General features: G+C 41.8%; 1 protein-coding gene across 2 annotated transcripts; it reads left to right on the forward strand.

Moving 5' to 3' along the window:
- Window positions 1–17,371: 17,371 nt before the first annotated feature.
- On the forward strand, window positions 17,372–90,922 carry MELK (maternal embryonic leucine zipper kinase). 2 transcript variants are annotated; one of them, XM_061132284.1, is made up of 18 exons: window positions 17,372–17,501; window positions 22,567–22,662; window positions 24,269–24,354; window positions 26,385–26,501; window positions 27,384–27,527; window positions 28,714–28,782; window positions 30,540–30,632; window positions 35,666–35,764; window positions 51,587–51,655; window positions 53,192–53,290; window positions 58,767–58,853; window positions 66,533–66,661; window positions 70,788–70,910; window positions 77,744–77,975; window positions 80,876–80,972; window positions 82,148–82,316; window positions 85,475–85,578; window positions 90,397–90,922. In XM_061132284.1, the coding sequence occupies exons 2-18, from the start codon at window positions 22,605–22,607 to the stop codon at window positions 90,572–90,574; spliced, it is 1,953 nt and encodes a 650-aa protein (XP_060988267.1). In that variant the 5' UTR covers window positions 17,372–17,501; window positions 22,567–22,604; the 3' UTR covers window positions 90,575–90,922. The 2 variants fall into 2 exon arrangements, with proteins under 2 accessions (XP_060988267.1, XP_060988268.1); XM_061132285.1 differs by having other exon boundaries at window positions 17,418–17,450.
- The last annotated feature ends 53,257 nt before the right edge of the window (window positions 90,923–144,179 follow it).

Below are 144,179 nucleotides of genomic sequence, written 5' to 3' on the forward strand. Positions count from 1 at the left end.
AACACTCTCCCCCCTCCAAAAATTAACAGTGGTTACTTAATATCACCCCAAACCCAGTCAGCATTCACATCTCCCTCAGTGCTTCTTTATTTTGACATGTCCAGTTTGTCTCTTCAGTCTTTTTTAGTTGGAAGATTCCTCTTCCAGCCTTGCTCTTTCCTCACTTTTTTTCCTCTAAAGAAACCAAGGTGTTGGTTTTGCTGCTTTGCATCCTCATGAGGTTGATTAACACGGCTCTTTCTTTCCTGTATTTTCTGTAAATTGGTAGTTGGATCCAAAGCCTGATTTGGAGTCAGGTTTGCTTTTTTGGCAAGGCTGCTTCAGAGGTGGCGCTGTGCACGTCATCAGGAGATCCATAATGTCTGGCTGTCCTTCTGTTCAAAACCTTTTATTTTATTTTACTTTTTAATATGTGCATTTTATTTTTATTTTACTTTACAACATTGTATTGGTTTTTGCCATACATTGACTTGAATCCGCCATGGGTGTGCATGTGTTCCCCATCCTGAAGCCCCTCCCACCTCCCTGTTCAAAAACCTTTTAAAAGGAGTCGGCTCTTCAAAACAATGAAACCGTGATTGGGGCCTCTGCTGCCCCCAGGCGGTAGCAGGACGCATAGCCGCAGGTTCAAGCAGCAGAGCGAGAGCCACTTTTAGGCAGAGATCCCAGAGGCGGGACATGATTTCCTCATTTTGAACCTACGTTAAATCACTGTGATTTTTAAACATACTTTTAAACATGATACTAATGCGTTATCTTTATAGCATGTTTATAGCATGTGATAATAGCTACGCTTCACTGAACTCAAGAACCTTCCATCTACAATCTCATTTAATTTTCACAACCCCCAGGAAAGTTCATCACTGTGTCAGTAGCAAAACAGTGGCGAGGCCGGGGTTTGATGTCCGCGCTGTTCTCTTGAACATTTCTGTGCCTTGCTGCATTCTCTTTTGGTTTGTGCTGGAGTCACCTGTAGTTGCTGTCCTCTCCCTCCCCGAACTTACAGCTCTGCTAATTTTTTTTTCCAGCTCCCTTCCCACCCTCTCCTCCATTCTCTCTCCACCCGTCCCTGCCCCAGGAAGCTGGTTTCTGTGGATTTTATCACCAGGCTTCCTTACCTGCTGGCTTCCAATGGCTTCCAACTGAATTCACCCCAATTTATACTTTGTGCTTCTCCCCCACCCCACGGTTTCCAAGGGCTGCTTCCCTCAATTACAACTTCTGCGCCAGACGGCCCCTCTTCCATGGCTTTTCACCCAACTTCAGTTAATACAATCTTCTCCTGCTCCTTAGGCTTCAGCTTCTCACTGTTCTATTTCCTGGGAGTCTCAACTTCCCCTTTAATAGGCTGACTCCACCTACCTCCATAAAGCGCATCTTCATGACAACCCCCCAGCTGCAGGCCTGTGCTTCCTTCTGGGACTCTCTCATATTCGTTGATGTCCTCACCTTTCATTTTCTTCTCACTTCACTTCAGTGAGGCAAGCTCCCTAGCACTTCTCTGAAAGGTTACCACCGTTTCCACCTTCCCTAGTGAATGGTTAACTCTCCATTTTCATCTTATGAAATATCTCCTAGCAGCTTTTGATGCATTCCTTGAAGCACTTCCTCCCCAGGCTTCCCAGTCACCACATGCTTGTCCTTGTACCTTCTCAGCCACTTCTTGTCTTTCTGACCACATCGTGGTGGCATGTCCTGGTGTGCAGTTCACAAGCCTCTTCTCCATCTCCACTGTCTTCCTACTCATCTCATCTAGCCCTGGAGCTTAAATACCACCTCTGCACAATGACTCCAGACTGTGTGTAGTCTCAACCTATCTCCCGAGCTCCACAATCATGTATCTAGCTGCCTACTTGTTGTTCCAAAATTAACAAGCCTCAGATAGAATTCTTGATTCCAGACCTCCTCCCACCCCGCCCCTATATATAACCATCTCAGTTGATGGTATCACGATTCACCCAGTTGCTCAGCTCAAAAACCTTGGAGTTATCCTTGATTCTTCTTGTTTCCTCATTCTTCAAAAAGTTTCCTCTTTCAAAACATGGAAAGTGAAAGTGAAGTCACTCAGTTGTGTCTGGCTCTTTGCGACCCCATGGACTACAGCCTACCAGGCTCCTCCGTCCATGGGGATTTTCCAGGAATGCTGGAGTGGGTTGCTGTTTCCTTCTCCAGGAGATCTTCCCGATACAGGGATTGAACCTGGGTCTCCTGCATTGTAGGCAGACGCTTTACTGTCTGAGCCTCCAGGGAAGTCCTTCAAAATATACCCAGCGTCCCAGAATCAGAAGGCAGCTGTGTAGGCGATCAACTGGAAGGGGTAAGAGTTTAAGCAGTAAGACAATCACGAAAGACCACTACTGTTGTCCAAGTGGATGATAGCGGCTTGGATCTGAGCGACAGGAATGGATGGTGAAAAGCTTTTGGGACGCTGGATATATTAAAAATGTATCCAGCTGATTGCCTGCACAACTGCCTTCTGCTTTTTAAAAAACGTAAATCAGGTCATATCACTCCCCAAGCATGACTTTACATCACATGTGCAGTGAAGTCTGAAGTACTTCACTGGGGCTTCAGGGCCTTATGCAATCTGGTGGCCCCACCTCGCCACCTAACTGCCAGCCTCTCGGCTCTGTCCACTCCAGCCACACGGGCCTCTGAACGTGCCGAGCCTGGTCCTGCTCGGAGCCCGCCTTTGCTGTCCCCTCTGTGTGGAATGTTCTCTCCCATCTTCACTTGGCTCTCTCTATTTCTTCCCCTTCTTACCTCCACTCTCCTGTCATCTCCTCAGAGGGGACTTTCTGGATGGCCTTATCAAAAGCAGCAGCTCTCTATTTTGCTACACACATTTGTCTCTTTTATTTTTTATATTGCACATGTAAGGGATATCACACAGCGTTTCTCTGACTTATTTCACGAAGTATAATATTCTCTAGGTCGATCCACACTGCTGCAAATGGCAGAATTTCATTCTTACTTTTCAGCTAATGTTCCATTGTATATGAATATAGCACATCTTTTTTTTTTCCCGGCCACACTGTGAGGCATGTAGAATCTTAGTTCCCTGACCAGGTATCACACCTTCACCCCTAGTACTGGAAGCTTGGAATCTTAACCACTAGACCACCAGGTAAGTCCCCACCATATCTTCTTTATCCATTTGTCTGTTGATGGACGCTTGGGTTGCTTCCATTCCTTGGTGGTAGCAAACAGCACTGCTATATATGGCAAAACAGAAACAGATTCAAGATACAGAAAATAATCCAGGGACAACCAGTGGAGAGAGGGAAGGAGGGAGGGGCAAGATAGGGATGTGAGATGAAGAGACACAAGCTACTGTGTATAAAACAGACGAGCAACAAGGACATACTGTATAGCACAGGGAATTATAGCCGTTATCTTATAATAACTTTTAATGGAGTATAATCTGTGAAAATCCTAAATTGCTATGTTGAACACCTGAAACTAACATTGTAAATCAACTGTATCTCAATAAAAATAAAAAAGAGCAACTCTCTCTTTGCATCACTTTCTATTCTTTCTCCCTACTTATCTTCCTAGTCAACAAATGTCACCCTCTGAAATGAAATCACTTATGTGTGTGTTCTCCGAAGTGGGTATTTGTTGAGTGTGTTAATGAGTGAGCAGTATCACTTTCACCTCTTTCTCTGTACACAGCAAGCGCTCAGCACACGCCTGCTCACTGCAGAATCTTAGAGTCCAGGCCCTGATTTGGAAACCTCCAGGCCTGGCGCAGCCCCTTCTGGACTTGGGGGTTGATGGTGTGTGAGCTCCCTAGGATCCCCCTGAGGGCTCTGCATGGCCTTCTCCAGGGCAGGGTGGGTATCATGACTGCGGGATTGGAGGTTTAAAAAGACTGTCAATGAGCCTTCTTACTGCGGCCACGGCCGTTTCTTAGTCCCAGCCCTTCTCTCTGTCCTTCAGCTCAGATCTACATACATCCCAGAGGAGGCAGAGTGGAGGAAGCTCGGCTGGGATGAACTCATGACAAGGAGGGGTCCACAATAACTGTCGCAGAGGACTCAGTGCACAACAGAGGCCAAGAAGACAGGCCAGAGTGCCTCAGCCGCAGCCCGTCTGGTCCTAACGTATTGGCCCGGATCTTTCTGCCCTGGGACCTGCTGCCTCGCCTGAACCTGGAAATATTCCTCAGAATGAACAGGTTGGGCTTTCCACCCTATAGCCCAGTTTCAGGGATTCTGGGACTCTTGGCTGGCACGAATAGCTTCTGAACGGAGAGTTAAAGCTATTTTAAGAAGGCCGCTCTGTGGGCTCTGGTTACTGAAGATGACCCTCCAGACGATCTGTTCTTCTGAAGGCCGTGATCTCAGGTACACACATAGTACTGCAGCTGAATTGGAGCTGGGAGACAATGCAAGATCCCTGTTTCCTTGGTAGGTGTGGATGTTCATTCATTTACATGTCATTTAAAATGCATTGAGGTTTTTAAAAAAATTATTTAAAAAATTGAAGTACAGTTGTTTTACAATGTTGAGTTAATTTCCACTGTACAGCGAAGTGACTTCAGGTATACACATATATACATTCTTTTTATATTCTCTTCCATTATGATTTATGTATTGAATTATTACGACCTAACACTGCAGATGGTGACTGCAGCCATGAAATTAAAAGATTCTTGCTCCTTGGAAGAAAAGTTATGGCCAACCTAGACAGCATATTAAAAATCAGAGACATTACTTTACCAATAAAGGTCCATCTGGTCAAAGCCATGGTCTTTCCAGTAGTCATGTGTGGATGTGAGAGTTGGACTATAAAGAAAGCTGAGCGCTGAAGAACTGATGCTTTTGAATTGTGGTGTTGGAGAAGACTCTTGAGAGTCCCTTGGACAGCAAGGAGATCCAACCAGTCAACCCTAAAGGAAATCAGTCCTGAATATTCATTGGAAGGACTGATGCTGAAGTTGAAACTCCAATACTTTGGCTACTTGATGCGAAGAACTGACTCATTGTATAAGACCCTGATGCTGGGAAAGATTGAAGGTGGGAGGAGAAGGGGATGACAGAGGATGAGATGGTTGGATGGCATCACCGATGCAATGGGCATGAGTTTGAGTAGGCTCTGGGAGTTGGTGATGGACAGGGAAGCCTGGCGGGCTGCAGTCCATGGGGTTGCAAAGAGTCAGACACGACTGAGCAACTGAACTGAACTGAACATTTTTGTGATGTTTAACGATATTCCTTTCTCCATGTGGTTTACTATTCTCCCCTCAACTCATCCCCCACAACACCCTCCTTCATTCAAAGTGCTGCCCTTTTTTGTTGTCTATGTCCCTAGGGAAGGAATGTGATAGATATGAAAGAAAAATCAAAGGAGCCTCTCTTGCTTTTGTGTCCAAAAATATGTGCCTTTCCATAAAGAAGACTTCAAGAATTGATAAAACCTCTGCGGAAGACAGCAGGGCTTCGCAAACCCCTCCCTCAAACAGAGAAGAGGTTTCCCTAAGGCTGGAAGAAAGAAAAGACAAAGCGGAAGTCCTGATGACGCAGATCTTGGTGGCATTCCAAGAGACAAGACCTGCCTTCTGGACAGAGCCCCAAGAGGCAAAGCTGAAGTCTGGAAGGAGGGAGCAGCCTGATTCCCCGACTGTTAGATGACACAGAGGGGAAAAGAGCTTCTGGGGTGAAGGTCCTGGCTCTCAGGAAGGAGAGCAGTAGTGACAGTCACTGGCACGGGCTGTCACTATGATGACCAAGGCTGTCATGATGACCAAAGGTCAGATGCTCACCTCCATCATCTTGATGGGATGGGGAGAAACTGAAGGGTGGATTCTAAAGGACTATGTTTCTGCTACTTTGGCAGAATGGAGATTTAAATTAAAAATTAAGCTGAGTTCTCTTTCACACACACACGCACTATTTAAAAAAGAAAGTTTACTAAGCTTCTACTGTGTATCAAGATGGATAAGCCACGCAGACATGGATTCTGGTCTCTAGAGTTAGAGTCTCTCTGGGGGAGCACCATTCAACCAGCTGACCTTGCTGCTAAGTGCACTATTGGAGATGTGTACATAAGGCTATAAGATCACAGAGGTAGAGTGTGCATTCTCCTGGGAACTACAACTCAGGTGCCACAGACTCAGAAGACCCCAGTTTTGGGGTGCTTACAGCAGTCACCAAACTCCTAGAAGACTACTAGAGAAAGCTGGAGCTTGCAGATTCCTTCACACGAGGACAGCAGACATGTGGGGACTGGCCACTCTCAGCTGCCAGAAAACTGCTCAGAGAGGGCAGGTTTTGAGAGAGGCAGAGGGACGGGAGGCTGCTGTGGGGCGGTCCCTTCTGGCTCTGAAAGGGCTCAGAGTCCTCCCTGCCATCCTGCTCGGCCTCTCCTCTGGGGACAAGTCTTCCAACCACGGGCACTGGATACACAGTGTTTATTTCTTAAAAGTTGGTCTTCTTTCCTTGATGTGACACTCAGGTCCCTTTCCTTCTCCACTTTTAAAAGAAAATTGATGTGTTATTTACAATATTATATAGTTTTAGGTATGCAATATAGTGATTCAAAATTTTTATAGATCCTACTCCATTTAAAGTTATTAGAACATATTAGCTATGTTCCATGTTGCTATATGATATACCCTTGTAGCCTACATACTAGTTTGTACCTCTTAATCCCCTACCCTTATCTTCCATCTCCTCACTGGGAACCACTAGTTTGCTCTTTTTACCTGTGAGTTTGCATCTTTTTTGTTACATTCACTGATTTTATTTTTTAGATTCCATATACAAGTGATATCACACAGTATTTGCCCTTCTCTGTCTGACTTATTTCACTAAGTATAATACTCTCTAGGTCCATTATGTTGTTGCAAATGACAACTTTTCATTCTTTTTTTATGGCTCAATATTCTACCATATATATATATATATATATATATATATATACATATATATATATATCACATCTTTATCCATTTGTCTGTTGATGGGTATCTAGGTTGCTTCCATATACTGGCTGTTGTAAATAATGCTGCTATGAGCACTGCGGTTCATGTGCCTTTTTTGAAATAATGTTTTGATTTTCTTTGGCTATATACCCAGGAGTGGAAATGCTAGATCATATAGGTTCTACTTTTAGTTTTTTGAGGAATCTCCATACTGTTTTCCACAATGGCTGCACCAATTCCCACCAACAGTGTACAAGGGTTTCCTTTTCTCTGCATCCTCACCAGCATTTGCTATTTGTGGTTTTTTTTGATGATAGCCATTCTGACAGGTGTGAGGTGATATCTCATTGTGGTTTTGATTTGCATTTCTCTGATGATTACCAATGTTGAACATTTTTTCATGTGTTTATTGACCATCTGTATGTCTTCTTTGAAAAAATGTCTATTCAGGTGTTCTGCCTATGTTTTTAATCAGGTTTTTTTCTTGATACTGAGTTGTGTGAGTAATTTGTGTATTTTGGATCTTAACCCCTTATTGACCATATCATTTACAAATATTTTCCCCCATCCAGTAAGCTGTCTTTTTGCTTTGTTGATAGTTTTTTTTTTTTTTTTTTTGCTGTGCAAAGATTTTAATTTTAATTAGGTCTCATTCATTTACTTTTACGTTTGTTTCTCCTCCCCCACTTTTGTCACTGATAACTTACATTTCCTGGATTAGTGTTTCTCTGATCATTGTGACCATCTTAGTTGGCTGGTTTCTGTTCTGGTAAAGATTTGAGGGAAACATCTTTATTTTGTTGGCAACACACACAATTTAATGCCTTGAGCGGGCAAGATTTCTAAATTTTGGTGATTTTCATAAATTCTATTAATTCCAATCAGAGCAACAGTTCCTGCCCAGGTTCCCAGGTTCTGGGAGTGCAGACCATTCAGAGAGGATAATCTAGCTCTGAAACCACTGTCCACATACAGGGATTTTTCTGTTGTTTATTTCATACAGAAGATTACTCATACACATTAAAAATTTTTTTAAAAAATATGTACTAAGTCGCTTCAGTCACGACTCTATGGACTGCAGCCCACCAGGTTCCTCTGTCCATGGGACTCTCCAGGCAACAACACTGGAGTGGGTTGCCTTGCCCTCCTCCAGGGGATCTTCCTGACCCAGGGACTGAACTGTGTCTCTTGTCTCCTGCCTTGGCATGCAGGTTCTTTACCATTAGCACCACCTGGGAAGCCCCTGTAATTTTTTAAAAATAAAATTATTTAAAAATAATTTTCTTTCTTTATTTTTGGCTGTGCTGGGTCTTTGTTGCTTCCGGGCTTTTCTCTAGTTGTGGTCTTCGGGGGTTGCTCTCCAGTTGCGGTGCACAGACTTCTCATTGCAGTGGCTTCTCTTGTTGCAGAGCATGGGCTCTAGGTGCCCAGGCTTCAGTAGTTTGGGTGCATGGGCTTAGTTGTTCTGTGGCATGTGGGATCTTCCTGGATCAAGAATCAAACCTGTATCTCCTACACTGGTAGGCAGATTCTTTACCACACTGAGCCACCAGGGAGCTAATAGCCCCAAACTGTGATCATCCCAGATGTCCTTCAACAGGTGAATGGTTAAATAGATTGTGGTACATCCAATCATGGAATGCCACATGGCAATAAAAAGGCATGTACCACTGATACATGTGACAACTTGGATGAATTTGTTTTGCAAAATGTTACCACTGGGGCAATGTGACATAATAAGAAATACATATTTGGTGTCTGCCTTCCTCACTTCCTCTTTTCCTGACACACAGCTCTTGAAAGCCTTGTAATCTCTGAAGAGATAAGTGTATTTTTTTATGTTAAAGGGATGACTTGTGGCTGGAGGCATCTAAAAAAGCTCTTAAGGATGGGGGACTGATTTCCGCTTGGAAAATCAACCACATGATTAGAGGGTTGGAAGTTTGAGTCCCAGTCTCCTAACACCCAGGGAGGGGACGAGAAGCTGGAGGTTGGGCTAATCATTAGTGGTCAATAATTTAATCAATCATGTCTACATAGAAAAACCTCTATCAAAAACCCTAGCTGAAGCATTCACAGTAGCTGCTGAACACATCAAGGTGCCAGGAGGCTGATGGTCCTGGAGGGGGCATGGAAGCTCCGTGCCTCTTCCCACACATCTTGCTCTATGTTTGGCTCTTCTGTTTGGCTGGTCCTGAGTTGTATCCTTTAATAATAAGTCAGTAATGTAGTAGATAAACTATTTTTCTGAGTTCTGCGTGCTGCTTTATCAGATTATCCAACTCAAGAAGGGGGTCATGGGAACCCCTCCTTTACAATTGTTTGGTCAGAAATACAGGAGGCCTTAACTCCAGACTGGCATCTGAAATGGGACCAGTTTTATGGGACTAAGCTCTTACGCTAATGCTAATTTCAGGTAGAGAGTGGCAAAATGGAATTGAATTGTAGATAATTAATAGGTGTCAAAAGTGTTCAGAATAAGTAGCAGTCTAGAAAAAAAGAGGGATTTTTTTTTTCCAAGTTAGAGAGAAATGGAGCAAAGCATACAAGAGAACTCTCTGCATTATTTCTTACTGCTGCATATGAATCGACAATTATCTCAATAAAGATTTCAATTAAAATACATGCAATATAGTAAGCCTCAATATAGTAGTATGGAAAGTAAAAACTAAGTCTGTTTTCCATACCTTACCCTAATTCCATTTTCTGGAGAGAACATTAACACTATAACGTATAACCTCCCAGACATTTTCCTATATTACACATTTCTCTAAACACAAATGGCACTGTACAATTTGTTTAAGTAAGCAGCTTATTTTGTTTACTTAAAAAACAGACATCATTTCATGGCATTTAGGGTTGCCAGATAGAGCAAATAAAAATACAAAATGCTGTTAAATTTGAATTCTGGATAAATAATGGATTTTTTAAAGTGTAAATATGTCTCCAGTATGTTGCAATTTTATCTAGCGACCCTAATGGCAATATATTTACCTAATTCTTTTGAAAAACTGGTTATGTAGTATCCCACTAATACTTAGCCTTTGCCTATTGATGAAGGTGCTCTTTAGGTCAGAGTGTTCATTATCATTCTCAGTAATTCATAAAGTCTCTTGTATTTGTATGGCACCTGAAATTGTTCAAACTTCTCTAAAATTTCATTCAGCAAAAATTAACTGAGAATTATAGCCAAAAAATCCTGGGCTTTGGATTCCTGACTCATTCTTATCAGATATCTAAACTTCTTGAACCTTAGTGTCCTCATTTGTAAAATGGGAATAAGAATACTATTCTGCAGGATTAGAAATAATGTATATACAACCTATAGTACACTGTCTAGCAGAGAATGGAATTCAAGAGCTAAAAACATTGTAGGGACTTCCTTGGTAGGCCAGTGGTTAAGAATTCGTCTGCCAATGCAGGGGACACAAGTTCGATCCCTGGTCCAGGAAGATCCCACATACCACAAAACAACTAAGACCATGCACCACAGCTACTGAAGCCTATGCCCTGGAGCTCGGGTTCTACAAGAGAAGCCACCCCGTTGAGAAGCTGGAGCACCACAAAGAAGGGGAACTCCCACTTGCCGCACCTAGAGAAAGCCTGTGTGCAGCAATGGAGACCCAACGCAGCGAAATCAATCAATAAACACACACATCAAATCTTTTTTTAATATTAAAAGTGATAAAACATTTTTAATTATAGCAATTTTAAGACCCTGTGGGAAGTGCTAAGGGATAAACAGAATTAAGAAACATATTCCTAAAAAAAAAAAGAAACATATTCCTGGGATTTCGTGGTGGTCCAGTGGCTAAGACCCTATGCTACCAGTGCAGGGGGGGACCAGGTTTGATCCTTGGTCAGGAAACCAGATCCTATATGCTGCAACTAAGAGTTCGCATGCTGTGACTAAAGATCCTGCATGCCAACTAAAAGATCCCGCGTGAAAAAAAAAAAGATCCTGAATGTTGCAGATGAAGATTGAAGATCTTGAGTGCTGCAACTAGGACCTGGTGCAGCCAAATAAATAAATATATAATAAGAAAAAAAAGAAACATTGTTGACATTTGGGGTTACTTTTAATTTTGAAATAATTTCAAAGTTATTAGAAAGTTGGAAGAATAGAACAGAGCAAGGAATTCCCATATACCCTTTCCCCAGATTCACTAATTCTACATTTTGTCCTATCACCACCATCATCTTCCCACCATGCTTTCCTGTGAACAAAGACATTCTCATACACACCCACAATTTATCAAAATTAGGAAATTTAACAAACTCCCAAAGTAGCTTTCACATTCAAATTCCTGAAGTATTTTTAATAGGTTTTTTGGCGCTGTCTCCTCTTCCAGCAGAATAATGGCCCCAAACTGAATTTTGTGTGGTTTCCCATTTTCTCTTGGATTGGATATAAGAATCAAAGCATGATTTGTAGCCGGAGGTGTGCTAACCTCAACGGCTTCAGAACAGAAACAACACTGTAATGAACGGACCTTTGCTTCCCGTCCCCACTGATGACTCAGCCACAAATGGTGCTGACACTCAGGCATTCATTCCACCACCGGGGAAGCACAGCTCTAGGCACAGATACTCATGTGGGCAGAGGGGCTGCCTGGGCTTTCTGTGAAATGCACAACTGCTCATCTCTCTTTGCTGGTTACACCCCTCCCGACTCAAGCATGGCACACAAGGCCGGCCCTTCACCAAGAGTGCCCTGATTACTGGCTCTTCCTCTCCCGCCACACCCATTTCCTGTACTCCATCCAACAGAACCTTCTTCCAGGAGACTTGTGTTTTCTTGCCTCTGTGCTTCTGCACACAGAATTCCCCATCTGGGGAATGCTCTTCCCTCGTCAAAATTTTCTATTTTTTTCCCCCAAGGCCTAACCCCAGTACAAAATACTTCAGTCCCTTTGTTAGAAATAATTGCTCCCCATTTTGAGTTTGAACCAGCATGAGTGAGTGCACTTGTATTAACAGTGCTTCTGTCTGGTCCTTTGTTAGAGTTGGTTGCTCTATGGATCTGGCAATTCTGCGTTTGGGCCTCCTTGTGCAGAAGCCATCTCTCTTTTCTTCTTTCCTTAGGCATTGTCCTGAACAGGGTGAGGCATAGGGTAGACACGTGTGACTGATTATAGAATGAACAGCATGAATTACCCTATGTGGGAGGGGCAGACACTTGGTTATAGAGATGATGCATATAAATGCATATTAATCACTGAAAAAATTGTAGAGGGTTTTATTATTGCTGCTAATGGTGTTATTATTGGTAGAGATGTTATACTCCAAATAGCCTGACCCATCCATTTAGTGGCTCAACAAACAGGGAGCAGCAAAATCATATCCAATCTCCTTACTGTCCACTTGAGGAAACGGGCTGACAGAGGGGCAGGCACTTCTTTCAGCCCAGGTCCCACAGCTCAGGCCCTGCCTCCCTGCACTGAACCCTCTCCTCTCTCGCAGCATAATTACTCTCCTTAATTCAGCAACACTCAAATGCTTTTGAATACACACACTCAACATGATTTTGAAAAACTTTTAAGTAGATATCTAATTTTTCACACCATACTTTTAATTATAACCTCCTTTACTTATATAGAATTTTAAGTTAAAAATGGTTATTTTCCTTAGTACTCATAACCATATGACACAGACAGGCTAGACTATATTAACCCCATTTTACAGGTAAGAATGGGAACATTCTCATATTTAATATAAGATCCAGGATATAAACCCTGGACTTCCACACTCACAACTGCTCTTTTCCCATGACTTTTTTTTTTTCTTTTTCATTTATTTTTATTAGTTGGAGGTTAATTACTTCACAACATTGCAGTGGGTTTTGTCATACATTGACATGAATCAGCCATGGAGTTACATGTATTCCCCATCCCGATCCCCCTTCCCACCTCCCTCTCCACCCGATTCCTCTGGGTCTTCCCAGTGCACCAGGCCCAAGCACTTGTCTCATGCATCCCACCTGGGCTGGTGATCTGTTTCACTATAGATAATATACATGCTGTTCTCTCTAAACATCCCACCCTCGCCTTCTCCCACAGAGTCCAAAAGTCTGTTCTGTACATCTGTGTCTCTTTTTCTGTTTTGCATATAGGGTTATCATTACCATCTTTCTAAATTTCATATATATGCATTAGTATGCTGTAATGTTCTTTATCTTTCTGGCTTACTTCACTCTGTATAATGGGTTCCAGTTTCATCCATCTCATTAGAACTGATTTAAATGAATTCTTTTTAATGGCTGAGTAATATTCCATGGTGTATATGTACCACAGCTTCCTTATCCATTCGTCTGCTGATGGGCATCTAGGTTGCTTCCATGTCCTGGCTATTATAAACAGTGCTGCGATGAACATTGAGGTGCACGTGTCTCTTTCAGATCTGGTTTCCTTAGTGTGTATGCCCAGAAGTGGGATTGCTGGGTCATATGGCAGTTCTATTTCCAGTTTTTTAAGAAATCTCCACACTGTTTTCCATAGTGGCTGTACTAGTTTGCATTGCAGATGACATGATCCTCTACATAGAAAACCCTAAAGACTCTTCCAGAAAATTACTAGAGCTAATCAATGAATATAGTAAAGTTGCAGGATATAAAATTAACACACAGAAATCCCTTGCATTCCTATACACTAACACTGAGAAAACAGAAAGAGAAATTAAGGAAACAATACCATTCACCATTGCAACAAAAAGAATAAAATACTTAGGAGTACATCTACCTAAAGAAACAAAACACCTATACATAGAAAACTATAAAACACTGATGAAAGAAATCAAAGAGGACACAAACAAATGGAGAAACATACCGTGTTCATGGATTGGAAGAATCAATATTGTCAAAATGGCTATTCTACCCAAAGCAATCTATAGATTCAATGCAATCCCTATCAAGCTACCAACGGTATTTTTCACAAAACTAGAACAAATAATTTCACAATTTGTATGGAAATACAAAAAACCTCGAATAGCCAAAGTAATCTTGAGAAAGAAGAATGGAACTGGAGGAATCAACCTGCCTGACTTCAGACTCTACTACAAAGTCCTATGACTTTTTGATACATCATTTTACAAGTAACCTGATTTCACAATGCTTCACAGTATAAGAGTAACATCTGTAACATGTAATCCTGGCAGGTTAACTCTTAGGGCAACCAACATAATTACCTCATAATCTGACACATTTTAAGGCACTGTTAATACCTCCAACTCAATCTCACAGGTATGTGTGTAACAGGGAAGAACATTTTGTATTCTATTACAAGTTCATCACTAAAGGGATGTTGCCTATAAACTTAAATTATACATAACTGCCCATGTCTGGGAATCTGCTCCCAGGTAATGAGCATTAAGCTAAGAAACCTTTGCTTGCTGACCAGGCCCACCTGTGAACAACTAACACAGCCCCTTTGAAGGCTGATGGGAACCCAGAAATACTTGACTTTACTCCCTCTCCTATCAATATAAAAGAAACCTGAATTCTAACTCAGGCAAGACAGTTTTTTTGGGGTACATGCTCACCATCTTCTTGGCTTTTTGGCTTTCTGAATAAAGTCCCCATTCCTTGTCCCAACAACTCATCTCTCCATTTATTGACCTGTCAGGTAGCAAGCAGTATGACTTTGGATTAACACGTTTGAGCGCTCCATGAACCCAAACTGCAGCAGAGCTGATCTTAAAGGACCAGGGAACACAATAGTTAAGCATGTTTCTAGCTCTTAAGCTTGGCCTGGCACACCCTCACCGCCTACTTAGATGGCAAGTTGAAGCAACTATGAGTGATAGGAGCAGAGGCAAGGCCCATTTAGGGATGGACACCAATGACAAACACAAGCACGATCAGAACCCCCTTTTAGGTCTAACATCTCCACGAGTGTTGGTCTACCTGCAGGGCAGAGGGCAATACTTCTGGATTCTAGAATATATAAGGAAAGGGTCCAATTGTGCTGCTTGTCCGGGGCCTGAAAGACCAAATGGTGCTAATTTCATCCATGCCAAACCAAGAAACTGGCTCACTCTTTCCTGACTTCGGTTTTAAGAAACCATCAGGAAAACCAGAAAATTCCATCTTGAAACCCAGCAGAACTAAATGGTGGGCATTTCCTGGAGTCATAGATGGCACAGGGACTCAGTAATCTACCATGGCATTCTTTATTTTTTTCTTTTTTCCTCCCCACCCCTACCATGGCATTCTTAATAGGTTCAAGTGCGCCCCCTGGGGTTGGTCCACTGCTGGCTTGTATTTATGCTCAGGTATTCATTCATTAACCCCAGGATACAAGATGTGACAAAGCGTCCCTCCTCCATGGCATGAGTCTTTGGCTGGTTTCAGAGGTGGAAAGCGACCAACACAGAAAACACACAGGAATTTTTCCTTGGAACTGGGGTGCCAATATCACCATCTTTTCCCTGAACTTTCCCCCTCCAGTTTCTGAAGATAGAGGAGAAAATAAACTCTAAAGATATTGGGTAACAATTCCAGAAAACAAAGACACATGCTTCCAAATGCGCTATGATTTCAGATATTCTGGGTTTATTTAGTTCAGCTGCTGGTTCACCTGACTGATGCGTTCACTTCCATAGATGAGTTTCCGAACAGACTTCAGATTTGGAAATCCCAGGCCACATGAGGTTCCACAATAGGAAGGGTTTTTATGGTTTGAAGGGTTACTTTCACAAAGACATCACTGAAAATCTTATTCAGGCTGTCTTGCAATGGTCCACTGCACCGGTAAACTCACCCCATTAATCCTCTAGATGACTATAACAAAGGCCAAAGAATGTTTACCTGGCACTTTCAAGCCAAGAGGTTTCACTTTCAGTTGTCTGGGGTCGGTGCACCCCGTCACACAGTTTCGGCTAGGAATCATGGAGGAACCATTTTAGTCGCTAAAACTTGACCGCTTTTCCATTCCTCTGTTCCTTCTTTTGCAAAAGCTTTGCCTGGATGGCTCCGAGGACCTGATAAAACTTCCACTTTTTCAGGAGGTTTTCTAGAACCAAAGGGTTAGCTTAGCTCTCTCTTAGCTCCTCCTCCGCCATCTTTCGGAGTCTGCAACTACTGCTCATGTGCAGGTGGGGAAGCGAGGACCCGCTCTCTGTTTACTGGACCATAGAAACGTCTGTTCCGGCTCTCGGCTGGATGACCAGGACTGTCCGTGCCCTCTTAGCAGCGCTGAATCCCTGCGATCTTGCTAACCCTAATTCCTGGCGAAAGTTGCATAAAGCTGCCTTTACAAGGCTTCCAAACTTTTTAGAGCTGTGTCATCTTTAAAACCTAGCCCTTTAGGTTTCAACTGTATTGTCATAATGCTGGGGCGAGGCTGTAAACACCGAATCGCTTTCCACCGCGCACGCTCTCTTCATGCTTTTCATAGTCCACAAAAGTTTTAATTTTGGGGTTAATTGTATTTATGTATTTTAGAACAACTGTTTACTGTAAACCTCAGAAAGTGAAGCAATAACTCCTTTGAAGATATCCAATGGATTGGAAATACCAGATGATTTGATACCTACTATTACTTAAAAAATACACAAAATATGCGATTTCTTTTTTAACTTGCTTATTTTCCCTCTTTTCCCTTTAACTCATATTTCGGTTCCACGCATGTTATCTTAGTGTAATTTTTTTTTTTTTTTTTTTTTTTGCTTGAAAATCTTTTACTGTAGTATGCTGTGCTGTTAGTCGCTCCGTGTCCGAGTCTTTGTGACCCTGTAGACTGCAGCCCACCAGGCTCCTCTGTTAGTGGAGGGGGTTGCCATGCCCTCCTCTGGGGCATCTTCCCAACCCAGGGATCGAACCCAGGTCGCCCGCATTGCAGTCGGATTCTTTACCGTCTGAGCCACCAGGGAAGCACCTAAAAACACGTGTTTAAATTTATACTTAAATACTTTTTCTTTCCTCTTGCTATAATGTGTTTTACGTCAGGATCGAGTTATCACAACTGTAATTCATACATCGGGTGAAAGTCACCTAAATAACGACCAAACGGTAAAACGCATTAGAAGGACTTTACAGTGAAGCTAGGTTGGTGTTTCTAGTACCTTGAGTTATCTAATGGCTCCTGGGGATTTCATTCCTCGCGGCAACACAGTTGATAGTAAGATGTAGAGAGGGCAGAGGTATACTTGTCTTTCGCTGGATGAGCCAAGGGCCGTGAGGCTAGAGGAGGACGGAAATGAGAACCTTCACCACTAGTGACTTCTCCGCAGATTAATTTTAGGAAAGAGAACTTAAGAAAGTTTAAATATGTGGAAACTCTGTACGTCCACCCCACCAGGTAAGTCTTCCCGCGCCCTCAGTCACACTCCAGGCTGACCACCGAGACTTGACGTCCCCTCTCCGCCGGCGCGCGACCCCGCCCCCTCCTCGCAGGGGCCGCCCCGCCCCCGATGAGCCCCGCCCCCGCCGCGCCCCGCCCCTTCCGGCGCGCGAGGTTTGATTCCCTTGGCGGGCGGAAGCGGCCAGAACCTGACCATCCCAAAGGTTTTCCGGGATTGCGGTCCGGTGCGTCTGTCTTTCTGCCTGGTTCAGCCCCTCCCAGCCCTCCGCCCTCAGGTCAGTGCGTCCCGCGTGGGTGAGGGCCGAGGCCCCGGCAGTGCGCAGCGCGGGGGACAGCGGCTTGAGCCCACGGTGCTGCTGGCTCACCGGAGTTTTGGGAGACTTCCTGGAGCCCCCGCCTTACGAGTTCGGTTCCCTGGATGAGATAATTAGCCTTTCCGACCCCCCTTTTTCCCCGCTGTAAGTGGAGATAGTGATCGTACCCGCCTCCGGTTATCGATGAGGTGTGCAGTGGAAGCGCTTGCCACCTAGGAGGCTGGGATAGATGTGAATTCCCATTCCACGTTTGCACGACCATGACGGTCTCCGAGAAAGACGTTCAAAGAAGGATTCAAGTTTTTTCTGTTCGTACAACTCAATTTACTGGGGCAGTTCAGTGAAAAAGGAAACGTGTTATGTCTTATCAGCCCTCTTTCAGAGTGCAAAGGCTTCCTCTTCCTTCACCTTCTCAAAGTAGTGGCTTAAGAGACTTACACTAAAGGGGAGTATGCGCCGAATGCTATAGGAGTAAAAGTGGCCCTCACCGAAAGACCAGTAGGGGAAGGGAAACTGCCAAAGGAGGGCGTCCCAGGGGCGTCGTCCGGCCCCTCTCCTTCCTAGGATGAGTAACTATTGAGCGTCACCATTGGTATTTCTCTTTGGTAATGGCAAGGGAAAGGGGGAAGGTGGGGCAGCATCACAGGTGCCTGGAGTTTTGCTTAGAGACTAGTGTTCCTCAGTTTTTTCTTCATATTTTGGTTTCTATTTCTGTGCTGTGTGGGATAAATCAGAAACGCCCTCACTGCATCTTCACGGGCTTGTCTCACCAGTGGATCCATCCTTTCAGTATATCCACTGTGGACCAAGGAGATGATCAGATCAATCTCTTACTGCCTTTGGGAATGAATGCCTCTCTGTTGGTGCTCCCAGAAGCCTCTGCAAGGGAGCAGAACTGGATGTTAATTAAATGTATTACAAGGTCATATTGTAAGACATTCTGTATTCTGCTTCTCATGTGAAATATCCTCAGCATCAATGTCTTACCAAGCTCACTAGATAACGTAAATGTGCTACACAGCAGGTAATAGCATAGGCCAAACAAGACTATGTTGGTAAGAAAATGCCTCCAATTTGTTGCTATCCTATAAAATTTACTGATAAAATTCCTCCCACTATCTAGGCAGTTCCTTGTTTCCTCAGAAAAGTTCAGGTCCACAATTTTATATAGCTCCAGTTCTATTTAGTCACATTCAGAAGGACAATCAGGTGTCTGATTGGGGTCTAGTTCCCTACTTTAACCACAGTTGGGAGGTTCCCTTCCACATTTAACTAATCATATACCTCCTTTAGCAGCAGCTGGATAACTCCAGTCACATGTCCTTATTCTATATTTCCAGACTCTAGAGGATAAACAGCGAGGAGACTTAAGAATATTTAGAACCAATTCTACTTCCACAAGCCAAGTAAAATCTGCTATCATTATAGCAGTTTGTGATATAAACACTAGTTTTCTTTTTTTTTTTTAACATTAGTTTTCTTATACAGTAGCAAAAATAATGTTAGCTGGATTAAATAGATATAATTTAGGCCCACATTAGTTTTACTTCTCTGAAGAAATGGTATGATTTGAGGGAAGGGAGTAGATAAGCAAATGGAAGGTAGAAAAAAAGAGGAGGTATGTGATTCAGTCTTAAACTGATGCAGTTCGATCTCTGCTAGTTGACTGAAGGCTATAACCTGAAAGTTCAAAACTCATTTGGGAAAAATCTGTCAATACATTGATTAAGATGCTCTTATGTCCTTTATCTGGGAAAATCAGTTCCAACATCATACCAATTGCTTTCTTTTTCTGAGTGGCAATTTAAAATAGCCCAGTCTTTGGTATGGAATTTAGGCATGTGCATGGTGGCAATTAGAATCTTATATTTCCTAAGACCTGTTTCTTTTCCTTTGTCTATTTTCATCTCATGATCTTTTGTTAGTTTGTTTTTTGGCTGTGCCATGCGGCTTGCAGGATCTCAGTTGCCCATCAGAGCTTGAACCTGGACCACAGCAGTGAAAGGCTGGAATCCTTACCACTAGGCCACTGGGGAACTTTTTCCATTTCATGGTTTTTAAGCTCCATAATGTCTGTTTGTGTTTCCTCTTTAACCCCTATGTTCTGAATACCCCAATATTGCATTAGTTGGGGCTCTGCTCTCTAAGGAACATGATAGCCTACTTTTATATCAGACAATTTTCTAAACAGATTTATAGCCTAACATCCCTCCATTTCCAATATCCTGGTCACTCTCTTCTCCCTCATTAGGATCCGAAAGATTTCTTAGCCTTGTATTGACCTCTGCATTTTACTGCTATTTTTACCTGTTTTAAAAGTTCTTAGTCCTGTAATTCCTGTCTTTGGGGGTGTGGTTCCACTTTATTCCCAATTTGCTCCAGTGACAAATGCGCTTTTAAAGGTTTCTGAATTAGTACTGCTGTTAAGGATATTTCTCATCCTGTATCTCGTGCCCAGGAAGAATAAATATGTCCTCTGTACTGTCTCCTTGCCTAGAACAACTTTTGCCACTCGAATGGAAGCAGAAATATTTCATTTTATGTCACCAGCGTTCTATTAGCATCAGGATCTGACTCCTTCTTTTGTTTGCCTACGCCATTCGTGCAGATTCAGCTAGATTAAAAGTTCAACCTGCTTATTAAGTTGGTCCAATGCCAGTTCTTCCTAGAAAATGACTAATATTGTTTACTGGATCTCGGTCTTTTTTCCATTATCTTTATCTTTCTTGCTATTTCAACTTTGACATTGCTACTAAAACCATTTTTTAATCTGATTGTTTTCTTGAGTTTTGATATTTTTCCCTCCAAAACTTTTGCTCTAGGGTTTATTTCACTGACCAAATTTTTGAAGGTTTTTTACTTGCTAAATAACCTACCTTTTATCTCCAAGTAAAATGACTCATGGAATCAGAGTGCTTTAAGCATTTTAAGAGGATATTTAAAGAGATATTAAAAAAAGGTCAGTGGCTCTTGGGCTTTTGGTAATTTCATTCAGTGTTTTCTCCACCTCAGTTTAAGAAGATGGCCCATCTTCACTATAGTAAAAACCTACCCTGTGTTTTCCTTTATAAACTCACCATAGTCCTGAGGTTGAGACTAGACCATACTCTAGGTCTTCCAAAGTCACCACCATTATTAAGATTTAATAACATGCTGGTCACTCAGCTCTGGAAGAACCAGGATGAAGGACAGAGAACTTAAAAGTTAGTGAGCATGATGCTGGCCACATAACTGATCCCAGAGCCTTCAGCAGATTTGCTAAAACTCTCCGTGTTGGTAAGGGAGGCTATCTGGCTCTAGAAAGGAGCACCAGCCCCAGGTTTCCACTACGGAGTGGTAGCAATTACGACAGGCATGAGTTCTGTCCTCTCCAGGTGGAACTTTACCCGAGCCCCAGTTGGCTGTGCATATACTTACCTAAGTGGTGCAGAGAGTGGGGTCCTGGGGTCTTGAACCCTGTACTGCCATACCCAGTCCGCTGCTAGGTCGCAGGAAGCTCTGGGCTCAGGAGTCATACCAGCAAAGGAGGAGTTCATCACTAGTTAGGTCTTGGCTCAAAGCCCTTTGTGATCTCTAGATCCCTTGGTGTGCTGTGCTGGTTTACCTATAAGAAAGCTCCACTTTGCAGCACCTAAACTCAGGTCCCAGGACCTGACCTGTATAGGAGCGCTTCCAAATTTATTTAGAAATCGGCTTCCTAGAAGTTTTCTTTTACTAGTTTTGCTTTTTTCCCTTCCTTCTTGGCTTCCATGAAGCTATATTCTTCTTACTTTTCTAATTGTCATCTTCATGCTCTTCCTCTTGCCACTCCTAGCTATAAGTCTGGTATGAGTAAGGCCTTATCTGTATATATTTTAAACGTTTGTCTTTAAAGTCTTTACTCTAATTGATTTTGTGTGTGGTGTGTGGTAGAGATGCAGTGTTCTTTTTCCCCACATGCCTAACCAATTGTCCCAGCACCACATCTGCATTTCTTTATGCTGGTACTTCTGAAAGCAGCTTCAGTTCGGTACATGTCAGCCTTTTCTTCCTCTGGGATCTTTGCATCTACATTCTTTTTTTCTGGAATTCTCTTCCTCTCATTCTTTTCAAGTTAGCAATTTTTCTTAAGGCCTATGAACTACAAACCATTAGGAACACATCTGTAATTTAAAAACATTAGGTGTCCTTAGCTTGCTGCAGCAAGAGGATCCCTGCTCCCTAGGATCTTGGGCATCTCAATAAGAGTGAGTTGAAAGGGGCTTATATATAGGTTTGGGCTTGTGCTGGGGAAACGAGGACCAGTTTTGGAATGGATTCTATCAAAGAGCAGGAGCATTTCAGCTTTTGTCTATCTGAGGAAAGTGGGAGCAATGAGGTAGTGCTAGGGGTGTCATTGGTGAGAAAGCAGCAGTCTGTCAAATAAAAGGACATTATCGTTTTAACTGCTTCAGGGACTTCCCTGGTGGTCCAGTGGTTAAGACTGTGCTACCGATACAGGGGGCCTGGGTTTGATCCCTGGTCAGGAAATTAGATCCCACATGCTACAACTAAGAATTGACATGCTGCAACAACTAAAGATCCTGCAAGCAACTAAGACCCAGAGCAGCCAAATAAGTAAATAAAAATTAATGTTAAAAGAAAATAGTTTTAACTGCTTCACATAGGAACATTCTTTACATGGTCATGGATAAGTCCTGTGGGAAACATTGTTCAAATTTTGATGAGAACATCCCAGTCTGATTATTTTTATGATTAACCATTTCTCTGCCTATTTAAAGGACCCTTTTCTATCCTGAAATGATAACAATATTCTATTAAAAGTTTTTAAAGATTTACCTTTCATATTTGTCTTTATTTGATCTGGAATTGATTTTTATGTATGGAGTGAGAGGAACCTAGTTTTATCTTGTTTTTTTTCCTATGGCTAATCAGTTTTCTCAATATGGTTTATATGCCTGAGACTTATTTATATTTGTAGTTACAAGAGTAAGGAGATAATCTCTTAGTATTTCTCTTTTTGATTGTGTACTGTTTTGTCTTACAGGTTCTTTTTATAATTTTGAGTAAACTTCCAGGAGGACCATGAAAGATTATGATGAACTTCTCAAATACTATGAATTATATGAAACTATTGGGACAGGTAATTAATTTTTTCTTGAAGAGAATAGGTCATCCATTTGAGAGTAGGGTGAAATGGGACAGCCATGAGCTGTTTTTCTTTTTTTTAAATTTACTTATTTTTAAGGAATCTCCATACCATCTTCCATAGTGGCTGTATCAATTTACATTCCCATCAACAGTGCAAGAGCGTTCCTTTTTCTCCACATCCTCTCCGGCAAACAACAAAATTAGGTAAAGCAATTATCCTTCAATTAAAAAAAAAACAAAACAGAAGCAATATTATAAAAAATTCAATAAAGACTCTAAAAATGAAAAAAAAAATTTTACTTATTTTTAGTTGAAGGATAATTGCTTTAAATTATTGTGTTGGTTTCTGCCAAACCATGAGCTTTTTAGCCTAACTTACATAGTTTAAAAATTTTTGAACTTATTTTAGTAAGAAAAAGTTGAGCAAGAGAGGTGAGTTGTAGGAAAGGTCTTGCAGTTCATTTTATTAAGAATAAAAGTCACTGGAGAGTTTTGAGCCAAGGAGTGATCTGACCTTTTGTTTTTAAGGATCACTCTGGCTACTTGATTGTGGAAAAAATGGCTGGGAGAGGGCAAAGGCAGAAGCAGATAGATGTTAGGAAGTTACTGCAGTAATTTAGGTGAGTGATACTGGAGATATGGTGACATGGATGGTGATAGAACTGAAGGTCGTGGGATTCTGTGTGTAGAAAGGGGTGGGCTTCTGCATACAGACACACATGTGTATATATAAATATAATTTATTGAGACATAATACACAGTAAAATAAGCAAAGTGTAATACATTTGGTGGTGTTTTGGCTCACATATGCCCATATGTTCAGATCAGGACATAGAATGTTTCCATTCAGTGCCTGCCCCCTTCCCCCAAGATAAACGTTAATAAGTTTTTGAAGACAGAGCCAATGGGCTATGTTTTTTTTTTTGGTTATAGTGCCTAGGTCAATGGGCTATGTTAATGGGTTGGGTATGGGGTGTGAGACAAAAGAGAAGGGCTAAAGATGACTTCCAGGCTTTTGGCCTGATCTGGGAAGATGAGTTTGCCATTTACTGAGATGGGGAACACCATGGGAGGGACTTTTGGGAACTTCTTTTTAGAGGTACTAAGTTTGTTTCTTTCAGATACCTGAATGTAGATATTTACCCAGCTTTTGAGCCAATTTTGAAACATAATTGCTTAGTTTTTCAGTTTTAAAACTGAATAGAAGTTTCATATTATTTGTCTTTTGTCTCTGCAACTTTATATGGTATTTTGACAATGTTAATTAAAAAGCAGGTTTAATTGCAATGTTAATTATAAAACAAATTTCTAAAGAATTAGAAAACAAATCTCTACTTCTTCCTAATTGCAAAATTAAAGATGTCCTATAATGGCAAAAAGGAATCTTTAGCCAGTCATTGGATAAAGAGAGGTTAGGATCATGGCTAACGCTTTGGAAGCAATATGTAAAAAAGGGCCACAAACTTCAGGAAAATATAGCTCAAGAGAGCTTTATAAAGTCCATGGAAAGGTATTTGTGCTTGAGTTTTCAGTTTGCTCTGCTGATGCTATTTAAGTTAGTTCGCTTATCTCTTCATAATACATTTTCCTTTACTTAGGTGGCTTTGCAAAGGTCAAACTTGCCTGCCATATCCTCACTGGAGAAATGGTAGCTATAAAAATCATGGATAAAAATGCGCTAGGGGTAAGTTTAACATTATTTTAAAAATATTTATGGATCAGTTTTGTGCATTACGACCTGAATTTTCTCTAATGTTCTAGTTATTGCTCTTTTATTAAAATAACACTTCCACAGCCAGTTATGTATAAATCTGTGGTTTTAAAAGGGTTTCCCTGGTGGCTCCACTGAGATAAAGAATATCTCAGGTAAAGAATATTGGCAGGCAGATAAAGAATCTGCCTACCAATGCAGGAGACCCAGGAGATGCAAGTTCGATCCCTGGGTTGGGAAGATCCCCTGGAGAAGGAAATGGAAACCCACTCCAGTAGTCTTGCCTGAAAAATTCCAAGGACAGAGGAGCCTGGCAGAGTTTAATATGAATTGTTACTTTATTTTTAAGGATGTAAGTGCTGATTAACATATATAAATAAGTTGAAGAGAATGTCGTGTTATAGTAGTATCACTCAATTCTCTGAACTCCTTCTGAAATACATGCCAAAAATCACGAAGTGATCTATATCAGAATTATTTTAAATAACCTGTCAATTGACAATTCAGACTCTCCTTCAGTATTTTTGTTTTCAGTGCTCAATATTATGTTTATTAAACTAATAAAAAGATATTAAAAATCATTTATCTTGATCATTTAAACGTTGGTTATAAAACTGATTAATTTAATTCCCTTAAGCAATTTAAACTTCAGTTATAACTTTGGTGTACCTTATTTACTTGACCTAGCAAACACCTTAATAGCAGATAAAATGTGAATTGTTATTATCAAATGTAACATACTAGTACTCAAAACTTATTCTAAAGCATCAATATGATGATATTAATTCATTAATTCTAAACTGGCTTTATATTTCCTGTTGTTATTGTGCTTATTTTATTTACTTCCTAGGACTTTAAAAATATTTTGATTACTTTCAGGGTTTTAGTCATCAGATTACCACATCCCCCCAAAAAAGAAGAAAAAAAGATCATCATATCAGAATAGTTAAAGTTACAACTTCTTGGTTAAGAACTAATATCAGGTTGCATGGCCCTAAGTTAATTGGATCTTAAACCACTGATCATTAGACTGAGTCCCTTTTTATAATAAAATATTACTTGTTTACTCCATGGATATCTGGATTCTTATCTTTACTATGGACTTTAAAATTTTTTCAACTTGGCTATCCTCCTCCCAGCCAACTTCTTATTTTGAAAAATTTCAAGCTCTTTGAAAAGTTGAGAGACTGAGATCGTGAATACCTTTTATCTACACTCACCAATTTTTAACTGAGCAGGCTTCTTTTTTAAAAAATTTATTTTTGATTGAAGGATAATTGCTTTACAGTATTGCACTGGTTTCTATCAAACATTAACATGGATCAGCCATCGGTTTCATCATGCTTCTTTTTTTGTTGTTGTTTTCTTTTTTTTTTTTTTTTCATTTATTTTTATTAGTTGGAGGCTAATTACTTTACAATATTGTAGTGGGTTTTGTCATACATTGACATGAATCAGCCATGGAGTTACATGTATTCCCCATCCCAATCCCCCTTCCCACCTTCCTCTCTACCCGATCCCTCTGGGTCTTCCCAGTGCACCAGGCCCCAGCACTTGTCTCATGCATCCCACCTGGGCTGGTGATCTGTTTCACCCTAGATAATATACATGTTTCGATGCTGTTCTCTCGAAACATCCCACCCTCACCTTCTCCCACAGAGTCCAAATGGACATTGTGGAGACCGAAGGGGTAGCCTAGACATGCACACTGGATAGTGTTCCTGTCATTTTCCTTGTTTGGAATGCTAACCTTCTAAAGGGAGTGAGGTTGTTTTATTTTTTCTGGATGTTGTGTTCTTGCCTCAGATTGAACTTTTCTTTTGTAAAACCCTCAGGTCCTCTTGAAAATGTACACAGAAATAAGCCTTTGTTTTCTATTGTTGAGCAAATTGTTTTGAGGCCATTGACTGCTTTTGCTACTTAGTATCAGAGTTGTTGAGATTGGGGCTTGGAATATTTTCCAAATAAGTTTATTGCTCATTTAATAAAATGTTTTGTCACAGAGTGATTTGCCTCGGGTCAAAACAGAAATTGATGCCTTGAAGAACCTAAGACATGAGCATATATGTCAACTCTACCATGTGATAGAGACAGCCAACAAAATATTCATGGTTCTCGAGGTCAGTAGTAAGTTCCAGAGACCTGAAGTTATTTGTCTCTGTCTTAGTCTGTTTGGGCTGCTGTAACAAGTATCACAGACTGAGTAGCTTATGAGCAATAGCAACTTATTTCTCACAGTTCTGGAGGCTGGGAATCCCAAGATCAAGGCACCAGCGTGGTCGGGTAAGGGTCCTCTTTCTGGTTCGTAGCTGGTACCTTATTGCCGTGTGCTTACGTGATAGAAAAGGCTAGGGATCTCTCTGGAGCCTCTTTTAATGAGAGCACTGATTTCATTCACGAGGACTCCGCCCTCATGTCTTAATCATCTCCCAAAGGTTCCACCGTCTAAAATCACCATCTTCAGGGATTAGAGTTTCCACACAGGAATTTTTTTGGGGACACAAATGTTTGTTCAGGTCATTCTCTTTCATTTTATGATAGTTATGAGAGAGGTATTAAATTCATTTCACTTGCAAGATTAAATGCTAAGTGGCTTACCTGTTTAAGTTCTATCTGTAACAATTTAGACCAAGTAGACATGTATAATAAATTGGAGATACATAGTAAATATATCCTTTGTGATATCCTCCTCATGTGATGGTGTACTTTAGTGGACAGAATAGGTTAGAATTTGTTCCTGGAGAAAACCTGTGTGAAGCATCAGAGACCCAGTGCAACTAAAAAATAATAAATAAGTTAATTTAAAAAAATAGCTCAAGACCAAACGTATTCCAAACGCTGAAATACTGAGAGTGTATTTTTGAATATACCTAAATTAGTTCATTCCTTTGCTTGTAAATTGAATTAACAACATCTCTGAGTTAAGTATGATTTTTTAATTTTAAATTCCTCTGATTTTTGCAAGTAATAATGATATTTATGTGACTCTGCTGCTCTTGCAGTATTGCCCTGGAGGAGAGCTGTTTGACTACATAATTTCCCACGATCGCCTGTCAGAGGAGGAGACCCGTATTGTCTTCCGTCAGATAGTATCTGCAGTTGCTTACGTGCACAGCCAAGGCTATGCTCACAGGGACCTCAAACCAGTAAGTGACTGCATCACAGATGCTCACCTGAGAATTTGACATCATTTACCTGTCATCACTGTTTCCAAATGTTCGTTCTGCTTAGAATTTATCTGGGCTTTGCTTATTTTTTTGTTCCATCGCTAATGTATCTTTCTTTTTCCTTTTTGACTTTTGACTCCTGCTAGGCTCTTCTGGATGGACTTACTGGTGTTCTATTTCTTTGTCAATTTTGTGTGACATTATAAATGTCTTTGTAATCAGCTGCAGAATATAAACCTCAGGTTTTATTCGTAAGAAAGAAGAGTTTTGAGTATTTTCTTTGAGAATATTGTCTTTGAGTATCTTCCTCTTGATACTCTTTTCCTGACATCATCTTCCTTTAATTTTAATTCCATTGTGCTTCAGAAATGAACAGTTCAGTGAAATGGGCAGATTCTGCTTTTCAAGGGCAGAATAAAAATTTGCTACTCTTAAGTGTGTAGGCTCTGACTAATATGCATGCTGGTGAGCATGAATTTCAATGTAATTTGGTACTAGGGTTTGAGATCTAGAATTGCCCTAACAAGATACGGCAGTTTCTGTCCTTTTCCCTTTGTTTTTATCCACCTCTTTGATTCGAGTTCACCCTTTCTGTTCAAACTTGCCTTTGGCACATATTATGTTTACTTGTAGTTGAGCCTCATAGTGCCAAGGAGAAAGTGGTTTATGCTAATGTGTCTTGAGGGGAAGCAGGATAGTTATCAACATTCCTCTCCTCTTCTCTTTCCTTCTATTCTTGTCACTTCATTGTTTTTTTTTTCAAATTAATTTTTTTACTCCGGACCCAACCTTAAAGTGCTTTTAGGAGTAGCTAGACGTAGGATGTTGGAGAAGTCAATGGCACCCCACTCCAGTACTCTTGCCTGGAAAATCCCATGGAGGGAGGAGCCTGTTGGGCTGCAAGCCATGGGGTCGCTAAGAGTCAGACACAACTGAGCGACTTCACTTTCACTTTTCACGTTCATGCATTGGAGAAGGAAATGGCAACCCACTCCAGTGTTCTTGCCTGGAGAATCCCAGGGACGGGGGAGCCTGGTGGGCTGCCGTCTATGGGGTCGCACAGAGTCGGACACGACTGAAGTGACTCGGCAGCAGCAGCAGCAGCAGAGGTAGGATGTGATATGAGGAAGACTGTATAGTTATGAAAATGTCTTTTTTTTTTCAGGAAAATTTGTTGTTTGATGAATATCATAAATTAAAGCTGATTGACTTTGGTCTCTGTGCAAAGCCCAAGGTAAGTGCAGAGATAAAAAGGAGTTTATTTCCTTTGCCAGTGCACCTCTTGCCTGTTATCTTATACTAACTTCCATTTAGTATTTAGTGAACCTGGTTGCATCCATTGAGAAGAATGCTAAATTTCACACTTTTTATAAGTTCTCTTGATGATTTTAACATGTAGCCAAGGTTGAAACCCACTGCTCTAGGTCCAGGGTTGGTCCTGCTGACAGCCCCATGGGTATGCTGAGAGAGAATTTGCAGGACTGAGGTGGCAGGAAGCCATCACAGTATGAATGCTGAATTGACCACGTGTTTGCAGTTGGAGTATGTTCCTGTTAGGTGATGCCTTTCTTTGTTTAGATATGCATTTCAGGAAATCTAGTGAAAATCTGTTCTTTATTATCCAAATGGTTATATAACTAACAATTAGTTACATTTTGAGAGACAATCCCCTTTCCTTATAAAAGAAGAAGGAAAAAGTCCATATGTACTTTAAAATTTATACCGTAAAAAAATAAATAAATAGAATTTATACCGTGAATGGTTTCCTTAATTTGCACTCCACAGTTAAGCACTGGTGTTCTGCAGCATACCTTCTCTTTGAGGTGACTTTGAACCTTCTCCTTTGTGGCTGCTATTGGAGGCTTCCTCTTGAGTCCTCTAATGATGGTACTCACAGTCTCTAAAATGAACTGTCTACCCTCATTAAGAATGTTGAAATTTCAGGCTTGTCTCAGCCCCTTGGTTATTTCCTGCCCCAATCAGAATTAGCTGGGTGCAGAGGGAGGCAGATTTTGCCCCTTTGGCTGAATGTCTGATTCTTTCTGATTTTCCTCTCCTTCCCTTGGCTCTTCAGAGATTGTCAGTCGAGTCTTGTATCTGGGAACCAAATGCAAGAAGGCATTTTTCTGATCGACAAGCAATAAAGATAAAGCTTACTTTGAGCCGATAAGCTGGTTTAAGTCATGTTCATCACAGGAGGCGGTGGAGAATGTTTGTGACAGACTCCGGCAGCCTTTATTTATGGCTCCACGGATTCAACTCACACAGACTCCATCTCACAAAGCAAGACTTGACTGGGAGAAGGTGGCCTCAGCATTCTGCTGAGGAGCTATCTTCTGGGTGTGCTGTTGCAGTTGTAAATGAAATCTTACAATTTCATAAGTCATTTGCCATTTGTGGAACTCTGTGGAAGTGTTGGGCAGTGGTATCATTTGCATTATGGCTCCAAATTTGTGTGGGAGACCAGAGGATCCTTATTTGAACAGATCTGGAGGCTGAGGTCATGATCTGTGTTATAACCAAGTCTAGAAAACAGGCTCCCAAGGCTTTGTTTTGTGTAGTATTTGCTCTCTTCCCTCTTGGGGAAAAGAAACTTAACGTATTTGTAAAAATTTGCTATTAGAGATAGGCTCCTTTAGAGAAATAATCTTTTTCTTGAGTACTTGGGAGTGGGAGGACTTGGGTGCTTGTGTGTATGCTAAACTGATTATTATGCAAATGGATGCCTAGGGAAGTAGAACTTGACTGAGCTAAGGGGAGAAGGATTTTTTTCCTGCCAGGTCTTGGTGGTGTTGGAAATCCAGAGAAGAGGAAGCCACACATGCATGCATGCACATGGGCAGAGTATTGAGTTGGCGGCAGAAAGTCTCTTATCATTTGGGGTAACTCTTATCTAGCATCTCTTTGCTTATATTGGAAGAATGTTTATCAGGGTTTTAATTCTCTTAAGGGCTGTAGTTAATAAGTGTTTCATTTTTATCTTATTGGCAGGGTAACAAGGATCATCACCTGCAGACCTGCTGTGGGAGTCTTGCTTATGCAGCACCTGAATTAATACAAGGCAACTCCTATCTGGGATCAGAGGTAATTATTCAGTGATTAATTCAATATATAATCAGTATGTGTTTACTGGTGATCTGCAGTGAGTCAGGCACTGTGTGTTGAGGATGTAACGAGGTAAGAAATAAACTTGTTAAAGAGTTGTCTAGTCAGAGAGTGAGATATGTACGGTAATAAGGGAAATGAACAGCTTGCAATAAATATAATAATACATAGTATTCTTGTGAAACAGGGATGTATTTCTGGTATTTTGTGTTTAACAGTGCCATAATTTAGACTGATTAGTCCAGCCAGGTAGTGTATGAGGCCAGGATTATAGGCTTAGTTTGCAGAGATGGTGTTTAGCACAGAGAAAACCTGTACTTTATCCGAGGCCTACAGTCCCGTGTAAGAGGCCCAGGCTCAGAAAGCCCTGGGCATTGCTGCTTAACTACTGGCTACCATGTGCTGGTCAGCCCCTTACACTCTTTGGAGTCCTGATTTTGCTGATACTGTCATAAAATGGAAAAGGTTTAGTTGTCAGAAGCTCTGGAAATACGGGGTTGCACAGTTTTCTTTAGTTCAGGATGTTTCTGAATCTTAACGTGCTCCTGTGCAGTGTCCCCCGGGAGGAGACCGGGGCAGAGGGCAGCTGCTTCATGCGCCTGCAGAGTCCACTTCTTATGTGGAGCATCTTTTGGAACTGGTGTTATGTGGGAGAAACTTTGAGATATGCCAGTTTACTTAGTTTGTAACATGAGACGATGAAGACTAACTTATTTTTGGTGACCTTTTATTTGGATATATTCTCAAACTTACAGAATAGTTACAAATATGGAATGAGAAGCTTCTATATATATTTTGCCAAATGTACAGCTGTTTACATTTTTCCCTATTTGCTTTAGTGTTCTCTATGTTTATATACATGTAAATTATGTTTTGAACCAATGGAGAGTAAGTTGGAGACATCATACCCCTTTATCATTAGATGCTATGTATATATTTCCTAAAAGCAAGGGCTCTCTTATTTATTTATTATTTTTTTGGCCATGCTGCGTGGCTTGTGGGATGATCTTAGTTCACTCACCAGGGATTGATTGAACCTGGGCCTCAGTAGTAAAAGCGCTGAATCCTAACCACGGGACTGCTGGGAAATTCCCAAGGTGTCCTTCTTTTAGTTATCAAAATAAATTCACTTTAGTTATCAAAATCAGAGAGTTTAACATTGGTACAATTTATTTAACCCACAATTCATGTTCAGATGGTGTTAATTGTACCAATAGTGTCTTTTACAGCTCTATTTTCCCTCCAGTCCAGGATTCCATCCAGGATCATGTGTTGCACTGTTGCATTTCTTTGTTCTTTAATTTGGAAGACTTCCTTAGGCTTTCTTCATCTTCATGACCTTGAAATTTTGGGGGAAGCTGGTTATTTTATAAAATGGCCCTCAATTTGAATTTGTTTGATTAATTTTGGGTTATGCATTTTTGTCAGAAATACCACAAAGGTGATATTGTGGCCTTCTCAGGGCATCATAAGAAATGGACAGACTTTTACTGAATATGTATTATAGTCCTGGAATCATGCTAGATCTTTTTTTTTTTTCTTCCAATTGTGGTAAAATACACATGACATAATATTTGCCATCTTAACCATTTATAAGGATACAGTTCCTATTTGAACTATTTTTAAATGTGCAATTCAGTAGTGTACATTCATATTATTGTACATTGTACATTCATATTATTGTGCAGTCAATCTCCGGAGCTCTTTTAATCTTGCACAACTGAGACTATACCTATTAAATAGTAACTCCATTCCCCACTCCCTGCTCCCCTGGTAGCTATCCTTCTACTGTCTATCCGTGTGAGTTTGACTAAGCTAGGTACCTTGTATTGTGGACTCATACAATATTTGTTTTTTGTGTGACTGCTTTATTTTATTAGTGTAATATCGTCAAGGTTCATCCATATTGTGGAGCATGTGTCAGAATTTCCCTCCTTTTTAAGTCTGAGTAATATACCATTGCATGTATATACCATATTTTATTTATGCATTTATCATGGGCGCTAGGATTACTATTATCTTTTGGTTATTGTGAATAATGCTGGTAGACACACATATCTCTTTGAGACCTTGCTTTCAGTTCTCTCGGATATATACCCAAATGTGGAATTGCTAGATCATATGGTAGTTCTATTTTTAATTTTCTGAGGAACTGCCATACTGTTTTCCATAGTGGCAGCAGCATTTTACATTCCTGTAATAATGCACAAGGATTCCACATGGTAGATCCTTTTTATAATTTTCATTTAATCTGCACAAAAATCCCGTGGAGTGGATACTGTTACTCTGTTTCATAAGATAAAGATGATGAAGATACTAGGGCTCAGAAATTAAGTGCCTTTGCAGGATCACAACTAGCAACTGTGGGTCAAGATTTGAACTGAGTGAAGCTTTACCGGCCACCTGTACGCTTTCTAGTCTCCTAGAAGGAGTGGTAATCACATGCCTGATGCTCACAAGATTCCTAGAGGTCTGGTGATGAGGCTCTGCTGGTTTGAATGGATCAAGGTTTTCCCATAGGATCTTGTTTTCTTATCCATTTTAGTTTAGTTTTCCATCCTTCTAGGATAATTTCTTAAGGACAGTGTACCAAGGCATTGTCTGGGGGCAATTGTTAAAATATGCAGAACTCAGGGCAGTATATTTAGAGATTTTGGTTTTGTTTTCTAAGGTGGGGCTTTAGGAATCTTCTTTTTTAAATAAGTAATTTAGATTATTCTGTTGCTCATGGTTCAGATCATGCTTTATGGAATGTTCCATAGTAAACATCTCTAATTCCTTTTGTAATTTCTCAGAGGAAGTCTCTCTGTTGACCTCTTCTTATGGCATTTGACGAGGCCACATTAGCCCTCTCTTTCCTGTGTAGCCTTTTTCTTTGTGTTTAGTCTTTGTTAGTTTCATTAGTATGTGTCTTGGTGTGTTTCTCCTTGGATTTATCCTGTATGGGACTCTTTGCACCTCTTGGACTTGATTGACTATTTCCTTTTCCATGCTGGGGAAATTTTCAACTATAATCTAGTCAAAAATTTTCTCATACCCTTTCTTTTTCTCTTCTTCTTCTGGGACCCCTACAATTCAAATGTTGGTGTGTTTGATATTGTCACAGAGGTCTCTGAGGCCATCCTCAGTTCTTTTCATTCTTTTTACTTTTTTCTGCTCTTCAGAAGTTATTTTCACCATTTTGTCCTCTAGTTCACGGATTCGTTCTTAGGCTTCAGATATTCTGCTATTGATTCCTTCTAGAGTGTTTTTAATTTTGGTAATTGTGTTGTTTGTCTCTGTATGTTTATTCTTTAATTCTTCTAGGTCTTTGTTAATTGAGTCTTGCATTTTCTCCATTTTGTTTTCAAGGTTTTTGATCATCTTTACTATCATTCTGAATTGTTTCTCAGGGAATTTGCATAGTTCCTCTTCATTTATTTGGACTTAATGTGTTTCTGGTATGTTCCTTCATTTGTATAGTATTTCTCTGCCTTTTCATTATTTATTTAAACTTACTGTGTTTGAGGTCTCTTTTTCCCAGGCTTCAAGATTGAATTCTTTCTTCCTTTTGGTTTCTGCCCTCCTAAGGTTGGTCCACTGGTTTGTGTAAGCTTCGTTTAGGGTGAGATTTGTGCTGAGTTTGTTTGTTTTTTCTCTGATGGGCAAGGCTGAGTGAGGTGGTAATCCTGTCTGCTGATGACTGGGTTTGTATTTTTGTTTTGTTTGTTGTTTAGATGTGCTACTGGTGGTTGGGTGATGCCGGGTCTTGTATTCTTATATTCAAGTGGTTTCCTTTGTGTGAGTTCTCACTATTTGATACTCCCTAGGGTTAGTTCTCTGGTAGTCTAGGGTCTTGGGGTCAGTGCTCCCACTCCAGAGGCTCAGGGCGTGATCTCTTCTTCTTCCTGGTCACTCTGCTCCAGCCCCCCTGGCCTCTGCTGTTCCACATCTATGCCTGTTGCCCCCTCTGCCACGAATCTCCTTTCCTGTCCTCTTAGCCTGCTTGATTTCTCTCCTTAGCTGTGTTACCACCTGGCAGAACAGCTGTCTGTCTCCCCCTCCCCGACCCGGTAGAGCTTCAGCACTTTCTCCAATTCCGCTTATAGTATGGTACCTAATACAGTTTTCCCACCCGTGCCTCTCCTGTGTGGCCTCTTTACCGTAACTTTAACACCCCGGTCAGGAGTGCCATGCCACCAAGACTCAATTTACAGATGAAGCATTTGACATCTTTCAGGCATAAATGGTTAATTTCTGACCTCCTGCAACTTGGAAGAACAATCAGTTGTTCACTTGAAAGTACACTGTTCATCCAGGGGCTCCTCATTGAGTCCTAATAATAGGATGTGATTTGGTAGCAGGTCTAGGTGTGAGGTTGGTGTTATTTAGTATAAAAATTAAAGTTTTCCCAAGGCTCAAATGAGGGTGGGAGCTGTGACTTCTCAGCCAGTGGTCAGATGGCTATCTTACGGAAAGGTTAACTCCTTCCTGGGATTTTGAGATCTGTAGGGTTATTTGTACTGGCAGGCTACTTTCTAGCCTTGAGCCTTGAAAAGTCATTTGTTGAACTTTATTAAGGTTTCTCTACATAGAGAGGACTTTACAGTGCAGCTTAGTCACGTTTGCAGATTATCAGTAGTAAATTTTAAAACTTGTTTTGACTTTCTCATGCATGTTTGCATAATCCTCATATGTAGTAAACCCTCAGTAGCACTATAGTTTTCTCTTTCAGAATCAGAGACTTAGCCTCATCTTCTTCCGTATCATGCCCAATCCAGCCAACTGGAAAAGATTTTCTATTAAGCATTGGAGGGGAGTGCACTGAACTGGAAGTCAATAGACCTGCCTGGGTGGCCTGCTGTTGGCTGGGTGACTTTGGATGAGCCTTCCTTTTCTGGGCTTCACATTGTAGAATGAGCTGGTTTGAATTGGATGATCTCTGAGTTCTTTTCCAGCTCTGTAAAGATTCTGTGTACTGCTATTTTGAAATCTGTTCTAATTTTTTGTCTTTTGATTTTTTTTTCCCTCAGGCAGATGTTTGGAGCATGGGCATACTCTTATATGTACTTATGTGTGGCTTTCTACCATTTGATGACGATAATGTCATGGCTTTGTACAAAAAGATTATGGTGAGTATTACAAGGCATAGAATTTCATTGTGAGAGTTTATTATACTGCAAACTATAAGCTTCTATTTATAAAAGTACAGAAACAGGTGGAAGTAAGCTATGCTGTTAGAAGTAAGGATGGTGGTTACTCTTTGGAGGTGCGTAGTGACTGAGAGACGTGGTGGAAGCTTCTGTTTGGCTTTTGATCTGAATGCTGATTATATTTATGGATTCAGTTTTTGAAAACTTATCAAGATATACCCTATGATAGGTGTCCTTTTCTATATGTATATTATACTTCTTCAATAAGAAGCTTAACAAAACAAAAACAAATGAGGAAGTAAACATGTAGGCTGATTTTCCTGGTAAGAATTTTTGTTTTGTATCCTGAAATGATGCCTTAGTAAGTTGCTATATTAAACCACATTTTTTGTTTGAGTTATGCTAAAACGAGAGAAGCTTTTTTTTTTGAAGGTAAAATTGGCCTTAAGGTATAATAAAACCACAATGAAGAGTGTTGTAAGTTTTGTTAAAATCATATATATTAGAGATAGTAGATTGAGATTATGGGGCAGTGGCAGGGTGACTACTTAAGGGTAAAGGGTTTCTTTACCCTTTGATGAAATGTTTATGAATGTTGGTAAGGTTGATGAAAACATTATAGAATTAGACAGTGGTGATGATTACACAACTTGGTGAATATATTAAGGACCACTGAAGTGTATACTTTAAAAGTGAATTTTATGTTATATGAACTATATTCAATTAAAAAAATAAGAAATCATATGGGAAGGAAAGTAGTAAAATTCTCTTTAAAGGTTATATTCAAAGCACACTAACAAAAGAAGACTTGTAAAGAGGAAGAGCTCCACGTTGTATCCATAGCAAACCAAGGTCAGACCAGCAGAGCAGCTTCTCAATGCAGCTGGAATTCCGTTCTGTTTAACAAATACTTCCTGAAGGTCTTCTTTGAGATACTGAAAAGCATGAACAAAGATCTATGAAACTTGGTCATTTTCCCCCAGGGCCAGATTTCCTGGTGGAGACAGATATATGGCTATCTAAAAAGGGGAAAAGTTACATATACATGTATCCACTTTCCCTTCAAACCCCTTCCATCCAAGCTGCCACATATCATTGAGCAGAATTCCCTGTGCTGTACGGTAGGCCGTTGTTGGTTATCCATCTTAAATATAGCAGGGTGTGCATGGCCTCCCAGACTCCTTAACATGTGTATTTTGTGGCTGAGTCCCTTCGCTGCTCACCTGAAACTGTCACGACATTGTTAATCGGCTATACCGCAGTGCAAGATAAAAAATTCAAAAGGAAAAAATGAAAATAAAAAGGGGAAAGGGTGAAGGATGCCATGTTTATAACAGAGGTATAAGTGAAGTTAATGCAGGAGTGGATGTGGGATTTGGGAGAACGTCTTACAGGAAGTGAGGTTTGAGCTGGGCTTTGAAAAGTTAGAAGCACTTGAGAAAGGGATGTGGGAGAGAGCATGTCTGGTGGACAGTATCAGCAAAGGCACAATGGGAGTAGCATGGGGAGAAATGATCAGAAGTTTTCTGTGTCTGGACCATTAGGTCTCTAACTCCCTTTTGTAGGGAGGCTGCCTACACCAGCTCTTATTTCTGGGAAGTAGCACACAGGGTTGAAAGTGGCAGAGGCGGTTGGCTCATTGCCTACTCTATAGAACAACCAAGGCTAAGGGCCCAGAGTTCAGTCTGCAGTTATTTATTTGACTTAATAGTTTTTCCTGTATCCCACCCTGGAAAACGCTTTAAAAATCAGTGCCAAAACTACAAGAGTAGTTTGGGGAAGTGATGGCATTGTAGTAGTTCCAGTTTCTTGAAGGCTGAGGAGGTCTGATTCTGCAGGATCAGGGAGAAGTGGTGTTAGCCGTAGCTGCTGCTCATGGTTTGGGGAACTGCGAGCGTGTGTGCTTCTCCTTGGAGAGGGGCATGGATGGGGCAGCGGGCTGGAGCCTCCCGGGGTAGCTGAGACAGCACGTGCTTCTCCCCAGCCCTTCTCACAAAGCCTCCTCTAGACTTTGCGGGGTAGCAGTTGGTGCCTTGGCTCTACTAGCAACGCTGCCTGGGACAGCAGTTCTGGCCTCACAGAGCCACAGCCCCCTGCCTAACAGCAGGATACGGGGAGAACAGTGTTGAGACCCCTTTGCAGCTTCAGCTTTAGTTAACACATGCGGGTGAATGAGGCTTGGTCTTTGGGCAGCTCAGGGACAATTTTCCAGTTATACTTTTGAAAAATATTTGGCTAACCTCTTGAGTTATTCCCGCTTTTTGCTACTCTTTCTTTAAAGTAGCACTCTGTTTTTTATTCTGAAAATAACTTTAGTATTATAAGCTGCTAGTATGTTTTACCAAACTCTTTTTGGGGGGTCGGGGGTACTCCATGCTAAAGAAATAAACTGACAGACAAATTTCTCCAAAGATGGAGAAGAATGGGTCTGTTAGGTGTTAATAGCATGAAATCTTAAACCTTCTAGAATTCTAGAAAGACAATGTGGAGACACAACGGTCATAGAGTTACCCTGTTTTCTCCTCTCTGTTTCTTGTTTCATATTTAAATTTTCACTAAAACATCTCTCGCCCTGGCTGTGTCCATGTATCACTCTCAGGGTGGGGGAAGCCTTAGCTATGGACTTTGTGCCCTGGTTTACAGCCCTGGCAACATAACAGCATCACTTGGGGGTGCTTTAAAAACATCAGGTCCAACCCCCAGAGAAGTTAAGTCAGAATCTCATTGATATTTTAAAAATCCAGGATCTCTACTTTCTGCCTGTGGACTTCGGCAGATTACTTAGCCTCTGTGTGTGTGTGTCGGCTTCTTCATCTGTAAAATAGGTGATAGATTCACAACACAGGGTTGTCAGGATTAAATGCGTTAGTCCATTTAGTGTAATGCTCAGTAAATGTTAGCTATTATGACTGACATACATTTCTAAATTTGGTTTGCCAACATTTTGTCCAGGACTTAACATTTGTTCAGAGATTTATATGTAGTTTTCTTTTCTAGAACTCTTTTGGGTTTTTTTGGCTTCAAGATTTTACTAGCCATGTAAAGTTAATTGGGGACTATTCTTCCTTTTACTGTTTATTTTGTGTGTGTGTGTGTGTGGAGAGGTGGTTTAAGCTTGGAGTTTTGGGGTGTTATGGAATATGCTTGAAAATCCATCTCCGACAGTGACTTCTTTATGGGAAGATTTTAAAATAGGAAGATCCCGTTACTTTACTGAAAGCTCTCCACTTTACTCAAGCCAGAGTGTAAGCGGTAGGCATCATCCTAGGTGAACTGGCTTCCCAGTGTCTCAGCGTCCTCATTGCTAACTCATCTTAGGATGAAGTTCTTAAATCTTAAACAGTTTCTGAACACCTATCTGTGCCAGGCACTTTTCTAGATGCTTGGAATATGTCATGATCTGTGAGTAAAACAGATGGAAGGTCCTTGCCCCCATGGAGTTTATATTACAGTGGCAGGGAAAAAAATACTGATAGTGGTAGAAAGAGATAATAGGTATAATAAATAAACTATATTAAAAGATGATCGACTTCCCTGGTGGTTCAGACAGTAAAAGTGTCTGCCTACAATGTGAGAGACCCGGGTTCAATCCCTGGGTCGAGAAGATCCCCTGGAGAAGGAAATAGCAACCCACTCCAGTATTCTTGCCTGGAAAATCCCATGGACGGAGAAACCTGGTAGGCTACAGTCCATGGGGTCGCAAAGAGTTGGACACGACTGAATGACTTCACTTTCACTTTCATGTGCTTTAGAAAAAAGAGAAAAATTGAGCAGGGTAAAGAGGAATCAGAATAGATGAAGGGGTGTAAAGGGGAAAAGAAGGGCATTCAGTTCAGTTCAGTCACTCAGTTGTGCCTGACTCTTTGCGACCCCATGAACCACAGCACGCCTGGCTTCCCTGTCCATCACCAACTGCTGGAGTCCACCCAAACTCATGTCCATCGAGTTGGTGATGCCATCCAACCATCTCATCCTCTGTCGTCCCCTTCTCCTCCTGCCCTCAATCTTTCCAAGCATCAGGGTCTTTTCAAATGACCTTTTCAAATGAGTCAGCTCTTCGCATCAGGTGGCCAAAGTATTGGCGTTTCAGCTTCAGCATCAGTCCTTCCAATGAACACCCAGGACTGATCTCCTTTAGGATGGACTGGTTGGAGCTCCTTGCAGTCCAAGGGACTCTCAAGAGTCTTCTCCAGCACCACAGTTCAAAAGCATCAATTCTTTGGTGCTCAGCTTTCTTTATAGTCCAACTCTCACATCCATACATGACCACTAGAAAAACCATAGCCTTGACTAGACGGACCTTTGTTGGCAAAGTAATATCTCTGCTTTTTAACATGCTGTCTAGGTTGGTCATAACTTTCCTTCCAAGGAGTAAGCGTCTTTTAATTTCATGGCTGCAATCAGCATCTGCAGTGATTTTGGAGCCCAGAAAAATAAAGTCAGCCACTGTTTCCACTGTCTCCCCATCTATTTGCCATGAAGTGATGGAACCAGATGCCATGATCCTGGTTGCATTTTTAGATATTAAATAAGGTAGTCGGAGGTGAGATTTGAGCAAGATTTGGTGAGAAGGAGGTGAGAATGTTAGTCAAGTGGTCATTGAGGCAGAGATATTTCAGGCAAGAAAGCAGAGCAAAGGCTAGTAGGTAGAAGCATGCCTGGTGTGGTCAGGGGAGAGCAGACGGCCCGCGCCCCTGGAGTGGAGTGAAGTAGCAGAGCCATGGAAACCAAGTCTCAGGGGCTCGGAGCTCCAGCTGCCTTGGGCTCTGTAGCTGTCAAAGATTCTGGCTTTTTCTATAAGTGACATAGGGTACCACCAGAGGGTTCTGAGCAGAAAACAGACTTGGTCTTGTTAAGATTTTATCAGGACCACAGTGGCTACAGTGTGGAGATAGGCTATAAGAAGCAAAGAGGAGAACCAGGGAGATGGGTGAGGGGAATGTGGTGGTAATTTTCAGACAAGAGATGGTAACCATTGAAGTAGTGAGAAGTGGTTGGATTCTAGGTGTCTTTTTTTTTTTTTTAATTATTTAAAAATGAACACAGAGTAAAATAAAAATTTTGTGTGTAACAGTTCTACAGATTTTAAGAGTCTCATGCTCTACCGACTGAGCTAGCCAGGCTACAGATAGTTCTACAGATTTTAACACACAGAGATTCGTGTAGCCACCTCCATAGTCAGGATATATGTTTAGACTAATCTGTTGTCTTCAAGGTATTGCTAGTGTAATTTGCTGATGGATGGGATGAGGGGAGTGACCTGAGCAACTAGAAAGTTGGAACTGCCATCAGCCGAGATGGAGAAGATTCCTGGTGGAGCACGGATGATAAGGAGTTCAGTTTTGAGCATAATGAATGTGTCTATTTTGTCTAAATTTTTGTTTATTGGCATAATGTTGTTTACTTAACCCCTTACAAAGTGCATATCAGATTTTTATGTATTTTTTTTTTCCAGATTAATCTATACTATGTAAGGAATCTTTTATTTTATCTCTTTATGCTACCCCTTTCCCAGTTTCGTCATACAGATGGTAGCATACCACAACACTGTTCTGTATCTTGTCTTCTAACGGTATGTGTTGGAAATGGTACCATTTCATACCCAACTCAGAACTTTTCATAGATTTTTTTTTCTTTTTTTAAATTTTAATTGGAGGCTAATTACTTTACAATATTGTGTTTTTTGCCATACAGTCACATGAATCTGCCATGGGTGTACATGTGTTCCCCATCTTGAACCCCCCTCCCACCCCCCTCCCCACCCCATCCCTCTGGGTCATCCCGGTGCACCAGCCCTGAGCATCCTGCCTCATGCATCGAACCTGGACTGGCAATCTGTTTCACATATGATAATATACATGTTTCAATGCTATTCTCTCAAGTCATCCCACCCTCACCTTCTCCCATAGAGTCCAAAAGACTGTTCTATACATCTGTGTCTCTTTTGCTGTCTCGCATATAGGGTCATCGTTACCATCTTTCTAAATTCCATATATTCATAGAATTCACTTCATAGAATTGCAGTGTATTGTACTTTAATTTATCTAAACCAGCCTTAATTTATGTACCTTAATTTAAATTATGTACCTTAATTTATCTAAAATATAAATTTAAAAATTTTAAATGATAAATTATATACCTTAATTTATCTAAACAATCCTAGGTTAATCCTAGGGTATTTAAGTAGTTTCTAAGTAGTCATTTTGTACATTGTGCATATATCGATAGGAAAATTTCTCGAAGAGTTATGGGTCAGTTGTTGTTAAGTCATGCCTCACTCTTTGCGACCCCATGAACTGCAGCACACCAGGCTTCTCTGTCCTTTACCAACTCCTAAAGTTTGCTCAAACTCACGTCCATTGAAGTCGGCGATGCCATCCAACCATCTCATCCTCTGTCGTCCCCTTCTCCTCCTGCCCTCAATCTTTCCCAGCATCAGGGTCTTCCAGTGAGTCAGCTCTTGGCATCAGGTGGTCAAAGTATTGGAGCTTCAGCTTCAGCATCAGTCCTTCCAGTGACTGTTCAGGGTTGATCTCCTTTAGGACGGACTGGCTTGATCTCCTTGCTGTCCAAGGGACTCTCCAGAGTCTTCTCCAGCACTACAGTTTGAAGGTATCAATTCTTTGGCGCTAAACCTTTTCTATTGTCCAGCTCTCACATCTGTACATGAGTACTGGAAAAACCATAGCTTTGACTATACAGACCTTTGTTGGCAAAGTAATGTCTCTGTTTTTTAATACTCTGTCTAGGTTTGTCATTGCTTTTCTTCCAAGGAGCAGACATCTTTTAATTTCATACCTGCAGTCACCATCCACAGTGATTTTGGAGCCCAAGAAAATAAAAGTCCATCACTGTTTCCATTGTTTCCCCATCTATTTGCCATGAAGTGATGGGACCAGATGCCATGATCTTAGTTTTTTGAAGACTGAGTTTTATTTTAAGCCAGCATTTTTGCTCTCCTCTTTCACCTTCATCAAGAAGTTCTTTAGTTCCTTTGCTTTCTGCCATAAGTGTGGTGTCATCTGCATATCTGAGGTTATTGAAATTTCTCTCTGCAATCTTGATTCCAGCTTGTGCTTCATCCAGCCTGGCATTTCACATGATGCAATCTGCATATAAGTTAAATAAATAAGGTGACAATATACACCCTTTACGTACTCCTTTCCCAGTTTTGAACCAGTCTGTTGTTCCGTGTCCAGTTCTAACTGTTGGCTTCTTGACCTGCAAACAGGTTTCACAGGAGGCAGGTCAGGTGGTCTGATATTCCCATCTCTTTAAGAATTTTCCAGGTTTTTGTGATCCACACAGTCAAAGGCTTTAGCATAGTCAATGAAGCAGAAGTAGGTGTTTTTCTGGAATTCTCTAGCTTTTCCTATGATCCAATGGATGATGGCAATTTGGTCTCTGGTTCCTCTGCCTTTTCTAAATCCAGCTTGTACATCTGGAAGTTCTTGGTTTACATACTGTTGAAGCCTTGCTTGAAGATTTTGAGCATTACTTTGCTAACATTTGAAATAAGTGCAATTGTGCAGTAGTTTGAACATTCTTTGGCATTGCCCTTCTTTGGGATTGGAATGAAAACTGACCTTTTCTAGTCCTCTGGCCACTGCTGAGTTTTCCAAATTTGCTGGCATATTGAGTGCAGCACTTTAACAGCATCATCCTTTAGGATTTGAAATAGTTCAGCTGGAATTTCATCACCTCCACTAGCTTTGTTTGTAGTAATGCTTCCTAAGGCCCACTTGACATCATAAGATATCTGGCTCTAGGTGAATGATATACTGTCATGGTTATCTGGGTCATTGAGATCTTTTTTGTTTAGTTCTTCTGTGTATTCTTGCCACCTCTTCTTTTTTTTTTTTTTTTTTTGCCACCTCTTCTTAATATCTCTGCTTCTCTTAGGTCCATACTGTTTCTGTCCTTTGTTGTGCCTGTCTTTGCATGAAATATCCTCTTATATATGGGACAGAGGTATGTGAATTAGTAAGTTTATTTGATATTGCCAAAGTATTTCCCAGCAAAGTTCTATCAATTTATACAGTCACCAGCAATAGCATGAAGATGTGTATTTCTTCATAATCCCATCAGTATATTATATCACCTTTTTCTGTGTTTAAGATTTTTTTTGGCTATGCAGGAATTGTTTTTTTTTTTTGTTCAGTCAATTTTTTTCTTTTTTGCTGCTCCATGCTACTGGAGGAAACTTAGTCTCTTGACCAGGGATCAATCCCATGCTCCCTGCAGTGGAATCGAGGACTCCTAATCACTAGACTGCCAGGGAATTCCCGATGTTCCTAATTATTAATGTATTGTTTTACCAATACACATACTAACATACAAATTTAGTACTAACATACAAATTTCAATGTTCTCTACTTTTATTCATTTATTGAATGCATTAGTGGATTTTGGGTGAATCCTTTGGGAGAGAGGACTTACCCTCAGAGAACATAAAAGTGTTATACCCTAATAGTAGGTGTTAGATCCAAGTTTTGATATTTGGGGTAAATCAAATATTTCTGCCATGCAATGAGTAGAAAATGTCTAATTCTTGTTCAATAGAGATTTAGCCTTCCTAATTAATATTATTTACTAATACTGTATATTCTTTGTTTCTCTTACTCTGAATTTCATTTTTTACTTTTTCATGTATTTGCAAGTTGAAAATTGATTCAAATTAGGACTTTTATGCATTATTGTGGAATTTAATTTCACACATTATAGATTTTGAAATTTATTGTAATCTTGGCTCAGAACTATTGTTCCGAGTCCCAGTGTAACGCAGTCTGCTGGGTGAATCTAATTAAGGTGTCGTCTCACTTGCATGCAGTGTGTATCTTTGCCTAGAATGTTCTAAAATTCCTCAGTTGGGAATAACGCTTCCCTCAGTTCTTGGTTAGATTGAAAAACCCAGCAGTATTTGACATACTGTATGTAACTCTTGTTTAAAAGGCAGACTTTGTTTAGCTTTTGTGTTCTTTGACTATTTTAACCAAAATGTCTAAACTGCAGTTTCCAGCAGGGTTACTAATAGACTGAGTATTCATCTTATTAATGTCACCTATATTCATTCACTATCACCGCATTCAAAGACAAGCATGACTGTACTCCAGTTCTGGGTACACAAACATTAAGGAAATATAACTAATTTAGTAAATGAAAGTTGAGTAGCTTGAAAGTAAAATTGCTTTCTAACAAGTATGGTTTATAATTTTAAAGAAAATGAGCAAGTTATTTCTTTATGAGATAATACTCTACAGTTATAGAGCTGACTCTAGTACTGTTATGTGTTGGAGAGATCACCTGCCTTTCTTAGTACTGTATGAAAAATGAACAATTCCAAGCTCACCAGTATTCCCAGGATTATCTTGCTTATTAGCACACAGATCTTTTTTCCTTCCTCCCAATTGGTTTCACCCTCTATTACCTGTTTCTTGCTCTCATTTGCAAGGTAGTCAGCTCTTAAATAAACAAGAGTTCTCCAAGGACTTGACATAAACCAGGGTTGAGGGGGCAGGCTTGGTTGACACAGGGCCTTTTGTTGGAGGTGCTCCTCCCCAGCGAAACTGTTCCTTTAAGGCCTTTTCTGTTTGACCCTTTTGTAGATACATTCTTTGAATATTTAAAGATGGAACCTTTCTCCCTACTTCTAGGTACCCTTAGACTTTCTAGCCCAGTACAGTACAGTACAGTAAGTATTATATCTTTCCTTACTGTCTCTGCCCCTTTATCACTCTCTAACAGTGTTTCTCAACTTTGGCGCCACTGACATTTTTGAACTGGATGATTCTTTGTGGTGGGGGACGGTCATGTGCATTGCAGGGTGTTCAGCAGTATCCCTGGCCTTCACCCACTAGATGCCAATAGCAGCCTCCAAATCATGGCAATCAGAAATGTCTCCTGACACTGCCAGATGTCCCCCGGGGGACAAAGTCACCCTCGGTGGAGAACCAGTGCCTTATAACACTGAGTGGGTATTTGATTTCCTGGCTGAGACATAGCTTCCTCACCTGTGTGATGGGTTAGTAATCCCTGCCCGCCGCACAAGGTAAAATATGTGTACAAGTGCTTCGTGTGTGTTTGAGTACTGTGTACACATAAGCGGGTGGGGTGAGCCTGGCCGCAGAGCTCAGCTCTGGACTCTGTTTCAGTGTAGAGGATGGAGCTGAGCATGTTAGGTCATGGTGCTGGGGCACAGGCTTCATGCTTCCTGTGTCGATGGCGCTCTACAGAGCTGTTCTGTCCAAACTGGGCAAGTGGGTGGGTGGTGTGAGCAGGACTTGACTAGTTGGTTTGTTCTCACCAGGTAATCCTGAGATCCTGAGGCAGCTGCGATGGGGCAGAGCTCTCCTGAGAGGGCAGGTGCATCCTCAGAGTGACTCGCCGTTTTCACTGTGCTGAATGTTGAGCGCCCTGGCGTGTGTGGCTTTGGCCGCCGTGCCATCTTTGGTCTGCCCTACCTCTCTGCCCTTTGAGCAGCTCCCACTTCTTTTTATTTCCGATTGAACATTTATTGCCTCTTGTGCAAGCCACTTTACCAAGCGCTTTCCCACACCTTCTCTTTCACTCCTCTTAGCGGACTAACCCCGCACACGGCAATGCCCTGTGAGGAGCGCCGCTGTGTCTGCTTCACAGACAGTGACGGCAGCAGCAGTGACAGTAGTGAAGGCAGCCTCACCAGTACAAACCAGCAGAGGCTGAGTTCGCAATCCTGCACCGAGCCCTCTGCTCAGTGCTTTATGTGTACTAAGTCATTGAATGCTAGCAGCCGTTTGCGGAGTTGATACTATTATTGTATTTCTTTTTCAGATGAGGAAACTGAGGCACAGCGAGCTTCCATAGCCCATCCACACAGCTAGTAAGTGGTAGAGCCTCCATCTGGATATAGACAGTTTGTCTCCAGAGCCTACTGTTAGGAAACAGGGTCAGAAAGATGACCTAAGTTGTACAGGTTCAAGGAGCAGATGAGAGGCAGACGGGCTCAGATACAGAGCATGGCTCCAGGCGCTGCCTGTTTCCGGTGCGCCGAGCACCGTTAGTCTCATCACTTGTCCTCCCGGCCCCCCTGCGGGCGGTGTTGCTTCTGTAAGCACTAGCTTATAGCTCAGCACAGGGGATCTGTGAAGAGAGACTTCATGAATTCAGGTTAGGGTGATCAAAGGGGTGAGAAATAAGAGGCGAAGGGAAACTTGGAATCAGCCTGGTGGCTCTTGTCATTCAGTTCTTTGGTCTGAAAACCCATTTTTATATCTGATTTCTGTAGACTTCTGCTACTTTTAGTTGAGAGTACTTGTGTTTTGGATGATAGTTTTGGGATTTAATGGCATAACATTCATTATCGTAGTTCTGGTTAGGAACTGTTATTTGTGTGTTGGAACAGACCAGAAAGGGCTGGAATCTGAACCAGAATTCTCCTTGGGTGGGTAGGTGATGGCAGGAGAGAGGTAGTGCAAGTAGATTAAACCCTTAGAGATGGTCTGTTCATTTTCTGCGGTGGTTGTCAGAGGACTACAAGGTGGTGGCTTAACATGGCAGGTATTTATTCTTTCAGTTCTGGAGACTAGAAGTCTAAAGCCAAGGTGTCAGCAGGCCATGGTCCCTCTGAAGGGTCTGGAGAGACTCCTCTTGCCTCTCGCTAGCGTCTTGTGTTTGCCGGCTGTCCTCGGCGGTCCTTGGTCTATAGATGTGTCCCTCCGGCCTCTGCCTCTGTGTTCGTGTGGCCTTCTTGCCTGTGTGTTTGTGTGTCTGCATCTAAGTGTCCCCCTTCTTATAAGAATAGCCCCCAGTTATTTTGGATTTAGGGCCCAGCCTAACCCAGGACATCTTAACTTGATTGCTTCTGCAAAAGCCCCTATTTCCAAATAAGGGTGCGTTCACAGGTTTCAGGTGGACTTAAGTCTTGGGGGGACACTATTCAACCCTGTGCAGTTGCTATCCAGAGAGCAAGCAGTAGATGGCTCTGCATCCAGTCAGCATGAGCAGAGACCCACTGGAGCCCATGGAGGTTTTGACCCGTGAGCAAGACAGAGGACACTTCAGGCCGTGCAGGCTGTGATTGCAGACTCAGATCACGACCCTCTGATCAGTGTAAGTGGATAGTAGAGACAACCCCAGGCTGTCTCGGTTTTCTACAGGACCCTGGTAAGAGCAGGCTGTGTTATTTGAGGTACCAGGCAAACGATCGGTTTACCAGGAAAAAGAACATGTCAGGTACCCAGGGTTTGAATCATGAGAGACATCTGGATGCAGGAATAAGGAAAAGCTGAGATAAGAGAGTGGAGCCAGCCAAGTCACGGCCTGTCCTGCATGTGACTTGGTGCTGAGTCCCAGCAAGGTGGCTGAAGCATCTGAAAGTCCCCCTTCCCAGGGGTAAGCCTGAGCCTAGGCAGCACTGAGGCTCAGTGCTTGGTGGATGAGGGGTAGTAAGGAAGAGTGAATTAGAGGCTTCTCATTACGGTCAGAAACAGACGTCAGCACCTGACGTTGGCGTGTGTGTAGGTGCCCTGGCAAGGCATAAATAGGCGTGGGATCTCCGGGTAGCAGTGAGTGCTTTAGCTAAAGGAGAATGAAAAACTTAATAACATTAAATGTCATTTGTAAAATGAAAACTCTTGCCCTTCCTAGGAAACACTTTGTAGGTCAACCTGTCTGCTCTCATGAGAGAGTCTGAGTAAGAGGTTGAGTTGCTTTAACATTAGCACCTTTTCTTTTTAAATAAATTGCTTGATAGCGTTTCTTTGGAACTTTGACTGTTTCTTTAACACAATCAAAGTCCAGCCTGTCATGTAGGTCTCAGATTCTGAGTGATCTGTACTGTCCATTCCTCGCCTCACCTTTAAGCTGGACTGGTTCCTGTGAGAACTGTGTCCTAGACAGTTCATGAGGACAGAGAAGGCAATGCAGCTGCTAGCCGATGGCTTCTCCACCTGCCCGCCTCTGCCCTCCCAGCCTAGTTCAGTCATTGTTGGGTGTGTGTGTGTGTGTGTGTGTGTGTGTGTGCATGCGCATGTACCTGCGTGCATGCGCATGTGTGCACTTGCCATGGTCAGGGGAGTCTGTAATTTCCTTGGTTCTGTCTCACCACAGCAAACATTTGAAGCAACGGAGGGACCAGTGTTACAGCCTTTTTATTTGGCAAGCAAAGGAAAATACATCCTCGAGGCATGAGGGCGGGCTGACCCAGAAGATGCTAAGAGAAGAGAGGCCAGGGGCTCGATTTTGGCGCCTCTTTTTCTATGTTTTTTCTCCTCCCCCTGAGCCTGCCCTGTGTAAATTGGGCTGGCCAGGAGGGCTGTTTGTTCCACCTGCAGTCCTCACACCCATCCTTGGACCTTCCTTTGTTCTGTTTTCCAGGGCTTTTCCCGTCTTTGTCCTTTAGCCACCGCCATTCTGGACTACTCTTTCCTATTCTAACTACCTAACACCCTCGTCTCCCTGGACCTGTAATAGATTTCTAACTCAGGATCCTTATTCAGGTAATTTTGTCTTTGATTAGTTTTGGGGACCCTCTGGATTCTCCCAGACCATGTCCCTTAGTCCCCATAGTTGTATCACAAACAATTGTGTGATGAATATTACTATTCATAACAGTAATAACTTTTTTATGCCAATTTATTTGCTTAGGATAAATTGCTAGAAGTGTAATTGCTGGATCAAGGATATTTGATCTTGAACGCTTTTTAAACATATTTCCACAGTACTCTTCAGAAACGTTTATACTCTGTTGTTGTATATATAAGTGCTCTTGCCCCTGAACTCGAACACTGGATAATTTTTTTGAAGTTTATCAATTTAGATCATATTTTTGTTTAAATTAATTACTTTTTTATTATTAGATTAGTTGAACATGTTATCATGTTCATTGACCATTTAAAAGCTCTTGTTTTTGGAATTGTGAATATTCTTTGTCCATTTTCTTTTGGAGTATATGCTTTTATCCTATTTCTTCATTTATTCAACAAATATTAATTGAGCACCTTTTATGTTAGGGCCAGACAGTGTTCTAGGTGAACAGTACAGACAAAATCCCTGTGATTTTTTTAAAGAGTTTATATTCTAATGTAAATAGAATACGTTAGAATATTTTCTAATGTATAAACAAATATGTAGTATGACATTTATAAACAAATTTGTGTTTATAAATAAACATGTAGTATGACATATTTAAACAAAATAAATATGCTGGGTGTGTGTGTGTGCACAAAATAAACAAATAAATATGTACTATGACATATAAACAAATAAATATAGAGAAAATAAACAAATAAATATGTAGTATGACAAGTGGAGATAAGGACTGTACAGAAGGTGCCTTGGAAGGGTGGTAGGGATGATGGTGCATGAGGATGCCATTTATAATGGTGGTTTGGGGAGACCTCATTGATACCACTGGTATTTAAGGGGAGACCTGAAGCAGGTAAAGGTACAAGCTCTGCTGATATTGAGGAAAGCACGATGGTGGCGGGAACAAAGTGTGCACAGGACCTAAGGCAGGCCTTGTGTTTTACTTGTGATCATAGTTTGGTGAGTGAGGGAGAGAGTGAGCAGGTGAGTTTGAGAGGTAGCAAGGAGTTGGTGGATGTGGGACACAGACCACGCTGGGCCTGAAGCCAGATCTTCACTGTGGCATTGAAGTTCTTTACTTGAGAGCCAGCAGGATCTTTAGTAGTGGCGTGCAAACTCTTAATTGCAGCATGTGGGATCTAGTTCCCTGATGGGGATTGAACCCAGGCCTCTTGCGTTGGGAGTGTGAAGTCTTAGCCACTGGACCCCCAAGGAAGCCCATGATCCAAGGTTTCTGACCTGAGGAGTGGGTAAGGCAATCGCCATTTGCTGTGAAGGGAAATGTTGGGAGAGCAGGATCGGTGGTGATCTGTGAGAGCTCTGTACGTGATAAAGTAGGTTAGTCTTTTGTCATCTAGGTGGAAAGGCTTTCCCCCTTCTCACTGTGTTGTTAATTAACTTTGTTAGTTGTGTTTTGCTCTACAGAAATGTCAGTTTTTAATTTTGTCATCTGTTAATCTTTACAGTTTTTGGTATTGCTGTCATGTCTAGACAGGTTCTAAAAACTAATCACCGATGCTTTCCGTATTCTCATGGTTTTGTATTTGCATTTAACTCTTTAATCTGGGTAGAAATAATTTTGATGTAGATTTTGAATTACAGTTCAATCTTAATTTTCTCATACAATTAACCTGTTATCCTAGCATCATTAAACAATTTGTTCTCTGCTAAGAAAAATGATTCTGTCATTTCCTTTGAATTGGGAAAGAAGGGTGTGTGACAGGCTGCGTGAAGAGGTACTATTCTGTCACGTGTTAGTGTTTAGCAAGCCCCTAGTCTTGTTTTGGTTGATGACTTAGTGACTGTAATGTCTAACAGGTTGTAAGCATTTGTCTCCTGAGTCTCTTCCATTCCCCAAAGGGGTGGCTTTCTTCAGTGCCAGTTCTTCAGTGATAGTGAATTCTGCCTTGTAGATGATACGTGACCCGTGGGTAACCACAGCCTGTGTCCAGTTACCAAATACGCTTTTCTGTGACCTAACTTTGTCAACTGACAGTTCTTCTGGGATTATAAACTAAAATTTGCTTTAGCAATATGAACATTGTCTACAGTGTATACTTCTGTCCACTAATAATACTATAGATTCCAAAGGCCTGTAAGATATATGTTTGCCATGTCTTAAAGTTGGGCGAAGTCTTCAAGCTTAGAAGTAAATCTCTAGCATGTTGTTAACTGTAGAAATTTTTGTTAAGGCTGGTTGAACCTAAATCTCTTTAATGCTTTTCTTGTTTTTTGTAGAGAGGGAAATATGACGTTCCTAAGTGGCTCTCGCCCAGTAGCGTTCTACTTCTTCAGCAAATGCTACAGGTAATCTTTGTTATTTATTTTTAAATAATAGAAGTCTATTGCAGTTATTTGATTTTAAGATGTCTGTGCTACTACATTTATACATCACCTTTAAAAAATTCTATTCATTATATCTGTTCTGCAAATATTCTTTACTAGTGCTCTTCTTTGCAAACGCAGCTTTCTTTTTTTGGCCATACCACATGGCATGTGGGATCTTCCCTGATCAGGGGTCGAACCTGCGTCCCCTGTAGTAGAAGTGTGAAGTTTTAACCACTGGACCTCCAGGAAAGACCTGCATTTTTTTTTTTTTAAAGACAGCTAATATATGTCTGGTGATTTGGTTTTTCTTCCCTTTTCTTGAGAATTGTCAGTTTAATCATCTCTTGCTCCACTGTTTTCTGTTTTCTTGCTCCCACTCTTTGTATGCTAGACATATAGTAGATATGGAATAAACGCTTGAATGAGCTGATGTATAGCTGAGTGGGCCCTTGATCTAGTGCTATGGTTCTCAAACTTTAGGATCTACCAGAGTTGCCAGATGGGCTTAGTAAAACCCAGATTGCTGGGCTTCAAACGGAGAGGGTCTGATTCTATAGATCTGGGGCAGGACTAAGAGTTTGCATTTCTAACAAGCTCCCATCAGATGACACTGATGCTGCTGATCTGGTGGGGGCCACATTTAAGAATCACTGATTTGGTGTATTGACCTCTGAAGGTGAAAGATGGGAGTGCTGAAGGCTAGTTATCCTCCCTACAGATCAATAGGCATGCCACCTAACTTGGTTCTGACCTGAAAATGGGGATTCTGAGCTTGGCCTCACTGCTGCATCGTGTTACGTGGATAAAATGAGATTAATAGGAAGCACTTTGAAAATATGAGTACCTTATTAGTGCAGTATGTTTTTCATTATTATGTATTTCAGTTTTCCATCTATTAAGCCATCTCTACTTTTTATTCAAAATTTACTTCAAGCTCACCCACCTTGATTAAGTAGGCCAGACCACCAAATCTCCATAATGAGATTGAAAACACCTCATCCTTTCTTCTAAACTCCCCAAAACTTAATCTGTGTTGATTAATTTTCCTTTCCTCACATTTGAAAATTACAAATGGAAAAGAAAGGTATGCTTTTCAACTTGTTCTATGTGATTGTAAGCTCACCGGAGGTAGAGATTGCATATTCAGTGTGAATGCCCTGCATTGTGGCTGCTTGAATATTAAATTGGTGAATATTTCCTGTGAATAGGTTTTCCAGCAAAAGACTATTACATCATACAATAGATTGACTGAACTTCATGAATAATGTCCATACCAATGAAGTTCATGTTTGTTAAACATTTATCTTCTAAGCCGTGTTGGTTGCTATAGTTCTCTTGCTTCTATTCCCCTTTTAAAAGAATTTATTCCAAGGCCATTTTAAGGTCTTTGACAGCATTTTTGTGATGATAAAAGTTTACATCTGTTCTGATGAATTTTGAGTTCTGAGGAGAAAAAGGTGTTCTATGCTCTCCATTTGAAATGTTAATCTCCAGCTACCTCTCAATGGCCACTAGGTGGACCCAAAGAAACGGATTTCTATGAAAAATCTCTTGAACCACCCCTGGATCATGCACGATTACAACTGTCCTGTTGAGTGGCAAAGCAAGGCTCCTGTAAGTAGAATTAAAAAGCAAACAAACAAAAAACTTTGTGTGGATTCAGGATGTACAGTGATGTGGTCTAAGTATAAAAGAAAATGTATCTTGTAGACTTATTCATCAGATTGCTGTTTGGGAGACTGTAACTGAATTATACATTCACCTGTTAACCTCCCAGACAGTGGCGCCTAACCAGGCCGGCACATGAGAATCACAAGGACCCTAAAAAGTGCCTGTGCTCCCTCCCACAACAATTAATGGATATTTAAAAAGCTCCCAGGTGTCTCTGACATAGTCAGATTGTGAACAGTGCTCTGAGAATCTTGGGCAGGTTACTTAACTTTTCCAAACCTATACATTCGTCTGTAAAAAGTAGGTTAAACCTGTTATTTGTCTACTTTCCAGAGTAGTTACAACGTTGCAGTGGTTCTCATACTTTTAGGTCTGAGGCCCCCTTTAATGCTCTTAATATTAATTTATTAAAATATTTATTAATTGATTCACTTAAAAGTAACAGTACTATACCTGTTAACAGTTTATCACAAATGAATATTTTTATGAAAAATGAATATTTAAAAAATAAATGTGGGAAGAATAGCGTTGTTTTACATCTTTGCAAGTTTCTTTAAAGCCTAGCTTAAAGGAGGGCACTTGGATCTCACCGGCTTCTGCATTGTCTCTTTTGTTATATTGTTTTGATTGGAGATTCTTCGGGGTCTGCAGACCACACTACACCCTGAGAGTTGGTTTAATATATATATATATAGGAAAGAACTTTAATACAGGGTGCTATGCAAGTTTAAACAATTATATTAACAAGTATTCCTACATTACTGTTTTAAAAATATTTTTTAACAATTGGCAGTTTGAACTTGATAAAAATGTGAGCGTTACTAAAGAATATGTGTAATTAAAAAAATTATAGTTAATTAAAAATATTGTGTTAGTTTTAGATGTACAGCAAAGTGATTCAGTTATGCATGTATATATATATATATTTTTTCAAATTATTTCCCATTATAGGTTATTATAAGATATTGACTGATAGTTCCCTGTGTTACACAGTAAATCTTTACAGTTTATTTTATGTAAGGGGTAGCCACATTTTGCATATTAATGAACTATTGCTACATTGAAAAAAAACAAATTTAGTGATTTAAAACAATAATAATTTACAGTTTCCGTGGATCAGTAATTTGGGGCTCAGCTGGGCTGCTCTTGTGTGGGTCTTACCTGAGGTCACTCGTGTGGCCGCAGTCAACTGGGGACTCTAATGTGGCTGGATTGTATGAGATTCACTCAAAAGACCAGCTCCTGGGACTCCCCGGTGGTTCAGTGGTTAAGACTCCATGCTTCTATTGCAGGAGGCTCGGTTTTGATCCCCGGTCAAAGAACTAAGATCCTACATGTGACATAGCATGGCCAAAAAAACCCCAGCTGTTTATGCTAGTCGTTTGTTGGGTCACATTGCGTCCAGCAGGCTACTGTGGGCTTCCTGATATGGTGGCTGGATTCCAAAAGAAGCAAGAAAGTGGGCAAGCCCTAACGCTCAAGCATTTTTCAAGCCTCTGCTTTCATTGTACTTACTAATGTCGGGCCAAAGCAAGCCACAAGGCAAAACCCAGAGCCAGTATGGAAGGCGTAGGCATCAAAGTTGGTACAATTCTTATCCCCTTTTCATAGACAAGGAAATCAAGAAGTTAAACATAACTATTTAAGAAATAAATATAGTGAGAAGAGTGGCACTGCTTTACGTCTTTGCAAATTTCTTTAAAGTCTAGCTTAATAGAAGACACTTGGGTACTCATCTCCTTCTACACTCTTTTGATACATTGTTTTGGTTAAAGCATATGAAGAAAATGTAGCCTCACACAGGTATGTAGTTAGAAAAACATTTTAATGCTTTAAAGGAGAAGTATTTTAATAGCCTTATCAGTAATTGGGGATGTTTTCTGATAATCTAAAATGTCTACAGTGAAGTGGAGTTTGTGCATGGGTCAACAGAACAGTTTGGAGACACGCCACATTGTAGACCTGATACAACTGTAGGATATTTGCTTTCTGGAAGAATCACACCAATAAATATAGATACCTGGAAAAATAGGCTGTTTGTTTTTAACCCCTTCTTACTGGTCTGTCCCCTGTGAAGACCACACAGCCTGACCTCAAATCCCTCCTGATTCTCCTGTGATTGTCAGTCTCTGAAATTTCTCTTCTCCCTGTTTTCTTTCATCTTTTAAGACATCTTCAAGCAGCAGCTTCATGCTAATAGCTGAGAGCCTACAGACAGCAGAACGTTTGCTGTCTGAGCAGCGTGGCAGCCGGGCCAGGGAGCTGTGGTGTGCCCCTTGCGGGATGGTGACCATGCGTGGCGCCAATGCCTGTTTTCAGCCATTGGGGGTCACCGTTTCTCCACGTGTGGGAGGGCTTTGCATGTCTTCTCAGCCGTGATCCTTAACAGGGGAGGGTATGCTAGTGTTTGCAACAGAGTAGAGGCCAAAATGAAGACCGTCTCTGATTTCATCAGCACGAAGATTATTTTAAATTGTGGCATTGTGTAAAGTAGGATACATAGTTTTGAGTGTTTTGCAAATGTATATGATTCTCCTTACATATTAGTATAATAATTGCTCATATATATTTAATGCTTACTATAATAGAGAAGTGTGCAGCCATAGTGCTGTGGTATAACAATAGAGCCCTTAGGATAGAACCGTTCAGGGCTTTTTGTCTTTAACTCTCTTAATTCCTTTAACCCTCATATAAACCCTCTGAACTGGGTACTGTTGTCCCCATTTGCAGATGAAGCAGTTGAACACAAAATCATGAGATAACTTGCCCAAGGTCAAATAGCTAGTAAGTGTAGAACCAGGATCTTAACCCAAGCAGAAGGGCTCCAGAACATAATGGATCTGACAGGTCAGCAGTTGAAACTCAGGTCCTGTATACTGTGTAGCGGTAGCCTTTGTGATGAGCGTTGCTTGTCTGGTCTCTGTTGGAATAGCTATTGGAACAGAGTCTCGGAGAGGTGGCGCTGTGGTGTGGTAGGAAGAACCCTAGGCTAGGGTGAAAAATGCCCATCTTGGGCAAATGGCATACATTTTTCTGAGTCTTTCTCACCTCTAACGTGGGTGGGTATTCTAATGTCAGTCTCTTCTGTATGTTTGGATTATGTTTTGTCGTTTATAAAGTGCTTTAAATGCAATGTCATTCATCTGTTATATCTGCCTTACTGAGCTATTGCAGGGATCAAATGAGTTATATACAGAAGAGCTATAAGGGATTATTGCTTTTTGAAGTATTTGCTTGTCTGCCTCAGTATTGTCTTTCATCAAGGGTGAACTATAAAAAATAATTCAGGTTTACTTGGATATTTAAGGTAGAGATGCTATTCTGTAACTGTATGCACGATCTTCTATCATTTTCACACGTAGCTGTAGTGCTCAAGTATTGTATAAAATGGAAGTTATATTCAGTTCCATTTTCTACCCTACTGAACAGGGAATGTCGTAGGCACGGATAATCCACAATAATTGGCTAGCTTTTGGCACACATTTTTGATTTAACTGGAGTGTGTGTGGCTGAGAATTCAGAGTACTTAAAGTATTGAACCTCTTTGAAAAACCCAGTTTGAGAAACCGTATTTTTCAGACTTTGGTGTTTTGTCCCACTCTTTTCATTCTTTCCAGTTCAAGAGCCCAGCAAAGAAGATCGCATCGAGTCCCTTCCTCCACATACCGTGTGATAAAAGTACAGAGCAAGAGGCTGTGGGGGAAGAGGTTTTTGTTTTTATGAGAGTAACTTAAGGTCATGGTGGGAACCCCAGAAATCCCGTCTTTCATGCTTGAGCAGTGATATCAACAAGAAGATACCCAGCTGAGTTGTAAAATGTCTGGGCTTCTGAGTCTGAGTTCTTCCTGAAGTGGGAATCTACAGTTCGGGGAACTGCTGAGGTCAAAGAATCACAAGGAAAACTTACTTGTGGCATTGGTGACTTTCCTGGAACCATCAGTATAAACCTCTGTGGTCTCCACATTCTCCATAGCCCGTGAGGAACCAGCCGGTCATGCAGGTCATTGTTTGTACCGTCCCCGCGGTTTCATGGTGGCGCATGGTTTTCCCTTGAGTCTGTTGAGACAACTGTGGTGTCCAGAACAAGGGAAGGTCATGGTAGTGCTCTGCCTTCTGCTGGGCAAACCTCTCTTGGATCTTGAGGGTCAGTGACAACCTGAACTATGATCTAAAGAAAGGACCAGATGGTTGGGAGGAGTTAATCATTGAAATGGTGGTTAAAGGGACTGGAAAAGAGAATGCTTGGAGAAGAAAGGTTGCTGATAATAGGAATATTCAAATTTATGAAAGGCTCTTATACCAAAGAGGAAACAGAATTAAGACTGTTAGTAAAAATAGTTCACCATTGTTTGAGGGCCTCTTCGTTTAGGTACTCCACATAGCTTGCATATGTTACATGGCAGGTGCCATCTCTATTTTACAGGATGGTGTAATAACATGCTCAAGATCACACGGTTCTTTTGTGATAAAATGATGAAAACCAAGGTCTACTTCTAAAGCCTGTCAGCTGTCGGACTGTACCGGTTCACAGTGGGTAGGAATCAGAAGGAGACAAATTTTAGGGGAGGAGGACGAAGCTAGCCATCCCAGCTGTTCTGGAGATGAAAACTAAGTAGAAAGTGAAACCTTACTTACTGGGGCTGTTGTGAAGTGAATTCTTACATTGGAAATATGACTTTATAATTACATTCCTTATAATTTTCTTCCTATGTGATTTTCTGAACTCCTGTTGGAGGGACAGGCCAGACCCTGCCTGCCTTTTCATTCTCAGTGATCCTTGTTTGGTTCTGAGAACCTATTTCTGGTCCCATCTCTGGTGAGGTCTCATCCTGCAGGGATGCTTTGGATCATTTCTGTCCTTAATCAAAATAATGTTTGTGTAGAGGCAGTATTACTTCTTCCTTTAACACTTGTGCTTTGCCAGGACCTTCATCATAATGATGATTGTGCAGCATCTGTGGCACCATCAGAAGGGCTCCTTGGCTTGTGCTAAACCCAGACATAACCTGGGAGACTATGTGCTACAAGTGTGACCCACTCTTTACGCGGTCTCTTGTGCAGACACTAGTTTTTGATGCCTAGATATCTGCTCTTTGGTGCAAATGCCGGTCCCTGTGTTGCAGGAGGGGAAGAGAATAGAGTCCCTGGGCTGCAGCGCAGAATTGTAGCAGTCGGTCAGATGATGATGGGGACGTGAAGAGCTAGGAAAGAGAGCTCATCACCTTCTTGAACTGCTTATTGTTATCTGCTTATATCTAAAAATTGTGGAGGATGTTTATTCTTACCTAAGAGTTTGACAAACTCATGTTGTTTTTACATGTTGGTGTTTGATTTTACAAGGTAATTATCATAATTTAAAGGTTTCAAAGCCATAAATATTTTATTAACGTTAATAAAATCAATAAAAATTTTTTTCTAGCTTATTCACCTTGATGAAGATTGTGTAACGGAACTTTCTGTACATCACAGAAACAACAGGCAAACTATGGAGGATTTAATTTCACTGGTAAGAAATACAGCATGAATTTGAAAGTATTATCTTTTGTTTCATCTTTTTTTTTGTTTTATCAGTACATTAAAAATAGTATAGCATTTTTCAGGCCTAAGATTTTATTCCAGGTGAAAATACTGTATTGCACTTAGTTTGTGTATATTTTCAACTCTTTTCTGATGTCTGCGAGATATCCTCTTTAGAAATGAGGTTGAACAAAGAGAATTACAGTGGAAGAAAAATTAAGAAAGAGATCAGATGAGTCCAGAGAATTTTCAGAGTTCCAATTCTGACAACTTTAAATTCTTTAACACAGAAGTGTGATTCTGCCGTAGCAATGAGCTTTCTTTCATTTTACCTGAAAGCATCCCATTAGCATCACATCACCCCCAGCATTCTGAACCAAATACATGAGATGATTATCATGATTTCTGGTGTTGGGTCATTTTTAGCTGTTTCAGATGCTTAAAAACTAGATCCTATATGTAGTTCCTGCTGGAAACAGGCTGTCTCCGAGTACGTCTGATATGATGGGCAAGGATCGCATCCACCTTACCTCCTGGTTCAGTACCATGTCTTTCATCACCTATGAATTGTGTTTGCTTTTTCCTCTTTTCTAACTTGAAAGGTAAAGGCCTTAAGCAGATTTTTTTTTTTAAAAGAACTAACCAAAGCTTTGCTAAGCCCCAAGTTTTTTCAGTGAGGAGACACGAAAGAATTCTTTTGAATGACACAGTAAGTCTTTTGAAAGACAATTTCAGACAAATGGAACATATCTGGAAACCAGAGTGATAATTTACTTTTTCAGTGGAATGAAAGGAAACGGCAAAAACTGGGAACTGCTGCTAGAGGTGTCAGGTCCTTCTTTTTTTTTTTTCCTAAGTATTTATTTATTTGGCTACACCAGGTCTTAGCTGCGGCCTGAGAACACCTAGTTATGGCATGTGGGATCCAGTTCCCTGACCAGGGATTGGATCCAGGCCCCCTGCACTAGGAGAGGGAGCCCCAGCCACTGGACCACCAGGGAAGTCCCAGGTCCTTCGTCTTTTACAGTGAAAATTTGAAGTTTTCACATAGACAAGTTTCATATGAACATGAATTTTTCTTTGGGATGATCTTTAATAGAAAGCTATATTTTGGATTCAAGAAATTGCTTTTCAATTGTTATTATAGAAATTTTCAAATATCTATAGAGGGACTAGTGTAATAACAATGATTTTCCATGACTGATCTTTTAGCTTTAATGAATAGGTATTAACGTTTTGCCAGTTTTATGTATATCCCAGCACTGTCCTCCATCTGCCCTTTTTAGCTAAGACATTTCAAAGCAAATCCCATGTATCATGTTGTTTTATGCAGAAAAACTTTGGCAGGAGATTCACAAACTTTTAAAATCTGAATCTGAAAAGTAACATACTCAAAACGTCAAGAATCTTTGGGTAAAAAGTCTTTAAAATAGTGTCCTTTATGTGGTCTCTACATATAATTTTCAAACTTGAAACTGAAATGGAAATAGGAATTATAAAGCAATATAAAAAAGCATCATAGAGACGGTTTTCTGGTATTACATCTCTCTAAACATCTCGGTTGTCTTGAAAGCTGGGCGTGACCAACGTCAGGAATGTGTGAGGAGAGCAATCGTTTTCCTCTTGTGTACTTCCCCTTCATTTTTAAATGCCTATTTGTACTTACTTTCCAGTCCTAGGGATGAGTAGACAACCTCTTCAAACCCTTGGCCGAACATTGGAATCACCTAGGAACTTTAATCCTGATGCCTAAACCCCAACCCCAGAGATTATTATTTCATTGATCTGGGGTGTGGCCTAAGCATCAGAATTTTTAAAAAGCTTCTCAAATGATTGCAGTATGTAGACAGGGGTTGGGAGGTACTACTCTAGATTCCTCTCTTCAAAGTGTGATCTGTGACCGGCAGCATCAAGCATCCCTTTGTGCTTGTTAGAGATGCAGCTCACTTTGTGCACCTCAGACCTACTGAATCAGAACCTGCATCTTCGTAGAACCCAAGTGATTCATCGTGAAGCACTGGTCTGAGTCGGTGGTTCTCAGCTGGGAGGGTTTTGCTCTCCAGGGACATCTTCGCTTGTCACAACTAGGGTTTGTGTGTGAGCTAACATCTACCTGGTGTTAACCTCTACCTGGTGGGTAGAGGCCAGGGATGCTGCTGAATATCCTATAGTACACAGAATAGGCCCTGGCCACAAATTACCCAGGTCAGTTATCAACAGTGTTGAATTTGAGAAATCCTGGTCTGGGACATCTCAGAGAATTCACATTGGTTCTGGGTACTTTCCAGTTTAAAGAGCCTTGGGAAAACCAGTTTTGAGATCAGCCATGGTTTGTTAAGTTTTTTTTTTTTCCTGATGTCTTGGGCACTCTGCTGTTACTTTTCAGGCTGGCTAGACAGGACAGAGATCAGTTTAATGTGATCCATGCTGGGTATGGAGCTGCTGATACTTTGTGTAAAGAGAGGATATTATTCACAAACATTCAGCTTTTGGAACTACCACTTATATATTATATACCTGAGCATTCTTAAACTGCTTTTTGTATTGGAAATGAGAATCTCTCATGTGTCGTGATTTTGAGCCATCTTGTTTTAACCCTCTTGAGATTTCCTCCAGTGGTTCTAGAGCTTCCACTTCATTGCTTTCCTCCCTTTCTCCCTCGTCTTCCAGCTGTGAGAGGCTCTGGATTGTGGAGCAGCCAGTCATCTGGGTGGGGAACTTCACTGAAGGTCCCATGTGCACACGAGGACCTGCAGACCAAGACAGATCCTTTCCCCTCACCCCTGTGGTGTAAACTCTCATGTATTCTGGTGACGGAGGTTTAAAGATTGAGGGCCCCATTGTAGGCATATAAATGTTGTTCCTTTCTCAAGACCCTGTTTTCTGGAGACTGTTCTGTCTGACTCTTTCCTTATGTGCTGTTTCTCATGCGCTTAAGACAGATGTCTTGGCTGACACGTCAGCCTCAGCAGGTGTTGTTCTGCACGTGGAACAAACTTGCTTACCTTCAAAGCCTTACTGCCTGACTTCCTTGTCCAAGAAGGAGACTCAGTAAATATGCACTCAGGATTTTCTCGGCAGTTGCTCTTTCGTGAGCAGTCCTTCACTGTCTGTCATAATCCTGTGTGGTTGTGAGAATTAATTCAGGACAACACCGCTACACCCCAGGCGCAAGGTCAGGGGAAGGAGACTGAGCCGTCCCTCAGTTTATCAAGCCCTGTGATCCAGTGGCTGCCTGTCCTTAGCCCAGGCGCCCAGGCTGTCCTTTAACAGTTGGTTTGCGTGAACAATAACTGGGGATTTTAACATGTTTTTCATTTCCTGGAAGTAGAACCTTCTTTATAACAGGTAAACCTTTTGCTTTACTCTCAGACATTTGACTTTCTAAAGAGGGAGCTGCTTAAAAGATAAGAGAGACATTGGTTGTGTTAGACTTGAGGATTGACATCACCTGGAAAGCGTAACTAATGCATTGATTTATCTGTTATTAAACATAGAACTCCCCTGTGCATATTATCATAATAAGTAGTATGCAATGGCTATGGCAAAAAAAGTTATTAAAAGGATGTTTTTTTTGCCTAGGAGAATAGAGAGTTTCCAGGATGATTATTAAGCTCTGAGGTATGTTTAGAAAACTCCACCTGAAACTCAGCATTTTCCCAGTATTGTTTACAATGCCTGGGTTACCCCATTGTTAACAAGCAAGTGGCAACTTATTTCTGAGACATTGTCTCTAATCAGTTTATGGCATCCTTTTCAAAAAGGCATTTATCTAATAGGTTTTATTTATCCTCCCCCATGTAAATGAAAACTCAGTAACATATATTATAATAAAATACTTGCCATTTCATGCAGAGAAAATACTGGACAAATGGAAACATACAGAAATAGTAGAAAGACCTTTGAAAGACTCAGCAATATTTGGAGAATGATGATACAAGTCTTAGGGTATATTGTGTATAAGTTTGAGGGTACAGGGAGACACAATTTCTTTGTGTCTGAAGAATATTTGAAGAATGCTGATGCAGAAAAGTATTAGATTTGCTCAATAAGGTACACATTAGGAACCAAGGGATTCAAGAAAATATGTGTTTTAGTTGCTAAAAAGAAAACTTTCTAATACAATTCTTTAAAAATGGAAAAAAAAAAAAAAAAAGGCATTTATCACACATGAGACCATAGATGTGGAAGGTGCGAAAAAAACCTTTAACATGGAAATTATGTGGTGGTCCAGTGATTATGACTTGGTGCTTCATTCCTGGGGTGTAGAATTCAGTACCTGGTCGGGGAACTAAGATCCTACAAGCTATGCTGCTGCTGCTGCTAAGTCACTTCAGTCGTGTCTGACTCTGTATGACCCCATAGATGGCAGCCCACCAGGCTCCCCGATCCTCGGGATTCTCCAGGCAAGAACATTGGAGTGGGTTGCCATTTCCTTCTCCAGTGCATGAAAGTGAAAAGTGAAAGGGAAGTCGCTCAGTCGTGTCCGACTCTTAGCGACCCCAAGGACTGCAGCCCACCAGGACCCTCTGTCCATGGGATTTTCCAGGCAAGAGTACTGGAGTGGGGTGCTATTGCCTTCTCCCCTACAAGTTATGCCACACGGCCAAATAAATAAATGAATAAACAGTTAAATAAATAAAATCTTTAACATAACTTTTGGAGAGTAGAGAGTTAGTTGTCACCTAGTTTCCAAGTACCTTCTCCACGAAACCTTTCCCATCCTTCCTTCTCCCCAACCTATCTGAATGAAAGGTAACATTCCATGATAATTTATCACAGTGTTACACTTTTTCCACTAGATTGATTTGTCCATTATGTAAATTTCAAAGTATATACTACAATTGTGGCTATCTAAAATGCTAACAGATAAAACTTATTAATAAAATCAGAGGTGATAGTAGACCTCTTTGGGTCATATGAGAGATGACATGTGAGACATAACCCCTTTGTGAGAGATGCACAGCATAAAATACTATTTAATTTTAAATTTTAACACTTTTACAGGGCAGAGAGTCTCTTAGTCTTGAGTACATTATTTAGAAACTTTTAGTTTTTCATGAGGATTGAACAGACATGTTTATATTCAACACCTCCTAAAACCTCACTAAAATAGTAATAAAGGAATAAAAAGGCAAACATTTCACAATGAAAAGATTGAAAGAGGAGAAAAAAGAAATGTTAGTATAATTTTAGAAGTTATAAAATAGCTAAGTGGCAGCTGACATAGCATTTTGGAGAAAACTGAAAGCAGAGTGCATGGAGTGGGAAAAGGCAGTAAGCAAATTGTTAGAGCCCTGGACCTCCAGAAAGGCTCAGGAGCCAGAGGTCCTAGGAACCTCTGGAGTCAGGTTGGTTGGAGTCTCTGTTAGGAGCAGTTAGGCTGCTGGGTCCCGTTCTTTACCTTGTGCTGTATGATAACCTTCCTCCCCTCCAGCAGAAGACTGGAGAGACAGTGAACAAGACATGCTCTTGTACCAGATGCAGCTCAGGTGGGGGTGATGCGCCATTCTGAAATGGATGCATTGACACATACAATCCCCTTACTGAACAGTGAACCGCCATCTCTTACTCCCTTCCCTACTCAACTCTGAGAATGCTGGGATCAGGATTTTATCCTAACTGCAGTGGGGTTGAGGAAATTACTGGAAGACTCATCTTTAGGGAAAAGCCAAGAGAAAAGACCTACTATACCAATGGTTGGGAGTTCAACTTCCTGCCTGTTAACCTTAAAACAGGGCTTCCCAACGCCTGGGCCACAGACTGGTGTAGTCCATGGCCTGTTAGCAACCAGCCCACACAGCGGGAGGTGAGCAGCAGGCTGGAGAGTGAGCAAGTGAAGCTTCGTCTGTATTTGCAGCTGCTCCCCATCGCTTACATTACTGCCTGAGCTCCTCCTGTCAGATCAGCAGCAGCAGCATTAGATTCTCATGGGCGTGTGAACTCTACCATGAACTGCATATGTGAGGAATCTAGGTTGCATACCTATTAGAATCTAATACCTGATAATCTGATCCTGCATTACGGTGAGTTGTATAATTATTTCATTATGTATCACAATGTAATAATAATAGAAATAAAGTGCACAATAAATGTGCTTGAATCATCCAGAAACCATCCTCTCCTCACCCCTATCTGTGGAAAAATTGCCTTCCACAAAACCAGTCCCTGGTGTGAAAAAGGTTGGGGACTGCTGTGTTAGAGAGAAGCCCCCAAGGTAATGAACTGCCCCAAACTACACATAGAGTCTTTTAGCTGTGTAGTATGCTCTTTGCTTCTAGAGACAATCAGCCAGAGATCACCAGACTTTTGAGGACATCCTCTAACATGAAAGTCAAAGATCAAAACAATGGGGTCGGGGAGAGAGTGAAGCAAAAGTATAGATACTCAGAAAAAAATCAGATAATGCAGGGAGTGGAAGAAAATGGCTAAGAAACAATAATTACTATTCTTTGAGATAAGAGAAGCTATTTCTTTTTCGAAATAGGAATAAGATGACTTAAAAAGAACATTTTAAGAGATAGCTCTTGAAGATTTAAAATATGACCAGAGAAATGAAAAGCTCAGTAGACATATTTCAAAATGAAGTTAATGTGAAATCTTTCAAAGGTAGAACCTGAAGACAAATAGATGCACAAAGAGAAGAGAAGGTAAGAAAGGTCCAACATACACATAATAGAAGCTGCAGGAAAATAAAAAACAGAGGAGGGGAAGGAAACCAAAGAAACAGTATGAGAAAAAATATCCCAGAAGTGAAAGTATAAGTAACTAGGGCTTGGCAAAATGGATGAAAATAAATCTGCACAAAAGCCTATTTTAGTAAACTTCCAGAAAACTAGGGGTGAAAAGGGAGATCCAGATTTTCTAGAGACAGGAAGCAAAAGGTCACACCCAAAGGTTTGGGAATCAGAAAGACTTGATTTTTCGGTAACTGTACTAATGTGAGAAGACCATGGGACAGTCAGTGCCTTTAAAGCTGTGAAAGTTATTGTCAGCCTGGAATTCCATACCCAGCCAAGCCAGAATCAAGTGTGTGAGCAGCACGCAGTCATTTATCAGACATGCAGAATCTCAAAAAGCTTACCTCCCATTCATCCAGTAATTAAAAAGTTTAGTAATTGGCGTGGCAGGGGTTCCCCCGGACTTTACTCACCCTCTGGCCTCTGTTCTGATTGATGTAGGGTACCAATTAAATATTTTGGACATTACCTTTACTTAGTCGTAAGGACTATTTACATGATTATAATAACATAAATGTGATTTAACTAAAAATTATGATAAAATTGTAGTAGGAGGGTACAGGAAGGAGATATGTTGGGGGAAAAGGAAGGAGTTGAAATAGAGCTAAATAGAGCTTCTTTTTTCCATAGTAAGAAAGCTAGAGACAATATCTGACACTAAACCAAAATTTAAAGCTGTATAATCAATTGATTTAGAAATACAGAGAAAATAACTGAAAGTGTTAAAAAGTCGTACCTTTTAGAGAGTGGAAATTGTGTGTGGGGTATGGTGTAGGGGATTGCTGTTTCTCATTGTATGCTTTGTAAAGCTTAAAAAAAAATTCTAAACTCTGAATGTCATGACATTGGGGAAAAATATTAATTTAAAATAAAGATGATGTCAAAAGCAAGTTTAGTCTTCTAAACAACTGGATTTTCTTTTCTCCAGTGGCAGTATGATCACCTCACGGCTACTTACCTTCTGCTCCTAGCCAAGAAGGCTCGGGGAAAACCGGTTCGTTTAAGGCTTCTTTCTTCCTGTGGCCCGGCCAGCTCAACGCCAGTCACGAACCTGAAGGTGAGTGTTGGAACCTTCTGTGGGCGTGCCATCCACTCTTGCCATGTGCTCACTGTTCGTGAGTGGATACACGCCAGGAAGGTGAACGTCGCTGATGTCAAGGACCCGGAGGCAAGGCATTTTATGATTTAAATATTTCTGTTAAGGGAAATGAGAAATTCTAAGCTTGAGTGCTAAAATTTTGAATGTCTGCATGGCATTAAAAGAAAAATTTCTCCCTTCCTCCTTTTTTCCCATGAAAGTAACTCCTGATTGTTGTAGAATAATTTTAAGCCACAGATAAGCTAAAGGAAAATATAATTTATCTATAAAGTTACTAGCACCTATAGATAAAATAGTTTATATTTTACTGTCTTCCCAGTCTTTTTTAGTATGCTTGTTTATATCTAATGTAAATTATAAGACAAATTATATATGCTTTATGTAAATGAAGTGTTTCAGTGAATATTTTTATACTCTTTTATGTTAGGGGTTTAGGATGTTTTGAATAGTAGATGTTGCTCATGCAGCTCAGGTCTCTCGTATGACTTGTAACCAGTTTACTTTTTTCTGTTCTGTGGTCTCGGTCTCGTTTTCCTTCATCATGAAGGTGTAGAATGGCGGAGAACGCCTCACCTGTGTGGAAGCACTGCGTCATTCCTAAGTGCTCACATCTGTCTGTTTTCTGTATGATTCTCTGTATTTCCCACGGCTTAAAATTCTGCCTTCTAAATACTCTGCCGCATGGATGTGGAGCTTTGTAATATAATCTTCCTTCCATGAGTTCAGGTTGCAGTGTAAATGATTTTAGCCCTGGAAAACCGTACTTTTGTTCTCAGAGAGGGGGAGTGTGCCCTCTCTGTGGAATCCAGGATGTGTGCTCAGTCTCCCAGTCGTGTCTGACTCTTTGCGACCCCATGGACTGCAGCCCGCCAGGCTCCTCTGTCCCTGGGGCTTCCCCGGGCGGGAATACTGGAGTGGGCTGCCATGTCCTCCTCCAGGGGGTCTTCTTCTCCCCGGACTGAACCTGCGTCTCTCTCATCCCCTGCGTTGGCAGGCGAGTTCTCAATCACTGTGCCACCTGGGAAGGCTGGAATCCAGGATAGCCCAAATGGTTGTGTGAGTGCAGTGATTTTTTTTTAAATTGGAGGATAATTGCCTTACAAGGTTGTGTTGGTTTCTGCCATACAACAATGTGAATCAGCTGTAAGCGTACATATGTTTCCCGCCTCTTGAATCTCCCTCCTACCTCCCAGATATTTTTTTCTTTAGATCTCAAAACTGTGTTTTAAAAATCTTCAAATACTACCCCTCTCATAAGCTTCTGTGGAATCCACCCGTGCCCGCAGCCCCGGCGGCTCCTTTAACAACTCGTGCAGACCTCTCTCTGGCACTTGTCAATCATGTACTGCACGTCCAGTGGTTCTTTTGTCCCTGCGAGACCTAACCTGTCTCCCTTCTCTCCCTAGTTGGTCTTTTGACCAAATTAAAACCTGAAAGTGTTAGTATAAGGGGCTGTTGTGTGAAGAAATCTCTAAAGTGAGATAAGCTTACTGCTGGGCTGTTTTTCTTTTACAAAAATGTTTAGCTTTGTATTGGAGCATGGCTGATTTACAGTGTTGTGATAGTTTCGGGTGGACAGCAAAGGGTGAGCTGTTTTTCTGGTCTGTTCTCAGTTATACTGGGTTGGTGAATATCCCACGCCCAGGAAGATCTTTTATCTACCAACTCCATGAATCATCCCATCCCTCATCCTGCTTACAGAGCGAACTCTTTAAAGCCTGATACTCAAGTCGGTACCTTTGGGTTCAGGAGGACGCAAAAACATAAACTTTGCTTCTGATCAAGGTAATTTCATAGAGATGTTAGATACCTCCATGCTTAGAATAAACCTCAGTTTAATTTAATTTAATTTATTTTTTATTTTTTGGCTGCACTGTGTGGCATGTGGGATTCTAGCTCCCTGACCAGGGATTGAACCCAGGCCCTCAGCAGTGAACGTGCAGAATCCTAACCACACTGGACTGCCAGAGAGCTCCCTAAGTTTTTGAGTTTATGACACCCTAGTTAAAAGGTCTTAGACATTTTCCTGAGCCATTAGATTTTCTTATATCTGGATTGGCCTGGTCTCAATTGATATGCTTATATGAGGCATAGAGTATCCAAGTAAAAATGATCTGGGAAGGTATTTAATCTTTCATCTAATGAGCATTTACCCAATAATTTAATTATTTGGGCATTTATATTATTGAGTCAATTTTTATAGCCAATAAAGAGAGTTTTTAATGACAAGAAATGAAGTAGAAATCAAAATTTTTTTTTTCTCCCTGATCTTTATGCAACTCACTAAGGCTTGAAGCAAGCTATATAGTCTCTTCCTGCTATTCTGCTCCTTGATAGAGTCACTCTTTTTTTCTCTAGAGTGTTCTTTATAAAAAAAGTAAGTAATTCTGAACTATTAATCAATGGATGACACTTTCAGTGAAATGATAATACAGTCTGATCTGAGAATCACAAAAAGACCACATATTTTCAACTTCATTAGCATTTTCACGCCCTGTGCTAGCTCTTGGGAAACAGTCTATAATGAAGGAGAGCGCTTGCTGTCTAACAGATAAGATGAGGCAAGTCACATATAAATAACACAACATCATAGTAGATGGTGGGTACCAGGTAAGCGCTAGAGATGTATGGTGGGGGCTTTATAGAGCATGGGAATGATCACTATGGGTGATTCAAACTGGATCCATTGTTAAGTTTAGGAAAGCAGAAAAGAAGGAGCACAGAATTTAGGGCAAGATAAATGGAATTAGCAAAAACTCAGTCTCCTAAATGTGCTTGATGTATTCTTTTGACAATGATTAGATTTGTTTGGTTAAAATAGAGTTCAAGGGGGAAAAGTAAGAGAGGGAGAGAGAATGGGTGATCTGGAAGGGTAGCTGAAAGCTAGATTGTAGAGAACCTTGAAATGCCAGATCAGAGGGTTAGCCTTTATGCTATAGGTAGTGGGAAACTGGATTTTTGAGCAAGCCATGACAATGGCAAATCACCAGCTTGACTGATTTTCAGAATTCATCCATCTGTGTACAGGATTGTTCAGTCAGGGACATGTATGTGCCTTTACTCCCTAACGTAGCCCTCATTCACACAACGCTGCTTCTCCCCACTAAGCCCAGACTTAGTTTTTTATTGTTCTCAGCCTGGCACTCCGTGTAACTAGTTCTAGTTGATGGTAATTGACAGCCCTGGAGAACTCTGTCATCCCTGGTTGAGAGGGTGGAAAGACTAGTGGTGGGGATTGTATTGTCTGCCTGAATAGTTTAGATATGAGAAGATTTGTCCTTGAATTAGAAAATTAGAAAAGAAGGGATTTTTGGGGTGTAAGAAATTCAAGTACAGTTGCCTGACCAGGCTAAATAGGTGTTGAAGGAAAGAAAAATAAAAAATCCAACTATACTGCATAGTCTTAGAATCTAGGGTGTATCTAGTGTGTTCCTAGTTTATTTAGCTTCCCAGGTGGCTCAGTGGTAAAGAATCTGCCTACCTGTTCTTGCCTGGGGAATGCCATGGACAGAGGAACCGGGCAGGCTACAGTCCATGGGGTTGCAAAGAGTCAGACATGCCTGAGCAACTGAGCACAGTGTATTGAGGAGGAAGAATGAAGGAAAATAAGTGACTCTGGTGGCATTATTAGCATAGGATCCCAATATCTTGTCTCCAGGAGATGTTTCATAAGGCTGACTTATTCCTAGCAGAAACTGCTGACTACTCAGTATGTTCTTGCAACCAAGAAACCTCTGTTTCAGAGGCCCTTCCATTTTCTACTTTGTCAGAGAGCTGCTTATTTGTGGATTTGCAAAGGAGTCGTTTGTCTGGTGTTGTAGTGATTCTGTGATAATGATAAGCTACTTAGCCGTATAACATAAGAACATTCCAAGGCATCTTGTTTGAGAGTCAGAGATTCTCCTGTCTAATAATTTGAATTAAAGACTTTTGACTTCTTGTTTTCAGTTTTGGATGTGAGCTCTTTCTATATACTGTCTCTCATTTCTTTCTGCTTCCAGGGCCTTGCCCTGTGCCTGTAACATACCCTTTTAAAACTGAATCATGGTGGCATTGTTTTCTGAGTTCTTCTGTTTTTGAATAGTCAAAGAATCTGAGTCTAGAAGATATGATCACCAGTGACGAAAATTATGTGGCTGGATTAATAAACTATGAATGGTGTGAAGACATTTCATCAAGAGGTGTGGCTACTCCACAAACACCACAGGTTGGTTATTTTTATTATTTAAAGTAGAATATGTTGTCTCAATTATAAAAAATATCTAGGCTATATAACATGAGATCTAATTTGTGCTTGCAAATTTCATGAATTCCTAAACCACTGAAAATATTGACAGGAGATTGTTGGGATATCAATGAAAGGAAGCCAATTATTTCCAAGTTGAATTCTTTTCATTTTGGAGCACTTTACTGCTCTTTTTTTTTTCCTTTCCTCCCCTCCCCTCCTCTTTACAAAATGAGGTATAATTTAAATGTCCCCGTTCCACAAACTTATCAATACTTGATATGTTTTGTATTTAGTACTTTCTAATCTGATGAATAAGAAGTGATATCTCAGTGTGGTTTTAATTTGTACTTTTTTTATTACGTTTGTATCTTTTCATATGTTGATCAGCCAGTCTTTTTTTCTGCTTTATGAAATGTCTTTTTGTGTCTTTTGCCTGTTTTCCTATTGGATTGCTTCTTCTCTCTGGTGGTATTGAGGGAATTCTAGGTTTAATTCTCGCCCTTCGTTGGTTGTGTATTGCTGGTGAACAGGTATCTCATCTGAGTTTGTCACTTGTCTTTATACTTTGATGGCAGGAGTCATTAATTTTAATGAGTTGTCAGCATTTTTCTTTATGGTTTGTAGCTTTTGTATCTTTTAAAAGCAATCATTCTCCAAAAGTTATGAATGCATTCACACATACTGCTTCTCGAGTTTTAAGGTTTTTTCTTTCACATTGACGTCTTTGATCTATGGAGAATTAATTCTCTTGTGTGGTGTGAGGTAGGGAATCAATTCTTCCTCTTATAACCAGTTATGCCAGCACCATTACAAAGCCCAGTCTTTCTGCATTGATCTACGGTGGCACTTTTGTCAGATATCAAGTTGTTCTATGTATGTCTGCTTCTGAGAAATATTTTGTTTCATTGGTTTATTTGCATCAATACCATCTGTCCTACCTCTTCAGTTTATAATATTTCTTTTATCTGGATGGCCAGTTTCCTCCCATCTTAGGCTTCTGTAGGGATATCTGGGCTATTTCTTGTTCCTTTGCATTTTCATGTACATTTTAGAGTCATTTTGATAAATTTTTGATAAATTGATAAATTTACATATACTTAAAAATTAAAATTACATTGGTTCTAAGATTCAATTTGGGAAAAAATTGAGGTCTGTACTCTCAAACCCCCTCATCTGTAGACATAGTGTACCTTGCTATTTATTAGGTTTTAATTAATTGCTTTCAGTAAAATTTTATAAATTTCTCCCAAAAGATCTTATATATCTTTTACTAGATTTATTCCTGAGTACTTTTATTTTTTGTTGCTATTGGGAATATTAGGCTTTTTAGAGTCACATTTTCTAACTGTCTAATACTGGGATGTAGATATGAAATTGATTTTTGTGTATTGATCTTATATTCAACAGCTTTCATAAACTCTTAAATTCTTATACTTTATATGTTCTTTCACATATTATGAGAAATTAGCTGTGAATGATAGTTTTGTTACTTCCTTTCCAATTCTCATGCATTCAGTGTCGTTTTATTACTGTACTTAGTGGTCCTAACAATATAGCGGACATTCTTGTGTTCTTCCCAACTGTAGAATGATGCCACTAAGATTTTATCATTCAGTATGCTGCTTGTTTTTTCTTTCTCATTCCCCTTCCCCCTCCCTTTCTCTGTTCTTCTTTCCCTTTTCCTGTTACCCTCCTTTTCCCTCTCTCTTCTCTGTGCCTCCCACCCCGTATTTTTCAGACTAAGAAAATTTTCTCATCTATCCTGGTTTGCTTAAAAATTATGGATCTCAATTGCAGGATAAAAAGATTAGATAGAATTCATCTGTTGAGATAATCATCTGGCTTTGTTCTTTCCATTTGTTGATGTGGTATATGTTACATTAATAGATTTTATTTTAAAACAATTCTGCATTCTTTAGATAAGCCCAGTTTGTCATGATGCATTGCTCTCTTTTTTACACGTTGATGGGTTTAGTTTACTAATAATTTTCATTTAGAATTTTTGCTTCTATGTTCTTAAGTGAGATTGGCCAATTCATTCTTAAATGACTTTTTTTTCTTTTGAAAATTTTAGTTTTGTTATGCCTAAGTAATACATAGGTATATTCATCTTGTAAAAAAATTCAAACATTACAGAACTATGTTGAATAAAGAATGAAAGGCTTTCTTCCCCTGTTCTTGCATCCCATCCCATCTTATATTAATTGTATCTGATTGATATTACGATTATAATTTGTCTTGTATTTATTTATTTTTTAATTTGTCTTTTAAAATGATTTGGAACATAGTCTCTCTTTTTTATTCCCTGAAATGGTATTTAAGAACTATTAATTATATTTTCCTTGAATGTATGATGGAGCTTATGTAACTATCTGGGCCTGGAATTTTTCTGTGAGAAGCTAGTCAACTACTGATTCAGTTTCTTTTGTGTTTATAGGACTACACAGTATTTCAATTTCTTCCTGTCAGTTTGGTGAATTTTTTTTTCTAGTGTCCGCTTCATTTAAGTTTTAAAATGTTTTGGCATAAAATCGCTGGATACTATGGTCCCATGGACCTTTCACTCATTTTCCTCCAGTAGTTAATTTTGTATAACTGTGGTACAATTTTTTTTGGCCCTATACATTTTTAATTTCATAAATTACATTTTTAGAATGTAATGCTATTGATATTTGTTTTGATTGACTCACATTTTCCTTCATTTACTTACCCTTCTTATCTCTCAAATCCTCATTCTAGAATTATTTTTTTTCTTCCTGAAGTGTATCCTTTAAAATTTCCTTTAGTGGAAGTTGCAATTGATAGCAAACACTTTCTAAATTGTCTTTTTTTCACTTTCATTTTTGGAATGCAGTTTCTCTGTATATTGATTTCTAGTTTATCAGTTATTTTACACTCTTCATTTTGAACATATTATTCCACTCTCTTTTATTCCCCCCTCTGTTCTCCTAGAGATCTGTTTATTTTTTAATTAATCAAGAATTGTTTAATTGCTAAGTCATGTCCAACCCCATGAACTGTAGCCCATCAGGCTCCTCTGTCCTTGGGATTTCCCAGGCAAGAATATTGGAGTGGGTTGCTATTTCCTTCTCCTCCACTGTCTTCTTGTTTCTGCAGTTACCATTGAGTAATCAGTGTCAGCAAATTTACCAGCAAATTTGGAAAACTCAGCAGTGGCCACAGAACTGGAAAAGGTCAGTTTTCATTCCAATCCCAAAGAAGAGCAATGCCAAAGAATACTCAAAACTACTGCACAATTGCACTCATCTCACACGCTAGCAGAATAATGCACAAAATTCTCCAAGCCAGGCTTGGAGAACCATAAACTTCCAGATGTTCAAACTGGATTTAGAAAAGGCAGAGGAACCAGAGATCAAATTGTTAACATCCGCTGGATCATCGAAAAAGCAAGAGAGTTCCAGAAAAACATCTACTTCTCCGTTATTGACTATGCCAAAGCCTTTGACTATGTGGATCACAACAAACTGGAAAATTCTTCAAGAGATGGGAATACCAGACCACCTTACCTGCCTCCTGAGAAATCTGTATGCAGGTCAAGAAGCAACTGTTAGAACTGGACTTGGAACAACAGACTGGTTCCAAATAGGGAAAGGAGTACATCAAGGCTGTATATTGTCACCCTGCTTATTTAAGTTATATGCAGAGTGCATCATGAGAAATGTTGGACTGGATGAAGCACAAGTTAAAATCAGGATTGCCAGGAAAAATATCAGTAACCTCAGATATGCAGACACCACCCTTATGGCAGAAAGTGAAGAACTAAAGAGCCTCTTGATGAAAGTAAAAGAGGAGAGTGAAAAAGTTGGCTTACAACTCAACATTCAGAAAACTGAGATCATGGCATCTGGTCCCATCGCTTCATGGCAAATAGATGGGGAAACAATGGAAACAGTGACAGAGTTTATTTTTGGGGATTCCAAAATCACTGCAGATTGTGACTGCAGCCATGAAATTAAAAGAGGCTTACTCCTTGGAAGAAAAGCTATGAGCAACCTAGATAGCATATTAAAAAGCAGAGATATTACTTTGCCAACAAAGGTCTGTCTAGTCAAAGCTATGGTTTTTCCAGTCATGGATGGATGTGAGAGTTGGACTATAAAGAAAGCTGAGCGCCGAAGAATAGATGCTTTATACTGTGGTGTTGGAAAAGACTCTTGAGAGTCCCTTGGATTGCAAGGAGATCCAACCAGTCCTTCCTAAAGGAAATCAGTCCTGAGTGTTCATCAGAAGGACTGATGTTGAAGCTGAAACTCCAGAACTTTGGCCACCTGATGCGAAGAACTGACTCATTTGAAAAGACCCTGATGCTGGGAAAGATTGAGGGTGGGAGGAGAAGGGGACGACAGAGGATGGCGTGGTTGGATGGGATCACCAACTGGCATGCCATCGCATGGCATTCATGAGTTTGGGTGGACTCCGGGAGTTGCTGATGGGAAGTCCATGGGGTCGCAAAGAGTTGGACACGACTGAGCGACTGAACTGAATCAGTGTCAGTTAGGTTGCGTTCTAGTTAGTCTTTTCTCCCTGGCTCTTTTTAGGATTTTCTCTTTGCTTTTGGTGTTCTGCAGTTTCATTGTTAGGTGTACTGTCTGGGTGAGTAGTGTCTTCTAGAGTTGTCCAACCTGGTAAATATAGATAGGGATTTCTTTTTGTTTGCGATTCATTGTGTTTCCTGTATTTGAGGATTTGTGTTTTTAATTAGTTTTATAATATACCTTGAGTAATTACTGCTTTTTCATTGTCTCTTTTACCTATCTCTGGAACGTATAATAGATACCTGTTAGGCCATAGAGCTTCGTCTTCCGTTTATTTTAAATTCTCTTTCAAGACACGTGCACCCCAATGTTCATCGCAGCACTGTTTATAATAGCCAGGACATGGAAGCAACCTAGATGCCCATCAGCAGATGAATGGATAAGGAAGCTGTGGTACATATACACCATGGAATATTACTCAGCCGTTAAAAAGAATTCATTTGAACCAGTCCTAATGAGATGGATGAAACTGGAGCCCCTTATACAGAGTGAAGTAAGCCAGAAAGATAAAGAACATTACAGCATACTAACACATATATATGGAATTTAGAAAGATGGTAATGATAACCCTATATGCAAAACAGAAAAAGAGACACAGAAGTACAGAACAGACTTTTGAACTCTGTGGGAGAATGTGAGGGTGGGATATTTCAAAAGAACAGCATGTATATTATCCATGGTGAAACAGATCACCAGCCCAGGTGGGATGCATGAGACAAGTGTTCCGGCCTGGTGCACTGGGAAGACCCAGAGGAATCGGGTGGAGAGGGAGGTGGGAGGGGGGGATTGGGATGGGGAATACGTGTAAATCTATGGCTGATTCATATCAATGTATGACAAAACCCACTGAAATGTTGTGAAGTAATTAGCCTCCAACTAATTAAAAAAAAAAAAAAATTCTCTTTCATATATCCCATATCTTTCTCTCTAAGCTGTATTCTAGATCACTTCAGATTTATTTCACATTCACTTTCTTTTTTCATTTCTATCTATCTGCTATTTGACATGTCCATTGAATTTTTCATTTTGATCATTGCATTATTTCTAGAGATTTTTATTCTTTTTTCAAAATTGCTTTAACATTTCTCTTTTCATGTTTTTAATTTTTTATTATTTTGAACATATGAACATATTTATGTTCTGTACTTGATAATTTTAATACCTTACATCTTTTTGGGTCTGTTTCTTTTGTTTCTTTTTTCTCCTGACTTTTGTTCATGGTGTTTGTATCATTTGTGGTTTTTTTTAATAGGCTCATTTTTCTGGAACTCTTTGGGAATGCTTTGAGGCTTGGATTAAGGGTTGAGGTCTTAGGTTGTGCTGGATTGAAGCTTTTCTTTCAGATAGGAATTGTGTTTCCTTTTGTCATGTTCCTGGAATACAACCATTTAGGACTAGAACTATTTTAAATTAAATTCTAAGGCTGAATTTCTGGGATATGAATTTGAGCTCCAAACCTGTGTGAAGACTGTCCTGTGGTTACTTAGCAATTGTTAAAGGAAACTCTCTTTTCTTCCTCAGAGCCATAACCAGGACAGACAGGTTTTTTTGGCCAACTCCTTTACAGGGCAGGTCTGAATTTATCCACCCTTTCATTTTCATTCTGGCCCCTCCTGGCTTACCTGGAAGCTTGGCTCTAACTCAGCACCTTGCATAGGTCTCATCTCCTGCTGTAGGTTATGCGAGAGAGTGGGTAGGTGCCCTTAGGGCAGCAGACAGTTTCAGCCTTGATTACATTTCTGCATTCATGTTCCTGTTTTTCGTTTGACCTCTGAGGATTTTCCTATGTTTTTTGCAAGCTCAACCATAAATTTGAAAGGATTAAGACATATTTTCTATGCAACATTTCTGTTAGAACATTTTAACATAGTTTTTCTGTGCTGGTCATTGACTGAACTTTTATTTCTTGGTACAAATTAAAAACAAACTGGCAGTCTAGATATGGGAAGCAATTCTTAGGGATTTATTTGTGGCCATCCTCAATTGCCTAGAATCTGGGTGTGTTTGATTAAATACATCTTGAAACATGTTGAAAATTACCTGTCAATAGACCAGCCTAAAGCGATCTACATGTACTAACTAAAGGGAACTGAATATACATTTTCAAATTTCCTGGTATCCCCAATAATATCCTTTTGATAGTGTTTCATTTTAATAAAAATGGTGCAAGGTAATTTGCAAATGATTAAGGCATGTTGTAAAGAAATTGACTTTTCTTCTTCAATGTGCTTTATCCAGTAACTTTTTTTTTTCCAGTTTGCCAAGCATTGGACAGAATCAAATGGCCTGGAATCTACATCATTAACTCCAGTATTATGCAGGGCATCTGCCAATAAATTAAAGAACAAAGAAAATGTATATACTCCTAAGTCCACTGTAAAGAATGAAGAGTGCTTTGTATTTCCTGAGCCAAAGACTCCAGTTAATAAGAACCAGTATAAAAGAGAAATACTCACTACACCCAATCATTACAGTACACCCTCAAAAGGTATTTGCTGTTTAGATTCAACAGTAGCAAAATATCTCGAAATTCCTTCTTCTTACCTTGCTAAATAAACATATAGCAGATCAGAAATGGCTAGCATTGCCCTCAGGAATTATAGGAGAAGCCAGGCTGTTTTTTAAGCGTATGTTATTTGCATTAGTTGGAATGAAAGCATATTAATCAACTTCAGATTTTTCTCAAATGTTATTAAGTTTTTCTCTTTCCCACATTTATAGAGTTGAATCATAGCATCATAGAATATTAAAGGTGAAAGGCAAGTTATTGCTGATTTAATCCCCTTACCCTTTTCACAGCTGAGGAACCTGAGACTCAGATGAGTGAAGGGGTTTGCCCAAGGTCGTACATGTAGGCTGAGACCTTGCTTGCCCCTCTGCCCAGGCATAGAAGGACTCCATTCAAATCTTTGCTGAGCCTTTCTTACTCGTCTGGAGCTCTAGTTCTGGTGTCTGATCCTGTTCTGCCTGTTCTATCACTGATGCCCTTCCGGATACCTAGAGCTGCATCCATATTACAGATCTCTCATTTACCTTGATTTCCTCTTCATTTTAATCATCACCAGTTATTCAAGCTGTTTCCTTGGTGACATCTCCGTGTTTTGATTGCTGGTCTTCTCTGGGCACATTCTGTTTTGTCGCTCTGTTTAAAACACAGTGCCTAGAACTGAGTCCAGCGTCTAGTACGTGGTCTCACCAGGATGAGACAGCGCTCTGCCTCCCCGTGGCGTGGCGTGGCGTGGCACGTAGCTGGAGCTGCGCTTGGTATCTGTACCCATTCGGTGCCTGCCTGCATGCCAAGTTGCCTCAGTCTGCCTCCTCTCTGCGACCCCATGGTCTGCAGCCCGCCAGGCTCCTCTGTCCATGGGATGCTCCAGGCAAGAACACTAGAGTGGGTTGCCATGCCCTCCTCCAGGGGATCTTCCCGACCTAGGGATCAAACCTGCGTCTTTCATGTCTCCGCATTGGCAGGAGGGTTCTTTACCACTAGTGCCAGCTGGGAAACCTACTGCCTGGTATATAATGGGGGCCATTTCTGTTGAATGAAGAAATGAATAAATTAGAGAGAGCCTGAAGGGATTTTATTTACTGTGATCTAGCCTTTGTCACTTTAAAGAAATGACACCTAAACGTTATTAGTTTTCTTTCCAGCAATTGTGACCTACTTGTGTGTTAAGTTAAAACCTTAATGAATCCACACTGTGAAACATTGCCTTGTGAATGGCTGCCCACATCCTGCCATTGTGTTTCCAGTTTGCTAACTGACTGATAGCCAGTTCTAGAGTCTACTTCTTGTACATAAAGTTATTATGAAACACTTGGTGAGAGTATTTGCTGGAAGTTCTGTTGATAGCATTATCCAGTTGAAGCAACACTTTCCCTAAAATCATAAGACTGGTTTGGTGTGATGTGTGGAAGCCTGTGGTTATTTATGAGTGTCAGTGAGATAATACTTGCACATAGTAGGACCTCAGTAATTGCTGCTGTTGCATCGTATCTCTTTCTTTTAATTCTCTTAACATACCTACAAGGTCCTTTGTGAGTCGTGAGGTTGGGCAGGAAACTAGAATGGACCTTTAACTCATCTTAACCCATTCAGGGCTTTTTTTTTTTTTTTTTTAATTATTAAAAAAAAATAGTCCCTTCTATTATTGACTTTAAATAAAAATTTTATATAATTCTGAAAGTTTTGAAAATATAGGTAGTTTGGAATTTATAATCTTAAAGTGTCATTAATTTACATATCTTGTCCCTGTGAGAGATTACATTGGTCAGAAGCTGTTTTTGGCCATTTTTCTTTAAACATAAGGGCTGTCAAGAAAAGCAGTGGCTGGTAAGCCCCAATTGATAGCCTCCATTAGCACTTTGCATTTTACTTTTGCTCTGAGTCATTTTCTTAATATTTATTTTTTATGATTATTTTGCTGCTCTGGGTCCTCATTGCAGCATATGGGATCTAACTCCCTGACCAGGGGTTGAACCTGAGCCATCTGCACTGGAAGCATGGAGTCTTAGCCACTGGATCACCAGGGCAGCCCCTCTGAGTCATTTTTTGACCTAAGAATTAGTTTTATTTTTCTGAATCCTGTCTAATCCATTTAATGAGAATTTGTTGAAGGGTAACTATGTATGGTAGTAGATACCCTCAGTACACAAAGATGAAAACTCTTTTCATAGGTATTGCTGATTAATCTTATTTTCTTGTTCTTGGGGAACCAGTGAGAGTAATGCTATATAGTCATAAATAAAACAAGACCCCTGATCTCTGTTTAAAACCATGGCATCTTATATTTCTAGGCAGTATACAACTTTTAGATTATGAACAAAAAGTTAGCTAATTAGCAGTAACCAGGTTGTTAATGCAGATTTGTCACAAACTATATCAGTTACACATACAATGCTAGAATAAAACCCCAAATTCTGGAATATGGAGTATAAAAATAACTAAAGCTCACAACCTCTGTAATAACTTTTGTCAGCTTTCACAGGGGACTGTTCTCTTTGCCTGACAGGAGTTGAAAGGGCTATGAATTGAGTTAATACCTCTCAGTAATATATCAATTAAAGGTATAAATACAGATTGACTTTTATTTATAGAAAGATTTATATGTTCTATTTAGATTTGTTATGTGATATTTATAACAAAATCATAAGCATGGTTTTACAGTGAAGAAAAAGCAGAGTCACAGTTGTAAAGCAAGATGATTTTGTTTTTATTATAAATCACATGGAAACATTTCTTTAAAGAATTAGAGTGTTAACATCACTGGGCAAGTGATTACAATATTTCTGAGCCAGTGAATGAGGTGATACATGCATTATTGATAAAAATTTTGAAACCATAGCATGTAAGCTACATATGGTTTGTATTTGTTGTTTTTCTAATAGCTGGAAACCAGTTCCTGAAAGAAACCCCAATTAAAATGCCGGTCAATTCAACAGGAACAGAGAAGTTAATAACAGGAGTCATTAGCCCTGAGAGGCGGTAAGTGTTCAGTTTTTAAGACTCTTTTGCTTTTTAGTATCTGTAACCAGATTTCCTTTTTTCCTATATGATAAATCCAATTAAGGTACACCAGCATGTGAATTCTGTCGAGGACTGCAGGAATGTCTGTGTAAACGTCGTCTGCGGTCCTTACTGAGTCTGTTGACCCTGCCTCCCTCGGGGCACTTGTGAGACTCGGCAGCAGGAGGATTGACACCTTGACTTAAAATACACCAGGGGCTTCCTTGGTGACTCAGTGGGAGAGCACCCCCTGCCAGTGCAGGAGACATGGGTTTGACCCCCGGTCTGGGGTGATCCCACAGGCTGCAAGGCCGCCAAGCCTGTGAACCACAGCTACTGAGATTGTGCTGTAGATCCCGGGAACTGCAGCTGCGGAAGCCTGTGTGCCCGAGAGCTGTGCTCCCCGACAGGAGAAGCCACGTTCAGTGAGAAGACCATACACTGCTGCTGGAGAGTAGGCCCTGCTCGCCACAGCGAGAGGAAAGCCCGCGTCGCAGTGCGGCCCCAGCACAGCCAAAAATAAATAGATAAAAAAATACAGCCGGCTGGGAGGCTGGGGCCAGGCTTCCTGTGCCGAGGCCCGTCTTTCCCTACACTTCTGCCAGTGGAGTGTAGATGTCTACTAACAGAAGCAAAGAGTCAGACACGATGGAGCAGGCACGCATGGCATTGTTACTCATTTTCTTGATATCATAATGATATTGTGGTTATGTAGGAAAGTATTGATACATTGATGATGTGTACTCAAGTGTTTTAGAATAAAGGGTTGTGATATCCTCAGATGGGTTACTTTGATGGCTTATTTTTAATATATTTATTATATATACATAAAGAAAGCAAATGTGACAAAATATTAATATAATATTAATCTGGAAGGATATGTGAATGGTCATTATGTATTTTGCTCAACTCTTCTACAGATTTGACATTAAAAATAAAAAAGGTAGGGGAAAAAATAATCTTGGCATTTGGCTCGGGGGACAGGTGATGACTGCCCTCGGGTGGGAGATGGCTTTCGTGCTGCCTGCAGAATAAGATGGCCTGGCCTGGGCATACCTGCACCCGTCAGGCCGGACAAAAGCACCTCTGTGAGGGGCCAACAGGTGGAAGTCCAGCTCCTACTCATGAGGTTTTTGGTTTTTTTTTTCCCTCAGGTGTCGCTCAGTAGAACTCAATCTCAACCAAGTACATGTAGAGGAAACTCCCAAAAGAAAAGGAACCAAAGTGTTTGGGAGCCTCGAGAAGGGGTTGGATAAGGTTATCACAGTGCTTACCAGGAGCAAAAGGAAAGGCTCTGTCAAAGATGGGCCAAGAAGACTAAAGGTAGGTGGGCTGAAATTCTTTAGTATGGATTTTAGAAGCTGACTGCTAATTGTACTATTTTTTTTTTCCCCAAAGAAAAACTGAATGCGTGCATTGATTAGTATTTTTAATGTACTTATTCATCTGTTTAGCTAATATGTACATATTTTTTGAGCACCTAAAGTATACATGTTACTATGCAGTGGGCTTAATGCAGAGGTAAATTACATACAGTTGGTCTTTTGGGGGGACAAATAACTGAAATTGAAATATTCAGGTTCAGGTAGGGGGACTAATCTCAGAGGCAACGTGGAGATGAGGAAGCACGGGGCGTATGTGAGGAATTGTCTTAACGGTGGGAGCTTGTGCTGAGTTGTCCTGTTTCTGGTACACAGAAGAGTCCCTGACACATGGGTGTGTTTGTAGGCCCTCACAAAATATTTGAATGCAGGGGAAGTTAATTTGAACTTTGAGTGTGGTGTGTGTGAGGAGAATAGCAACAGGCCCAGAAGGGGAAGCTGGGTGCCTCAGGGGAGAATGTTCTGAGATCCCATTTATGTTCTGTCTTAAAGTGAGAGAAGATAGGACTTCTCCATTAGTGTCTGTTACCTTGTAGAACTTACATAATTCACTGTAGTTTTATGTTTCATATGACTGTTTATTAGGCATATTTTATCCTTTTATTCTGAGATTTCTCTAGTTGGAGACAGTTGTGAGGTATTTCAAACCCTGACACTGGGATTATGAAGATCATATGTCATTTCTATGAGAATAGTAAATAAAGAAGATTAAGGAAACTTGTCCAATTATATACGTTATTGAGATGCTAAGCAGTTATCGAATACTAATGGATAACATCCTTGAAATGTTCATTCATCTATGTAAACTGTTTGGAACTTGAATGCATTTTTCAGTAGGAACTGCTGTGATATTAGTTGGTTTTCTAGACATTTCCCAGTGCTTCCAGAATGTAGGAGAAAAGTGACAAGATAGGAATGAGAAGCCTGGGTTGCAGCCTCAGCTTCATACAGTGTAGCTTGGCTAAGTCATTTGATCTCTGACTTTCTCAATGTCTTTATTTGTAAAAACTGGAGAGAATGTCTACTCTGGCAGCTTCACAGAGCTGGGATATGTAAACAAGACTGTATGAAATGCTACATTGCATATGAAATGCTTTATTGATATAAGGTGTTCCAGTGTCAAGTATTGTTATTTTTGTCAGTGTTGAGCATTTTAACCCCAGTGTAGCAGAATCACAGTTCTAATTAGCACATGCTGAGCTTCTAAAACTTTATATAACTTTGGATCTTTAACTCTTTCTAATGTTTAAAGTTTTTCAGAACTGAAGGACTTGCTTTAGGAGATTAGCCTCATTTTTCCACCTGGTTGTTAAGTTAAAAATTATAAACTACAGAAAATTAAAAGGATGGTACAAAGGGATTTTCCTGGTGGTCCAGTGCTCCCACTGCAGGGAACATAGGTTTGCTCCCTTGGAGAACTAAGATCCCCCAAGCTTGTGAGATGGGGCAAAAAAAAGGTAAAAGATGGTATGAAGAACACCTTAGTTTTTTAAGATAGCAAACCGTATGTAGTTAAGCCCTCTTTTAGAAAGCAGTCTTTACAAATCTGAATTTTAAATAGATAAAATAAGATCACTTCTTTATTTTACAAAAGGAATCACTTGAATTGTGATTTGAAAGTGTGTAGTTTGTTATTATCTTGAAAAGACCGAGTTAATTTGGTGAAAAAAGTCCTGAGTTGGAAGCCAAGAGACAGAGGAGCTTGTCCCAGCTGTGCCTCTTGTTCCTTTTATAACCTGAAACTGAGGTTCCTGAATGCCAGTCATTTGACACTCACCTTTATATTGGCATATCAGTGTATAATCTGCACTGTTATTTTTCTGATACTTTATATGATGCATTTTAGTATATGTGCTGCCAAAGTGAGCATTATGTGATGCAGAATTAAAATAGATTTAGAGGTATAAAATGACATGCAATAATCTGCATATATTAAAAATGTAAAATTCATATACTTTGGCATACACAATGTACTTGTGAAACCACCACAATCAAGATGACTAACTTTTTAAAAGCTTGTATTTATTTAAAAGGAAACCCCATATTATTAGTTTTTGCTAATTATATTTTTCTAAATCAGATTGGAACAAATACATAAAAATGTTTATCTGGGGACTTCCCTGGTGGTCTAGTGGTTCAGGCCCCATACTTCTGCTGCGCTGGGTACAGGCTTGGCCTCTTGTCAGGGAACTAAGATCCCGCACGCTATGCAGTGTGACCCAAAAAAAGTATACATGTACCACTTAGAGGTATAAGTCCAGTTATAATTTTTTATCACATTTTGGGAAACCCCATCTTAAGAAACTTGTATTTCTTCTTTGGGTCATAGGTTCTTCATTTGAAAAGTAAGGTAGTGGGGTCTTTTCCACCTCAGCATTTTGTTATTTATGAAAAGAACTTAAATCTTAAAGACACAGAAGGTATAATTTTGTTTGACAGTAAAGGTAGTACTAGGAAGGCAGGGATTCTTGTCCCTGGGGCCTATTAAAACAGTGCCTGGCACCTAGTAAGCCTTCAATAAATAGTTGTTGAATGAATGGATGGACAGTTACCAATTAGGAATGAAATTATTTCTGAGAAATATGCTGTGAGTGAATGAGAAAAACCTGTTATGTTCATTCCTTCATGGAATTGTCATAGAATCAGTTCCTGGGGTTCTATAAAATTCCTTAAGTAATCAAGAAAGAATTAAGGAAACACATCCAACTATATACAAGTGAAATTTTCTAGGGCATTTGTTTTCTCACAGTTTATACTGCAGGACTCTTTATCACAGTGTAGGAAGGGGGAAATAGGCAGAGCTCAGAGAGATAGACATTATTTAATATTTATTTACTTATTTAAAAAGCTGGTAGGAGAGGAAGATGCAAGTATAAAAATGATGATATGGAGGTTATTACTAATAAACATGATTTCTCTAGGCTCTCCCAGTACCATCTCAGTCCAACGTACTGAGAGTTGGTTGTAAATTCTGTTTGTCTTGAAATACTTCCATTGAAATGGTACTATACTGAGGAGTTTGGGATCTCTAAATCAGATAGGATGGTCTTTGTGTTGATGTAAGGATTTACTTCTCACCCTTCCTTTTTCTTTTTTAAGCCTCACTATAATGTGACTACAACCAGATTAGTGAATCCAGATCAACTCTTGAATGAAATAATGTCTGTTCTTCCAAAGAAGCACGTTGACTTTGTCCAGAAGGGGTAAGAAGCATGTTTGCATCTATTACTTGATGTCTTTTGAACTCTGAGAAAATATAGTTTGAGTCCCCTCTCCCCTTATTAAAAATATGTATTTTTTTCCAAAAAAGCTTTTTTGATAGTGTCTGTGTTAATAATTTATTCTCTTTTGTTTTATATGGACTTTAGAAGTTTTTTAAGTGACCATATTGTCACCATGTTCAAACTTAGACTTTTCAAAATAGAAAAATCTGAATTTCTTCCAGTTTTCTTTTGCATCTTCTATTTTTCTTTAATGTTCTGCTTAACAATAATATTTATAAGTTGTAATCTAAATTTATGAGATACCTCAAACAAATCAAGGTGATATATATATATACACACACACACATGTGCACACACACACACTCCTCTTTTTTTTTTTTTCCCATTTATTTTTATTAGTTGGAGGCTAATTACTTTACAATATTGTAGTGGTTTTTGTCATACATTGACATGAATCAGCCATGGATTTACATGTATTCCCCATCCTGATCCCCCCTCCCACCTCCGTCTCCACCCGATTCCTCTGGGTCTTCCCAGTGCACCAGGCCCGAGCATTTGTCTCATGCATCCAACCTGGGCTGGTGATCTGTTTCACCCTAGATAATATACATGTTTCGATGCTGTTCTCTCGAAACATCCCACCCTTATCTTCTCCCACAGAGTCCAAAATTCTGTTCTGTACATCTGTGTCTCTTTTTCTGTTTTGCATATAGGGTTATCGTTACCATCTTTCTAAATTCCATATATATGCGTTAGTATACTGTATTGGTCTTTATCTTTCTGGCTTACTTCACTCTGTATAATGGACTCCAGTTTCATCCATCTCATTAGAACTAATTCAAATGAATTCTTTTTAATGGCTGAGTAATATTCCATGGTGTATATGTACCACAGCTTCCTTATCCATTCGTCTGCTGATGAGCATCTAGGTTGCTTCCATGTCCTGGCTATTATAAACAGTGCTGCGATGAACATTGGGGTGCACCTGTCTCTTTCAGATCTGGTTTCCTTGGTATGTATGCCCAGGAGTGGGATTGCTGGGTCATATGGCAGTTCTAATTCCAGGTTTTTAAGAAATCTCCACACTGTTCTCCATAGCGGCTGTACTAGTTTGCATTCCCACCAGTGTAAGAGGGTTCCCTTTTCTCCACACCCACTCCAGCATTTATTGCTTGTAGACTTTTGGATAGCAGCCATCCTGACTGGCGTGTAATGGTACCTCGTTGTGGTTTTGATTTGCATTTCTCTGGTAATGAGTGATGTTGAGCTTCTTTTCATGTGTTTGTTAGCCATCTGTATGTCTTCTTTGGAGAAATGTCTGTTTAGATCTTTGGCCCATTTTTTGATTGGGTCATTTATTTTTCTGGAATTGAGCTGCAGGAGTTGCTTGTATATTTTTGAGATTAATCCTTTGTCTGTTTCTTCATTTACTATTATTTTCTCCCAATCTGAGGGCTGTCTTTTCACCTTGCTTATAGTTTCCTTTGTAGTGCAAAAGCTTTTAAGTTTAGTTAGGTCCCATTTGTTTATTTTTGCTTTTATTTCCAATATTCTGGGAGGTGGGTCATAGAGGATCTTGCTGTGATTTATGTCGGAGAGTGTTTTGCCTATGTTCTCCTCTAGGAGTTTTATAGTTTCTGGTCTTACATTTAGATCTTTAATCCATTTTGAGTTTATTTTTGTGTATGGTGTTAGAAAGTGTTCTAGTTTCATTCTTTTACAGGTGGTTGACCAGTTTTCCCAGCACCACTTGTTAAAGAGGTTGTCTTTTTTCCATTGTATATTCTTGCCTCCTTTGTCGAAGATAAGGTGTCCATAGCTTCGTGGGTTTATCTCTGGGCTTTCTATTCTGTTCCATTGGTCTATATTTTTGTCTTTGTGCCAGTACCATACTGTCTTGATGACTGTGGCTTTGTAGTATAGTCTGAAGTCAGGCAGGTTGATTCCTCCAGTTCCATTCTTCTTTCTCAAAATTACTTTGGCTATTCGAGGTTTTTTGTATTTCCATACAAATTGTGAAATTATTTGTTCTAGTTCTGTGAAAAATACCGTTGGTAGCTTGATAGGGATTGCATTGAATCTATAGATTGCTTTGGGTAGTATAGCCATTTTGACAATATTGATTCTTCCAATCCATGAACACGGTATGTTTCTCCATCTGTTTGTGTCCTCTTTGATTTCTTTCATCAGTGTTTTATAGTTTTCTATGTATAGGTCTTTTGTTTCTTTAGGTAGATATACTCCTAAGTATTTTATTCTTTTTGTTGCAGTGGTGAATGGTATTGTTTCCTTAATTTCTTTCTGTTTTCTCATTGTTAGTGTATAGGAATGCAAGGGATTTCTGTGTGTTAACTTTATATCCTGCAACTTTACTATATTCGTTGATTTGCTCTAGTAATTTTCTGGTAGAGTCTTTAGGGTTTTACACACACTTCTCTTTATGATGTCTATGTGATAGGATTGGTTTTCAGTACTTTAGAAAGTATGTCACTTTCTCTCTTTCCCACTGTTGAATGAACTGCCATCAAAACCTCCTGGGTCATGATCTCATGGTTTGGACAGCCAGAACTCTTCTGGTTACTTAAGATGTTCATATTTCTAAACATTTCCACTTAGTTATGTCTCTCTAAAATTGCATTATTAAAGCACTAATAGAACAATGAAAGCAATAAACTAGAAGGATGAAAAAACTGACTTAAAACTCAGCATTCAGAATACTAAAATCATGGCGTCCAGTCCCATCACTTCATGGCAAATAGAAGGGGAAAAAAATGGAAACAGTGACAGATTTTATTCTTGAGCTCCAGAATCACTGTGGACATGACTGCCGCCATGAAATTAAAAGACTCTTGCTCCTTGGAAGGAAAGCCATGATAAACCTAGACAGCGTATTAAAAAGCCGAGATATCACTTTGCCAACAGAGGTCTGTATAGTCAGAGCTATGGTTTTTCCAGTAGTCATGTACAGATGTGAGAATTGGACCATAAAGAAGGCTGGGTGCCAAAGAATTGATGCATTCGAATTGTGGTGCTAGAGAAGACTCTTGAGAGTCCCTTGGGCTGCAAGGAGGTCAAACCAGTCAATCCTAAAGGAAATCAACCCTGAATATTCATTGGAAGAACTGATGCTGAAGCTCCAATACTTTGGCTACCTGATGCAAAGAACTGACTCTATTGGAAAAGTCCCCAATGCTGGGAAAGATTGAGGGCAAAAGGAGAAGGGGGCAACAGAGGATGAGATGGTTGGATAGCATCACTGACTCAATGGACATGAATTTTAGCAAACTCTGGGAGATAGTGATGGACAGGGAAGCCTGGTGTGCTATAGTCCAAGGTTGCAAAGAGTTGGACTTGACTTAGTGACTGAACAAGGACAAAGAAGAGCCACTAATAAATTAACAAAAATATTTAAACAGAACAGTCAGTAGAGAGATTTTAAGAAAGAATCTTTTGCAACAGTAATTTTGCTTTTCATTATCTCTTAAGTGTTGGCAAGCACTCCTTATGTGAACCCTGGCTTTCTTCTTCGATTGTCATTAGAACACATCTAACCCTGACTTGCTCTTCATGCTTGGGGTTTATTCACAGTTGCAGAACCTCTCACCACATCTATATGAGAAAGCTTTCAATTATTTTTCCTTTAGCATATAATCTGTCAGATCATTAACTGGCTACTAACCAATAATCTGTTCCTTGAACTTCCTGATCCACCCAAAGGTCTGCCTTGATCCCTTATTTTTCTTTTTATCTTACCTGTTTTTACTTTCTTTGTGACAAAACAGAATAACGAACTTTTCAGTGGTGTGGTGTCACTAATCTCTGTTATATTCCATTACTGTCTTTTTCCAATGAGGAAGAATCACGTTTTATCTTTGATGTGACTACATCGCTCTGTGCTTCCTCTTCCCATCAGGAACCTTAACTGCAGGGTATACCTTATGGCATTTCTGGTATCAACTGCTTATTTTTAATAGATCAAGCCCCAAAGGATGCAAGTAAGAAAAAGAGCGATATATTTTATAACTCTGCCCTAAAGTGTTGTAATGATCATAACCTCTTATTACTATTAGAAAATAGGGCTTCCCTTGTGGCTCAGCTGGTAAAGAATCTGCCTGCAAAGTGGGAGACCTGGGTTTGATCCCTGGGTTGGGAAGGTCCCCTGGAGAAGGGAAAGGCTATGCACTCCAGTATTCTGGCCTGGAGAATTCCATGGACTGTATAGTCCATGGGGTTGCAAAGAGTGGGACACAACTGAACGACTTTTGCTTCACTATTAGAAAAACCTCAAAAACGTGTTTCTTACTAACCAGTTGGTGGCTTCAGCTTAATTTGTATGAAAGACAGAAGTTTCTGACAAAGTGCACAAAATAAAATATTCTTCATATTCCCTCTGCTTTCTTTTGTTGTCAGCATTGTGGAAATGGCCTAACGTTTACAGGTTACCATTGAGAGAGTTGCATAAAGGATGCCAAAAGATTTCTTAAGCATGAATGGCTTGTGTAGCTATGAATAAAGCACTTTCTTTGGAGCGAGGGAGAATTCTGATATAAGCCTTTTCAGCTTTTCTTTTTTTTTTTTTTTTTAAAGATTCTGGTTCGGCTTTTGGGAAAACACTAGTCGTACTCCATCACTAATGCATAGCTAGGTCATCTGGAAACTCTAAGCAGTACTACATTGCTTAATATGAAATCATGGTTCATTTTCCCCACTGGCCTCCTAGAGGCTTAGAAATCTCTTGTATTATACAGAATATTCATGATCCTCCTGCTAACTGGCTCCTTATCTTGTTTTTCACAGCTATACACTGAAGTGTCAAACACAGTCGGATTTTGGCAAAGTGACGATGCAGTTTGAGCTAGAAGTGTGCCAGCTTCAGAAACCTGACGTGGTGGGCATCCGGAGGCAGCGGCTTAAGGGTGACGCCTGGGTTTACAAGAGATTAGTGGAAGACATCCTATCTAGCTGCAAGGTTTAATTGATGGATGGTCTCCTTCCTGCTTGATGAGTATGGGTGTGATACAGCCTATGTGGAGCCTGGCGTGATTGGTTTGATTTTTCAAGTCCACTGGAAGTACAAACTCATGTCTAAAGAGCTGTCTCAAAGACCAATATCTTTGTTTTTAGACAGAAGATACTATTTTGTGGGTGAACCTAAGGCAAGCCCGTCTGTCATTATCTATTACTGTCTTTTTAAATCATGCGCTTTATATATTAATAACTGTTTACTTTCTTAGAGTCACTTTCATACATGAATGTAAGCTCTTAACTATGTCTTCTTTTTAATGTGTAATTTCTTTCTGAAATAAAATCATTTGTGAACATAGCAGGCTTCTCCTCTTCTTTGATTTTGATCCAAATAAAACCTCAAATGGCTTCTTGACTGTTAAGTAGAGACTATTTGGAGTATGTTTTATCTGTTATCAAATATGCCTTGGGCAGAAAAACAGATAAGAATTCATTTGCATAATTTTTTCCTGTCTCTGATTTAAGTAGGATTTATTGAGATCGTTAACTAAGTCACAGCTGTGGTTACCAGAGTTAAACAACACATTTAATATGTTGAATAAAAGAGTGTTGACTTCAGTAAGTGTGTTCAGTCAACAATGATAAGTATCTGAACTATGAACCCCCATGAAATGTTACTTTATAGTAATTTTCCATAAGTCTCAAGATTGGCCTCAAATTTGTCTTTTTATTTCATTTTACTGGTCTCTAAAGGTCAGCGCTAAAGTTATATTTGTATGGACTTTATGAGTTAAACTAGTTGGAGAAAAAAATAGGAGTGTTTCTCGTCAGTAGTGAGGAAATGTTTTATCATTCATGTGTTCAGTAAACATTTACTAAGTGTTTATAAGCATTAGGTTCTAGTTCTGAATATCAAACTGTCTAATAAACCCAAGTTCAGTCTGTTAGCAGGTTGTATATGTGTGAGTCACTTCAGTCATGTTCATCTCTTTGTGACCCTGTGGACCGTAACTCAGCAGGTTTCTCTGTCCATGGAATTCTTTAGGCAAGAACACTAGAGTGGGTTGCCCTTCCCTTCTCCAGGGGATCTTCCTGACCCAGGATTGAACCCCCATCTCTTACATCCCTGCATCCTAGCACCACCTGGGAAGCCCATTAAAAGGGCAGATGCATATAAATCAACCCGTACTTACAGTATACAGGGCATGATCAACTTTGTCTGGAGGAGTAAGGGGTGACTTCTTGAAGGAAATTGTATTTGGTCTTGAAAGATACATGAGTTCAATAGAAAGAGAAAACCGTATGACATTCTTGGCAGTATGAATGTGCAAAGGCATGGGATGATAAAACGGCTTGTGTGTTTAGGGTACAGGCAGAAGGTGCTACAGGGAGGATAGCGGGAGATGAGGAGTCAAAAGTTTAGCTGGAAATAAGTGATAAAAACTTGAAGGAACTTGAAGCCTCCACTAAACTGTTTTGATAAAGGAGTGCTGTCAAAGAGTTTAAAAATTTTTTATAGCAGCTTTACTGAAATACAATTCACATCCTATAAAATTACCCCTTTAAAGTATACAGTTCAGTGGTTCTTAGTATATTCCCATTTGTGCAACCATCACCACAATCTAATTTTAGTTTTCACCACCTGAAAGAGAACCCTTGTACCCATTAGTGTTGACTCCCAATTCTCGACACACCCCCACCCCCCCAACCCCCACAGCCCCTGGCAACCACTAATCTACTTTCTGCCTCTATGGACTTGACTACTATGGACATTTGATATAAATGAAATCTTATATGTGGTCTTTGGGGTCTAGCTTCCTTCAGCTTAGCATAGTATTTTTAAGATTCATCATGTTGTAGCATATTTTAGGACTTCTTTCTGTTTTACTGCTGAAAAATATTCCATTGTATGGATATATCACATATTTATCCATTTATCAGTTGATGGATATTTGGGTTGTTTCTGCTTCATGGCTATTATAAATAATGCTGCTCTGGATATTTGTGTACAAGTTTTTGTATGGACATAGGTGTTCAGTTCTCTAGTGTGTATACCTAGGATTGGAATTGCTGAGTCATCTAACATTTTGAGAAAGTGACAAATTGCTTATCATTTTATGATTCCACCAGCAATGTATGAGGGTTCTAATTTTTTCACATTTATATTCTAGCATTTCTTATTGTCTTTTTTATTTTAGCCCTGCAAAGTGGTACAAAGTGGTATCTCAGTATGATTTTCATTTGCTTTTCCCTAATGACTAATTATATTGAGCATTTTTTTCATGTGCCTGTTGGCCATTTATACATTTTTTTTTTTTTTTTTTTTGAGAAATATCTATTTACATCCTTTGCCCATTTTTACTTGGGCTGTTTTTCTTTTTACTGTTGAGTTGTAAGAATTCTATAGTTCTATATATAAGTCTCTTTTCAAATAACATGATTTGTAATTTTTAAATTATTGTGTAGGTTGTCTTTGTACTTCTTGATGGTGTCTTTTGAAGAACAGAAGTTTTAATTTTCTAAAGCCCAATTTATCTATTTTTTATAAGACAGAAGGATCACTCTTCTGTTTCTATAGCAGATGGCATGGTCTAGAACAGTGATTCTCAATAACTTTTGACCATGAACCATAGTAAGAAGCACATTTTGCTTTAGGATCCATCACATAAACACATTTTAAAAACACTGCTTAACCTTAATATAAGAAATACTATTTTATATTTTATTTTCTTTTTTGAACATCTGGTCTACAATTGCAACCCTTAAATTGGAGTTTTTAGTATATTTACCTTTAAATTTTTTTAAAAATTAAAAATCTTTTTTTGGGGATCAATTCAGTCTAGAAATGCTGTTATTAGTTCTGCTCCCCATCAGACTGGATCAAGTTAAAATAGGTTCCCTGATTGCTATTGGGCTAAAATCTTCCTTTTCTTTAAGAAAAAATGTTAATAGTTGCTGTATCATCTAAAAATCTGTCACTTAGTTCTGATTCTGTAGAACCATTTGGAGAATTAAAGGGATATAGGGGTAGTTAAGTAAATGAGGCTGGGTTAGTTCTCAAGAGGCAAATACGGTTTAGATTTTTGACACTAAATCTACATAGTTGTAAGTTGGCTTTGTTCTCCATCATCCAGCCATAGCTGGGCTTCTTTGTAGGGCCTGTGTGATTTTATGTCCAGAGGAAGGCAGTGTAAAGGAGGATGAGGGAATTTGTAAAGGATTGTTGAAGGAATTGGGAGTTTGAAAACTGGAGGACTCAGAAGGGGAGAGAGTATGTGTCTTGTTTTAGTGAGAATAACAGGCAAAGAAAGTCCAGTGAAGAGTTGGAGGTAGAGGTCATATCTTATTCATCTTTGTGTCTGCAGCATGTAGTAGTCTCTGGAATATAGTAGAGGCTCAGTACATGCTTATCAAGTTTAACTGCATTGAACTCCGTTTTTGGCCACACTGCGTGGCATGTGGGATCTTAGTTCCTGGACCAATGATTGAACCCATTCCCTGTTCAGCGGAAGTGTGAGTCTTCACCACTGAACCAGCGGGAAAGTCCCTGAGCCATATTGAACTTAAACTCACAATAAAGAGCTTTCAGAAAAACTCCAAGCTACCAGACAAAAGACACTTAGACTACTGCCCTACTGTCCAACTTAGACATGTTGGACAGCTATTTGTGAGATGGGTCATAGAAGGGATTTAAGTATGAGCTGAACCAACAGTCCTGAAGTTCCTGTCTGCCTTAGCATCTGCGGTCCAGTAACATCATGGAAGATAATCAATCAGTTGTTTGGATGTTGGCAGCAGAGAGAGAGCCTCAGAAGCTTTCGCGGCATCATTATAGGTAGTTTTGAATATTTTGGAAGTTAGGAATGATAGAATGGTGACTGAATCTCAGGAGCCATAAAAGATTGTGTTTGTTGACTGTGATAGGGAGAAACAAAGCGAAGATTACAGAGCTGTCAGCTACCGAGGGCCCACTGTGTGCCGGATACTATGCTGGATGGTTTGTATCAGGGGTCAGCAAACAGGCTGGTGGGCCACCCTGCAGTCTTTCTGGCACAGTTTTATGGGAGCATGGCCAATGTAAAATAGCTCATATTGTCTATTTTTGTTTCTTAGTGGCAGGGTTGATTGGTTTTTATAATGTATGACCAAGAAAACAGAAAGTATTTACTATCATAAAGTATTTACAGAAAAAGTTTTCTGACCCCTGAGTTAGATCAGTGTTTTCAAATCATCATAACATGTATTACACACATTAACTCATTTAGCTTTACATTAACTCTGCAAGGCCGGTGGTATCCCTTTTCACAGAAGGGAACACTGAGGCTCAGAAAGACAAATTAATAACTCTCTTCAGGTTGTATAAAGCTTAAAAGTGCATTGGATTTGAACCAGGCATGATGGGCTCCAAAGTATAGAGGTAATACCTCTCTCCTGAAATTGTACCATGTAGGAAAGCATGATTATATTATAAATGTAATATATAATTATAAATATAAAGCATTTATTATATAGGCTATGTATTAAAATATTGCTTTCTTATAGCAGCAATTTTACACAAAATGGTTAAGACATAGGAAAACATCACTCTTTCAGACTTCTTTACAGTGTAATAAGTGTATTACAGTTGAGTGTGTTATGTGATTCTCTTTAGTAAAAGTAACGAGTTCAAAGTCTTCCTGAGTAAGGAGAATACAGTCTATTAAGGGAATAAGAATTGAATGACTTTCAGCTTCTGGATTCCACAGTGATTTCATGTATTTTTAAAGAGCTTAGTTTTATAATTATGATTATTGTGTAATACAGGCCTGTAGAATTATATATTTAAAAGCCTTTCTTATAAAGTAGGATCCACTTCCTTTCCTTTTCCAGTTTCTAGAGGCTACTTGCAATTCTCAGCTCGTGGCCATCACCCTCCATCTTCAAACAAAGATGATTACATTGGGTCTACCCAGATGATGCAGGATTATTTTCCTATTATAGGGCCAGCTGTTTGGCAACTTTATCTGAAAGCTTTATTCTCCTTTGACATGTAATATATCATCTTCATATATTCTAGAAATTAGATTGCAATGTCTTTGATTGGAGGGCATTCTTCTGCCTATCACAATGGTCAACTGATTTTTGACAAAGAGGTCAAGACAATTTGATGAGGAAAGGACAGCATTTTCAACAAATGGTGCTCAGATACTTTGATATCCACATGTAAAGATGAAGTTGGACTCCTACCTCAGGTCACTTCAGTTCAGTTGCTCAGTCGTGTCTGACTCTGTGCGACCCCATGAACCACAGCACACACCAGGCTTCCCTGTCCATCACCAACTCCAGGAGTCTACCCAAACTCATGTCCATCGAGTCGGTGATGCCATCCAACCATCTCATCCTCCTCCTGCCCTCAATCTTTCCAAGCATCAGGGTCTTTTCAAATGAGTCAGCTCTTCGCATGAGGTGGCCAAAGTATTGGAGTTTCAGCATCAGCATCAATCCTTCCAATGAACACCCAGGACTGATCTTGAGGATGGACTGGTTGGATCTCCTTGCAGTCCAAGGGACTCTCAAGAGTCTTCTCCAACACCATAGTTCAAAAGCATCAATTCTTCAGTGCTCAGCTTTCTTTATAGTCCAACTCTCACATCCATACATTACCACTGGAAAAACCATAGCCTTGACCAGATGGACCTTTGTTGGCAAAGTAATGTCTCTGCTTTTTAATATGCTATCTAGGTTGGTCATCACTTTCCTTCCAAGGAGTAAGTGTCTTTTAATTTCATGGCTGCAATCACCATCTGCAGTGATTTTGTAGCCCAAAAAATTAAGTCTGACACTGTTTCCACTGTTTCCCCATCTATTTGCCATGAAGTGATGGGATCAGATGCCATGATCTTAGTTTTCTGAATGTTGAGCTTTAAGCCAACTTTTTCACTCTCCTCTTTCACTTTCATCAAGAGGCTCTTTAGTTCTTCGGACTCCTACCTCACACCATATAAAAAATAAAGTGTATCAGTGACTTAAATGTGAAAGCCAAAATGATAAAAATGCTTTAAAAATACAGATTAAATACGACCTTGGATTTGTTTTGTTGCTGTTCAGTCGTTCTGTCATGTCCGCTTCTTTGCGACCCCATGGACTATAGAATGCCAAGCTCCTCTGTCTTCCACTGTCTGCCGGAGTTTGTTCCAATTCATGTCCATTGAGCCGGGGATGCTATTAATATCTAACTATCTCATCCTCTGCTGACCCCCTCTTTTGCCTTCAATCTTGGATTAGGCAATGGTTACTTAGATATGACATGAAATGCACAAGCAACAAGAGGAAAAGTTGATACTTTGTCAAAAAAACTTGTTTCAAAGGACACCACCAACAAAGTGAGACAACAACCTACAGAATGGGAGAAAACATTTGCTAAACACTTTTCTGGTAAAAGACTTGCACCCAAAAAATAAAAGAATTCTTATAAGTCAACCATAAGAAAATAACACAACTTAAAAAATGAATGAAAGATATGAATTGATGCTTCATCAAAGATAAACAAATGGCAAATAAATATATGACAAGGTGCTTAACATCATTTGTCACTGGAGAATTTCTAATTAAAGTGAGATACTATTGGCATGGCTGAAATCCAGAAACTGATAATCTCAAATATTGACAAAGATGTGGAGCAGCAGGAACTCTTATTCATTGCTGGTAGAAATGCAAAATGGTACATGCACTCAGGAAGAAGTTTTGATAGTTTCTTACAGTGCTAAATGTTATCTCATTATATAACCCAGTAATTGTGCTCTTAAGTCTTTACCCAATTGATTTGAAAACTTAGGTTCACAAAAAGATCTGCATGTGAATGTTTATAATAACTTCATTCATAATTGCCCAAAATTGGAAGCCACAAAAATGTCCTTCAATATTTGACTGGATAAACAAACTGTGGTACACCCATACAGTGGAAAATTATTCAGCAATAAAAAGAAATGAGCTATCAAGTCATGAAAAGACATGGAAGAACATTAAACAGATTGCTGTGTGAAAGAAATCAATCTGAAGAGACTATCTACTGTGTGGTTGCGGTTGTTCTGGAAAAGGCTAAACTGGAGACATTAAAATGATCAATGTGATGGCAAAGAGTGTTGAATAGGCGAAGCGCAGGGAGTTTTTAGGGTGGTAAAGCTACTGCATGATACTTTAGTGGTGGGTACATAATATGCATTTGTCAAAATCTATTGAACTTTCAGCACAGTGAGTAAATATTGTAATCTATTCAGGCTGCTGTAGCTATGAACCATAGGCTTGAACATTTATTTCTCACAGTGCTGGAGGCTGGAAAGTCCAAGATCAAGGCACTGGCAGATGCTTGCTTCCTGGTTCAGAGACAAATGTCTTCTTGTTGTGACCTCACATGAAGGAAGGAGTGAGTGAGTTCTCTGGGGTCTTTTGTAAAGGCACTAATTCCATTCACAAGGGCCTCATCCTCATGACATAATCACCTTCTAAAGGTCCCACCCCCACATAGCATTGCATTGGGGATTAGGTTTCAACATATGAATTGGGGAGTAAGGGACAGGCACAAGCCTTCATTCTATAGCATGACTGTAATATGAATTTTTTAAAAATTGTTTAGAAGGTGGGATAACCCAGGAAGAAATGTACACTGTGACAAGAGGATCTAACTGTATTACAGATATATGAAACAACCTCTTTAAAGGGAGTGGAGGAAAAGGCGCTGACCTAAGTAACTTTGGAAATGAGGGAAGTGTGTAAGCCTCAGTGCAAAAGGAACCACACAGAAGCACTCTACTCTCAGTGATAAAGTTGTTTCTCATGGGAACACAGGTTAACACTTTCAATACTTGTGATATTCTGATACTTCTGATATTGGAACTGAAGTAAATGGATTTTGGGTGGTGGAAGCCAGATTTCTCACCATTGGAGTAAGAATTTACAGATAAACAAGGGAAGGAAACTAGAATGATCTATGCAGTGTTTACCTTAGTATAGATACAGATGGTTACATATAGAAATACATAAACCTATGTATAAACACACAAGTTCATATTCCTATGTGTATTTCTTCTGTCAGCTGAGAAAGTTTCAAAGACACTTAGGAGCAGCAAGCAGACTTAAGGCTCAGATCTCAGCTCCTAATATTATTCTCTAAAGAAGGAATCAGGGCTCCTTGGAGAACTGGCTGATTCTGGGACTGCGGCTGGAAATATGGAAGATGAGTCTGGATCATCTCTTAGTGCCAGAAAGTGGGGAAGTGCTAACAACAACAGTGACACCCACATTGATAAGGGTGTGTCATTAAGTGGAAGCACTGGAGTTGTTGGCAATTTTAAAATATTTAAGATGCTTAAAATGGCCATTACTATAAAAGCTCTGTTTATGGCCTAGCTGGGAGACTGAGCAATTGCTTGGCCTCTGAGAGATTCTGGTTCTCAATTGTAAAACGGAAGAAATAATGCCCTCCATGAAGAGGGATTGCAAGAATTGTTATACTATGAGTACAACTCAGCACAGGGTCCCCCGAAAAGGTCCACAGACAAGCTTCACGATGTCCTCCTCACTGGAATCTGTGGAGCGGCCTTGCCAAAACAGATCTGATACACACGGCCAGCCCTAGTCCTTCCTCTACCAAATTTAACATCCCCAAATGATTATCCAGTTAACCTCATGCCATTTGTTGAATATTCGTTATTGACTCACTTTGAGAAATTTTTGATCAGAAGGACTGATGACTTTGATCAGAAGGACTGATGAACTGATGACTGTTCATCGGAAGGACTGATGTTGAAGCTGAAACTCCAAAACTTTGTCTACCTGATGCGAAGAGCTGACTCATTTGAAAAGACCCTGATGCTGGGAAAGATTGAGGGCAGGAGGAGAAGGGGACGACAGGATGAGATGATTGGATGGCATCACCGACTCAATGGACATGAGTTTGGCTAAACTCCGTGAGTTGGTGATGGACAGGGACGCCTGGCCTGCTGCGGTCCATTGGGTCGCAAAGAGTCGGACATGACTGAGCAACTGAACTGAATTAATTTATTTTAATTGGAGGATAATTGCTTTACAATATTATGATGGTTTTTGTCATACATCAGCATGAATCTGCCATAGGTATACATGTATCTCCCTATATTGACTCACTTTTAACTTCATTTGGTTCAGCTATTCAGTCAACATTTATTGAATTTGAACTTGGTACTAGGGGGGATGTGGGAAAGAATACATGTACTATCTTGCCATCAAGGTGCTACGGGTCTCAATGAAAGATACACTGGGCAGCACCCAGATGCACAGAAGTTCACAATGGCTTTTTGGTGTCTCTTTCCTGCCCAGTCCTCATCTAAGTCAGCGTTACAGAAGGCACCTGTTCCTCATGGCATATTAGAAGGGCCCGGCTATGACCTCTTATTCGAAATTTGAGGCATTGTGAAGACTTCTCTACGCCCAACTGTGGCGTTTGTACCACTGTCTATGAGACTGTGCACTTTAGCAGGAAGAGCACTGGATGCTAGGACTCAGGCCCCGGGAGTACTCCGCAGAGCTGACACAGTTGACCTTGGGTAAGTCACTGTTTGTCTCCAGGTTTGATTCTATAAACATGACATGTACATGGAAGCACAGACCACAGAAATGCACAGACCTCTTTCAGGGTCCCTCTTAGCTGACACCAAGGTTTGCTGTGTAATTTGGAATGATGGATTAAAATCTAGCCAAGAAAAGTAGCTCTGATGGAGTGGCTACAAACACCTCAACAGGTGATATAAACATAAGGATACTCTGACTCGGACAACATGCTGACTCTGTATTCAGATGTCCATTCTGCTGATCTGCTTGTTTTTCTGAATTCCCATTCTGGCTTATACACTCTAAAAAGCCTCAGGCATTTGCTTGATGGAGAGAAATAGCTTCCAAAGAAAAGTGTTTTGAATTACCAAACACAGAGTTATAGAGCAGAAAGGTGTAATTGCATAGGAGACTGAGAAAAGTTTGGTGGTTAATGGGAAATTTCCTTTTTTTTTTTTTGGCTGTGTCACACAGCATTTGGGATCTTAGTTCCCTGACCAGGGAACCCCCTGCAGTGGAAGCCTGAAGTCTTAACCACTGGCCCACCAGGGAAGTACAGTGGGAAATTTCTGACATGTTTCCTGAGACATGTAAACCATACAGAAGGCCAGGGTGAGAGTGGAATACTCAGGGGTAAGAGTGGAATACTTTGAGTCAAGGGTGCAAAAAAAAGGCAAGGGAGTGTCCCTCAGGATTTAATCTTTTCATTTTATTTTTATATTTTACTGTGTTTTAAATGTTAAATTTGATTCTGTGTGGGGCTCGACATTAGAATTAGGAAACATTGATTTGTAGAGTTTCAGGGACCCTTAGATAAGTCTACTGCCTTCTCTCCACCCTTGCCCTGTCCCTGCCGTGTCCTTAGCTGAGAAGAGGCTCTTTTTAGAGAGAGAGATGGAAAGAAATCATAGGGGACAAGTCCAGGGTGACAAGATCCACCATCCATCATGACTCCTGACCACGAACAGTTGGAGCCTTTCTCTTTACTCTGTGGGTTTTTTTTTTAATTAACCTTTTTTCATTTTTCCTACTTTAGAATTTCACATTACAGTCCTTTGTTCATTCTCCTCTTTTCTCTCGATAATGAAAATGGATATAATATGAACTTAAACTCACTTGCCCTGGGTCATTGCCAGTGCTTAATAAAAGTGTATTAGTATTTGTAGTAATGGTAATAACCCACAGATAATGATGTCGCTAAAGACCAAAGGGTCCCCTTGCGTGAGAAGCACCCCCCCTTCCAGTCGTCTAGCTTTGCAGAATTTAATGGAGACCTTGACTGCTTCAGATAGTCATTGTCCCTTTTAAATTATCAAGGTTTCATGGAGACAAGCGTTCTTCACTTAAAGGTTTTCCAGACTGTCTGATGTGCTGGGCTCTGGGTAACCTTGTTCCTATGTCATCATATGTCATGCTGCCTCTCGGAAATTGTTCCCTGATGTTTGCAAAAATGAACTACTTAAAGGAAAACTAAAAAAAATTCCTTTTACTCACTTATACACACACACACACACACACACACACACACGCACACTTTACTATTGGAAATGGTTACTTTCAGATAAGTGGGTCAGGGTCATGAGGGGAATTCAAGCTGTGTGATGTGAGGAATGGTGGAAGGAAAGGCCAGGCTTCACGGAGACAAGAATGAGATGTGACACGCATCTTCAGAAATCTGAAGATTTATGGAAGAGAGATTTGAACTTTTATGGATGGACCCGTGCGGTGTAGAGAAGAATACTGCCAAGCGCACAGGTATAAGAAGCAGCTGGTCTTGACTTGCCATGTGCTGTGCTGGGTCGCTCAGGCGTGTCTGACTCTTTGCAACCCCATGGACTGTAGACCACCAGGCTTCTCCATCCATGGGATTTCCCAGGCAAGAACACTAGAGTGGGTTGCCATTTCCTTCTCCAGGGGTATCTTCCTGATCCAGGAATCGAACCTGGGTCCTCTGCATTGCAGGCAGATTCCTTACCAACTGAACTACAGGGGAACCCTTGGAGGTTTGCTATGAGGGAGGCCTTTCTCCTTAGCCATTTGGGAAGAAAGACGCTTGCCTAGACGTGGCCAGTTCCCTATCCCTGGCGTGTTCCAGCAGAAACAAGCAGCCCCTCAGCTGGGACTGTGTGCTCTGTTCAGTTGCTGACTGAACTCTTTGCAGGCAAGAATACTGGAGTGGGTTGTGCCCTCCTCCAGGGGATCTTCCCAACCCAGGAATCAAACCTATATCTCCAGCATCTCCTGCATTGCAGGCAGGTTCTTTACCCACTGAGCCCTCAGCTGGGACTGTGAAGGAAGGATTATAAGCATTTGGTGACTTTTGCATTAAATCATTTGAGAATCCCTCGTAACCCTGAGAAGCAATAGTTCTATGTGGTTATTGACATGAGAATCTAGGATCTGATTTTTATGTTGCAGAATGGGAGCCCCAGAGCTTTCTTGATAGAGAGTTCAAGTCTAGGATCTGGCTTTAGGAAGGAAGAAATGGCCCTTTCAATGCCCCAGCATATCCCCAGGCCCCAGGGTGATATTGTCTCACCTCAGGCAAACTGCAGCTGGATCTAGCCGCTGTCAACTACTTCTCCGAAAAACAGGTAATGGAATTGAAAATAGATGGGAGAAGAAACAATAAGCCATTCAAGTCAAGAGAGAAGACCTTTGAAAGAGGGATAAACAGTGGTGCTTGATGCTACAGAGAGGACAAGGATGCTAAGGAATGAGAAGAGGGCGTTAGATTTGTCAAGGAGGAACCAGGGGCAGCTTCAAGAGTGTGGTGGGGCAGAAGCTTGACCTCAGGGCCACAGGAACACTGATGAGAAGTAAAGGCAAGAAATTCAGACCACATGCTCATGGATTTGATGGCAAGAACAATTGGAGCCTAGACAGGTAAGACCTGTGAAGATTGAAGTCACAAGGGAAGGAGAATGAAGATGAGGACAAGTAGTGAATCTTGGAGGCAGAAAGGATGTTGGATAGGAGAAAAAGAGAACCTCAGTATGATATTTCTGGTTTGCAAAGTGCTTTACAAGTAGCAATTCTTGATGCAATTTGATCTTTTAAGTAATAGTATTCTACAGTCTTCGGATATCATCTCCATTTTTTCAGGCCCACAAATAGACTCCAAGCAGATGGGATGAGCTTTAAGGAGAAATCCTATGGTCAGAAGGGGATATTAGAGTGTGGCTATGGAGGAAACTGCCCAGAGGTAGAGTCCCCAAGGACACCACCCCTGAACACCACTGCTGAATTCAATGACTACCTTATTCCTGTTCCCTGACCCTGTTGACCACTTCCTCCATTTGGAACCCCCTTCTGCTTTTGATTATCTTCTCCTCTGGTTTTCCTCCCACTCCTCAGTCTTCTTTCCAGCCTCTTCCTCTGTCCCTTAGATGTTAATTCTAGGCTTCTGGCTTGGCCATTTCTTTTCCCGCTCTTCACACTTTTCCAGATGCTCTCATCTGTCCTGTGGCTCATGATGCTTCCCACATCTAAATCTCTGGCCCAGTCCTCTTTCCTCAGCTCCCAGACCCTGAGTCCAACTTCCCATTGTCCTCCATTTGGATGTCCCATAGGCACTTAAAAGGAAATATTTCTAGACCTAAACTTATTATGTCCACAAACTCTATTTTCTCCTATAATCCCCGTCTTTAGAGTGACCATACATCCCAGGTTGCCTGGGATAGTCTCAGTTTAAGTCTGTTGTCCCAGCATATTAATAATATTTAATAATATTAATTATTAGATAATAATAATAATATTTCCACATTATTTATTGTTCATCTCACTCCAGTAGACTGAGACTCTGGAGAATGGAGATGGTGTCTTTTTCACTTTGATATTCCCACTGTCAAACAAGAGTCTAGGCTATAGAACACACTCAATAAATGTCAAGTAAAGACCATGAGGGCTTCCCAGGTGGTGCTACTGGTAAAGAATCTACCTGCCAATGCAGGAAATGCAGGAGACTTGGGTTTGATCCCTGGGTTGGGATGATTCCCCTGGAGTAGGTAGGAAATGGCAACCTACTCCAATATTCTTGCCTGGAAAATTCCGGAGACATAGGAGCCTGACGGATTACAGTCCATGGAGTCACAAAGAGTTAGACACGACTGAATGACTAAACATAGAAAGACCATGAAGATGAAACTAAGGGATAGAATTGGAACCATAGAATATTAGAGCTGAACAGATAGGCCTTTAGACTTGTCTTCTCATTTTATATAAGTCACTTGAGGCCTAGTATGGTCAATGAACTTGACCAAAGTCACATGGCCAATTAATAGCAGGGTCAGTGTTAGACCCCATATCTGTCAGAATTTATCTAAGGCTCTTGTCTAGGTGGTTTACATGTTCTTCATTAAATAGAGGGACAACTCAGCAATCAACCTTCAGTAGGTCTTCGTGTGTGTCCTAGGGATTTGGGGTGTGGCATGGAGGGGCAAGGGCTTCTCTGGTGGCTCAGTGGCAAGAAATCTGCCTGCAATGTAGGAGATGCAGGAGATACAGGTTTGATTCCTGGGTGGGGAAGATCCCTTGGAGGAGGGCGTGGTAACCCACTCCAGTACTCTTGCCTGGAGAGTCCTATGGACAGAGGAGCCTGGCGGGCAACATACAGCCCGTGGGGTTGCAGAGTCGGACACAACTGAAACAGCTAATCACGCATGCATGCACGGAGGGACCAGTGTAGATATTCTTACTCCCAGTAATGTTCAAAACTGCTGAGCAGACCTTTCAAGACTTATTTGAGAGGCATTACCTGGTTTTCTATTGGAGACATTTTTACCTTCTTAGCATTGCCAGACCAAGTGAAAATAAAATCTGATCTGACAGGAGCACAGGTGTTGTCTTTTGTTCGCGTTTTTAAACTGAGAATCAGATGCTGTGAAATATCCTCAGCACAGCAAGTGGGAGGCTATGATATCCTTTATTGCTCTGACTCTTGTGTTGGTGGATGTGGGGATTCTAGAAAAGAGGCTATCTGACTGCCTTTAGTAGAATTCTTACCCCCTTTTTAGTTCACTTCTGATTCTTCTCTTACCCTGGTCTTGCTAAGACATCATTTGATTTTGAAAAAAAAAAAAATCATTCCCTTTTCTACAACTTTGTGTTCTTCTTTTGTAAAATGAGTAGGTTAGGCTATATACTCTCATAGCTGCTTCTAGCCCTGAATTCCATCAGAGAGGGCTCCTCTGTCCAATCCTTGGAGCAGATTTGGACATTCATATCATATATATGAGATGTATATATATATATATACACACATATACCTATGTGTGTGTGTATATATATATATATATATATATATATATATATATATATATATCTGTCCCTAGTGGCTCAGATGGTAAAGAATCTGCCTGCAATGCAGGAGACCCAGGTTCAATCCCTGGGTGGAGAAGATCCTCTAGAGAAGGGAATGGCAACCCACTCTAGTATTCTTGCCTGGAGAATCCCATGGACAGAGGAGCCTGGCAGGCTATAGTCCATGGGGTTGCAAGAGTCATATATATATATGATATATATGTACATATATATGTATATGATATATATGTATATATATATATGTATATGATATATATGTACATATATATATATATAAGATGTATATATATTTGTCAGAGAAGGCAATGGCACCCCACTCCAGTATTCTTGCCTGGAAAAATCCCATGGACAGAGGAGCCTGACGGGCTGCAGTCTCTGGGGTCGCTAAGAGTTGGACACGACTGAGCAACTTCACTTTCACTTTTCACTCTCATGCATTGGAGAAGGAAATGGCAACCCACTCCAGTGTTCTTGCCTGGAGAATCCCAGGGACGGGGGAGCCTGGTGGGCTGCCGTCTATGGGGTCGCAGAGTTGGACACGAATGAAGTGACTTAGCAGCAGCAACATATATATTTGTATGATGTATATATGTATACATACCCCCCCCCAAAAAAAATTCCATGTCTCTGCTTTGTTCTTGGCCAGACTGAATTTCTCTCCTATTCTTACACTCTATACTTAAATTCATCATTCCTTAAATGTCTAATCCTCTCTCTTTTCTAAACACTCTAATAAGCTTATTATTTCAACCATTTATATTTAACATTAAAGTTTAATCGTGAAGTTGTTAACCATAGAAAATTATTAAATAAGTGAGTTTGGAATGAGCATGGAACAGCTGAAAAAAAAAATGAGTGAGTATTTCAAAATGAACACTTTGGAAAAGAAATTTATGCATAGAAAACAATGGAGAATTACAATTAAGAGCTCTGGGGATCTCAAACTGATTTGTCCAGCTATTACATAGTCATTTCAATTTAAATTAAAATTGTAACTATTTTCTAGTCTACTAAAAATATGAGGTGTCACATTAAGAGTTTTAATGGTGCATTCTCTGGGGAATGCAAAAATGCGAGATTGTAGCACATAAATAACTATATAGTGAAGAGTGAATAAATTCTCTGCCAAAAAAATGAATATGATAAAAACAGAAATGACAGTGGATTATTTTATTCCCTCTAGTGAAGCGCAGCTCACACATTAGAGCAAAGAAACAGTTCACAGGGTGTCTAATTCCATATCATTTTGTCAGAGCTGATGAAAAGAACAACACAAAAAAATTTAACTGGTTGATGAACTCAAGCATAAATGAGGCCATATATTTTGTTCCCAAAGTAAAATATTTTTTAAGTCACAGAAAGTAGGTTGATATTAATATTTGATAACCCTGATTCATAGAAAATTGGATTAGTCAAGGTTTTAACCACTGTAGAACATGTTTAAGGCAATCTAACTTTTAGAGAGGGAAAAAAGATTAAGTCAAAAGCAAGAGGTGTGGCTTCCTGGAGTAGGCTAAGCCCTGCTCTGGGTGTGTGTGTGTGTTCATGTATGGTCGTATGCTAGAATGATTGGTCAGAGTGGGTGGGTTCTGATGATAGAGCACAGAAGATTTTGGATTTTATTGTAATACAAGTGACTTAAAAGAATCAGCCTCTGAACATCTGGAGGAAGGAGAGAATTAACTGAAGTAAGAACCAGGGACAAGAGAGTTACTCTAATTGTTTGAGCTTCCTGGTAGCCAAGATAAAAAGGAACCTAGTAGGTTTTATAAGTCTTGTTACATCAGTGTTTTCCTGTTTCTAAGTTCTTGGAAGAATTTGTTATTTAGAGCAATGGTTCTCAGACTGAGTATACTTAATAATGATCCAGGATGTTAAAAAAAAATACTGATGCATGAACCCTACCCCTAGAGATTCTGTTTAACCCAACTGGGGTGGGACATGTGCACCTGTATTTTTTAGAAGATCCCCAGGTGCGTCTAAGGCACAGCTAGGCCTGGGGCTCTGTGGTGCAGAAACTTAAGGAGAACAAATGAGTAATCACTGTTCTGCAGAAGATGCAGAAACACTTAATACAACCAATTATCATATTGATTTTTAATACAAGAGGGGTATTGATTTGTAGTTCAGTGAAGGCATTTATAAAGCTATTCAGATTCAGTTTTCTTACCACATCTGTGCTTTGAGAAATTCATTCCTGAAAATCAGACATTTTACACACAAGCACCACTGGGATTTAATTTTCCGTCATTTTAAATGGGAAAAAAAAAAAAAATTTGGGTTGTGTCATACGCAACCCAAACCTCTCAACCAAATTTTACTAAAATATAAGTAAAACACAGTCAACTGCCTGTTTAAATTTAAGTTACAGATGATTGTATTAGGATGTAAAAATGCTCACAACATTATATGATAAATCAGGTTGTTAATAGTTGGACACAGTGACAAGGCTTCTATTAGGGCCACTCCATCTGAGACACACCTCCTTTTTGTTGTCTACTGGTCTGCTTTTTGAAATTTTGTATGGCATTCTGATGATCTACCAATTATATTAAAAAAAAAAACAACTGGAGACTTCTCATTTATCCTTTTGTTAATAATGTCATGATGAATTTTTGTGATTAATTTTTAATTAAATTTTTTCCTTTATGAATACTGACTGAAATATATTGAAAGATATGAATGCTTTATGAAATTTGCGTATTTTTTTTTCCAGTCCTACGCAATGGCGTCAGCAACTCTTAAAAAAAACACTGTATGAAATTTGCGTATTTTTACTCTAAGAGGCATTCTACCAGAATAACGTTAGGCAACAAGGCATTGTATATTTTAAAAGTCCAAGTTGGATGAGCAGGGATGAGAATTGAATTGATAAGAATTTTTTTTTGGCAGCAAGTAACATAACGTTCTCCCTCATTAAAGTAGGCATTCCTGGCAAGAAGTGGAGTGGTGGATGGTCATAGCAACTTACTGTGATCAAGGGCTATGGCTATTCCCACCTGCCTTATGCTCTTCTACACTCATGGTGTTGGTAATAGCTCCCCTCAATGTCACAAGATGGCCACAGCAGCCCAGAGCTGCTGTGTTCTACCAACAGAACACAAAATTAGGAAGGGAAGCCAGTGAGAGGACTCACCCTATTAAGTTTCTCTTACATCAGGAGCAAAATCTTTCTCACTAGTCTTCAAGCAGAATTCTTCTATCATCTTATTAGCAGGAATGGGTTATGTGGCCATCCACAGCTAAGAAGAAGGCTGAGGAAGTGGTTATCTTGCCTTTGCAGCCTCTATCATGCAAGGAAGATAGGGGAGAGGAAGGCCCAGTGGGAAGGTCAGTAGAATCCAAATTCTATCATTAATGAGCTGTGTGTCCTTGGGCAGGTCTCTTACCCTCCATAAATTGACAGAGTTTTCTGACAGAGCACTTTTGCTTGAATTTGAAGACGTTACTTATAAAGGTTTGTCTTAATTGGAAAAGAGAATCTCTTTGGAGATTCTCAGGGTACCTTGGCATATAAAAATCTCTAACAAGTTCTGCGCTAAAGACAACAGTTTAACTGCCCAACCCAGCATTTCCAAAACATATTTGAGCATAGAACCTTTTCTTATAAATCAGACAGTTGTTAATATGCAACCAGTATTCTGTGGGGCTTTTCAGGAAACACTGCCCTGCTAGACTGAAGTTTCTTGAAGATAGGATCTTCATCTTTAAATTTCCCAGAGTACTTAGTAGACTATCCAGACAACGGCTATTCATCCTTCATAGCTTCAGTCTCACCTCCCCAGGGAAGATGTCTCATCCATCAAACTAGGTTGGAAGATATATATATATATATATATATATACATATATAATTTTATCTATCTATATTTCCTAATCTGTTTTGGTATGTGTCCTGTATGAATATATCCTGTCCTCCTCCTTTATACCCCCTAGTTGCAATAAATTACCAGGTATGATTATGTATGACCGACCTTACCAAAGAGCCCGTGAGCTCCCCGAGGACAGGGGTAGTTTCTTGTTCCCTGCTTTGTCTCCAGTGCCAACCACCGTGCCTAGCACCTAGCAGACGCTTAGTACTTATTTTTGGATGAATGAATGCTTCCCACATGGTGGACCATAGAAGTCTTTGGTAATGGAAACCTTGTGTTTTGTTTCCTAGCACTAATCCCCCAACCTTTTCTTCTAGGGTTGCTCCCGGCCCCCTATTCTATTCACATAGTAGTTCCTGCTGACATTTGGTCCAGGAGTAGGTGGCTAAGCCAATAAGCCTCCTCCTGGGGCTTTTACACTTTGGGAAGGAAGAAGGGCCAGATTTCTCCCTTCTAGTGGTTAAACACAAAAGAGGTGAAGGTCAGGAACTGTTGGCGACCATATTTCCTTCTCTTTGAACCTGAGAATTATGGAAAACTGATATGGAAATTGAGAGAGAGAGAGAGAAAATCATAGATAACCAACCAGAGAAGGGAGATGAAAAGTGTGGTGACCAAGACTGAGCTTCTGGGGTCTTTTTCCTGGGTCTTAGGCACATTCCTGTTCCTGGGCTTCATGAGAATCTCTTTAATCCTTACACTAACTTCCTCTTCCTTGTTTAAGTTCGTTTGAGTTGATTTTCTGCTTCTTGTGAATCCTAAATATTAATAGTATAATTTGCTAAATGAATTATTAATAATTATTGAACATGGGTCAGGTGTAAAAAGAAAGGGGATATAGGGCTTCTGGGTTCATGAGTGTATATAAAACAGTGAGCAGAGGGACTGAGTTGAATTCAGACTTGGTGAACTAGGACACAAGCAGAGCATGCTCAGTTTCAGGAGAAGGAAATATTCAATCTATTTCTGCACACAGTGGTTTCAAGGATCAAATGAGTTAAAAGGTGTAAAGGTGCTTTAAAAGTGACATAGAAGGAATCTTTTCAATAAAACCAAAATTTGCATTCTGGCGGTAGAGGGTGGGAAAAAGACGGCGGAAACCCCCAGCACAAGCGTCTCCGTGATACCTGATGGCCGCCGTTCTGCAGCCGTCACCGTCCCTCTAATGCCCAGACCTCTCCTGCTTCCCTGCGAAGAGCCCTCAGCCCCACGCTGCCACACCACCTGGCTCGTCTGCTCCCTGCAGGTGTGTTCACAGCCGTTCTGCTTTTCGTTACTCGTCTGCCCTGCCTGGAGACACTCTCAGACTTTGTGAAGGACACCGTCAGGGCCACCGTAGGCTGACTCTGGTGACTGAATAATGCATGAAACCAGCAGTGGGCAAGGGGGAGCCTCCTCAGGTGGGTGGTGGGTTGAGGACAGGGCTTGGTCTCCATCTGTGGGGATCTGCCTTTCTCATCCATGGGATTTTTCAGACTGATGGATCAGTCCATGTGGATGAAGTACCCTTAGTAGGCTTCCTGAAGTGTTTTTTAGCTGTACTGGTGACAAACTAGACAGAAGCACTTAACAGTTTACAAACAACACTCATGGCTCGTTCATCTCATCTGGACGTCACAATAGTTCTGGGGAGTAGAGGGGTCAAGGGTTGTTATCTATTATCTATTGACAAGGAAACTGAGACCCCCCCCCCCAAGAAAACACGATTTGCCAAGTGAAGACCAATCTTCTAGGGTGACTTTAAAAGATACTCCTAGGTTAATTGAATTCACAAGATCTTTCTGTTCTTTAAGCGAACTGGAATGTTTCTCCTGCTCTGCCTTTCCTATTTGAAATTAGAAAACAATTGTGGTGAAATATACATAACATATAAGTTATTATTTTAACCATTTTGGCGTATAATTCGTGACATTAAGTACATTCAATGTTGTATTAATACAATGATCACCTCTATCTAGTTCAGAAGCTTTTTGGTCATTGCTCACTGAAACTCTGTACGTTAATCAACAACTCCCCATTCCCTGCTCTCTCTGGCCCCTGGCAGCCACCAGTTTGCCTCCTATGTCTGTGAATTTGCTTATTCTAGGTACTTGACATTAAAGAAATCATGCAATATTTGCCCTTTCGTATCTGGTTTTCTTCATTTATCATAATGTCTTCAAGGTTTATCCAAGTTGGAGCAGGTGTTAGGATTTCCATCCTTTTTAAGGCTGAATAATATTCCATTGTATGTATACACTACATTTTATTTATCCATCCATCCATTGTTGGACCCTTGGTTGCTTTCACCTTTTGGCTATTGTAAATATGGTGTTGGGAGCATTCTTGTGCAAGTATATGTTAGAGTCCCTGCATTCACTTCTTTTGGGTATAAACCCAGGAGTGGAATTGCTGGATCATGTGGGAATTCTGCGTTTAACTTTCCGAGGAGCTGCCACACTGTTTTCAACAAGGGTGCATCACTTTGCAGTCCCACCATTCTTTCTGTTTTTCGGCCAAAATTCATCCTCTGCCACAGCTCTCCAGCATCTTCTATTCATCTCCACTCCCCAAACAGCCACCCTGTCCCACTTATTAGAGGAAAAAAAAAAAGTAGCATTAATAGTTAAAAGTGTGGTATTACAGCGGGGTCTGGCAGTAGGTGATTGATGGCCTCCATTACACCCCATTAGATATTTTATTCTTGTTAAATGAAGAGCAGCCAACTTTGTCAAGTATTTTTAGTTCCCTCTGGTCTTATTGGTCCGATCTATTCTTCAGGACGGCCTGTAAATGGCCACATATGGCTGAGTGTCTGCAGGACGGATGGCCGGGCAGCTGGCGTTCATTGGCCACCAATTTACCCCGGCCCCCTTCATTGTGAGGCTGACAGCACCGGGGAGCCTTGTAGATCTAACCAAATATATCTATTTTCTAATTGTCTATTTATCACCTTCTGGGGATTTGTGGGCCTCCTATCTGAAGGGAAAGGGGGGATGGCCTTGAACAATGATCCTTGTCAAGGCTCTCGCTCGCTCTAAATTAGGGCCTAGTTGCTAAATAACTAATTTAGTCCTGCTATCAAGCTGAAAAAGTGGGTATTCAGTGCAAAGTGCCAGCTGGGGAATTGATTATGTCTTCTCTCAGCGAGTGTGATAAACCTGCGGCCGAGCCACCGCGGAAGGCTGGAGACGGCTCCCCGGGGGCGGCGGCAGAGGAGCAGGGCCAGGCCCGGCCTGGCAGCGGGAGTCTGGGGCGCCGGCTCCGTCCCGCCAGGGCGCCTGCGGGGAGTCTGTCTCTCTCCTCGTCCTCCTGGTCAATGGCTTCTGCCTGGAGCCACAGGGACCTTTGCATCTGTGAGCAAGGTGGGAACTGGGGAGGGGAGAGGAGGGGCATCCTGACAGCCCCAGTGTCCAGTTAGAGTGAGATTATTGAAGGCAGTGCAGGCCTGCGGTGGGGGAGGCGGGAGGGGGTGAATAGGAAGAGGAGGTTCTTAGGAAAATATATTAATAACAACTACCGGATTTTGAACAGAGAAGGATGCCAGGTAGCTGAGAATAGAGGATTATGGTTTACTGTTTGGGAAATCCAACAACAAAAACAACACCAGCAACCAATTACTCAGCTCTCCCCTGTGCCAGGAGGCTGCAAATCCATGATCTCTTTGAATCTTCTCAACATCCAGGCAGATTAGGGTTCCTGCCCCAATTGGTTCTTGGAGAAAAAGAATTTCAGAAATGTTATCAAATCAACTTGTCACAGGCTGACCTGTGCCCATAAATATCTTCCCCACCCCAAATTTTGATAATGCCTGGAATCTTTCCATTGTTCATTCAGCTGGTCTTTATTGAGTACCCTTCTCTTCTGGATGCCAGGAGTCAGTGTGGGGATTCAGTCAGACCAGGCCCTGCCTTCATGCAGCTGATTTTCTAGTAGGGGAGACAGACCACACCAGTGGTTCTCAACAAAATCAGACCTAAAGACTTCTTTGGAACTCAAATCCCTTGGATGACTCCTTTATCATCCTGAAATTAAATTCACAGATAACACATTCTACTTATTCACATAATTTTAAAAATCCATATAGCACTTCACTGTAATGTAATAGAGAAATAAAAGGAAAGGAATTTTAATCAAACTAAAGTGAAAGTGAAAGTGTTAAGTCGCTCAGTTGTGTCTGACTCTTTGCAATCCCATGGACTGTACCCTACCAGGCTCATCTGTCCATGGGATTCTCCAGGCAAGAAGACTGGAATGGATTGCCATTTCCTTCTCCAGGGAATCTTGCTGACCCAGGGATCAAACCCAGGTCTCCCTGGGTGCAGGCAGATTCTTTACCATCTGAGCCACTAGGGAAGCAAACTAATATGTATTTCAATATGTAAATGTTTGATCATAGGGACATACCAGAAAGCACCATGAAGCTCACTTACTTATAATGAATGTTTGAATTTAAGAATAAAAAAAAGAGATAATGTCTAACTGAGTGTTGACATTTTCTCTTTGACAATTTGAAATAAGGACTGAAAAAAGATACTGGTAAATATACTTAGAATTGCTTTGAATGTGACAGCTACAAATGCAGACTGATACAGGTATAGTAACTGTGACTCAAATATCATGAATGCCACTGATGACATGATTTTCTGAACTGAGGAAACTCCAAGCTGAAGAAAGGCAAGTAATAATCTCTTGCTTTCCATGGGGGTTCTGTTCCTGGAAAAGTCAGTATCAGTTAAACCAAGCATACAAGCCTTTGTGTGAGTCTAGATTAAGATAATCCTGAGTGGTTTTTGACTCACATGGATATCTGGTTAAAGTTCAGATGCTATAATGGTGTGAGACAACCCATTCCTTGTTTTGCACACACTGAGGGTTAGCTCTGTCCTACTGAAAATCGCTGAACTATATAAAAGACAAGTAAATAAACAAGAAAATAATGAGGAGTGATAAATACAATGATCAAAATAAAACTGGGTAAGGCACTTCGCTGGTGATCCGGTGCCTAAGACTCCATGCTCCCAATGCAGGGGACCTGGGTTTGATCTGTGGTCAGGGAAGTAGATCCACATGCTGCAACTAAGACTCATGACAGACAAATGAATAAATATTAATAAAAAAAAAAAGAAAGAAAGCTGGGTGAGAGGCTGGAGAGTATTTGAGGAGCTCCTTTGGATTAGGGGGTCAAGGTCTCTGGTCTGGGTTAAGTGGTGCCTCTAAACCCACTGCTCCTGGAGAGTAGGCGGCGGAAGATGCATGGCCTCTTTTGGCGGATTCATTACTCTGTGCGGGGAGGAGGGGCAGGGAGGAGGGTCAGGAGGTTGGCCAGGCTGGAGATCCAGAAGACCCAGGCTGGGTGCTACTTTACCAGTTATTGAGTGACCTTGGGCAAGCCATTTTTTTTTCTTTGTGAGCTTCAGTTTTCTCACCTGTCAAGTGGAGAGAATTATGATCACATTGTTTTCTTTTCGAGTTAATGAGAAGATTCAAAGTGATGGGAGTAAGTGCTTTACGAATTGTAAAATTCTAAGAGGACTTCTTAGTGATGGGAAAAATCACAAACAACTCAAAAGCCTCCCAAAATTTTTGGTGTTTTTTTTTTTTTTAGAGCATGTTAGTTAGTAGGTTATGTATCATTAAAATGATGTGCATGCCTGTTAAGTCACATCTGACTCTATGCGACCCTATGGACTGTAGTCCGCCAGGCTCTTCTGTCCATGGGATTCTCCAGACAAGAATACTGAAGTGGGATATCATGCCCTCCTTCAGGGGATCTTCAAAAACCAGAGATCCAACCTGTGTCTCTAGCGTCCCCTGCATTGGCAGGCAAGTTCTTTACCACTAGCGCCACCTATAGGAAGCTGTTCACAGGGTGTTAAGTGAGAAAAGTAAGTTACAAAATAATATGGAGGGTATGATGCACTGTTTGCAATTAAGAGAGGAAAAGCAAGCAAGCAAACAAAAAACCACCAACAAACAAAAAAGAATTGGAAGGATACCAAAATAATAACTAATGTTATCTCTGGGAATTAGAGGTGATTGTAATTTTCTTTTCATCCCTCTATATAATTGTATAATGAACTGTATTGTTTTTGTAGTAAGAGAATCAAGTTGCAAACATGATTTTTAACATAGTTGGCACACACCAAGTCCCCTGCTAGAATCGCTGTGTGTCTGGGCAGGTGGCCAGTTTGCTATCTTCTTTTTTGCATTTCATACATGCAAAGGTAAGCAGTGTGGCCACTTGTCGCCCAGGGAAAACTTGTGTTGTCCCAAGGAGCATCTGGTTCATTTTATATTATGTTCTCTGCCCTCAGAGCTTGAGTCTTGAAGCTTGAGGTTCTTACAGATGTACAAGGTTCTGGGCTAGGTACCATTATTTTAATCCTCATGACAGCCCTTTGAGGCAGACATTATTATCCTCATTTTATAGTTAAGAAAAGCAAAGCCTTGAAGGATTAAGTGTTTCATTACTGGTCATATGTCTCTTGAGTGGAAGAACAGGATTTAAATCTGGGGTGTCTCACTCTGAGCCACCGGGCTGTTTGTAACCACTTGGGAGATTAATTATTGGCCAAGTTTTCATGTCTCTATGCATGTAGTTTAAAAAGGCTAGAGCTTCAGTGTCCTCATGGCTAAACAGCCACCTCTCAGCCTGGCTGGAAGACTTAACGGGGTCGCAGAGGAGAAGGCTCCAAGGCACAGTTTATACCAAGGAATCATGTGATAAACATAGCTTCCTTTCTTGGGCTTGGGTCTGGATTAAAATGAGGCTGTTGTCATCCTCTCTGCCTAAATGGAACCCATTGTACTGGTGGGTCAGTCTTGGGCGAGATTCCAATTAAGGACTCTAGGGACTGGGGGCGGGGAGTGGGGGGGCAGCCCCTGTGAAGCCCAAACCTGGGAGAGAGGGTACTGAATTTAGCCCAAGACTCCAACACCCAGTTATTCATCCACCACTCAGTCACTCACCCATTACCTCTCAGAAAAAAGAGGTTTACCTTCTATTCAAGTCCTTACTAAGTCTCTTTTGTTACAGGGCTCACTCTCAAACACTTAATTTTAACCCACAAAGCACTATTTGGGGATGACATGTTAGCTCCTGATAACTTCAACCAATGCTGTGCTTCAAATGCTTAGGAAGGTCACTCGGGCAGAAATGGAGACAAAAACACTAAGTGTAGATTTAGTCATTTTTCCTTATAATTGCAAGTGTTGAATGTTGTAAACAAGCCTTTTAAGGATTGCTTTAAAAGACAATATACTCTAAGTGGTTACTCTGCAGAGCTCATGAATAGAGAATGGGTACTTGGGGTTGGGAGTATAATTTCCAGTGACAGCATCATCCTAAGATGCAAACTGGCCTGTATCCTAAATGACTTGAATGGAAGTGAAGATGATGTTCTCTGGTAAGCTGTGTCAGATGACTTGGGAAGTGGTTCTAGTGGTGACAAAGATACCAATATCAAAGATGTATGTGAAGAGAATGAATATAATTGTTTCATGAATTAAATGTAAATATGGAAAAACAGTATTTCTAAATATACTTGTAACTTGTAAGACTTTATATTAATGTGCTAATTTTTAATTAATATATTAATTTATAATCAACATATTGGTATAGTAATATGTCTTGTATAAGTTACTTTACATGTATGTGAAATTAAATTTTAAAATGTATTAAATAAGTGGCACTCTAGCTCATCTATATTCCTAAAAGTTTATACATACAAATAGGTCAAAAGCTTTGTTTTGGCAGAAAGAGACTCACAGACTTACAGACTTTGGGAATGAACTTATGGTTGTGTTGGGGGTGTTGGTGTGGGTTGGGGTAAGGGGATGGATGTGGGGAAGGGATAGTTAGGGGGTTTGGGATGGACGTGTACACACTGTTATATTTAAAATGGATAACAAGGACCTACTGTATAGCACATGGAACTCTGCTCAATGTTATGTGTCAGCCTTGAGTGGGAGGGGAGTTGGGGGGTTAATGGATTCATATATATGTATAAATATGGCGGTAGTCCCTCTGCTGTTCAACTGAAACCATCACAACATTATTAATTGGCTATACCCCAATACGAAATAAAAAGTTTTTTTTTTTTAAGTTTTTAATAAAAGCTTTGTTTTGGAACTTTCTACTGGGAAAAGGCAGATCTCTCCATATTTGAGGCTGTCACATGGGTAGACATATTAACTGTAAGCCTGCAATGTACCAGGTATGGTATCAGGCTCTTAGTGAGGGAGCATTGGAGGAAGAGAGAATCCCGAACCAAATGAGTCTTGAGAGTCTGATTGGCCCCTTCCTGACAGCCAGATTGCTGGAACCCAAAGGAAGGTGAACACTTGCCCAGAATCACAGAAGAAAACCCAAGTTCTATGATGAGGAAAGAAATGATAGCAGACATCCAGGCAAACCTGGTCTGGTAGCCAAAGACCATCCTTTTCACATAGTAATGTCCCAGCCCCTGAACCAGAGCTTGGCCTAAAGGAAAGCAAAGAACTAGTGCTTCCAATATGGGATACCTGTTCTGCTGTGCAGAGGAGGTATCCACTTGCCGGGACAGGCCAGTGTCTAAAATAGGGTTAATATCAGTGGAATTAGCCATTTTTTCCTCAGTACTCCCTAAAGTGATTTTAAAAATCTATATCCCTTCTTGAGCATTTAAAAGTTGACATCTAGACTATCTGAAGCAATTTTAAATGCTTTTAAATAAACAATTAAAAATAATTACAAAAGATGTAATATATGGTATACTTTGAATATAGAGATTTTAAGATAAAACTCTCACATTGCAATTTTGAATGTATCCAATAAAATACAAATATCATAGCAATTTGAGACCCACGACCATCCTTTTAAAAAATACACGAATGAGTTCTTATTTAACAGTAGGAAATTGTATTTCCAATCCACTTCCCCCACAGAATTTTATTCTAATGTAATGTATTTTTATGCTTGAAAGTCTTTTATTGATTTTCCTATCATAGTTCTCTGCTACAAAAAGATGTATATAAATTGAATTCTTTTATTTTTTGTGACCATAAGCTTCTAAGAATTAAAAAATTCTTCTGGACTATCACTTCAAGTATTAGTAATACAAATAATAAAAATAACATGAATGTACTGCAAATTTTGATAATTATTAAACAGTTAAATTTTACTGGAAGTGTTTCTGTTAATGAGATGGATCGGGGAAGACCACCTCATACCGCCACTCAATCTGTGTCTCCAGGGAGAGTCATTTACATAGACTATGATGTAGATGGCAACCCCAGAAATTATGCAGTGGACAACCTGCACAACTTTATATGGTGACCCTGGTGAGGGATATTTGTAGAGCCTTGATTAAAGGTGACATTGAGAACACCATTTGTTGGCTAATCCCTTTATTTGATGTCTCAGAAGCTGGGATTCAATGGACAGTGCATCATAATAAGGTTCAGGGTGAAAAGATGCATGAGTCTGTACAGTAGAAGGGGTTTTATAGAAAAGGGAAGATGGAAATGGAAAACTGGCATGATGCTTCCACCACAGGCAGATCAGTTTTAGGAAATGTTTCCTATGGAAGCTGATGAGCAGGAAATAGATTCCCTTAAAGTTATCTGTTCTTGGTATCCCCTGGAAAGACATACCGTCAGGAACTGTTAACCTCTGGGGTACCTCCACAGGCCAGCCTGCGGTGCCTGTGGAGCTGTCCATGGTCCTGACCAGATCAGAGGTTTTCCTGCCATACCCTGGATCCTTTGCCTTTCGGCAGGCCCTCTCAGCCAGGACCACCAAATCCACAGAGCCCAACACAAAGTCTGGCTCTGACTGTGGGCCTGATAAATGCCTTGAACCAGCCTAAGGAAGAACATAATAGCACCCACTTGTTTAGGACTGAATAAGTTCCAGGCACTAATCTCAGCATTTAAGTAATCTCATTTAACCTTCCCTCAAACCCATAAAATACATACTGTGTTTCTCAGATGAGAAAACAGAGGCTTGCATAAGGTAAACAACTTGCTCAAAGTCACACAAGTACATGTGGGGAAGGGAGGTTTCAAACCTAGTCCAGGGCAGTGAAGCTCTGAAGACTGCACCCTTTTCTATCCCACCATGTCTCTTTAAAACATGAACAGAGAAGGGGACTATGGTGCTTATGGCCTCCTGTGAGCTAAGTGCTTTGCACATTATCACATTTAAGTCTCACTACATCCTACAAGGCAAACACTGTTATCTATTAGCTACAGAGGAGGAAAATGAAGCCCAAGCTAGTAAGCAGTAGAGTCAGAGTCTGACCCTGGGTCCATCCATTACCAAAGAACAGTCTTATCCACCCTCCCTTAGGCAACCCACTGAGCTAGGATGTCAACTCTCCAGCCATAACTGAATGCAGAATCCATTACCTCTTACTATAAGTCCCTTGGTATAAACTACCTTGAATTTCCCTACCAAGAATAAGGGAAATAAAAACAGTAAAGTCACTGTTGGAAAATTTGGCTTCGGAGTCCTTTTGGCCCAGCCTTACGTTTTCCACAATCATTTCACTTAATTCTTAGAATGCTTCTTAGGCCTGACCACGTGCCAGGTACCTACCTAGATGCTGCTAAAGGCATTGGGGATGAAGGAAAAGATGGTTCCTGACCTCAGTTGCTGTCATTTGACATGTCTTCTTAAATTCCAGAAAGATAGTGGTCCACACAGAGCCCCAGGATCTAGAGGAAGAAGCTGATTCTGATGGGGGAATCTGGGAAGCTTTATGAATATGGTGGAATTTGAACTGGATGTCATTGCTGTTGAGTTAATTCAGTCACAACAGGCAGCTTATTCTGAAGGATCTAGAGAACTATGGCCATATGGTCTTAGCTTGGAGTGCCTGAGTCTGTCTGTCCTGCAGATTGCAAGTTCTTAGTTCACATCTGCACAGAGCTAAAGCATGATAGTTTACTGGGCATTAAGCTGTTAAACTCATTATAGCAGCATTTTATGAAAATAATTCCAGCTAAATACACCTTGGTTTCTCATAGGAATAGATCAGTAGTTAGTTCTTAGCCAGGCACATATTTCCCTTGCAAATAGGGCTGCTGAGTGGAGTCCCCTAAAGGCAAGGCTCCGCAGACCTCAGGAGCTCTGTGGGTATTTTTCATAGTTGATCTCTGCAAAATCCTGTGCCCTAGCCAGATAGCCCCTTCCTGACTGCGCCTGAGACAGCTCTGGGAGGATAATGCCTCCCTGGTGCTCTCCTGTGATAGTAAGTGGAGTCTCTTCATCAGGGCCCATCCTGGCCTTTTTCCCTGAGCCACACCCAGTGATGGGGGTGGAGGGCCTGACAGAGGACCCTACTCCCCTGCAGACCGGGCACCACTAATTATAGGGGCAGTGTTCTGCAGAGGGACCCTCAGGGTATGAGCTGGGATAGGGCAGTCCAAATCCTCAAGAGTGTCTCAAGAACCAAACTATAAAGAGATGCTAGCATTTCCCCAGGTGGTGCACACTGACTGAGTGTATTTTTTCCGCAATCCTGGGCCATTTGGTTTCTCTGAGGAAAGTTGGCAAGTTTTTGAGACACTCTCCATTTCTCATTTTTGCGGGGGGGGGGGGGGTGGGGGATCAGACAATCTGTCATGATGCTTTACTTTCCTTCTATTGCCATTAAAAGGTCTCCCCCCCACCCTTTTGGTGAACTTTTGAATCTTAAGACAATGAATTCTGGTCACGTCTATAACAGCAATGTTTCTTGAGTTCCTACCAAGTACTAGGTGCTTTTCCTGGGATATTTCATTTCATTCTGCAAAGTAGGCAGTGTTGGCCCCATTTTACTCAAGAGAAGAGTGAGGTTTGGAAAGGTAGAATGACTTGCAAGGTCATAACTGTTGGGTGGTAAAGTCGGGATTTGAACCCAGGTTTCTCTGACTCTAGACAGCATGTTCTCTGCATGGAGACCCTTGGGCCAGCTCCTCTAGGCCTGTCTCATGCCTGCCAGCATCTCTGAAGTGTAGTTTCAGTTGCTAAATTGCAGTTTAGAGTAAATGGAAGCATGACTTTCTTTGATCCACATGTAGCATCAGTGTAGCATAAAGGACTGGTACCCTCATTGCTGTGTGGCTTTGGACAAGTCATTAACCTCTCTGGACCTGAGGTCCTTATGTAAAGAAAAAGCATGGAATGGATGATTTTCTCTGGGACTTTGAACTTCCAAAGCCCTGTGCTTCAAAGGCCACAGTAAATTCAGGGTCTTTGTGCAATTGCAGCCCATCTGATATTTTCCCCAACTTGACCTTTTCTTAAATTCATTTCATTAATTCTCTTATTCATAAGAATGCATTTTCATTTCATGGTTCCTATGTTTAGTGCCTTCTCCTGATGATGCTTCTCTTCCCCGGTATAATTTTTTGTTCCATTAATTTCCAAGGACCATTTTGCCAGATCAGAGTGTTAAGAATCATTCACACCTCTTCCATTTGTCTAACCAACCGCTCATCCATTTCTCTCCAGAAATAATTGTATATGGTTCAATAAGTTTATTGTTCAAATCTGTTTACACTTCAGGATGCATCTCATCAGGATTCGTTTTAAAGGGTGGAAGCCAGTTTCCAATTATCATTATTATATCTGTTTCTCTAAGTTTCCCAAATACTCTTTTTCTTCATCTTCAGGAGCTTTTTTTTTTTTTTTAATTTATTTTTCTTTCATGTTGAGGACAGACTTTAAACCAAAAAAGCACTAGTTCTTTTCAATATTTATTTACCTCTGTTTCTCCAACTCACTGTGGCTAGTGAATCACCTGAGCCTGATCGTGGGCTTTCTCAGTATTCAGCATGACTCTGCCTTTATTTTGAGAAGTTCCCCATTAAGAGGGACTTCCCTGGTGGTCCAGTGGCTAAGACTTTGCGTTCCTAATGCAGGGAGCCTGGGTTCAATCCCTGGTCTGGGGTCCCATGTGCCACAACTAAAAAAGACCCCAAATGTCACAACTAAGACCCAGTGCAGCCAAATAAATAAAGAAATATTAAAAAAAAAAAAGAAGTCCCTCATTAAGAGATCACTGGGTCTTTGTGACTCTATCAGGCTGTGGACACAGTGGGCAGGTGAGATCTGAGAAGGGAGAGAGGGGAGAAAGAGAAGCAGAAGCTGAAATCTAGGAGAAAGAAGAGGGGAGATTTTTAAATGACATTGCCAGGTTTCAGGACAGACAGCAAACCAGTTGCCAAACTAGCCCAGGTCTGTCTCCCCCTGAGCCCTCTCAGAAGTGGAGGTAGAACTTGGGGATCTGGGACCCAAAACATGGGTTTCAGCTCTGTTCTGCCAGATAGTCAATGGGCAGTACATCTCTTCATCTCTGCCTCAGTTCCTTAGTTGTGAAACTGGGGATAAAAGTAGTTCTTGCTTCATCGGGACATGTGGGGCTTTATTCATAGTCCATTTATCCAGTTACTTACTGGTTCCTACAACGTGCCAGGCTGAGCCCCGAGGATATAGCTGAGGGCAAAGCCCAGACTCAGTGGCCCCATGGATGGAGTTGTGATCAGGGTGGGATGACCTAGAGTGATATATTCATTTCTCATGTAAAATCCACCAGTACCGCAACAGCGTCCCTGCAGGGCGCTGGGGAGCCCTGGGAGTCAGCAGGTCAGGGGAGGGGAGAAAGAGGTGAGCAGAGGCAGGGGTGGCTGGGACAGAGAGGGCGGGGAGCCTGGTTCCCTGTGGAGCTGGTTGGGAGAAGGACCAGAGATGCCAAAGAAGCGCTCGGCTCTGGCCAGCTGCGCCCATGAGTACCTGATCTGTGGCTTCAGTCTTCCCAGGTCCCGCAGGCTTCGCCCCCTGAGGGGGAACAGAGCTGTTTAATACCTCCAGGCCAACTGCGGGGACAGCAGGGACAGACCCAGAAGGAAGGATCTAGGGTCAAGGGTCGGGTCAGGCGTCCCCGTGGTTGGGGCACCAGTGTCTGGACCCACCTGAATGGGGGTCCAACTGCATGAGAATCTGAGTAAGGTGACATGAGGTCACAAGATTTTCTGATACTGTCTTCTACGGTGGTTCATAAACTTTGGCATGTATCAGAACCACTGGGGGAGCTTGTTTCCAGATATAGATATCTGGCCTCCATCCCTCGAGGCTGATTTATCAAGCCTGGGCCAAGGCCTAGAGTCTGCATTGTATTGGGTTGGCCCAAAAGTTCATTCTGGTTTTTCTGTAAGAGTGTATGGAAAACCCTGAACAAACTCTTTGGCCAATCCAATAACAAGCGCCTCAGGTTGGGGTCCCCCCACCAATGAGAAGTTCTGCACATGGGCAACTTGACCTTCTAAACAAACTTGGGTCTTATGTGGATTCCAGCAACCTTGGTCAGCAAGGCTAGGAGGCTTTTCAAGGGAATGGACCCTTTTTCTTGGATCTGAATGTGCTAATATTATCACCGTCTCAGAGCCTGAAAACATTGAGCTTCTTGTCAAAATTCATATAGCAGCATGAAATAGGAATTAAGGAGATATAGCCTGGTACTTGATTTCAGTGAAGCTTCAAGAACCCAGTCAGATGTGCCGTCATCAGCTGTGAGAACAGCCCAGCCAGTCCAGTGAACATCTGGATCTTCTGCCTGTTGACAGCAGACACTAAGGGAAGCGGGGACATAGGTGGTTTCCCTAGTACCGAACAGTGGAGGGGCTGCTGATTCAGAGGGGACTCAGCTGTGGGAATCCTGCTGGCTCTAGGGGCCTATTTGGGGTCAGGCCCTGGAGGAGATGGAGGCGGAGGGGTGGGGGACTCTTGGACTTGGTGGCAAGGTGATCAAGCATCCTGGTTTGTCAATGACTTTGCTAGTTTTAGCTCTGAAATTCTCATGTTCCAGGCAACCCCTCAGACCGGGGCCAGCCCAGCTGCTTGGTCACCCTACTTGTTGACAAGGGAACTGCATTCTTCTGGGGTGATTACAGGTCCACCATCACTGTGTGACCTTGGGCAAGTGTCTTAACTGCGCTAGGGTTTAGTTTTCTGACCTGTTAACTGAGAATAATATTGCTTCCTTCATAGGAGGATTTTTGAGGAGAAGTAAATGAAATAGGTGTAGACCCTTAGCATAGCGCTTGGTACATTTATTCATTTGACAAATATGTTTTGGTCACGATTGTCGTATTTACCATATTTCTTTGAATCTAAGATGCATCAATTGTCTGGTGCACAATGATGGATCTATGAAGGAAAAAAAAAAAGGCTGCCAATTAAACTTTCGACCTGTGGTTGGTTGATTGCAAGTTGTAACCCCCTTTCAGAGATGTGAAAATATGAGCAAAGGTCCATCTAGCTTCAGCGAACCAGGTAGCACGCTGGAACCCCCTGAGGCCACTGTGGTGAATTAGGCACTGTAGTCTCTGCCTTTGCTCAATTTGTAGCTCAGGGCAAGCATCCCGGTGGAGATAATTTTCTAAAAAACCCTGAAGTGTAAACACATCTTCTTGAAGAATGTGGCAGGTATTCTATTTATGTATTTGCTTGGCCATGCTGTGTGGCATGCGAGGTCTTAGTTCCCCGATCAGGGATTGATCAATCAGGGATTGATCGTGTCCTCTGCTTTGCAGCACAGAATCTTAACCACTGGGTGGCCAGGGAAGTCCCCAGGGTTCAAATGTTACAATATGAAGGAAAGTTTTAGGCTGTCCAGTGTGCCGGAAGAGAAAATTCGTGGGTTCCCCTTGGGACATGATTGCTTTGTGACCTAGGGCCAGTGTTTGGTGGAAATCTGAGCCTCATGTGTGCAAAGAGGGGTTAATTCAGCTCTGAGGCCCTCCCAGCTTTGCCCTTTGGGGCCCCTGTAGGTGTAAGCACTTCCTCTCCCAATTCTGGGAAGCATTTCCTCGAAGTGAGATGGCCTGACAAGGGAACACAGCCTCACTTAAGTTCCCTGGGAGTGGGGGTGGGGTGCGCTGGGGTGGTGGTGAAGGCGCCCGGGAGTGGGCAAGGGAAATTGCAGGTGCCAGAGACTGGGATTGGATGGGAACCAGGGAGAACATCCCACTGCTGTTTTCTCTGAAGAAACATGTTTCCCCCATTATTGTTAATTCCCTATATGGGGAAATTCCGTCTGTTGGGGAACTGAGAATAGACCCATCATAGCATCTCCCCTCACCCCCAGTGTCTGCTTGATCATCTTCCAGAGGAGAATCCTGTAAGGTCAGAGGAGAATTCTGGAAGGTCAGGTGTGAGGGTTTTAGCCCTGAGTGGGGGAGGTGTGGTCACTGCAAACTCTGAGGACGGTGCTGGTTCCTACTTAGGGCCCAGAAGTAGCGCTGAGTTAACTCCTCTGGAAAACCCTGGGCTGAGAATGCCGTGCCAGGATCGTGGTCCTGGGCATCCAGGAGCTCCTTTATGGATCTCATTACCGGACTGCGATGTCGGCTGAGGGGGAGAATGCTGAGTGGTCTGAGGTAGAGCTACCCTGGGGTCCCTCCTTCGGGAAGTCTGGTGTGGTCATGGGAGTAGAGGGGTACAATCAGAAACCTGTTCCAGAATCCTGGTTGAGGGTAGAAATTCCATGTTGAGGTGGGGTTGGAGAGCTGATCTGCAAATATGCATCACTTGAAAATATACTGTGTTTTTTCCAACTTTGTCGTTGTTTAGTCGCTAAGTCATGTTCCACACTTTCGTGACCCCCATGGACTGTAGCATGCCAAGCTCCTCTGTCCATGGGGTTTCACAGGCAAGAATATGGGAATAGGTTGCCATTTCGTTTTCCAGGGGATCTTCCCAACCAGGGATCAAACCCACATCTCCTGCATTGGCAGGTGGATTCTCTACTGCTGAGCCACCAGGGAAGCCCCTTTTCCGACAAGTAATTTTTTTTGTTGTGGACAACTTGGGAAAATACAAATAAAAGATAAAAGAAGGAAATAAAAATCATGGCAGTCTTGCAATCTATATTCAACCTCCTTTAAAATTCTGAAATATTTTTTCTCAGGATCTTTTTCTAAACACAGGCCTAATCTGTACACTTGAGGGACAAGGGCAAGCATACTGTTGGAGTCCCATAAACCACATGTTTAAATCATTTTCCTAAAGAAGTTGTTTTTCTTCTAAAGGATTCAAAATTATTAAGATGAGAAGGCAAACTTCAAATTATAATTAGTAAATGTTGAAAATTTAGATAAAATTATTCCCATAAAGCTGAGAACTTTAATTAATTTTCAGATGTTTGAGTAAATTAAACTCAATATTCAAAATAGTAAAATTTGATGCTATTTTTAATGGCCAAGTTCCATTTAGTTGTCAATATAGAGAACTGGCATCATGCTTCATGCATATTATATCTAGACCTACATGCATACAAATTTAAGAGTAAAATGAATTATTTGCTATTGTAGAACATTCCTCAGCTGTTATGTGCAGCTGTTGCAAATGTGTTAATTAGTGAGTAGTCCTGGAACCACGAATTACAAGAAGAAGAACAGCAAGGAATGGACACTTCGCACCACTAGGAGATGATACTTTGTTATGCAAGAAAAGATTGCACTTCATGCTATCTGAGAGGAAGTATCTGACAAATTAATTTGTCTTTTCTTTAAGCATATCCACTGCTCAAATCTTGCCTCCACGCTGAGGCAGTGTCCGTCTCTGGAGTCAGCAGCAACTCACCCCACACAGTATTGTGGCTCTGGGACTCAGTCCCTTTTTGTTTCACAAATGGAGGGCCAGAAATGGAGATGTATTTCCTAGGGCTTAAATGATGTTAATTGCAAGTTGGTGTTTAAGGTGACGCTTTGAAGCACCAAGCATCAGATCCCAGGAAACAGAAACACCCATGTCTTCTGGGATAACTATTCATATGTGAGTGTGTTTATGAAACTTAGGGTGTAGAATGCCCTAAATTGTGACTCCAAACAAGGACCATCTTTGCTTAGGTATCAGGATATGTGTGTGTGTGTGTGTGTGTGTGTGTGTGTGTGTGTATAATATTGGAATATTAGGAACAAACTATAGGTATTACTTCCCCAGTTTTATATATCATAAGCATTTTCTTTGTGTCTTCTTAAAATTTATTTTTAATGATTGCACAATATTCCAAAATCAATTATGTGATCAGTGATTAAACTGTGTGTGCTTAGTCACTTAGCTGTGTCTGACTCTTTGCAACCCTTTGGACTGTAGCCCACCAGGCTCCTCTGAGACCTGTACTGTTGAAATGTATGTTGTTTCCAATTTTTCTCTCTTATAAACAACACCACAGTGAACATCCTTATGCATATCTGAGGTCCATTTCTGGAAGAGCTATCATTAGGTCAAAGAGGATATACATTGTGTACATCAAATTGAATGAAGGAGGGATCCCTTTAAAAGCTCATTGTTGAATTAACTTGTTAAGGATTGATTCCAGGCAGACCAATAAGGCAGGCAGCACTAGATTGACCCACGGAGCGGAGTCTGGAGTCCTGGATCCCAACTGTGTGTGAGCTTGGGCAAGGCCCTTCCTATCTGGGTGCTAGTTTCTCCATCGACCCAAAGAAGAGTTGGACTAGATATTTCCTCAGCCCTTGCAATCAGAAACACTCTGATTCTGGGAGTCTGCTGGATGAGTGGAGCCAAACTCAATCCTCAGGGGCTGCAGCCATAAGACCCACTCTGACCCCTGCTGGCTGGTTGCCGGATGCCAGTCTTGTTCCTGCCTCCTTCAGGCAGAGCCCCTGAATCCTGGGGACTCTCAGCATCTCAGCTGCCTGCTGTGACACCAGCAAGCTAGAAGTGGCTGCTGCTCCATCTCCAGGAAAGGCATTCTTCAGGCTGAGTCCTCGATGTCTTATCCATTTGTGCAACAAATGCTCCCAGCGTCCTCCTTTGTGCCAGGGCTATGTGAGGGGACTGGGAACTCATTTTTCACCCTTGAATGCACAATCTAGAAAGAGTAGAATGGGCCTCCTTTTACTACCATACAGAGCAGAAGGAGAGGTACAGAGAAAATCCTTCAGATGTTTAACAATTTGGCTAAGACTAGGCTCTCAAGCCTCTGCTATTCACTTGTTTGGATAAAGAGCCCAAATGGCTGTACTGGGTTGAATAATGTCCCTCTAAGATTCATGTCTGCCTAGACCTGTCATGTGATAGAGGGCCCTTGGAGATGTAGTCAGGTCAAGATGGCATCACACTGGTGGACCCTAATCCAATGACAGATGTCCTCACAAGAAAAGGAAACAGAGACACAAAGAGATGTAGAGGGGAGCGGGCCCTGTGATGATAAAGGCAGAGACGGAGTGATGCAGCCACACGTCGAGGAGTGCCAGGGATTGTCAGAAGAACCTGAACGCCTGGAGCCTTCAGAGAGAGCATGACCCTGCCGGCACCTTGGTTCTGGGCTTTTGGCCTCTGGAACCACGAGGGAATGCATTTCGTTGTTTTAGGCCTCCCAGTTTCTGGTGATGTGTTATAGCAACCCCAGGAAACTAGCCCGATGGTGACTTCCTGAGGGTGAAAGTTGGCACACCACGGAGTGCTAGGAAATCTGTGTGTGAGCGTTATGAGTGTGTGAGCATTATGAGTGTGTGTGAGTGTGGGGAGCCGGAAGGACTGAGCTGTACCCCTAGTCCAGCTGCTGACTGTGCTGGAAGCACAGCCTAAATAATGTAATTCTAGAAATGAGACAATAGCCACTGCTCCACCTCTCCTAGCTTGCTGGCACGACCCTGGGTGAGACCCTGTCTCCTCTCTGGGCATTGTGTTTCTTGGTCTATGTGGGAAGGATTGGACTACACTGGTGGTTTTAATCATTCATTCTTCTGCTATTTCGCTTCCTAAAACTACATTCTTAGGGACTATGCCAAGATTTCTTTCTTTACTTTTTGTTTCTTTGAGAGACAGAGCTCTTTCTCTCAAACAAAAGTAACCGTAGTGCCCTTGACATAGAAGAGTACACAGTTTATAACTGGGCGGGGTGCAGGGTCTCGGGGCCGGATGGAGGGGCTCGGGGCCGGGTGGAGGATCTCAGGGCTGGGTGGAGGATCTCAGGGCTGGGTGGAGCACTCCTGAGGACTGCTGCCCCACTGCAGAGGATCAGGCTGTGCTCAGTCCTCTGGCATTGACAAGGGTGACCTTTGATATCAGATGATTGCAGACCGCACCCCAGAAGTGAGTCATTTTCCTCATTATTTAACTGAAAGCTTCGTTTGACCTGACCTAATAAACCCTGAGAGTTTATTTACACACGCATGTCATCACGTAACTTTTCCATGGGCTCAGAGAGGGTAAGTGCATTTGTTTTTTCATGTCTGCTGTAACAAATTGACCACAAACTTGACGGCCTCAAACAAAAATGTATTCTCTCACAGTTCTTGAGACTAGTAAGTCCAAAATCAGTTTCACTGGGCCAAAAGCAAGGTGTCCACAAGGCCACACTCCCTGCTCTAAAGGAGAATCCATTGTTTGCCTCTTCCAGCTCCCGGTGGCTGCTAGCACTCCTCGGCTCATGGCCACATGACTCCAATCTCTGCCTCCATGTTCACATTGCCTTATAATCTGTGTCAAATTCCCTCTGCCTCTCTCATACAAGGATCTTTGTGACTGCATTTAGGACACACACACATTTATTGAGGGTAATCTCTCCATCTCGAGGTCTGCAATTTAATCATGTCTACAAAGTCTACTTTGCCATGTAAGGTAAGATTTACACCTGGCATCAGACTCTGAAATTTTAGGAGGGATATGACTCATTCCACTCCAGAAGTGATGTGTTCACAGTGAGTCAGTGGCAGAAATGTATTCTTTCAGCCTCCCACTCTCTTTCTCTTGTTATTGCCACCCCCTACCTCTGCCCAGTAAAGAAGCTGTAGATGGAATTTGGAGCCCTTTTGGGGGTGAGAGGTAGGGGAGGAGACATTGCCATCAGCCTCCTGGGCAGTGCCTTCTGATCTCAGGGCACATGAAGAGCAAAGTCATCCCCATGGAGAAGCACAGAAGAAAGCCCACCTGGGCAGCCATGTCTGAAGGCAGCCCTCCGGGAAAGGCTCACCTGACCAGGGAGGCCACTTGTGTACATTGTGCTGGATCCTTGTGAGGAGCCTCCCCCTCTGATGTGATCCCCTCAACAGCCCTGAGACAGAGATTATTAATTAGCACCGCTTTACAAATGAGAAAACAGGCTCTGAGAGGGAAAGGGCCCTGCCTAAAGCTACATGGATAGTGAAGGATAGTGTTGGATCTGAATCTGTCACTATGTGAAGACTTTAGAGTACCCATTTGGGTCTGGGTTTCTGTTACCCTGAGCACAGGGCTATAGCATGGGATGCGAGTCTGGAAGCATAGGCTCCTCTTCTAAATAGTTCTATGAGCAACTCACTCTAAGTCTCAGAGCCTGTGCTTCCTTGTCTGTAAAATGGGATTGAGAGCCCTTGATCTCCCTCCTGAGTTGTTATGAGGTCCCAAGGAACTCGTGTCTGGGGTGGCCTGGTACCTCTGCTGCCCACAGAGGAGGTGCTATAGGTAAGGTTTCCCTGGGTCAGCAAGCTGTGAACAGTCTTCCAGGAAGAAGGTTGGTGAGATGGAAGGTGTTGCATATGGGCTTTGCTGGGGCTGGCACAGACAAGGGCAATTGACCCCTCTGGAAGGCAGCAAGCAGGATGTGCATCCAAGGTGACCCAGCTCTAGCTGATGGCCATTTTATCTGACTCAACAGACATTCACTAGGCAGTAAATCTAGGACAAGCCCTGAGCGGGAGACAAACTCAAAACATGGTGGATTCTGCACCACTGACCTCTCAGGTCACAAGGAGAAATGGGTGTGTAAATAATCTAAGAGAAGACAGCATGTGGTCAGTACCAAGAGAAGAACACAAATAAGTGAATGGAGGCCCGAGAAGGGCATGACCAACTCTGACCCAGGGCAGGGGTTTCATGAAGGACAGTGGAATCACGATCCTCTCTGTGGTCCTAGTGCCTTGGTATCGCCAGCTTGATCCTCATGCCATCCCTCGGGAGATAGAGTAAGGATAGTTCCTAAATAACTTTTATTACTGTAAAATTAAGAGTGTAAAGCCCACTGTAGAATATGTAGGTAATGCAAACAAACAAAGAGAAGAAAATAAAAATCTCTTAGAAGCCCATCGCCAGTGACTCGCCATTGTCCATATTTTGGTGTATTTTCTTCTAGTATTTTTTCCTCCATAGATTTCACTCTAGATTCTCTCTTATAGCATGCTTTTTAAAAAAAAACAACAACACCTTAACAAGGAATAACTGTGTGTCACTAATTGTTTTGACAGCTAAATTGGATACATAATGTTCCATTAGATGGTTGGAACATCCTTTACCCAATCCCTAAAGATCAGATATTTAGATAATTTATCCCCTAACCCCCACTATTATAAGCAGATTCCTATAATTGGGATAAAATTATAGGGAAAAAATTCCTAAAGTTCTTACATCTTTGTTCACACAGTTATTATTTCCTTCAGAGAAATGCCTGGGTTTGAAGTTACAGTATCAGAGGGTAAGCTCCTTTTAACAGCCAAGTTTGCCCTCCACAAAGGTTCTTCTGATTTATATTCTTAGCAACAGTGTTTGAAAGTGCCTGTATCTCTCCAGAGTCACTGATGCTGGCTTTTATCACATTTTAATATTTGTCAGTTTGATAATCAAAAATGTCCTCTAGCTGGTTTAACCTATATTTCTAAGTTGATTAGAAATTTTGAACATTCCTTCAATATTTACCAGCCATGTATATGTGTACATGTACTTCCTGGTAAAATGTCCAGTTTGTGTTTCCCTGATATATTTGTAAGACCATTTTATGCACTAGGATGGGGAACAGTGTTCCCCACTTTGTTGATGAGGAAGCTGAGGTTCGGTGAGGGTAAGTGACTTGCCCAAGGTCACTTTGGCAAATCAGTGCTGGAACGGAGTCCTCCACCCTGAGATTTGCAGTCACTCTTTAGTACTGTGCCCACTACGTCACGCTGATAGATGACCCTCTCCTATGGTCCTGGGGGAAGAAAATCAAGCCTGCCTTGTTTCAATTTAGTCTTGATTCTTAAAATAATCTATCCTCTAACATATAGTCGTGTTAGCAGAGAAAATATGTTTCGCCACTTAGCGCTAAAGGAGTGGAGATCCGCAGTGGGCTATGACCCTTTAAGAGTGTGCCCTCCATCCTGATAAATCAGGTCCTGGAAGGCTGTGTGGGATATTAGTGCTGACGTGTGTGGGGACAGTTAGCACAGTTATTAACAGGATACCATGGCTGGAGGCAGCTGGCTCAGCGTGCACCTGAGCTCCTGGAAACCCGTTACGGGCTGTCTTCTGAGAGTTGCCTGGAGTGGGAGACTGTCTGCCCACCCAGCCATGTCCCCCAAGATGGCTCTACAGTTCCCAACCATCCACCCCGTTCTGCTCTGTTCGTCTTGCGGCCACTTGCAACGCCTGGGGTTAGAAAGAGCTGAGTCCCAAGCCTGGCTCTGCCATGAGGTTATGTGGTGCCCTAAGCACCGCCTTGCTTCACTTTGTCTCTCTCCAGCCAACGGCTTCTCTGGGCCTTGGTTAGCCTGCTCTCTCCATCTCTCCACTCCTGTCCACCCTGGCCTTTTCTGCTGGCCACCTGAACACCCCAGAAAGTGCAGATCCATAGGACATGGTGCTCAGTGGGACCTTATTATCCTCTCACCAGTCTCAGGCCACACACTTGGGTTTTCAAGAAAGGAGACTTTGTCTTTCTTCACAGGGCATGCTTTCTCTTTTGAGCTGTCATTCAGCTGCAAGGCGAGAAGGTCGTCTCAGTGAATTCCAAGTGATCTCATTACTTTGGGGTTTCTCTCCCTACTCTTCAGCTGCTGAACTGTCTAAATTTTGGGTGGGAGTCCACTTAGGGTTTTTGTAAAATGACCTGGGGGCTGTCTGTGCTCTGGGAGACACCCACTCTAGCTGTCAACCCTTGAGACAATCAGTGCTGCCAGCCCTTGTGGCTGATGCCTTCAGCCTTTGGTTCCACCATCCCTCCCTCCCGAGGCAGACCTTTCCAGAAGTGTTGCAATGTCAGCTACATGAGAGGCTGCTAAGGAACATGGGAAAATCCCGCTGTTCTCTCCCACGATGGGAAGCTCCTTGACGCTCCCCAAGGCCCTCTCTGCTCAGGCACACCACCCACAGCTTTCTCTCTCGGTCCGTCCTGCCCACACATGAACATGGCTTCTCTCCCAGGTTTGTGCCCCCCTGGCCTTCCCCAGGGAAGAGGCCCAGGTCTCCCCAACTTTCAGATCTCTCCAAACTCACCTGAGATTTCTGTTATCCCTGTAACCATGGGCTCAGCCAGGGGAGAGGCAGACTTCTGGGCCCTTCTCAAGGACCCCCCCAATATCTAATCTTTGATCTTCTTCTCTCGCAGTACAGGGAGTTTTTAATGTCCTTTGAGGTAGGAAAAAATGACTGACAAAGAAGACATCAGTCCCAATCCTTTTGTTTTAAACATTTCCCCCTTGCTCTCCACCCCCCGCCCCAATATTTACTTATTTGGCTGCATCAGATCTTAGTGGGAGCATTGCAGCATGGCAGGATCTTTAGTTGCAGCATGTGGGATCTCGTCCTTTGACTAGGGATTGAACCCAGGCCCTCTGCATTGGGAGCATGGAGTCTTCGCCACTGGACCACCAGGGAAGTCCCCACCTTGTTCTCACCTGTTATTTTTAATTGCTCTCTGCTTCTACTGAAATCACCTCTGCCTCTTCTGTAATGTGAGTGAGGCAAAAACAAATGTTATTAGGGAACATGGAAGCAAACACCCTAGCAAATGGCCAGAATGCTATCTGGCCTCATTGAGACAGAGCACTTGGTGAATCTAGGGTGGACCTGGCTTTGTCCACTCTGCCTTTTTTGGAGCCAAGCTCAGACGCTAGAAATTCAGTTTTTGTTCTAGTAGAACACATCCTTGTACATATGGTTCCTACTCCTCTTCTGCCCTAAGGCCAGGCCCGAGACAGCCAGGGAGTGCCCATGGTGCTGGCAGCTGTCCAGATCACTTGACCTAAGAGTGCAATTGGGCACCACCCCAGTCCACTGCCCCTTCTCCAACATCCTGTTCTGCCTCCTCTGCCTGCCTCCAGCCTGCAACAAAGAGCAGAGGCCCACCCTCAGGTCCCATTTGCATCAGGGCACAACCTCCCTCCATAGCCAGACCTGGGTCCTGGCTTCAGCTTTGGTTAGCATCTCAGATTCAAATCTGAGACACACAATTTATTATTGTGTGTATGTGTAAGTGTGTTAAACCCTTTGTTTCCTTTTATTATTATTATTATACAACCAATGCACATTTGTTATAAAAGTCAGAAAATATGGATAAACAAGAAGAAGAAAATAAAAATCACGTACAATCCCAATATCAAGGGAAAACCCTTCATTTTTATGGAAGAGGAATCAGACGATATGCAACTATTTTTTATCAAAAATAATTCTGAAATCTTTCTGTTCTACTAAGTATAGTTCTGTGATATCATTTCAGACAGCTAAGTAGTTTTCCAGTGGGCCTTGAAATGCAGCCAACCATCCCTATTAATGGGCATTTAAGTGTTTCTAATTTTGTTACATTATTAAAGTAAACAATATGAAATTTCTGACATTTGGCTGTTCTTGACCTAAGAGATGGCAGTTTCATAGGGTTTAACCAAACATAAATAACACCATGATGAGTGTCGTTAAGACTGATCTTCACATAATTTTTTTGGTGACTTGCTTGTGTTTCTAGACATTCCTAGAATAATCCATTTGCTGAGTCAAAAGAGATGCATGCTTTTAAGGCATTCCCTGGTGCCTAAGATGGTAAAGAATCTGCCTGCAATGCAGGAGACTCAAATTCAATCCCTAGGTCAAGAAGATCCCCTGGAGAAGGAAACGGCAACCCACTCCAGTATTCTTGCCTGGGGATTCCCATGAACAGAGGAGCCTGGTGGGCTACAATCTATGGTGTCGCAGAGTCAAACACGACTGAGTGACTAACGCGCTTTAATATACTGACCTCTGGCCTGTGCTGGAAGCAGAACAAGAACCCAAGGGACAGGGCTGAGGGAGAATTTCTGGAGCTGGCTATTGGGTGTCCTGGAGAGAAGCCTGGGTTTTGCCTCAGATGAGGGGGTAGAAGTCGCAGCTGCCTCCCTCACTAGGATGTGACCCTGGACCAGTAACAGCAGAGGTCAGATGTAATCTGGAAAGCTGGCAGCAGGGTTTTCTTAATGGGACAACTGGTGCTTTGTTGCAAAGATAAAGGTGTTTTGGGCATTCTGAACCTTGTCTATCCTCTGTCATCCTTGAAATTCCTTTGCCTGAGCTTCGGATCCTCTGAACTGTGAGATCAGAGACCCCCTTCTCCTGGGAAGGTGCCTCAGAGATGAGGGCTTTTTACGTGACTCTCAATTGCCTCCGTGGTTTTGACTGTTTAAGGACGGGACTTGGCCTGGAGAACGGACCCAGGCCTGGCTGTGGAGGGAGGTTCTGATGGATTTCTTGGTGGCAGGCCTCCCGAACCATTGAAGCATGCAGGCTGAATTTTTAAAATAATTGTCCTTTTTAATGATGTAAAATATGTCATCTAGATTAAAAAATAAACACACTTTATTACTTTCCCAGTCCCTTCTTTCCTCCCAGGGCCAGATGGGGATTGCGTGAATATTTCTAGCGTACTTCACATATCTAATAACGCCCTTAGAGGTTTTTCCAGATCTGATGAAAATGTGGAATTGAACTCTGTCCATTGACACTATTCACAGAAAAGAAAGCTAGTGGTAGTGGTGTGTGTGTGTGTGTGTGTGTCTGTGTGTCTGTGTGTGTGTGTGTGTTGGGGGTGGGGACCCATCCTATTTTGGAAGCAGCTGGGTCTACAAGTCCAAAGGCTTGGATTTTTTATCTTGAGTAACAAAGGAAATTGTTTCTGAGTCCCCCTGATACCTTCTGGCGGGTAGGGGAAAGAAAGGAAAAAAGAAATGACTGCAGCTAAGCAAAACTAGAGCGGCTTCTGGAAAGAGCCAGGCCTTCCCCGACAGCTTTCTGTTAGCCCTCTTGAGCTGCGACGAATCCAAGAAAATAATTAAAGCTTTAATTTATTTAAACGTCTTCTCTATAGATATTACGGATCCGACAGTTGCCACCTCCTAAGTTATGCACGAGGACCCCTCCAGGGCGCCCGGCGGCTCGCAGAGGCAGAGCGCGGGGTCCGGGCCGCCGCCCGCGGGAAGGAGCGGAGGCCCCCGCGGCCCCGAGCGGGCTGTCAGCCCCGCGGCGGCGGAACAATGGCTCGTGTGGCCGCGGGCCGCGCGGTCCCGGCGGCCGTCTCGGAGCGGGCGCACCTGGGTGATGGGCACCTCCCGAGACTCCCCGGGACGGCGGGCCTGACAGGCGCGAGGCGGCCCCTTAATAGACTGCGCGAGCGTTCTCCGGGAGAAGTCTGCGGCGGTCCCCGAGGAGAGATCATCAGACAGAGTGGTCCCCGGAGCAGGATTTATTAGCAGACAGGATGGGGAAGTTGATTAGCCTCCGCGGCTGAACGGACATCCTGTCAGACCGGCCTCTTAATCCAATCACTTACCTGTCGAAGGGGAGCCTCCCGCCCGCCGCCCCGCACCGGCCTCCCCCGCTGCCCGCGGGGTCCCTGCTACCTGCCCGCTCCAGCGCTGGGTGCTGCGGCCGGCCCTGGGGCGAGGACCCCCACCGCGCGCTGCCCGGGTCCGGGCCTGGGGTCAGGCGACAGGCGTGCCAGTCTCTCCTTTTTTCCCTTGGCCCGCCCGGCCCGCTCTCTGAGTCTGTCTTGCCGTGGCATTCACCTCCAGGTTGCTTTTCTGGATTCACAGTCCTGATGGTGACCCTCTCCTGCGTGGAAGACTTGCCTTCTGTGGCTCCCTGTTCCGTACTCAGGAAATAACCGCTCCTGGGTCTTGCGTCATTTGACCCTGAACCACCTTCCTAGCATCATCCTGCTGTGGTCCCTCTCCCTGGAGTCTCTGCTCTTTGCAAACCCAGCTACTTGCCTCATTTCCTGAAATGTGCTCCTGCCTGTTGTACCTGCCCTTGCTCCAGTTTGGGGTCTGGCTAGAATGCTCTTTTTTTTTTTTTTCCAAATCCAATTTGTCCTTGGGGTTCTGGCTCACAAACCTCATCTTCCCCCGTTACATCCTTTCTCCTTCCACAGCCAGGTCATCTCTCCCTCCTGTGAAACTTTATATGTGCCAGGATGCGGACTCTAGCCTGGGATCATGCCTCCAACAACTGCCCAGCTTGGACCTTGGACAAGAGACCTCCCCTGGGCTTCCCCTTTCTGTAAAACAAGATGATAACCTCACGGGTTGCCGTGGGGACCATGAGAGAGGATGCATTTAAGAGCCGGAGTGGTGCCTGGCACCCAGCAGAGCTTAGCACAGGCTTTTACAGACAAGATGGTTAAGTACTTGTTGAGTGAATGGAGGAACTGCGGCCACAGTGTGGACGTGGTATGATGTGCCATCTCTCTGGGTGACCCCATGAGGCTCCATTTCTCGTTGATCTGACCGTGGAAGGAATAAGAGGTGAAGGACGGGGCCCCCTTCTGCTTTTGTGTGGCAGGCATTGAGATGTGTGTTCTCTCCAGCACTTGTCAAGAGTTTAGGAATTCAGACCCTATTGATCCACTGCATCTTCAAAGCCATCAATCATCATTAAGAAACAGGACCTGAGTCCCTGGATGGGACTGCTGGTACTAGGTAATTTAGAGGATTTTACACACACACACACACAGATGTGGCTAAGAGAAATCAGCTAAGACAAGCCCTGAACACTCAGCAAGCAGTTGGGAAAAGAACCCAGGGAACTTGTAGAGACCAAAGGTTGTTGGCCAGGAAATATATCGAATTCTGCTTCCTGGTAGAATTGTAGATTTTTGTGGTTGATTGTAATTGACTTTGAGCACTTCACTTTGGTAAATGTGGATGCTGAGGTCTCACCCAGCCCCTCACCCCCTACTGATGCCTGTCCTTTCTGGCTGCTTACAACCCACCAATCTCACCTAGGTCAATGTCAAGGTCACTGGTTTCTGATTTGGGCCATCTTCCTTATTTCTCTTTCAAAAAACCAGAATAACATTTTCCAAGCCACAGTCATCAGGCAACATTCCTATGCCTTGGTGTTTTTCAGGGATTTCTAACCATGCCTAGGAAATGTTGGCATGGCAGAACATACCAGTGGAATGGGATTCAGAGCACCTGTGGCAGAGTCAGGCCCCGATACTGATTAGTCATGTGATCTCAGGGGGAATATTTAACCTCGCTGAACTTCAGTTTCCTCATCCATCAAATGGGAATAATATTTGGTTTCCCATCTGCGGAGGAGAAATTGAAGGGTAAAATGAAGTAATTGATAGAACATACTTTTACAAGTATAGTACTGTACAAGATTAAGGTAGAATTACTCTCATGAGATTTTTCCTAAAATATTGATTGCCCTCAATGCTAGCTGGTGCGGAAGTAGAGGTGGCCAAGCCTCAGGCTGGGTTCACAGGCTAACAGGGGGCGGTGCAGGGGACAGATGTGGTGACCCTGGCCAAGGCACCAGGCCAGAGGAAGTCAGTGCTGGGGAAAGGTGTGACTGATGTGCTAGGAGAAAGGACCGAAGCAGCCCCCGTCCCAGCCCTGGGGACCAGCTGGGCTCCAGGAGGCAGGGGACTGGAATAGTTGGGGAAGAGGGTGACAGAGGGGACAGCAAGGGTAACAGCCTAGGGATAGGAGTGTGGTTGTGTGGCAGAGAGGGGGGCAGATGAGGTGGGAAAGCCGGTGGGAGCCAGATATGCCGGGCCCTGTGGTCAATGAGTGCAGCCCACGTGGAAGGGTTCTCAGTAGGGAAATGACAAGATCGGGGCAGTCTGGAACTTTGGGAAGAGGGCAGGCTGTGTGTGGAGCAGGGGCTGGAGGGGAGGCAGGAGGTGGGCAGGAAGTTACTGCCACGTCCAGATGAGAGGTGGTGAGACCTGAGGACCTGGGAGCTGCGGGACCTACTTCTGACCACTTGGCTGGACTAGAATGCTTCTAGAGGCAGAGAGCTCATTCTTCTCTTGACATGGCTTTGTGTCTTAGAATATCTCTGATTGAAAAAAATGAATTCCTTGTTAATGAAGTCTTAAAATAAGTGGGCACTGATTCTTTTAGGGGCCCCTACTGCTCCTCAAACTGTCTGCTTCTTTGGTACCTTGAGTGCCAGGCCCAGGGGTGTGGTTTTTATTCCCCAGGCAGAGGAAGCCCTGAAGGCCTCCAAGTCAAGAGGACGGTGAATAGGCAAAGCTTTGCTTCAGAAAGACGACTCTGGCTGGGCTGGGGCCGAGGCAGGGCAACGTGCTGTCAGTCTCTGCACCTATTCATACCCACTGCGCTCATTAGCAGACTTGAGGGCAGATAACCAGTGATAACCATTTCTCTTACCGGGCAAACAGGTCCAAGGCCAGTGGTCATGGGTATGGACTGAGTGGAGACACATGCAAAAGTTGGTATCTTAGGGTCATCCTGGGTCTAGGGGTCATGGAAGGCAGTGCCAAACTCTGTGGGCCCACTGGAGTCTGTCTCTCTGCAGAACTAGAGATGGCAGGCAAATGCAGCAACTTGGGGTCTTAGGGTGAAGAGAATCTCCAGCTCTCCTCTCAACCTGATATGGGGAGGCAGAAGGCTGTAGCAGATGGCCATGGTGAGGACTGGTGTTCCGTGGGAGAGGCGGTCAGCTCTCTACCCTGAGATCAAGGCTTCACCCGCCCCAGGACCCCTTCTGACCTTTGCGTTCTCCAAAAAAAAGTCAAGGTGATGACAAGACACATCTATCGCATCTGAGCCATCATTGCAGTTGAAAGATGGGCCCGGAGCAGGTGGACTGCTTCAATTATGATGGATGAGGACAGTGACAGCTCTCGGGAGAGCTGCGGGAACCTGGCAAGTGCTCACTCAGCTATGACTCCTCTGGTAGCAATTTGACAAGATCAGAGCACTTTATGGAAGTGGAAAGTTTGGGGACCTCGGGGTTTGCTTGGCCCGGGGACTCTGTCTGCTGAAGCCTTCTGCTAGCAACACGGGGTGGGCATCTCTCCTAGGAGGGCCAACGTGGGGAGGAGGGAGGGGCTCAGCCTCTGAGGCCTCCTGGCCTGGGCTCCACCTGGGCCTTGCCTGCTTCAGTCTCCCCCAGCTGCTGACCAGGGGACACCCCACGAGCCAACTGGGCATCTCCCTTGAGCCAGGCTGGAGATTCAGACCTTCCTCACGGCACTCTCCATGGAGACTCTGGGTGAAGGGAGGCCTGGGACCAGACGGCCCCACCTGTCGCTGGCTATGAAGCTTCACTTGAACTTCGTCTGTTGGATCATCTTGTTTGGGGCTTGGTGGCTGGGGGTTAAATGAGGTAATCTACAAGGAGCATCAGCTTGTCCCAGGTGTTCAACTGATTTTGCTTTTCTCCCTCACTGATTCTGTTGTCCTTTGGTGCATTTCTGTATTCATTCTGCAAATGTGATGGAGCTCTTCCTGTGTGCCAGGTGCTGGGCTTGGGGCCAGGAATTAGGTGTGGTCCTCAAGATGAGGTGCTCACAGATGTATCCCAGATTGGATCAGGCAGTCCTCTAGCCTCACTGCCCCTGGTGGCTGCTGAGTGGAGGCGTTCACCCTGCAGAATGATGGTGGGGATGGCTGTGGCCCTAGTGCCCCCAGCCTCTGTGCCTCCCGGGCATCCATGGCTTCTGTACATCAGGTCTGCTCTGAAGCCAGGATTCGGGGGTTCTTCACTTTAGAGGGTCACCTTCCTAGATCCGGGAGCGAACCCCCAGCATGGGCAGCTCAGCTCAGACTAGTGGAGCTAATCAGCGTCTGTCCTTGGAATTTTATACTCTAGTTGAAAGAAGACCTCTTCCTTTCTGTTGTAAAGACATGAAATGTAAGCTAGAAGTTCCCTGCAGGTGTGGTTCTGGCCTTGGGGGAACAGCTGACTCATCAGAAAAAACCTACTTGGAGAGAAGCAGAGAAGTGGAGAGAGAGAGCCCTGATTGAGCTTGAATCCTTGGCTCCAATAATCTCTTAGTCCGGCATCTTTATTTTAGTCTCACTTTTTGAGTGAACGCCCATATTTCCCTTTTGGGTTAAGCTGTTTGGAACTGGGCTTCTGCCACTTGCAACAAAGGATTCTAACTCTTATTAATATATGTAGCACAGCCCCTGGCTGATAGCAAGGGCTCGGTAAGCGGTAGCTCTCAGGGTTCAGTCAGGCTCTCTGCAGCTTGACCTTGGTGCAGGATTTCCATCTACGTTTACATGTGGCCTCTTGTCATGAGGACTTCTCTCTCTGCCACCCAGCCCAGCATCTAGGGTTCCCTCCCCGAAGCACAAAGCTGGTGGGCAGCCTGAGGCCTGAGCCTGCCTGGAAACGGAGGCAGCAGCACCAGCCCATGTAACACAGCACCATGAGCAGCGGCAGCCCGGATTGCAGCCGCCTGCCACAGGACGCAAACACAATCAAGCTGCCGACATCCCTCCCCATGTCGGGGCCTGATAATGAACAAGTAATTTATGTCCAGGAGTCAGTGGAGCCTGTCGCAGGCCAGGGCTGCAATGTTACTACGAGGGATTCCTATGAAGGTCACTGCCCTGCTCTTGTCGCTGCTCAGGGTTGTCTGGAAATGGCATCCCCTTGGAGACGTCCCCTTGTTCTGGCTTCTTTAGGGGGAGAAAGATGCACCTTTGAGAAGCTAGGTGGGGAAGAGCCCCAGGCTGCTTCCGAGCCACTCCCTCCCAGTGGCTCTGGAATCTGCGAAGTCTGACCTCAGGTCACTCGGAGATGAAAAAGGGAGATCCAGGTAGACCGGTGCTTGAGTGGGATCTGTGAGTAGGGAGGACAGGAACTAAGCATCTGTCTCTGGGAACAAAAAATGCCTCCCAAGACTTTCTGTGTGAATTAATTTGAATATCCAGAGTCAGATATGACTGGAATAGTGTTCTGGGGATAAAGTAACAGAGTGTTTCTTTTAAAAGCATGGGAAGAGGAGAGAGAAAGGAGAAGGTGCTGGCTAGTGAGTAGATGGATTGGTCACCCCTTCCTATGGGCCACAGTTTCCCTACCTCTTAGTTGGTTATCGAACACCCCCCATTCTGGGTTACAAAACATGCTTTAACAGCTCCATTTCTTGGATGATGAAACCGAGGCTCAGAGGTCATGCAACTTCTGTGTTCTAGCATTGGGTCTTTGGATAGCCCAATGCTCTGTCCGTTACCCAGTCTTGCCTGCTCTTTAATTGTGGAACAAGCAGTCACATGCAGTCCTCCGCCAGCAGAGCCCCTGAGCCCCTTTTGTTCCTCCATCATTTCAGAGCAAGGGTTCCTCCGGAAGTTGTCAGTCTTCTTCTTTGGGGGCAAAAAGAAGTGGGGAAGGCACCCCTTGCGAAAGGTTCTGTTGCCTCAAGATTTGTCTGCTGTGTGTGTGTACTGCCTCTAACCTTTGGCCAGGTTCTGTGGAGGGTCTGCAAGTGGGATCACCCTGGCCCCCACTTCTACATTGTGGGGTTCCTCGTCAGCAGCTTCCTGTCAGCTCCATTTCCACTTTCCATGCTCAGTCTGGGGTCCCTGGCCCACGCCGTGGTCGGCACACCCTGGGCCGGGGTCCCTGGCCTGAACTGTGGTCAGCACACCCCGGGCCGGGGTCCCTGCCCTGAGCCGTGGTCAGCACACCCTGGGCCACGGTCCCTGGCCCGAGCCGTGGTCAGCGCACCCCGGGCCAGGGTCCCTGGCCTGAACCGTGGTCAGCACACCCCGGGCCGGGGTCCCTGCCCTGAGCCGTGGTCAGCACACCCCGGGCCGCGGTCCCTGCCCTGAGCCGTGGTCGGCACACCCTGGCCCGGGGTCCCTGCCCCGAGCCGCGGTCAGCACACCCTGGGCCGGGGTCCCTGCCCTGAGCTGTGGTCGGCACACCCTGTGCCGAGCGCTGCAGTTTCCTTTTCTTCCCAGAGAGGAGTACATCTCAGGTTACTTGAAAGTCCTACGAGGGGATGAAAAACAAAGGACGGGGTGGGGAATTTCCACCCAAACAGGACCCCTCAGCTGTGGGCTGAGCCTGCCCTGGGCCTGGAGCCCCATGACCACATCCCAGGAGTTGGGCAGTGTTCCCTGGGTGGATGGATGCTGACAGCCTGTCTGGCCTCTGTGCCCTGGGCCCCAGCTTGTCCCCTCAGATTCCCTTGGCAGTACTCTGGGAAGAAGATAGGACCTGGGTTATCATACCCATTTTACAGATGAGAAGACGTGGCTCAGAAAGGAAGAATGGAGGGGACCAGAAGCTGGCCTGTGGGGCCCCTTCTCCTACATCTCTGCCCACCCCACCCCGAACAGCAGGTGCAGAAGGGGCTGCCCAGATCCACAGGCCTCTGGGGCTCCCGGCCAGACACTCCCTGGGCAGGGCAGGGGGAGCCAGTGTCCTTCTAATGAGCACTCTCCTTTTCTGCAAGAACATCCTCATCACAAACTGTGTAGGCTTTGATTTTTATGGGGAGATTTGTAAAAGGGATATATATCTATTCTGAAGTGTTGGAAAAATAAAGCAGAAAGAGGGGTGATTGCACCTGTCTTTCCCATCTGGCTGGTGATCCTTTCCCTGACTGTTTCTCCCGACCACGTCCTTCTCTAGCTCACTAATAACCTGCACCCTCCAGAGTCAGATAGACCAGGCCCAACTCTCAGCCCCACTGTGTTCTAGCTGCGTGACCTGGGGGAAGTTAGCTCATCTCTCTGAGCCTCTCTACCTTCATCTGTAAAAGGGGAGATAATAATTAGGGGGACTGTTGAGGTCATCTGGACTGGGACACAGGTATAAACCAGGACTGTCCTAGAATACCAGGGTGTACAGGCACTTGGTGGTAAGAGGGGTAGCTATGCATGGGTTGTTGGAAATGATAAAATGCACGGA

This window comes from Dama dama, chromosome 29 (assembly GCF_033118175.1).
Source record: "Dama dama isolate Ldn47 chromosome 29, ASM3311817v1, whole genome shotgun sequence".
In the NCBI taxonomy this organism is placed as follows: domain Eukaryota; kingdom Metazoa; phylum Chordata; class Mammalia; order Artiodactyla; family Cervidae; genus Dama; species Dama dama.

Bases quoted from the DNA above. Each gene is read 5' to 3' on its own strand.
- MELK (XM_061132284.1), top strand. From the start codon at position 22,605: ATGAAAGATTATGATGAACTTCTCAAATACTATGAATTATATGAAACT. The intron at 28,783-30,539 runs GTAAGTGCAGAG...TCTTATTGGCAG, and splicing joins GTCTCTGTGCAAAGCCCAAG to GGTAACAAGGATCATCACCT. The intron at 30,633-35,665 runs GTAATTATTCAG...TTTTTCCCTCAG, and splicing joins ACTCCTATCTGGGATCAGAG to GCAGATGTTTGGAGCATGGG.